We start from the raw sequence: 129,068 nt of genomic DNA, 5'->3' as shown, positions 1-129,068 counted from the left end.
CTGTCGACTTATTTTTATTCAGCAGTTTCTTTTCGTGCTATCCTTTTTTTTTTTTTTTAGCTTTACCGTTAAGACCACCGACTGCTACAGTAATGATGAATTAACTCGTCTGTTTGATCATTTGAAGACATTTTCTTTAAAGAGCAACATGGTGGGAAGCAGCAGTCTGACTGGACGGGAAACCCGAGCTCGCTCCCGGCTGTCGTCACTTTACAGGTTTTCTGGGTTTTGAAGTTGAAACAGTGTTTGTGTTCTATGAAGCTGCTTGACGATGCTTTAAAAAGAAAAAAAAAAAAACTTTTTCTCAAGCCGGCCGGATGTTTTTGGCCGATCGTTCCTGTCAGTGATGGAGCATCAGATTCAGGGTCATTGTGCTTCTGATAGACGACGAAGCCGGCATGTCAGCAGTCACATGATCAGACAGGTTGGAAATACATCCACTGTTGTAGAGGCCGTTAAATACACTATCCTCGCATTTCCTATAATTGGTTCATGACTGCTTGATGGCACAGTTTTTCAGCAATAGAACTGATTCAGAAACTTTTTTTTTAGCCATGCTAGCAGCGTGGCTAAAGGAGCGGCGACCTCGGAGGTCCAGACTGAAATGTCTGATCTGTCAGATGGAAATGTGGTTCAGACATTCATGTTCTCCTCAGGATGAACTGCACCAACTCAGGAGGTTCTCTGACTTTTCATCTGGCGCCACCATCAGGTCAACATTTAAATTTTCCAAAACTTTGGTTTCTGAGCAAATACCTGCAGAACTAATGACTGTGGTAAAACTGATGGGAATATGTTATATGCTAATTTAGTACTAATTTAGTGCTAATTAGCTAATCCTAGCATGCTAGCATGCTAAGCTAAGATGGTGAACATCAGAAAAGTTCTACCCGTTTTGCATAAACATGCTAGCATTGTCATTGTGAGCATGTTAGCTTGATGATGTTAGCATTTAGCTGTGTCAGAGCACAGCCTCACAGAGCTGCTAGCTTGGCTGTAGACGTTTATCTTATTATAACCAACAGGAATGATGATCAAAGCTACAATAAGCAAATCCTCTCTGTAAAACAACATTAGCTTGTTTCTAAAATGACTTTTTTTTTGTTATTCTAATGTTCTAATGAAAATTCACATGAAATTAAGTTTAACCAACAGCTCGCTGGATTTCAGTTCGGGGTAGCAGTGGACTCAGGTTGCATGTTGTTCATATGACCTCTGACCTCTGAAGCGAGGCTCCACAGCGGCATTAGCCTGACTGTGATGAATAGGACGGCTGCTCTGTGACTCGTGTACATGTGGCTCTGCCCCAGGGGCTGATGGGAGGTTTTCCAGCCTCCGTGGCCCGGTATCAGTGTCAGCATGCGTTGTGCCTTTCAGGCAAACGACGAGACAGTAAAACCTGCGAGTCCTGCCGCCTTTAAATCTGAGGCAGCTGCGGCTCGGCTTAATTAACGCCATACCGACACTCTGCAGGGTTACGTCCTCCGAGGACACCGCACGGCTGCACGCGGAGCTCAGAAATTATGTCGAGAAGATTGGATCCCTGCTGGGGATGAAGACTCAGATTGGACGTTTGATTCTGACTCTGAAGGATGAAACAGAATCAAAGGGACACTTGAAGGATTCATGGGAAGGAAATCCAAAGACAGTTTGTTTCCTGAGTGGTCTTTCCTTTTTTCTCCGGACTCTTCGTCTTCCGTCTCGCCCGCTTTTCCTCTCTGGGATGAATTATTTAACCGCCCCCCCCATCACTCCATCTCTCTCTGTGTGTCTCTGCCGGGCCAGGCGTCCTGTGCTGCAGCCAAAGACAGATGCAGCGCTGTGGTGGAGGCCCGCTCTGCAGAGAACAGCCAATAAGAAACCGTTTATTACTGCGAACATCAAAGCTAAAGAGGACACGAACTTAGCTGATGGCTTTTATTTTTAAAAGTATTTCCTGTAACTCTTCATGTCGGAAAATGTTGTGCTCCAATCAAAGTGATGCGTTAATGAAAAGGCCTCCTCTGGTGGACATTTTGGGGGTCCGCAGGTCTTCAGCCCCACCAGTTCTAAATGCACGAGTTTGTCATTATAACCAAATGATTAGACAGATGTTATTTCCATGCTGGTGAGACATTGATTAACTCATTAATCTCAGGGTGTCATGGAAAAGGTTTTTAAAATCCAAAAATAATTTTGATAGCAGGCGACGAACTGAGCCGGTGGGCCCCCCTCGGGCAGAATCAAGACTTATTAATTTTGTCACTCTGATCATTTTTCTTTGTCTCAGTTCTGTTTGGTAGATAATCACGCCCTAAAGTTTGGATCTACCGTTCCCACAGTGCTTTGGGTGATAAATGTGACCATACAGTCAGTCAGCTGGGTTACAACTGGAGCCCCATTTTTTTCTCTTTTAGCTGAAAGTCATTTACATTTTGGCAACTTAATAATAATAATAATAATAATAATAATGCATTTTATTTATAAGCGCCTTTCAAAACACTCAAGGACACTATACAAAGATAAACAATAGTAAAAACAAGACACATTAACTTGGCTCTGTTACAGGTGAGCTGAATGAACTGTTGGTGGGTCCCGTTTGCAAACTGTCACTGCATCGCTTTGACGCTGAAGAAAAATTAAACACATGATGATTCTCAGGCAAGTTCTGCAGTCAGAGGGAAACTTCTTTTAAGGTTTAAGTGTTTTTATGGACTTCATTTGTGATGCACATCAAAGATAAAAATATCCTCAGATAACGTAAATCTCCCTGAATCTAAAAATAGATTTGATGGCGTTATGACTCAGAGAAGAAGTAATTATTCGTTTTGAATACCTTCATCTCCTCTATGAGCCGCTGCGGCAGCTCCGGCGGCTGACCGAGCTGCTGAGCAGCCAAACCTTCAGCCATACAGCTAACTTCCTTTTTTTAATGTGAGAACACCAGCACGCACCCACCTGTCCCCTTCAACACCTTTGCTTCACATCTTTCCCTTCACGCAGTACAGATTTATGTCTCAAATCAGCTGCTGCTGCTTGCTGGTGCTCTGCGTTGTGGGGGGGTGAACCGCTCCTCAGACTTGGCCTTGTGGTTCCTCAGTGGATGTGGTCTCCTGCTCTCGTCTCGTTTTCATGCAGGTTGAACTGAAACTGAACTGAAAGTGTACGAAACTATCTCAGAAATCAGCTTGACTTGAAGTCTGTGGGGGATGAGGTGGAATATTCCGGTTTCCAGTCCAAACAAGCAAAATGTTTTTCCAACAATAAAACTCACCTGTTCAGTTTTTAACAATTCCACATCTGGATTTTACCGCCGGTTCAGACCCTGCTGTTCTGGTCCCACATATGCTTCTGAAATCAGCAAAATTAGAAAAATGTGTCATAAGTGCATCGTATAAGAGCTGCTTGCTGAGCGGAGCGACCTTCTCGTGCGACCCCTCGTAGCTGAGTCCATTACATTCCATTACTCTGCTGTTCACACAATCGATAATCAATGCTGCAGCGGCCCCAGAAGTGCCTGCATTTGCACTAAACATCACCGTTATGATAACATTCATCTGCGGCTTCGAAGCATCGAAGATTTCTGAAAGCAGAGAGATTTCTGGCTTCTGATTTCGTCTGGCAGGCGCAGGAAGCGGCCTGGACGACCGCAGCAGCACTCGACTGTCATGTGGGTGCTGTATATTTCCTGGTTTAATCGTAGTGATGATGGCCTCGGGGCCCCTCTGGTCAAACACTCCACCAGACGTTGCGGTACGTCGGTCGCCTGCCTGGGCTCGGAGCGGCCGCCTGGTGATTTATACCGATCGGTGAGATTGATATGCTTATTTTAGCATTTCTGCTGAATCGTTGTATCTGGTGAACTGTGGGTGTCAGTTCAGCGGCAGCTCGATCCCCCGCCAGCCGACAGCCGGACTCATTTTTCATGCTGCCGGAGACGCGAGCAGCTTGATTCATGACGGCTTTAAGTCAGCGAGCGTCTCCGGAGGCCGAGTCACACACCAGCCTCACGTGTTCGTCCCATGAAGGTTAACCAGCACAATAACGCCTTCATCTTCACCACCGAGAGGCGATATGAACGAGCAGCACATACAGCAGGTGCTTATCCCCTTTAACTGTTGCTGTAGCTGAATTCTCCTGCAGGTAAGCCTCACCTGGACATTTTATCTCACCTCAGTCCTACATTCATGGCTGTGAGTATGTGGCTTCTAACACAGCGGTTAGCAACCCTCCTCTTCCTCTCATAGCTGGAACCCCAGTGTTAAGAGAGACAGGTGAGAACCAGCTTCATCAAACTGGCTATCCAGCAAAACAAGTAACCCAAAGAGAGACAACAGAGACAACAGCTCGCGCTGTGGAGGTTGACTGTTTGTTTTTCTCCCAGCAGACAAACTCTGAAAGAATCAACTTCAATACAAAACATGCAGCTCGCGCTCATACAGACGCGACTGAGGAGGTCCATTCCCAAAACTTCACGTATGACACGTAGCGACAGGCGTACTGCATGGTTCACCTTGGGAAACGGTTGCAGTTTGCTTTGGTTTAGGCACCAGAACTCAGTTTCAGCTTCACCTGACCTCCTCCTGCTCGCCTCCAGCAGTGACACGTGTCGGTCTGGGAGTCCTGGCAGTCGTCCTCGGTGGTTTAGGAGTGAGGAAGAGTTGAAAACAGCTGCCTGCTGGAAACACTGAGTCTAAACCCAAACAGAAAATGTGCCACAAAACCAAAACGAGGAGCTAAAAGAGGCTGAAATTTGCAGCTTTCTCAGCATGTTTCTGACCGGATGGAGCAATCGGCTGATCTCTGGCAGGTCTCATGTTCAGTATCATGTTTATTGGGATTCATCTCGGGGAAAGCGCTGAGCTCTGAAGGCTGAGGATCCATCATGTAACAGGAACCACGCGGGTCTGAAGACGCTCTCGCTCAATTGAAGCGCCGTCGTCAGGGTTTATTTTTTCTGCTCGTCTTGCCGTTTCGTTGAAACTGAATCTCTTTTCCTCAAAGTCTGAGTCCGACTGATGGTCCTGCTATCCTAAAATATACCTACAACCTCATGACATCCTTTGACAAACTTCACAAATTACCTGAGGATTGTATTCCAGTCCAGTCAGACAGCTGGTTGAACTGGGACGCTCCCAGCTGTGATTCTGAATAACTGTGTGCAGCGGCTCCTGGATGAATGAAGCGACGATCCACCGTCCGTGTTGCTCCTCTGCCGTCGGAGTCACGTCTCCGAGTCGTCTGGCGTTGTCTGTGAACGTCGGATGAAGCAGGTGAAGTAAACACGCTGAGCTCCTGACGTCGGCCACATCATGCAGAGAAAACACGACGCCTGTAACGCCTTCAATTATTCACGAGCTGGAACCCTGACAAACACCCTGCTGCCCCACAGGAACCACAACACTCAGTGGGTCACGCTGTCTGTCTGTCTGTCTGTCTGTCTGTCTGTCTCTCTGCCTGTCTGTCTGCCTGTCTCTCTGTCTGTCTGTCTGTCTGTCTGCCTGTCTCTCTGTCTGTCTGTCTCTCTGTCTGTCTGTCTGCCTGTCTGTCTGTCTGCCTGCCTGCCTCTCTGTCTGTCTGTCTGCCTGTCTCTCTGTCTGTCTGTCTGTCTGCCTGTCTCTCTGCCTGTCTGCCTGTCTGCCTCTCTGTCTGCCTGTCTGCCTGTCTGTCTGCCTGTCTCTCTGTCTCTCTGCCTGTCTCTCTGTCTGTCTGTCTGTCTGTCTGCCTGTCTCTCTGTCTGTCTGTCTGTCTGTCTCTCTGTCTGTCTGCCTGTCTCTCTGTCTGTCTGCCTGCCTGTCTGTCTGTCTGCCTGCCTGCCTCTCTGTCTGTCTGTCTGCCTGTCTGTCTGTCTGTCTGTCTGCCTGTCTCTCTGCCTGTCTGTCTCTCTGTCTGCCTGCCTGTCTGTCTGTCTGTCTGCCTGCCTGCCTCTCTGTCTGTCTGTCTGCCTGTCTCTCTGTCTGTCTGTCTGTCTGTCTGTCTGCCTGTCTGCCTCTCTGTCTGCCTGTCTGTCTGTCTGTCTGCCTGTCTCTCTGTCTCTCTGTCTGTCTCTCTGTCTGTCTGTCTGTCTGTCTCTCTGTCTGTCTGTCTGTCTCTCTGCCTATCTGTCTGTCAGTTTTATTTCAGCCTCAGAGGTCGTCAGAACTACGTAAACCGTTTCAAATGCAGCTGATTGTTGTTCAGAATACGACAGTTTGTTCTAGTTTCTCTCCTTCCTCTTCCCGTCCGTGTACTTTCGCTCGTTTTTTGGTCCGTCTGTGAATTGGTTCATTTAAAACTGTGAAGACAGAAGTAATAATAAAAATAAACTTTATATATTCAGCGCTTTTCAAAACAAAGCTACAACATTATTTTCACGGTTGAACCAGGATTCAAACATTTCATCACAATCAGGCAAATAAAGTCAGACAACTGAAATAATCCCAAAATAAAATGGAATAAAATGCCGAACGATAACATCAGATTAAAAATAATAATAATACAACAGGTAGGACATGTTGGGGATATAATGGTGCTCTAATGAATAAAAAGCTTTTGTGCAGTGATTTAAGATGTTGCTGATTCTGAAAGTAGTTTAATGACACATAAACTCTTCAGACAGAACAGTCGCCTGACGCACATTAATGACCCGCAAAATCAAATAATCTGATGACAGTAATTTCATAGTATGAAATAATGAAGAGGCCACATTTTCTATCCAAAAGGTCAAAGGTCATCTTCACTGTGACATCATAATGTTGTGCAGAAACACTTTTCTGTCTTATTCAGCTGCATCGCTCAGGAACAGAAGGCAGGTTGTGGTCATGTTTAACATTTGCTTAGAGGCTGAGTTGGTAAGATAAGATAAGACTTTATTAATCTCACAATGGAGAAATTCACTACTCCACCATGAACCTGAGCTGATTGTTTGGATCTTCTGAGCTGCAGGTTCAGCATGTCTGTGAAGCCTCCACTTTTTACAGTTTGTAGCTTCTCTGATCTTCAGGTGATTGTTGCTGCTCTCCATCAGTCCTCTGGACTCCTCTGGACAAACAGTCTCTAAGTGAAGACAGCATGTTTGTCTCTGGACATTATTCACTGGAGTCTTCACTGTAGATATTAAATGAGTCTGGACTCAGAGAACTGTGAGATGATCGTTCTTCTTCATCTTCAGTAAAAACATTCATACTCAAGGTTTAATGAAACGTTTAACGTTCCTAAACTCCACCCAGTGGTTCTGAAACTGGGTCGCTGGATTCAGCTGGGATCCGTTTATTAGTTGCTTCCCTCTCGTTGTTAATGAACTTTTCCAGCCTCTGAAACGTTAACCTCACTCACTGAGAGAAGCACGTTCCTGCACAGCTGTAGGTTTATAACTCGCGAAGCCACAAACAGAAACACTGGGCTTTATTTCTAACCTGAGTATGTCACCGCTGTGTAAATGCATCATTCTCTATCCTTTAACCTTGAGCTCTAAAACTGGGATCTGAGCTCGGCTAATTCCTGGCAGAAATAAAAGGATCCGCTGTGGAAGTAAATTACAGTTTACACAAATATGCCGTCTTATTTCTGAATAATCCAGCGTTTCTGTGTGATGAGGCAGCTCTGACCCGGCAGCTGACATGATTTACAGTCTGTGTGGAGGGCTGCTGGCGTAAATTACCCCAAACCCAAAGACGCCTCGATTGGAAGCCTCAGATTGGCTGAGCAGCCTCCTGTGAGCAGACGGTCGTTTATTTTCTTAACCAGAACTGACAAAACGTGAAGCTGTTGTATGTAGAACAGCAGAGTGTGCAGAGCAAACAGCTCGTCTTCATCAGGACAGGTGTAGTTCGTCTGTGCAAGCCGGTTGCTACGACCCATATTTCCGTTTATTGTTCGGCAGCGACCTCTAGTGGTCGCAGTAAATACAACGGGAGCAAAGGAGGAAGTCAGGCGATGTAGTATTGAGAACAAAAAAGTCCACATATGGAGGAAGGTGGAGTGGATGGATGGTTAAAGAAACACAGGACTTTCACTCAGGAGACTGTTCATGTCCCGAAAGTCAGCGTTGACTTATTTTAGCTTAAATAACGAACTTAAGTTACGTAACATACGTAACTACTCACTTTAACCTGAACTGTGATGTTTTCGTAAACCTGACTGTTTAGGTTTGTTGTCTAAACCAACCAAAGCGACTGCAGCCATTACACAGCGTCAACCATGTGATGATGAAGGAGTCTGCGTGCAGGACTGGGAGTCAGGAGGTTGCAGGTTTGAAACCCCGCACTGGTCTCTGGGGCTCAGCCACTGGCCGTCGACCTGTTCTGTTGTTTAGGTTCGAGGACGAGTTGGAACAAATGGAGAGAGTGTTTTTCTGCAACGCCGGTGAACTTCAGGATGTTGTGGTTAAAATAATTTGAGTAAGATGTAGAATCTGGTCAGTTGTTACCGTCTCGTCTAGTTGAGTAAAAACAGAGATGATGATGATGATGATGAAGATGATGATGCTGTGTTCTCTGCAGGTTGCATGGAGGAGGACTGGAATGTCACAGCACATTTTTGGCGGCTCTTCAGTCTCAGTAAAGAAACAGCTCGAGGTGAACTTACGGTAGTTTCTTGTTATAACGTCGCTTCCAACATATCGATAGGTCTTCATCAGGATGTGACGTTTGCTCAATTGTTACAGACGAAAAAGTGCTCAGAATAAAGACAACTGTTTCTATGACAACTGAGCAAACTTCAGCTGCTGATAGATGCTGTGTGATAGATTTAAAAGCTCCGTCAGGTCAAGGTCAGGAATGATTTGTGTACCGTTACCATCTGCAGTGTTCTGCCGACAGTCTACTTTGCATGTATATTATTTCTCTGCGTATATTATGGGCTGTCATCAGGGAGGATGTGGGAAGACGGGTGAGGATGCGACCAGCAGGAAAGCAGATGGGAGGAGTCTCCGTGTTTTGATGTTCTTGGGTTGTTAAAGAAGGAATGATGATTGTTGGGTATTGATGCTTCAGGAGAAACATCTCTTGTTCATGCAGCTGTTGGTAAAATGTTTTAAAAATCACCTTGTGAACATATGAAGTGCCTGCTGAAGCCCTTTGTGCATTTTTTGGGTACGTTATATTTGACACTTCTATGTGAGCAGGTGGAGGTTTGATGCTTTGCGTCAGGACCCTTCAGCAAGACGTTCCCACTGTGGGAGTTGAACCTGCGGCCGTGGTGTTACAGTCCTGCACGTGTCCTGCACTCCATCTGCAGGGCCACGGCGAGGTCCTCTCGGCCAGTCAAATCGAACGGATGATGAATTTGGTTCCATTCATGGACACGAGTATTGATCGCAGCCTCGTCCATCACCAATCACTTTACACCCACATATTGACACGCAGAGCGCTTTAAAGTGTTCTGCCGAGCTCTATCAATCTGCTGCTGCTTAAATATCTCACACTGTCGGAGTGCCGTGTGTGTCAGAGGCAGGACTGCGACTCGGGAGGTTGCAGGTTTGAAACCCTGGACTGGCAACTGCAGCTAGTGCAGTTAATCCCGTGAGGAGTGCACAGACTCGTACATCTGAAAACTGAACAACCTTTAAACAAATGGCTCAACACAGGAGGGCCAACTCCTCAGGTCAACACTCAGCAGTTCACCTGCACCTGAAACATAAAGGATTCTCATTGGAGGACAACAACATACACCCTTGGTTCAACCCTCCTTAGATAAAAAAATAATAGTTTAGCTAGCGCGCTAACAACCTGTCCACAAAATAACACAAACACGTGAATTACTCGCAGGACAATGAGGGAGAAGATTTTTAGCCATGCTAGCAGGATGGCTATTTGCTGGATAGCTGTGAAATTTTATGCAGACATTCATTTCCCCCAGAGGATGAATCCTAATGAACCGTCTCTTGTTTTAGCACAACAATGAGCCACACATTTGTAGCTTTCCACGAAAAGTCTCAACAACCACTGAATGGATTATCATATTTTTGGATTGTGATAACTTCATGATGTCCTCTGACTAGTGCCTCCAGTATCGTAGCATATTTGACCAACTAATAGCTAATGTGCTAGTGGTAATTAGCAACTGTTAGCATTGTAACAAGCTAAACTGAGATGCAAACACGGTAAACCTTATAACTGGTAAATGTAAGCATTTTCATTGTGAGCATGTCAGCTGATGTTAGCATTTAGCTTGAAGCACCTGTGCCACAGAGTTGCTAGCACGGCTGTAGCCCCTTCCATTATTCTCACTGTACTACAATGGCTGACTGAAAGCTTGTATGTACAGTAATAAGAGGAAGGTTTCCTTTAACCACGTCAGCACTGTTTCTGTAACTTTATGCAGCTTGTTTTTAGTTGCTTCAACTGAACCAAACTGGAACCAAATGGCAGATCAGAAACTCATCTGAAGACGACGAGGCAACATTTTCAGAAACGGAAACTCCTGCTTTGAGTGAGACGCTAAAAAGAAGCGGCATCAGCAGGAAGGATTTTATCAGACGATCTTAATGAGCAGCTCAGTCCTGCTCGTCCGTGTGAAGTGTCTCCGAGCCGCCGCGAAGCAGAGGACGGTCAGCAGACAGCTGTGGTCACATTATTGCTTTTTCAATTACAGACGTTTGTCGTCCAGATAATTAGTCAAATCCTCCGACCGCCAACGATTAAGTAGAAATTCTAAAGGCCACAGAGACGCACAATCAATCTATTTTAAGATGGCTCTGTTCTGTTCCTCCAATCCTGTTAGGCTGTGTGTGTGTGTGTGTGTGTGTGTGTGGCCATGTATAACTCATGATGTGGGGACCTAAATCAGTTTAAACAGTCACATTGTGGGGACTCGCCTCCTCATGGGGACACAATGCAGGTCCCCATCACGCAAATCATTAAATGTTAGGGTGAAGACTCTGGTTGAGGTTCAGGTAAGTCTCCAGGAAATTAATGTAAGTCTATATAATGTCCAAAAGTGTCAAAAACCTAAGATGTGTCTCTCTCTTTCTCTGTCTGTGTGTGTGTGTATGTGTGTGTGTGTGTGCGTGTGTGTTTGTTCTGTGGTCAGATAGTGGATTGGTTTTTCCTGGGAAGAACCGATTGAATCTGTTTGTTGTATTTTAATTAATTGTGCATCTAGTATTATATTTATTTGTGTCAGAGAAAGTACAAATATATATATATATATATATATATATTAGAATGTTCACAATGGAAATCTTTACATTTGATTTGGGCTGATGTAGGTTTTAGGTTCAAGTGAGTGTTTGGGTTAGTAAGCAGTGGTTATGGTTGTGGTTAGGCTTCGTCTGCAGGAAGTGAATAACAGGCGAGTGTGTGTGTGTGTGTGTGTGTGTGTGTGTTAAGCTCTTAAATGAACCTCCCTCCTGCAGCACTGACTCTTACTGAGCTGACAGAATAACCTGATTTTGAGCCTGAATGTGCTTTTTAGAGTTTCATGCAGTGTGATGACGCCAGCTGGAACGTGTGGCAGCGTAAACACTGATACAGATGGAAAACTGTCATCATGCAGAAATGCTCCTAAGAGCCTTCTTAAAGTGTATTCATTCAGTATTTATTTTAGCTTTGAGTAAAGTTCAGAAATTATAATACCCTTAAAATTAATCTGATTTAGAGGAAAATGTCGGATTTGCAAAGAAAAAATGTTTAGTTTCATCTTTGATCATCCATCCATCATTGAGTTTCAGCTCAGGCCGAACATGCATGTTTTGAACATGCATATCTTCCACTGGACGTCAGTGTCTGCAGCTCCTGACTCTCTGGGTTCATGTGAGGTGAGTCCACGCCGCCAGCGGTGGGATTTCGTCGATACTCACTGCCGCCTCAGAGAAGCTGCTGCGTCTCAGCAAACATTCTCGAACCAGTGTTTTGTTTTTGCATTTCAAATGTAAAAACCTCATCAGCTGAAAGTCGCGTCACAGCAGGCGGAGGTGCAGCGACTTTATATACTGTCGGACAGCTACAGCACGGCGTCATATTCTCTGAGTGGATCAGGTTTCATCTGTAAAATCTTAATCTGTGAAGTAACCAGTAACTGTAGCTGTCAAAGAAATATATTAGAGTAAAAGTACAAGATTACCTTGTGAAATGTCTGGAGTAGAAGTATAAAGTACCTCACAGTTGCATTGGAGTAATTGCATTGAGTTGCTTTCCACCACAGGTCGTTGGCAGTGTTTAATCAGTAGTTCCTGTTGAGACATCGATTGGAGACTTTTGTCTTGGTAATGTGGAGTTCTTTGTTGTAATTTCACACCTTCCACAGGTGGCGGCAGGGTGACGTAGGTTCCTCGGGCCTGTGTGGTGTCATCAGGACACCGTCCTGTCCGCTGCTGCCGGCTCAGGGAATCATGTTGTGGCTGCAGTCGGGGGTTTTTGCTGATGAGGAGACTCTGTAGACCAGGGCGGAGTTACGTGGTCTGGGGTTGGCCGTTAGGGTGGATGCTCAGCGGACGAGGTTGCTCTCGTGACCTGTTTGCACACTTCTTCACTTTTTACTCGGGCTGGTTGCTGTTTGAGCATCGGCTCATCACAGGTCTCCCCTCCGGTGCCTCGGAAAATCATTATGTTACATCATTATTTAGTGGTTTGTGCGTCATACAATCCTAAATATGAACGAAAATAAAACCGTCTTTCATCAGGACATAATGTCAGTTTTCAGTAAAGATTTCTCACAAAATTCTGCCAATTGGCTTCAGTTGAAGGTTGTGTTGCTATAGCAACAGCGCCACAGTAGATATTAACAGGACGGCTATGTTGGATCAGTGTCTGATGCTCTAATGTCACCATTTTAAACTTCCTTCTTTTGTGAACAGGTTAGTATTAATCAAGCTAACTATGCTAGCTGCCTGATGCTAATGTGTTGCTCAAACAGCATGCTAAGTCATTTATGACTCAACTGACTGCTGTAATGATGCATTTTACTCTTTTTCATTTCCTGTACACGTTTACTCATTTAATTACTGTATTTTACTTCAGATGGTGACTTAAAGTGTTTCCTGACGTGAAACACAAACAAGGTTAACTGAACGCTAAGTACATGAATCCAGTCTTCATGTTTCTGTGCAAATTCATTTTTACAATCTTTGGCCAGCAGTGGAAGAAGTATTCAGATCCTTTACTTCAGTAATAGTACTAATACCACAATGTGAAGATACTCCACTACAAGTAAAAGTTCTGCATTCAAAACCTTATTTAAGTAAAACTATGTAAGTATTATCAGCTGCGTGTACTTAAAATACTTAACTTACTCAAAGTTTTACGCAGTGGTCTGCTGGGGCTGTGGAAGCTCAGAGAGGGACAGGAAGAGACTCAATAAACTGGTCAGGAGAGCTGGATCTGTCCTGGACTGGCCTCTGGACACCACTGAGGATGGAGGTGAGAGGAGGATGTTAGCCAAGCTGACACAGTGGGGGCCCACTGAAGTGTAATGAACACTTCAGCCTCTAGAGGCCGCTAACTGCTATTGTTCTAATCATAATCACTAATCATAGATGTTCCTCTGTTAAAGTTCAGTGTGAACTTGTGTAATGATGATCTGCAGAGCTGCACTGTTCAGTCTCCCCTCATATATATCTTATTTTATCTTATAAACACATGTTTGACTTACTTGACTTGACTTGGCAGCTGGATAATAATTCAGTGTTTCAAATCATTTGTATTATTATGGAAACACTCGGAGGTGTGAGTGTGAAAGTATAAGTACATTTATTTAAGTACAGTTCTGAAGTACTTGCATGAGTATTATATGTTACACCTTCAAATACCAAACAAAACACAGACTCATCTTGTGAAACGTGATAAATTGTTACAGATCAAACTGCCCAGCAGGCTGTGCAGTATTAGAATTGGTTCAGTAATGTCACACAACACTGACGGAGCTCATTTCACTGCTGTCACTGTTCCTGTTTGCAGCTCTTCTACGCGTGTTCGTGTGGCCCACATGTGCACGCGTGTCTGCCAACAAGCGCGTACACATGTGCATGACTGTGCATATGAAGTTGTCGTGCGCGCGTCCGCCCACATCTGTCTGTGTTTACATGCATATTTTACATCAAGGTGTACGGTGTCTTTCTGCGCGTGTACACTCTCCTATGTGTGTGTGTGTGTGTGTGTGTGTGTGTGTGAGAGAGAGAGAGAGAGAGAGAGAGAGAGAGAGTGTGCGCGCGCACGTCGCGTCTGCGTTGCTGCTGATGAAAGCCCGGTCCTCTCCCTCTCTCTCCTGCTTCTCCTCCGTCTCAGTTTTAGTATCGACCTCCTTCACGCTGCATCTCTGCTCTCCATCCTCCGTCTCCACCCTCCACCCTCCACCCTCCTCCTCCTCCTCCTCTGCCGCCGCCTCAGCGCCGCTTCCTCAGCAGGTGGATGGAGGCTGGGAGCCCCGGAGACACGCGCCATGCACGGGATCCGCTGCCGGTAGGGCTCGGTGCGGCTGCTGGGAGCCGTTTTTGTCTTGAGCGGGTTTCTTGTCTGGTTTGTTTGTGTGTGAGGGGATGCAGCTTAATGCCAGCTCTTTGTCTCTCCAGTGTGTCTGTGTGTGTGTGTGTGTGTGTGTGTGTGTGTGTGTGTGTGTGTGTGTGTGTGTTCTGGGGGAGGAGAGGGGTGTTTGGCAAGTGGGCAATTGTTGCATGATGTCGGTTTGGATTGTAAATTGATTGATTGATTGACAGGCGTCGCCATCGCAGGAATCAGGTGTTTATCGGCTCCTGTCGCGTAAAATCTCTGGAATATTCCCGTGAGACGGGACCCAGAAGGCGCGCCACAGTCACTTTGTCCCACTTTGTGTTGATCTCACCTCCGTGTTGTGTGACAGTAATACTCCTCTGGTGGGTCTGCATGAAGGGCGTGGGGGGGTCTGTTTGTTTTCTCTGGCGCACGGGTCTTCGGGTTTCTGCTCCCTGAGCTCACATTGTAGTCTTCCAGATTCCGATGGTTTCCCCAAATAAAGGGTGTAGCGCTCTCTTCTTTCTCTTTCCTCCGCTCCTCCTCCCTCCATCACTCCTCCATCCCTCCTCCTTTTCTCTGTTTTCCAGACAGATTGCTGAGCACCTCCCTTCGCGCCGGGGACCACATCCTTAAATGACCCGCGGCTGAGGAAGGGGTGTCTCCGGATCCATCGCCCGGATCATGGCATGCTGCCCACACCGGGCATCCAGCACTGACCATGGGGCTCCGGTCCAGGACCGTCGCTAGCGGCTCGGAGGAGCAGAAGAAGACCTCCGGCGCTCCTCCCGGGGACTTACTGGACCAAGGCACCGGGGGAGCGGACAAGGATGGCGCCCTGCTGCTGGTGGGTGGCCGGGATGACTTCAAGCGGGGCTCTCAGGGCATCGGCATCGGGCTGCTGGCCAAGACCCCCCTGAACTACACCCGGCCGGCCAAGAGGAATAACATCCGCAAGAGGAGGATCCAGAACCTGATCTACGACGCGCTGGAGAGGCCGAGAGGATGGGCGCTGCTGTACCACGCGTTCGTGTGAGTACATGAAACAGCGGTTTTAGTGGCGGATGAAGGTTTATTCACATGAAATGAGCAGCTGGGAGTCAAAGGCTGAATATTCAGAGTCACTCACTTTGTTGCAGCAATTTTCAGTCTATTAATGAAGGCTCGTGCTGCGCTCATGTGGAATCCGGCGAGGCTGTAATCTAATATCAGTGTGGTGATGAAGAGCTGCCTCCGCTGCCTCACTGCAGCCGCTCGGGTCTGCAGCCTCGCCGGTTCCTTCGGGTTTCAGTCGTCTTTTAGTCTGAGTTGAGGTTTCAGATGTGGAGTTTCTCCTGGAAATGGACGCATAAACTGTCACGTGATTGATTTTGCTTCCCAAAGTGTCAAAACGCTTCAACCCACCAAAGTTACATAAGCAGAGCTGGAGGGGTGAAACGTGCTGCTGGGTCAGTGTGGTAGGTGGTGTCGAAGTAGGTTACCAGACCCTGAGCTCAGAGGACTGGGTCAGTGTGGCTGCTTCACGCACTTCAGAGCAGATCTGGGTGGAGTCCGACCCTCTGAGCTCTGGTTATCCTCCTCAGATGGCGTGTGGGGTGCAGTTGGTGTGGCGTCTCAGTTGGGTCACACTTCAGTCCAAAGAGAGCTGATTTTATGATGTTAGTGTATTTATTCAGCGAATTTCTCCACTGTGAGATCAATAAAGTCTGATCTAATCTCATCTGCAAGTTTAATAAATGGTCAAAAGTGAAAAAACTGTTGGAGAGATGATAAAAAAAAACATTTCTGGTCTGATCAACAGTTCAAACCCCAAAGATGTTCAGTTTATTGGGACAGAACAGGAAATATCTGTATTTTGGACTTAAACTTTAAGTTAACCACACATCAAACCTGGCAGCTCTCTGCTCTCAGTGGTTTCAGGAACTGAGGGAAGTCCCGTCACGTCTTTGCAGGTTTACACGTGGTTTCATGCGTTCAGTCCCGACATGAAAGCGAAGGCTGTTGATCATTTGCAGCTTTGGTTCGTCCGGTTTTCTCTGTTCTTTTTGGTAAAAAGGAGTTAAAGGGGGTCTCGTCACGGTTAGTTAGTCCTCCTCAGCCTCAGTCAGTACAGGTGTATAATGTCTTCAGTGACTCTGCAGGGGTTTTGTCAGGTCTGGGAAAACAACCCTGACGACGTCACGATGATGTCATCAGGGTTATCTCGGCTTGGACTTGGAGACGACAAATTTATTACGGGGTCCAAATGGGAGTGGTGGCTGTTTACCAGGCTGGGAGGCTCTGATGAAAGCCCATTGCATTATGGGAAATGTAGGAGCCAGTGTTTTTCGACTGATAGTCTCAGCGTCTCCTGCTTTGAGTTTCTGTCTCTCGTAACACGTTCAGCTTTATGGACACGCAAAGCTAAACGTTACATGTATAAAACCAAAAATCAGCCAAATTCAGCGTGGTTGTAACGTAACCTTCCTCCTGAAGGTCCTGTGTTTCCCTTCATGCATCTTTACACTATGTTTGCCCTTCGCTCCCGTCATTATCGCCCCCTGCTGGTACCGCACCTTCATACGTGCGTTTACTTTTCATGGCTTCCAGGTGAGGCAGACCGTGACGCCGACACACTGCCCTCTAGTGGATCGGCGGGTCTGTTACGCGTTTTGACGTGAGGCGGGGCTGAGCTGGTGTGCGCGTGTTTTCAGGGCTCTGATTGGACGGTCATCCTGTTTCTCTCTGATGATGCTGGCGTCGTGTCATGAAGCAGAAATGAATATTCTCAGCCTGCAGCTCGTGCTGATGGTTTTCATTTCACCGGCTGACTGCGCTGATTTCGGTGTTTGCTTTGTCTGTTGCCAAAACGACAGTGGATAGTTTGTTTGTTTCCCTCAGCTCACACGTCTCAGAGTTCACGTTGGTCCAAACAAACAGCAGTGGCTCTCAAACCTTTTCACGCCCCCCTTTCAGCCCCCAACCCACAATTTACATCACAGATTAACAGAGGAAGCAGCTAATAAACAGGATCAAAGTTGAGTTTTAGTGAAATAAATCATATTCATTCAGCTTGGTTTTTACTCCATATTTTTCCCCTGGTCGTCCACGCCCCCCCCAGGAGGCCCTGCCCCCAGTTTGAGAACCACTGATGTACAGTTTCAATGAATGAACATTCAGCTGCTGTTTCCTTTGTTTTCTTTCCAAACTTTTAATCAGCTTGTTTAGTTCATTTTCAGCTCAAATCTTTAAACTTGTGTCTTTTTAAGACTTTTTCAGGGATCAAAAAATATTTGTTTGTATCGTGTTTTTTATTGTAAAATGTGTATCAGCTGATCAGTATCAGTATTGGTCCCAAAAAATCCAGTTTTTACCAGGTTTCCCCCTTTCTGACTTTTTAGCAACTGAGAATAAACCAGCTGTCATCTATTTCTGAGACTAAATGAAGAGCTGACGAAGGATTTTCTTCCTCTTCAGTCCGAATATTTGTGGAAACTTCATTCATAAAATGACGTGGAGTTGCATGAACTCTTCCGTCACTTTTCAGTCCCTTCAGTTGCGATCTTGCAGGTCAGGAATGAATCCATAATCCAGTTCCTTGGGGCTTTTTTTATGCAATAAAAGATCAAACTGGAGGAACGTTTGCTAATTGTATTGATCTCAGCGATTTTCTGCATGAAAATAATCAACTTCAGAACCATTTTTATCAGCTAAAGTTTGCCTCGTAGGCTGAATTTAGGAAAAATGAAAAGTCAAGCACACATCAATAACACGTCATTGTGAAACTGGACAGACCTGGTTTTTGTTCTGCCGTCGAGTCTTCCTGGTTCTTCTTGGCCTGACAGGATGTCTTGTCTCCATGTGAGGGAGGTGCCGTCCTCTCCTCGTCACCTGCCGACCGACACAACAGTTTACGTTTCCTCTTCTCGGCTCGTCAACTCAGAGACGAGAGAGGAAAACACTTCTGATCAGGCTGACTCATCCGTCAGCTCATCGCGTGTCTCGTGGCGACTGGCGGCGAGCTCGCTTCTCCGCAACACAACATATGTGACTTTCAATATGGCCGCTCCATATGGGCTGAAATTCCATGTAAGAAATCAGCGTTTTATCGCCACACAAAAAAAACAGCTTCACTTCTGGTCTGGTGTGAAATCTTCTCGGCACGTGTCCGTCTCTAACGTGTGATGTCATCAAGTACAGAGGTGACATCAGCTGCATGGTAACACGAGGTCGGGGGGGGGGGGCTGAGGAAGTATGACTGCAGCTGTGTTTGGATCAGATGGTGTGACTATTTCCTGCACCGTGTTGATGGATTACATGAACGCATCGCTGAACGTCTGAACTTTTAATTAAAGGGCCAATTAACCACGAGGATCGTTTTGGTTCTATTTGCTGAGGCTGGGAGGTCTCCTTTCGTCGATTGAGTTAGCGTAGACTAATAGAGTAATTAAGTTCCCGTTTTATCCAATTCCAATGTGTGTACATAAAAATAAGAAGTTTTTTATTGATAATGCCAAATATTTGAAGAAGGCAGCACAGGATGTGTTTCGTTAACCGACAGACATGAAAGCTGTCTGCAGCTGGGAAACGGAGAAGTTCTACCTCCTGACTTCATCCACATCTCTCTGTATAATCTGTAGATTATATATCATACAGGGTCCAAGTAAAACGGGGGTTGCAGCACATTGTTGGCAAAGATTTGCAGTTTGTAGTGTTTTAGACGGATATGATTGCAGGAGATACAAGCTAGAAGTGGAACTAGCTCTCAAAATATGAACAGTTTTCTCTTCAGAAGAAATGCTTTCAGTGTAAGTAAAGGGGACTACATCCACGTTCCTCGCTCTGTGCAGCAAGTCACCAGACTCCATTCACAGAAACAGTGTTTTTATCATTAAAAAACACTTCATTAAATCTTCATAAAACTTACCAAAACCTCTCTTTCACTGCTCCCACAATCATCACCAAATAAAGAGGCGGCGGACATCAGAGAAGCAGCGAAATTGGCCTGCAGAGACGTGAAGACAGGAGAGATTTAAGTATGACGGACTGGAAATGGAAAACCTGATTCCAGCTGGCGTTGTGATGTTCTGTCAGATTCTTTCTTTCTCCTTTTTGTTTCCATGTCGAGCTGCAGTAGAGGAACACTAACAAAACCGGGGAATACCGAAGTCAAACAAAATCACTTTGGAAGCGAAGCCAAAGAAGCGAAGCCAAAGAATCAGAGATGTTTAGGTTTGATGGGGGGGCTGAGGTCGAGGCCGTCTGATGGTTTGGAAACAAGCCCCGACCAAAACGGCAGGACGTGTGGTCCAATCAAAATGAATAAAAATGTGATCGTGGGGGCGTCTGGTAGAGCGTGTGCTGACTGCAGTGGTTCAATCACAGGCCCGTTGCTGCATGTCCTCCCTCTCCTGCGTCTCCTGTCCGTCCTCAGCTGAGCAGATACCTCTGGAGGTGGACGGGGATGGACTGCATGCAGATTTCTTGTAATTTGGGTTAACCGAACCTTTAAAATTATAATCATTTACATTCTTAATGCAGGACTTATAAAATGTAAATAATAATTTCTGAATTAAACCCGTGACAGACGTTGACACGACTCTCCGGGTGTGAAGGGTCTTGCTCGAGGGCACTTCAGCGGTTCGTGTTGACAGCCGGGGAAGAGTTACTCACACTCTTCACCCACAGATTATGATGCAGCACTTCAGTGTGACACACGTATAGGAAGGAGAGGCAAGTGGGACGGGGATTAAAGAGCAGAAGCAGATGGGTGGACGGAGGTAAAGGAAGGAGAAAAACAGATATATGAAGAGGTGGAGAGCAGCAGCTGCCTGCTTTGTTCAGAGAGTTGGGTTACTAGTTTCAGTTTCTCTGCAGGGCTTAACTGGGAATTAACCAGCAAGACAAAAATAAAGCCGTATTTCAAGCTGGTAAAGTAAGAAATGTGTTGCTTGTTGCTGCTGCATGAACAGAGGAGTCCCCGAATAATTCAGGTTCCTCCACAGGTGCTGCGTAATCTGTCATCTCCTCAAGCTGAACCGACTCCGCAGGTCAAAATGTGGATTTAACTATTTCTCTGCCATCGGTAGGCAGTCCTGTTGACTGGATCGCTCTAATTCCCTCGTGGGTTCAGAGGAGGAGAGCAGGACAGAGTTTCCTCCAGACCTCCTGGAACAGCCCGTTACAGCAGAGAAAGCTGCTGATTGGCCGACGTTTAACGGCGAATCCTTCAGCGTCAGTCATAAGACTTCATGCTGTCCGGTCAGTAAATATACTGATATGAGACAAATGGAACTGGCTTCAGAAAGTCTTCTTCATCAAGTTGATCAATCGATTAGAAAATTAACAAGCAGCTATTTTAGTAATTGATGAATCCTTTGAGTCACATTTTCAGCACAAAACTGAATCAAACCTCTCTGGGTCCAACTTCAGACTGTTGGTCGGATAAAACAAAGAATTTAAACATTAAACTTTAAAAGGCGACACGATTGGTCAGACTAATCAATACCCTCCCTCGCAGAGGTAGCTTTCCTTGTAATATCTGTGGTGGAGATAAGAAATAAGAGGCAGCAGCTCTGATTTATGGCCAAACTGATCAGGCATCTTGGTTTCTTCAGGGTTTTTTTGGACATTAACTCGAGTCGCGTCTCAAACGTGGAAACAGGAAGTGAAGCTGTGAGTCTTGTGGCAGCTTCACGTCTTTTCGCAAACCTTTTTCAGTCACAGTCCAATCAGATCGCTTCGTTTCCACGCGCATGCTGACGCGACCGCCGACCCCCCCCGTCTGTGCTGCTCGTCTCTGTTCAGAAACTGTTAACCGTCCGTTAGCAAGCCGGCTAACCAGCAGGGCCAGTTGGAAAATGTAAATGTAACACGGGCCCATGTGGATTTCATTGTTCTGGTTCCCACAGAGCCCAGTTCAAAAACCCAGCTTTCCTTCCTCTCCTCCAGGTGTGCGCCCCCCGGAGGTGACACCGTGAGGGAATTTCAGGGTGCGGAGCTATCACATTCAAGCTCCCGTTACAGGGCTCAAGTACTATGGTACCAAAATTTTTGGTTACCATAACAACACTGTAGAGAGTGAAATCAGATCTGCAGCGGAGGCTGAGAGTCAGGTAGAGCGAGCATGTGTGAAAGCAGAGAGAGAGAGAAGATCAGCAGAGACAGATAGCGAGGGAGAGCGAGGGAAACACGAGACGTTCGGCATCAGCAGTTTTGGTGGCAGATCAGCGGTGAACCTTGGCCTCGTCCTGGCATCCAGACAGGCCTGACAGGAGGCTCCTTCCCAGAATGCACGGCTGTATAATTCCCATCTCTCTCTCTCTGTCTTTGATAGCCTCGTAGTGCTCTCTCGCCACCCCTCCCCTCTCTTCTGTGGATGTGATGTCGTTGTTTTTAGCATGAAACGGCGCCTGCAGTTAGCTGTCGTCATGCGTTCACGTTGCTGTGAATGATTACAGGCTCACCTGCGGGTTGAGGCTGTCCTCCCACCCCCTCGGCCTCATTGGATCAGACACGCGTCGTCGTCCAGCTAAAACAAGGCTGTTGCTCTTGTCCAGAGTTTTACCTGATGTTTAATTAGAAAAGATTCCTGCGTTCTTCACATTGAAGAAATCTATAAACATCTAACATGAACATCTCAGTGTGTTAAAATGAACCCAGTTAAAGAACACGAGGTCTGCAGATATATTAATGAATATTTAGATGGCGACGAAGACTCTGACTCCACTTCTTCTTTTGTTGTTTAACAGTTAAAGCCAAGAAATGTTTGATCATCAGGAAGGATGCTCGGTCTGAATGTCAAAAAGTAGTTCACTTTATTAGAAATATAAGCATAGAAAAGTCATTACAAGCACACTTTGACTGTTTGTGCTTAATGTGAAGTATGTTTGACAGAAACTTTTAAAAAGTGCACTAACTCGGCGTCATTAAGTTCTTCTAATGTATTAAAAATGAAAATACTCATTCTGCAGCACTAAAAGTGATATTTCAAAGTACTCTTTATTGTAAGTGTATTATAAGTTGTACTTAAGTAAAACGTGAACTAACTTACAAATACTTTTAATACTAATAAAGTGTGATTTTTAAGTCCTTTGTAAAAACTATTAGCATCTTAATTGAAGTGAACTTTAATTTCACTTGAGGTATATGTCAGTATATTTCCATCACATTGGTGATATGATACAGTTGTACTGAAACCTGTACTTGTACTAACCTGAAACCTGTTCGAGGGAACTTCAGGGTCTGACGTGGACTGTGCAGAGATTTCAGGACCATGGACAGAGACCACATCACCAAGACTGAGCAGACAACCAAACTTCATTTAGAATATTGCAAATTATTCGACAAAGTATTTCTGCTGGTAGAAGATTAGTTATTGACACAAAAAGTTCTCAACAAAACTTTGTCAGATTAATCTGAAACAAATATTCACTTTGTTCCATCTCAGTGCAAATAAAGGTTTGATGCTTTTTGTGTGTTTTAGCACCTCAGCTCAGTTTCCTTCTCTTCTTTGTCGGCAGAACCACATTTAAAATCACACAAAATCAAAAGACAGCTGATGAGCTTCCAGTTCACTCTCAATCTTCTGAGATTTTGCTGATATGACAAAAAGCTGTTTTCGCCTTGTAGAATACGGCCGTGCTCTTAATTACCTGAAAACCTCAGCGAATCTGCGTCTGAATCCAGGCTGAATGAGATTAATGTCACATCTGGCTCTCCAGATGCAGCCGCTGCCTTTTCTTCCTCAGAACGACACATTATGCCTTCAGCAGATCTCCACGGGCAGAGTGTTCGTGTTGTTGCCTTCCTATCAGTGAAAATGGCTCCAGAGGCTAAGAAACGGGTTTCCCCGCCTGCTGTGTCCTTGTTTCGTCCTTGGTTTGAATAGTTTTGTCACTGCACGAGGGAATTGGGTGGAAATGGACGTGATCAATCAACAAAGAAGCCTGAAATGAGCAGTCCTGTTGTCTGTCTGTCATTTCAGTTCCGTGTCCACCAAACTGTCTTTCCCCGCCGAGAACGTCGCTCCAGCAGGGGGCGCTCGAGAGAAGCTAGCTACGAGCTGAGGTGCTTTGGTTGCTATGAGACGGAATATCTGTGGAAGTAGCTGGCTGCTGATTGGCTGGTAGATCCACGGCGAGGGAAACGTTCAGCCAAACGTTATTTTTCATATTCGCTCAGAGACTCCTCCTCCATCGCTGCTGTTGCTCAGCGCTGCTAACTAGGATGTCATGATTGGTCTTTGTAGTATTGGTCCCGCCCCTCCTCCACTGTGATTGGATGGCTCGGTAAAGTGACAGTGATGCGTTCATGTTGTAGCCAAAGTTAAACATTTTTCAACTCTTTTCTGGCACTGGCATGAGGATGAAACGATGAGGTGAAACAGCATCTTAAGATTTGTGGTATTTTTGTTGACTTACTCAGATTACACTGATTTGGTGGTTTTCTTTGGTTTTTGTACGTCTATCATGGATAAGACGGCTTCAAGGTTGCGTGGTTTCTTTCCGTGTATTTTCCAGCTCTGATCTAACACTAATGAACAGTATAAAAAATGGGCTTTGACTTGGTGAGAATCTCAATGATCGTATGTCACTTTACGCAAACATCAGCTAACAGGAATGTTTTGTCAGTTGTCTGCCTCTGTCCACGGCTGCAGGATGTGTCGGACTGAAGGCGCTCAGTGACTGACTCTGACCGTGTTCACGGCTGTTTCAGGTTTGTTGCGCCGTTCGTGACATCCACTGTTTGACAACTGGAGAAAGACGATGTCGCCGTCTCCCAGGAGGCAGCTCGAGGACGTGACGTCTTTTTGTTCCTCTCCGCCTCCTCTGTTACTCTCCGCTGATATTGTTGATTTGTGGGATCAGTCTCAGTCAGTGTGTTTTAACGGCGGCAGACTTTACCTTCCCGAGTCGACGCCTGTTGGTCAAACGGAGCTGATCAGGATGAAACAGAGCTAGAGACTGGAGGCGATGTGTGGGGCTCATTAGGGGCTATAAGCTCTCATTAGCAATTAGCGACTCTAAATAGCTCTCTGCAGCAGATTTCACAGGGCCTGAGTCATTTGGTCGCGGTGCGAGGAGTTAATTGAGCTTACATGTAGATGAGTCTGCTGCCCTGGAAGAAGGTTCTGGTGATTATCTGTAATATGTGCATTGTCGAGTAGTTCTGTCCTTCCTGAAGCACAGATTGGTCCAGCGGCGGCGGACCTCTCACTCTGTGTTTTGGAGTTTTGAGGAAAAGCGTCCTCCTCCCTTGTGCTCAGACCGCCGCCGCTCTCGTTTCCTGCCCGGCTGAAGGGCCTCAGTGAATGAAACGTGGTGCGTTCAGGTGACCTCGGCTCGTGCGTTCAGTCGATCGCAGCTGCAGTTCAGTGTAAACGTTCCTGTCGCTGGAAGACATGCAGCCACTCTTCAGACGCGTTTAACTGATTCTCACGCAAACACGAGCGAACGCAATCTTTCAGTTTCAGGCCGGATTGAGCAGAACATTTGAGGCAGATGCTTCCTGAATAAACCAGCGGGGCTCGATGGCTCGCCGTCAGCAGGACACATGACTGTAGCTTCATGTGTAAGAACGTCAGCATTGACTAATTTTAACTTGTGTAACGTACAGAAAGTACTAACAAATCTTCTCTGCTCTATCAGACGTCCAGTCATTTTCTTCCATCACCAAACCCTTCAAACATGCTGGAGCTGTGTAGTTCATCACAGAGGACATCAGCTCTGCGTTCATGTTCATCAAACATTGTTTCTACGATGTAAAACATGCTGCTAATTGAGCTAAATGAAAGATCGGTGCATTAGCCTGCATTTAGAGAAGCCGGGTTAACCTTCGGTTTGGTCTTTAAGTCTTGTTGTAACATATCAGATTAAACCATGTAAAGGTGGGATTTACCTTCAAAAGAAGGAGCGAGTGATGACGTGGAAACAGATTTTCATGTGTTTTCTGAGGGTGGAGGACATGAACAGACCTCAGCACCATATTGTCTCGCCAGTAACACACACGTCAGATACACACTGATCGTCAGCTGACTGGACAACACACACCAGCTGCCCATGTTCGCCGCTTCGCCGCAGTGATCCTCCTCGACGTCTCTTCAGCTTCTCGTCTGTGACGCATCACTTCCTGCGCGGCAGGAAGCGGCGGTCAGCTGGGCGTCTCCATTCAGCAGCGAATGGGAAAGCTTTCCCGTCTCACTTTCAGCTTCAGCCGAGCAAAACGTTGATGGGTTAGGGTTAGGGACGTTCAGTGTGGAGCAGACATCTGGGTTTGTTAAAATGTGAATTTTTACATTTTAAAGTGACAAAATGCCAACAGGAAACTCAGCTTGTCTGTGTGGAAATGTGGGGTTTCTGTTTCACATGGGTCCAAACACAAGACGAGCGTTAATGAAAACAGCCTGGTCGTGTTAACCCGTCGTGGCTTCACTTCGGGGTTCCTAATGGACTGATGTGGTTGTGGTCATTCAGCGTAATGACATTTTTCTCCTACAAACGTTGCACCAGTGGGACATTCGGTCGTTCAGTGGTGGCTTATGAAGAGATGGAGTCTCAATTAGCTGGAGAAGTTCACTAACAACATGTTTAACATCAAACAGAGCAGCACAAAGTGGTTTTTGCAGAAATCTTCAGGGTTTCTTGGATGTTTGTTTTACTGCAGGAGGACCTGAGCTGATTATTCTGACTCTTGTCTGTTAGAAACAAAGATGGAGGAAGCAGCCGCTGTAACAGCCCCCAAAACCTCCACAACCCTCTCACAGGGTCGATGAAGACCAAACGTTTCCGACAGTGAATGTCTTCCAGCAAAAAGATGTTTGAAAACGTGCTCTGTTACCCTCGCTGTTACGTCTCCTCCATTTCCATGACGACCATCTTTTGCCTCCACCTTCCCTTTTGGCCTTTTGCCTTCCGAGACGACGCATCCCACAAGCTGGTTCCTTACGAGCGCACCCCGACCTTTAGGCGTTCATCAGGTTGGCAGAAACACGGCTTCAGATGAATGCTAATGTTGCTCCGCGTCTGCTGGATGCACGAACAGCAACAGGTTGCTAACACACTCACTGTGATGTGTCTCTTCTCTGCACGAAGAGACGAATGTTAACACGCCGTCAGCTCGCGGCCTCTGATAAACTGATGACTTGAACTCCTCCGGATGCTGCTGTGTGCTCGCTGTGGCCATAGCAACCACAGGAGGAGCACAGCATCCTTCAGCTCATCTGGAAATAACTGAGCGTGCAGTGGCTTGGACCGTCTCTGAAGTTACATGTTCATTTAGGAGTCACTCCCACCGAGCTGGCTCTGAGCCGAGGTGACGCCGCCGCTGATGCGAGGAGGTTACCGTCTGCTGCCAGATCCTGTATGTGAATCCACTTTCACGTAAACCTGCAGCCGTCTCTCTGCCTGCATCTGTCAGTTTCACTGTCTCCTTCTTGACCTTTCAGGCTGCCTACATGTGGAATTGTTGAGCGTATATTTAATGAGAAATCAAGTTTGATGAGGTTTATTTTATTGCTGAATCGATGACGGTGATTAGCCGGGATTTTATGAGTCAGTCTGATTAGTTAAACGTTCCTCCACTCTGCTGGGACTCGTCCTGTCCCGATGAGTGGACAGAATATTACAAAAAGCACTTATCTCTGCAGAAAAATGGCTTTCATGATGGTGGATCAGGTCTTCAAAGGTGGCATAATGCAGCTGTCAGCGGGGGCTGCAGGGTGTTAGTGCGGCAGGAAGACCTTGGAGAGCATGGGCCGACAACCGAACACTGGCTGTCCCTGTTTCTACCGCACAATCCTTCAAAGTCTGCAGAAATACACCATCGCTGCTATAAAATGAAAAGAGTTTTTTAATTAGAGATAATAATAATAATCACAAACACAGGACGCTGTTCCTGTTAGAAACTTTTGCCCCCTGGTCGGACAGTTTTGCTTCCTCTGATTGGATGATCAGCGGGAAATGCTGATTGGCTAGTCAGTGGACGACGTGCTGATTGGCTTGTCAACTCAGGCATAAAAAAACAGGTCAAAATTCCTGCTGAACTCACAGCTGGTATACTTAAGTGTCACACTGGCAAATAGGAAATTTGTGTGTTCGCCTCTCAGACTTTGTGAAACCTCACTGTTCGAAATATTCCTGCAGAAATTTTAAGTCCACATCCACAAAATATTTCTACGGCTACAAAACTCAAAACAAATTATACCCACGTGCACAAAAAAACTGCAGGCTGACACCACTTCACAAGCTCAACATATTATTTGCTTCCATGTTCCTAAACCTAGCTAAGTAGCTTTGTTGCCTAAACCAAACTGTTTGGGTTTAAGGACGTGTTGCAGTTTCATAATGAACTAACTAAACTGTGTTTTTACACTTCTCTTAACAACATGAATGATCTCTAACGAACAGTTGTGGTCTCAGAGGACTCTGTAGGGATGAGTGAACCGGCTGCTTCGGCCTTGTTGTCCTGATGACGAGTGCATGTGTTTTGTTGTGATGAAGCATCTGATGGAGCTTGTTCGTCGGTGCAGTAGAGCCACAGCAGTGCTGCAGAGAGCAGCTCTGAGTCGGCCTGGATGTGTTTCAGACCAGCGGGGGGATCAGATTTCAGCCCGATACCGACCGTTTGAAGCCGCCGTGTCGCTCCTGATCTTGTGTTTCATGTTCGCGTCGCGCTCGTCAGTCGCTCATTTCACCGATGACTCGGTGCACGACCCTTTCTGATCCACGTTCGTCCAGGTGATCCGGCCTTTCTGCGACGATCCTCCTGAGCACAATTATCCCCCTGCTGTGATCAGTGTTTGTACATCTCCTCCCCTCCCTGCTTTATTCCTTTCCCCGCCTCCATCCTCCAGACCCAGACGACCGTAATGTTCACGGCGCCCAGAGGCTCCAGCCTCCAACATCCCCCGAGGCCGCTCGCTCTAGTCTGCTTCAGAACGATGCCGTCAGGTCTCATGTGCGTCAGGTTGTGCAGCAGACTGTCGTGATCTTCAGGTGGGAGTCAGTGAGCTGGAAGAGGAAGACTTTCAGACTCATCCTCGTTGTAAATTTGCAGTTTTAAACCTGTTAAGAGCTTCTGTTTGTCTCATGCAGGAGGTTGAAGCTCAGGAGGAATTATTAAATGTTTCTGGATTTGCAAAATGACAAAGTGACGCATAGTGAAATCCTTTTATTTAAGCCAAACATTTTTGGCCTGTTATCTTTTTTTTCTGCTGAAGTTTAATGACACCAGCAGACAGTTGTCAAGTTTTAGTGTGATTTTCTGCATTTTATACCGTTTGGCTGTTTTACCATGAAGGGACTGTTTTATGGTGACTTGTCGCTGCGGCTCGTGTGGCCCGTCACCAAAACGCTTGAACGGTTTTTAAAACTGTATGTGCGGATACAACGGTGTGTTTTATTTATTCATTTATCTAATCAAACTTAGCACCATTAAATACTGAAAACAGCACCTTTTTCTAAACTGCCGTTTAGATCCCTGTGGGGTTTTAGGGATGCTGGAGGTTTGGGGATGTAGTGACACCTTGTGGCAATGACGTGAGAGCTAATTGTCACAGCAGAAAGTGACGGATCAGCACGGACGTGTTGGTTTTTTCACACGTGTTGCTCACGTTGGCGTGGCCGAGCCCGTTCAGCTGTGATCTTCACTGAAGCTTGTTGTTGTTGTCTCATCGTTCGTTTCCCTCTGGAGGGGTTCAGAACGACCGAGGAGTCCAGTTGGATCCAGCAGCGACAGTAATTGCAACCAGGAAAAGAGAAAAGTTTGTTTTAAGGCCTCAGTTGATCCCAACGCTGACCAGATGAGCAGAGATATTTCAGCTTTATAACCCGCCCGCTGCTGTTTAGCAGGTGGCTAACGATGATTTCTCGGCTCGTTTATCTCAGAGTCGAATGAGGTTTACGGCTCAGACGATCGATGCTGGGAAACAGAAGTGATTTCACCGAGTCTCATCGACGATGAAACATTACTCATAGTTTTATTGTTATGATCCTCACTGGGTTTGTCTTCTGCTGGGGGTTTTAAGGGGTTTGGTAATGGACACGTGGCAGAGGATGGACGATGTTAGATGTGGGCTCTGGCCCTCGTTGTCTGCCTGATTCCAGAACAAACAGTCAGCTCCACAAATCTCTTTAATGTCATCAGTGGACGTTACGAGTGAAGAAATGTTTGTGTTCAGGAGACAAACGGACGGCCGCATGCACAAATATGTTATATTTATCATAGTATCCATCAACTTCCTGCTGAAGCGTCGGCGGACCCGGTCCAGATCACCAGCCTCAGCATCACGTTGTTAGGCTGTGTGGTCCGGTCGCAGCCGTCAGCCTTCAGTCTGAGCTGCAGTAAAGATCCTGTTCACTCAGGAGCAGGAACATGTGGCCGACTGCACCTGAAGCTCTCAGAGGGACGAGCGCTCTCAATGGAAAATTATGAAATGCACGTGAATAAGATTTGGATAATCAGATACAGTGTTTTTGTACTATTGCACAGTATAAAATATATAACACAGTTGCTACACACATATTGCTCAAGCTAGTTTGCACAGATGTAATTGATCTTTGGCGGCCGTGGCCAGCTTTCCTCTCCGGGCGTTACGCATGTTGTCTTCAAGTATGCAATTTCACGAACATTGAGAACGTGTGGAAACGCAGTGAAACGTGTGTCTTTTCAAACATTTCCCTCCTACCAGGAAACTGCTCGCTCCACCTCGTTTCTAATGAAAATCTAATTTAGACTTGAGGCTTGAAACTTCGGAGAGATCCTGATCTTGACAAATCAATCGTCGCGGTTGTTTTTATCAACGTTTATTGAGGTTGTGGTGCAGCTGAAAGCCGGAGCTTCAGAGTGTTTGAAGATGCTCACTGAAGTCAAGACGTGCCAACATCAACTGAAGGTTTCAGTTCACGCGTGAGATGATGTGAACTCGTCAGCTGTCGGAGATTTCTCCACAGCGTCGTATCTGCCCCTTTAGTGTCTCTGGATGTGGTCGACCGCTGTTGTAAATCAACGAGCTGAGCTTTTATTTGTATATAAATGCACGAACATGTGGATAAAGATGCTGGGATGTAAAATTCTTCACAGTATTTAAAGTAGCAGCAGTTTTAAAATTGTTAGCAGTGATGATGAAACACATTTTCACTGCAACTGCTGGTTAATGTGATATCTAACGCACACACACACACACACACACACACACACACACACTCACAACCACACACAAACACACACACACACACACACACACACTGCGGATTACGTCTGATCGCTGCCATCACCGACTGGTTCATTTGATACCTGACACTCACACTCGTGCACACAGACTGGGATCGATGGGTGCAGGTGGAGCAGTCGGACCCTGAGGAGGATGATCTTACCGGGGGGAGAAAAGAGATCTGGCCTTTGTAAAGGGAAACCCCCCCTCTCCAATCCCACAATCCCTTTCTCCGCTGCTGGAGCTGAACCTGTGTGTGGCAGGGAGTTAGCGCCCTGCAGGGGGATCAGAGCTGGGGGGGGGGGGGGGGGGGGGGGTCGGGCTGTGGAAATCATTACTGTCTGTAATTTCAGCACCGTCTGAATGTGCCATGTCAGTGATTTTCACAGACCGCCTGAGTCCTCCGGCCTCCTCCACTTCCTGTAACGTGACGGTAAAAATAACGCATCACTCCGACGGTTCCTGAATGTTGTTGAATGTTTGGGAAATCAGTTTTCCTGTTGCACTTGAAAGCAGCGTTCGTTACACACAGAGGTTACACCCGAACTCTCTGATCCAGTTCCACCAGTGCAGCACATTAGGGCTACAGCTAACAGCTATTTCATTACTGATTGAAAACCTATAGACAAGACATTCAAAGAAACAGTGTGAAACAGAAAATGGTCATATTTTAGAGGCTGGAACCAGAGAACGTTTGATATTTGATATAATAATTGTTAATAATGTCTGCGATGGCTTAACTGCACCGACTGGAGAATCACGCAGTGTTCACTCCTGACGATGCTGCAGACGGTGGACGGTTGTTTTTCCTCTGCGTGGACAGAAACCGAGGCCGATGGTTGTGTGCTGTGAATGTGTTCAGCAGTGAAGTACACATGATCTGCAGTAATTCCATTTCCTCCCATGCAACCGTACAGTAGCATTTATAATTCTGCAGCTAAACACGGGTGACACCGTTGAAGTTTTGTGGTAAAATCTCAATAATGTGCTTTAGTGTCCCATTTAGTGTTCATTCTGATCTCACTGACCACCGGACACTGAGAGGACGTGCTCCAGTAATCCTGCTGCACATAAACTCTCACAGTAAATCAGTTACTGTCGTGCTTTTTTAATGGGCGGCAGTAAATTTGGCAAAGCGCTACCTGCTGCAATGGACATAAAGTTAAATTGTACAAGCCGGAGACAATTACAAATCCTCTCCTCCACCTCCCGCTCCCCATAACGCTGAGGGATGAGTCAGAGCCTCCGTGGATTTGAACCAGCGAGTCATGGAGAGCTGCAGATCTGCAGCTCTGTGTGTGGTTGGTGGACAGATTTAGCCCGCGGAGTCGAGTCACCTCACAGAGCTGTGTGCAACACTGACAAACCGTCGTCATGTTAAGTCAGAAATACTGATACAGTAAACAAAAGAAACCACCGCTGAGAAGAGCCCCGAAGCTGTGTTTCACACTCTGATGTGGTCATCCGGCTCAGAGTTCATGCGCCAGATCGCTTTACGGCACAGAACAGACAGGGGGCGCTGACGGCTGCCGTCCTCGTCGGACGGATGCTTCACGCCCTCATGTTGAGATTAGATTTATCATTGTTGAGGTTTAGTTTCTTATCTCCATATTAACTGATGCTGATCACATTTTTCATGATGATGCTTTCACGTTTTAATGTGATGAAGATTTGTCATGTCGCCATATTTAAGGTTTGGTGACATGTTGATGTATTCACCTTCACTGTGGAGGAGCCGGTTTGAAATACGACGTCCTGACAAAGTTAATAAAGTTTTAACAGAATTTCCCACTAAAAAAGACTGAGTCAGGAAGATCCACTGTGACAGCTGGAGCCTCAAATTATCTTCAGGTAAACGCTTCCACGCAGGATGAGAGTGGTGGACTTTATCCTCCATCACTTGCAGTATTTGGAAGGGAACTTTCAACAGCCAGCAGTCAACATGAGGCTTTCCTCTAAGGTGTGACAGCAGCGCCGGTGTGTATTTGGACTTGTTGTGTAATTGTTGCACCTCTATCTTTTTCCAAATAATGGCATTTTGAATGGATTCCTCTGGGTTTATCTCTATCAGGAAAATCCTGTGGGGACTAATGAGAATCTTCATCTCAAATTAAAGGATAACTTTAGTTTTTTACAACCTGGACTTTATTTGTAGCATTAAATACGACCATTTAGACACCCAGACAACTTTGGTGGCAGAGAGAGGAACAGCTGGCCAAACAACAACAAACGGCTGCGCGTCCACGAGTAGACGGTAACTGGTGGTGTTCTTGTGGACAATGTTCATCGATGACAACAGAGGAGGAATGCCTCTGTTGCTCAGAGTAGGACTTGCGGCCAGGAGATACGCGTCTGGATGTGTCAATAAATGTCTGTGTCACAACACTGGAGGATTTCCGCGCAATGATAAACTTCTGTCAAACAAAACCAAGGCAAATAAACAACCTATACATGTGTGTAAGCTACTTACTCAATCGAAAGTTGCCCACTTGGTCCTGCAGGCTTTGTTTGGCTCTTCCAGTTCACTTTAGGGACACGAAAAAACGTCTCCACCACAGCCCGGTTTATCATTGCGCGGAAATCCTCCAGTGTTGTGATACAGACGTTTATTGACACATCCTCCTCTGTTGTCATCGATGAACATTGTCCACAAGAACACCACCAGTTACCGTCTACTCGTGGACGCGCAGCCGTTTGTTGTTGTTTGGCCAGCTGTTCCTCTCTCTGCCTCCACGTCCTCTTTTCAACGAGCTCCTCGTCCGTGTACTCTGGCTCAAAATGGTGAGGACGTCCATCGTAAACAAAGTCATCATCCACCACCTCAGAGTCGGAAAAATATTCATCCGTTTTGTGAAAAATAACAGTCGCAAACTACAGCTAAACTAGCCGACCGCCGCAGAGTTAGCCGTGTTGTGCCTGGCTGCTCGCAGCGCGCGGCGCTCGAAAATGACGTCATCCACGTCAGAAGTAGTTGTCTGGAGACGCCGGATGTTGATAACATGCCACCACGGGCTCAGAGGGGAATAGCACCAGCATATCAGAACAAAATATTGGAATATGAACGAGTTTCGCTGCAGATTATGCGTTTATAGAGGCTGCGCATGGATGCCCCGAGTACTCGCATTATGATATACACGCCGCTCCTCTGGGGCTAATTTCTTCAAAACGACTCCAAATGCCACCAAAGTTGTCTGGGGGAGTAAATGGTCGTACTTAACGCTACAAATAAAGTCGGGTTGAAATTAACTTTCAAGCACTGCACTGAACGTGTGAAATAAAACGAGTTCACACCGTGAACACAAACGTATAAAACGGCTTCTGAATCTCCTGAATATCCTGAATAAATAAGCACTGAGATAAATAAATAAATAAATACCTTGGGCTATATTTAATAGATGAGTGTATGAGAGGAGGAAGATGGAGGCGCTGCCACAGACCTGCCGCCTCTCTCTAATGGAGTGTTTATGGAGAAAGTGGGTCAGGGCGGCCTCGGGGTGCTGCCGGCCTCAGGACACACGATGCAAACGCTCAAAGGCTCGGAGTCGCCCCTCCCCCCCGCCGCGAGAGTTTAATCAGAAGTGATGTTTGCACTGTATGAAAAGAGAACGATGTGAAGGCGAATGGCAGACTGAAAGTGTTTTTAACAGCTGCTGATGCAACGCTGGAACGCCTCTGACTTGTTCCGCGTTCGTGTGCAGGAAGTGTCAGAAATCCAGAAACGGCAGCTGAGTTGTTAAGTATGTCACCTCCAACCTGTTTTTATGTGCATTTGAAATGTTTGCATAGAAAAACTGTGTGGGAACGTCTGACATGTGAACGACAGCTGAACCCGCTGAGTGTGTGTTTAACGTTTTCATGGCGATTTTTAGTCGAGTCAGAGCGCCTGGTCAAAGGTGTGGTTTGACATTTTGGGACATTCTGTAGGATCGTTTGCTTTGCTGTCAGGGGTGAGAAAGAGGAAGTCAATACCACTCTCAGAGCTGGTAAATATGAAGCTACAGCCAGGAGATGGTTAGCCTAGCTTAGCATAAGACTGGAAAACAGGCATTTTTTTTTCCCCCTTCCGTTTTTGTACGCCTCGTTCATATGATGTAAACAAGATATAAAGTGGTAATTGGTGACCGTACGAGGTGCTGGCAGGCTGCTAGCTGTTTCTCAGGCTTTATGCCAAGCTAAGCTAACACCACGTAGCTTCATTATTAAAGAACAGATGTGAGTGCGGTGTTGATCTTCTCGTAAGATAATAAGCGAAGCTGGTTGCATGTTGCTTCATCCAAATGAACTTTACTGTACTGCACTTTGAGGCTGGACGCAGTGTGTTGTTGACTGAAGAATGTGTTGTCTGGTGTGGTAGATTTGTATATCTTGGTCGTTTTGTGCTGCGTGGCAGTAAAAATCTGACTTCCTCCCTCATTAAACTCACTGTACGGGAGCTCTGGATGAGATCATCAGCGGCTCGTTTGTTTCTGAATCATGACCGGTTCACGTCTGGCTCACGGTGAGCGCTCTGCAGGTTCAGTCGAGCTTCCTCTTCATTAGCCGATGATGTACGACTGGCTGCTCCAATCAGAGAGCTTGTATCAATTAGAGTGAGGTCTGAGCTATTTAGAGCTATTTAGAGACATTAGTGAGCTGCTGATTCGCCTGAGCTACTCCATGCTAACCGCGTTAGCATCTTCCTGCCTGGCCAACCGGCCGGGGAAAAAGATCGACTGCAGCCACGTGGGAGCTCAGTTTGTGTGTGTGTGTGTGTGTGAGTGTGTGTGTGTGTGTGTGTGTGTGAGTGTGTGTGTGTGTGTGTGTGTGTGAGGAAGGTTTGACACAGTTTGTGTTAACAATGAATTTGCAGTTAATTAGAGGGTGCAGCTGTTTTTTTTCTTGCAATGCAATTTGTGTGTGTTCATGCACATCACAGGGCTAATTTCCTGGTGATGGGAGAGGATGTGTGTGAGGCTGTTGTGTTGTGTCGTGGATCGTCGCTGGTACAGCGTGAGGTAGAGTGAGTTTCATCCCAACACATGCCATCAGTTTACTTATCATGCACATGATCATCTAACAGGAAGCAAGCTGAAATGTCCAAATGGACACTAACTTTAAGATCTGAATGAATCCTTCCGAAGTGGCAGTGACTCACCGCTTCCTGCAGTCAGCTGTTTCACAATAAAACACAGCATCAGTTCTCTTGCTTTAACTGTGAGGCAGCTGCAGTACATGTTGGGTTGGTGGTGGTTGACAGCTTTTTTTCACCAGCTTTTTAAAAGCATCAGGCTGGTGTGAGCAAATGATGTGTTTAACCAAGCAAACGGCATCAGCTAATGCAGGGATTCATTCATTCATTCATTTCTGTGGCCCTGACTGAAACCTCTTAACAGCTTTGGTTAGGTTGCCATGAAATGTGATTCGCACGTTCATGTTCCCACGAGGATGAGCTGCATTACCTTCAGTGATCCTCGGACTCTTCATCTAATCCACCATCACTATTTGAATTTATCCAAAACTTCACCAGATCTGCAAAACTAGAGCAACCCATCAGCCTCAGCTGCTTTGTGATAATTAAGTGCCAGTTAGCGAATGTTAGCATGCTAGCACACAGAACTAGATAATGAATGTATATGATAAATGAATATTAGCTTCACATCAGCATTGTCATCGTGAGCATGTTGCCATGACAGCATTAGCATTTAGCTCAGAGCACTGCTGTGCTGCATACGGCCTCACAGAGCTGCTAGCATGGCCTTAGCGTAGCCTTATTTAAATGAGATTTGCAGCCATATTTTTAGTCTTACTGATTTACGTCATGTTTCTTTCTTTGTGTCCTGTGTCTTTGTGACAGCAGCACCAACACAGAGCGAGGTTGAAAAGTTGTCTGCTTCCACGTTAAAAAATTACTTAAATGATTAACGGATAATTGTTAATTAATAATTGATTGTTTCCATTCATTTTCCGTTGATTGACTGAATAATTGACTAATCGCGGCTCTAGTGTGGATCCTATTTTGTATTAATCCATCCATTGAAATCAAATATCGGCTATAAGTTTTAGTTGTGGGTCACTGTAACGACATCAGGGAGCGAGTCATGTTTCCATCACTTCACATAGACTTTCATTCATTTCCTGGAGACTAACCATAACCATAAACGCTGCTCGTTTAGCTTTAGCCCGCTTCCTCACCCTAAAGTTTAATGATTTACGTTATTGGGGTGTGTGTTTTGTCCCGATAAGGAAGTTGGAATGCGACCATGTAAACAGATTTATGTCCCCACAACATGAGTAATACACGTCTACACACACACACACACACACACACACCCCTCCAGCCTCCTCTCCATCCTTTCTCTCTTACACACACTTTTCCCATCTCAACACACACACACTTGAACACACACAGCCTGTTCAGTAGCGGCAGCAGCTTCCTGTGTGTGTGTGTGTGTGTGTGTGTGTGTGTGTGTGTGTGTGTGCGTGTGCGCGCTCTGCCTTCTCCTCCCTGGGATCCATTTTGGAAAGTGACAGCCTGCGGTTTGAACCAGACGGTATTTAACCAGGCTGTGGCTCCCAGACTCGCTCTAAAAGCTTTCTCTGTGGACCTCCAGGCGCAAAATTACCACCTCTTTTCCTCCGGTGTTTGTGCTAGATGAGGCTGATTGGAGGCTGAATTTTTTAGCTTTAGAGACACTTTTATGTGAAAATCCACCGTCTCCTCAGTCTGAATCACAAAGAGGGTCCCAGTATGGCTGCAGTGGAGCAGAGGGTGCAGACGCCGGCTAACAGGCTAACAGCAGGTTTACTGATGGACCACGTCAACAACAGTCCCTTCATCAGTGTTTCCGCTCAGTTACATCCAAGCGGTGACGGCAGACAACCTGAGTTAAACTACGACAGTTTAGGTTGAGCTAACATAAAGCTGTCGGATCCTACATTACCCATAATTCAACTTGATAGTGTTGTAGTGTGACAGGCATCTGTCGTCGCCTCCAGTTTGCGTACAGACTTTCTGTTATGCATACGAGGTCCCCGAGCACCAGCCAAGATAACCCTGATGACATCACTGTGACATCATCAGGGTCCACCAGAGCGACAGAAGACTGGGAGTAACCGCAACGAGTCAACTGGTCCTCATGTGGAAAATCAGACTAAATGTGGAATTAGAAAGGATTCATATTTTTAGATTTAGATTTGATGAACTCGTTAAGCCCCGGTTCTTGCGTTAAATGCGACTTATTTTTAATCCAGCATCCTGACGAAGGAAACCAGGCTACAGTCCAGTCACTGCCTGAATGGTGCAGCAGCTGTCCTCCATGTAAACACGCCGTCTGCCATCCAGCTACACCGGCACAAAGACCGGGCATCTCCTCCGAAAACCGTCAACAGAGGATGCACTTCCTGTCTGACCGGCCTGTGAGGCGGGGGCAGGTGTGTGTGTGTGTGTGTGTGTGTGTGTGTGTGTGGTTTTGGTTGATTCTTAGTGTTTTTTTTAAATCTTATTTTATAACTGAATCTGTGTGAGACCACTGAGCTGCAGACCTCCTCCCCAGCTCACTCCCCCCTCGCTGACAGAGCACTTAGCTCCAGTGTGAACTCCACTCTCATCATTTATTTATGCTTTATTTTGCACCAGGAACCATTTGTTCTACCCTTTCTACCCCCATCCACCTCCCCCTGCCCCCTCCGCTCTCCCAGGGCCGTAATGGAGCATCGTTTCTGATTCCTCCGAGGCTTCTCCTTAGACATGACTCCCTCCCCATGAAGCTTCCTGCTTCCTGAACGCTGCCGATGCAGCCTCGGGTGATCAGTGGGTTCGTTTCTCGCTCGGTTTTGTGGAGTCGGTGTGTTTTGGCAGAGAGCAGAGAGGGGCGAGCTCTCTGTGTTTGCAGAGCGATGGGGATGTTTTTCTGTGAGGCTCTGCAAAGAGCTGAGAGTCAACAGAGGGGGCATCAGGAAAACAGGGGCTGGTGCAGATTTGGAAAGAGTGTTGCCAAGCGACTGAATTTAATAACGTTGCTCATCCTCTGAGGTGTCTTCTAGCGCCATCACCAGGTCAACATTTAAATTTACTCAATACTCTGGTTTATGACCAAAAACCTGCAAAACCAGTACCAGTACAGTCCCACCAGCCTCAGCTGTGCTTTGTGTTTCGAGCTAATTGGAAAATGTTAGCATGCTAACACACCCAGCTCACGGTGCGTTACAGTCACTTCAATAATCTGTAAATACTCATCTCTGTCGGAGTGACAGTTTACATCCTAAATCACATTTATTCACAAGTTCCAGACATATAAATAAAATAAGATTTGTAAGTGCATGAGGTGTTTCCGTTGCCGGGGTAACACACAGAGCCGTTGGTGATGTTGCAGGTTTGTTCCCAGTGGATGTTAGCATTTAGCTGTGGCTAAGGATCTGGAGTGAAGATTATTTTGTCAGACTAAACGACGAGACGAAAACGACAAGATCGCTGTCGCTGTATCGAAGACAACATACAGGTCAACAGGTTTGCTGCAGGCTGGTTTTCAGGTGACGTCAGTCTGCGTTAAGCTTCTTCAGAGTGAATTTCTGCCGGCGCTTTGACTCTTAATCCCTCATTTCTGTTTCCGTGATGTGTGTCTTGGTGGTAATTTTAGAAACGATCTTTTCATTAAGAAGATATTAAAGCTTTAAGGGAGCTGAGAGTGCTGACATGACCTCGTTTCAGTCGCTGACAAACGCTGTTAATTATCACTCATAGTGCGATTCCTCAGTTTGCAGTTTAGTTAGCTGATAGTTGATATCGTTGTTTTAACAACATTTGGTTTCAGTTAAATGAAGACATGAAGGGACTCCTCTGCTTCATCACATTAATTTAAGTGACGCTCTCTCATCCCTCTGTTTGCCTTTCGAGGTTAAGGCTTGTCAGCCCTGTGTGTGAAGGGAAGGTGAGCTGTTGGACCAGGTGGGGGGGGGGGGGTCATGTTAGCATGGAAATGGGATATATCTGAATGAGCAGGGACATTGAGGGTATATCCAGTAATGTTTAACACATATTGAAGCCAAATCACTGGCGAAGATGCCAGCCCACGTGTGGTGTGTGAAGGGCGGGAGAGGACACAGCGGGGGGCGACGGCAGAGGGATCCTGGGGACTGCTGAGTCGGATTTTCCAATTCCAAACGTTTGTAAAGGGCAACGGCAGCTCCCGTTCAAGCGGACATGGACTTGTCACTGCGTCTGATTAGCTGGATTCAGTCTCTGGAATCAGATCCAAGAGGTTCCTTCAACCTTCAGTCGTCTGTTTGAGCCTCGCTGATAGAAAACGATGCCGTTCAGCCTCTGTTTGTAAAAGGTTTCTTTTCTTCCCTTTGACTTCGCACATCTGGGTAATCTTTGAGAACAAGCCAGGCTATCAGCTGGGAACCACACGCTCGGTGGAAGTCATTCTGCAAGGCCAGAAAAGCTCTGAATGACATTTGATCACAGTTTCCTCTTTTCTTTGTTTGCTGATAAACACCGTGCTGCTGTCTGAAAATGGCATCGTGGTTTCTCTCACCATTCAGCTGGTGCATGGAAACACTCAGAAATAACATGGAAACGACAATAAACATTCATTAAAATGCAAATCACACAACCTCAAACCACAACAGGAAGCTACGAATCTTCACAACACTTCAAATATTTGACCAGGACAGTTTTCCTCGTCGTGAGAAAAGTTGTCTGCAGAGCTTTTCACCTCAAACGCTGGGAAATCAACCTTTTATTCAGGTTATTTACTCAAGACAAGGCAGAGAGCGAATGCATTGACTCAAGCACTGAACATTTAGCGTAGTTCTCAGCACTTTTGAGTATTTCCATTTTTCATGCATCGCGTCCGTTTCTACTTGTCAGTGCTGGTCGTGGTCACTCGTTAAATTTCTGAATACGAATTCATGACATGTTGCAGCTGAAACATGTAAAACACAGCAGTTCAACCACCCACACCATGAAAACAGTCGAATGATCATGCAGAACGTGTTTCTGTTCTCCTCAGGAAGTAAGTTGATGCCGTTTCTCTTCTGGATTCAATCATCAATCATTTGAAGGACAAATGAAGAAATTAGTGAAGAAAAATCCTGTTTCAACCTCTTAAAGCCTGCATTTATGTCTTTAAATAGCTACTACAAAGTACAGTAGGACAACATGAAGCAGCGCAACACGACTAAGGAAGTTGGGAATTTTTGCTTTGAAAACCACTTAAACGTGCAATTCGTAATTTTCATTGTAAATGTTCCAAAATAAACTAAAATTAACTAAAATTATCAGGAGAGCATGAAGAAGAAGCAGTTTATAGATATATATAGACAGATATCCACTGAAGTTATCATGCTAACAGCTAGCTGCAGCCCGTCCTGTCTTGTAGTACCACTTTGTGCCTGAAGGGGTGACAGTCTGATAGTTTCAGCAGGTGTGATGAGAGTTTGCTGCGCTTCACAAGCTCTCTAGTTTAATAAACAAAATAAACTTGCTAAATGTGGAGAAAGGAAGTATTCTTCAACCTGTTTTCATTATTACACAGAAAAATACAACCGTTCAACTTTCTCTGTTTTACTGAACCAAGACGGGTTTAGTAGCCAGATTAAATAATTCAAACCAGCTTTCTTTTGGCAGGTTTTGGTCAGGGAACCAAAGACAACCATTATATCAGAGTGGGCGACTCACTGATGGAGATGCAGTAATATCTTTTCTATAGCAACCACATTTATTGGCCAAACTGCCTCAGCAGCATTAAACAGGAGCTCTGGAAAACAGCTGATGCTGCATGTTTTTGTTTTTCTTTGACAAAAAAGTGACACATTTCTGAATCTCTCTGCGTCATGAACATCCTGACGTTTTAAAATGAACAAACACAACACCACCCAACCTTTAGAAAAACACAGAGTCGTCAGAAAACCCCTCAGCTCTGCTCCTCCTTCCTCCTCGTGGTGTTTGCTGCCTTCTCTCAGATGATGGATGAGGAGTCCTCGCCTCCTGCCCCGTAGCCTTTAAGGGATAATTTAAGGGATAATTAGATCTGGAAAACATTTGGGCTCTGGGACGTGCAGACGTCTTTTTCTTACTCACATAATGGAATCTGCAGAACAGCTGGCAGTCAGACAGAGGAAGACCACACCCCTGAGCTGAAGACCTCCAGTAAAATAAGACATTTTAACATATCCAGCTGTTCGTCCACTGCTAATCCATTAAGATCGGATGTATTTTATATAAGACGCTTTGCTGATCAAACAACTGAAGGATTACTGACGAACATCCCATTAGTCCCACGAACAAAAGACAAATATGTGACAGAAATCTGAAATGTTTAGCATCGACTTGTTGCCTTTGTGTAGCAGGCAGCAGCGGACTTAGGTCTGGATTGCAGAATGGACAATGCCGTGAATGTGACACTGTGAAGCTGATGCAGTCCAGCAGATGGCAGTAATGCAACGCTCAGGGACGCCATAAAACTCACCAGCAGAAGAAGACAGCAGTCGCTAACTGTCGAATGAAGCAACCAACAGTGATAGAACAACAACATTCGGCATCAAGAGGCTACAAAGAAACATCAAACAGACCCCGAGCACAAGAGCTTTTCTCTGAAAAGTGGCTCCAGGATGCGTCGTAGCTTAAAGCTAACGATGAGCGCAACAAGCTGTGGTACGAGACGTTATGTCGTTCACGTCCACGTCCTGCAGACAAACGAGTGTGTTTAACACAGCCTGGAAGAATTTCGATCATCCATTATTAGATAAACACGTAAAGAGCACAGAGCACAAGCTAATGCTAACAAACAAGCGAGTCAAGTCCAGTCGCCCGCTCGTTAAACAAGTCCAATGAAGAACAGCAACAAGCCGTGTGTGATGTTTTTCTCCGACAGTTCATAAGGCCGAACACACTCTCTCCTCTGCTTCTTTATTGGAGGGCTGAATGTGAAGGAGGAACACGGCTAATGCAGACATCAGTGTGGAGTCCAGAGCAAATCTGAGGCTCAACCAGGCACTGAGAGGAGCATCTTCATCATCTCGCATGCAGGGAGCCGAAGAGGAGGACAATGAGGAAGACATCGACGAGGCGACCAACAAACACCATCACCATCTCTCTGAAAACATGCACCCCCGCCTGTATTTGTTAACATTTGGTCAAACTGCGAGCATTAAAGGTTTGCTGGATTAGCTGTTAGCATCTCCTGTTTGCAGCGTACTCCTGTTCACTCGAATACTGTGATGCTGAAGAAATCTGAACAACATGAACATTCTCAGGCGAGTTCTGAAGCATCTTTCTCTTGATGGAAGATTTGTGGGCATTTATTCTTGATGCACATTCGCATATTTCGTGTGTCTGTGTGCTCAGATTTGACATCTTTGTCTCCCCTCCGAGGCTCCACTGGGGAGCTTCTGGCTTCGTCCTGCTGAATGAACCGCTCTCTTACAGACTCTGTCCGGTAACTTCCTGCTGGCTAAAACGCTTTCTGGAACGATGGGTTACATTACAGAGAAGCACATTTAATATTTCATTCATCTCCACCGCCTTCCTGTCCAAATCTGTTTTTTTTATATGCAGTCTTCTGTACGTCTCCTTTTTGTGTCTTTTAACATTTTGTCGACGTGTCTCTGCACAGATGACCTCAGAGACTCACAGGAGCACCTTTAACATATCTGTGAGTGATTCCTGCTGAACTCAGAGGGAAGATGCTCCAACATGCAGCCTGACACACCTGCAGACTGTGTGTGTGTGTGTGTGTGTGTGTGTGTGTGTGGCGCTGTGGTCTGAGCATGTGCAGAGCCTGCTGACATTTTCCAGCCTGCCCAGGCTTGTGAATAATTGATCACAGCCTTCACCTCTTTGAGTCTGCGTTGCCCTCGAAACGCTCTCTCGCTTGTCCATCCAGCTCCTCCTTTGGTCCGTCAGTCACTCTCGTTCTCTCTGGATCTATGAAAGCATTTCACCGCCTTCTTCTCTGTGCATTCCTTTATTCACTCATGTTAATTTCCTGCTCATATCTCTGTGCTCTTTCTCTTCTTTTGGATTTCTCAGAACTTTTCAAAGGTTGTGCTGAACCTTAAGTCCTCAAATACAAGCTGGTATTAAAAGACTGGCCCAGTTTTAAACAATCTCAGATAAAACAGTCATCTGGAAACAAAAGAAAATGACCAGATAAAATCACTTCTATTATCTGTACTATTATTGTCATGCATGAAATTTTGTTCACTATATGCTCTAATTTGATCAGGAGAGCAGAGGACTGTCAGTTCAGCTCTTTCTTTTAACAGAAATACTGTTTTCACTGATTTCCTTCACATCTGTTTAATGTTCTTTTGTTCGCTGCAGCTCCCCTCGGCTTTACTGAGCTTTTTAGAGAGTTTCAGCTCATCGTTTAGCTGTCTGGGATCCAGCATTTAGCGGCTAAAGAGCCAATCGTTTCCCTCTGGAGCTGGTGGAGACCAAAAGCAGAGCTAAAAGAGACTGACATTCACCAGGCGGACACTTACACAAAACTAAAGTGGCGATATATCAATGTTGTGGTCCTAACTTGTTTCTTATGCCCCCAAGTGGACAAACAAATCAGTGCTAGCAGGTTTAAGCCCATGAAATTTGAAGTAAGGTCATGTGCAACAAACAGCAACGACACTAAAACTTTTGTTTTCCTGTAAATGGCACCAAATTTCATGTGTCTCATGGTCTCATCCTGCCATTAAGTTACCTGATGGTAAATGTACTGTACTTTATTGATCCATACTCGCCATTTGCAATTTTTAAAAACAATTCCATTGGCAATATATTTTTTAATTGCTGTTTTGTATAAAATACATATACTGTATATAGTCAAGTCAGATTTATTTTATCTCATCTGATAGTGACAATGACAGTGACGTCTTTGACTGTCGCCATGTTTAATGTTTTTTTACATTCTTTGGGGTCATCCCTGCCCTGATCTGCCCCGAGTGGATTTACTGTTTAACATGTACACACACATGAGCGAGGACGCCAGCACTGCAGCTGCTTGTCTATGCTGAGTGGAAACATGCATTATCCTGAATGTGTCAGTATGGAGGAAGTGTCGAGTGTGAATCAACAGCAAAGTCAAGCAGGAGCAGATCAGGAATCAGGGAGGCTTTTACGATGCAATGAAAAATGTTGAGAAAACAGGGGGGGTTTGGACATAAAGTCCTGTGCTGAGCGCTGCATCAGGGCTGGTAAAGATTCTCAGCGTCCTCGTCGGCTCTCTGCTCTTTTATCAGCTTCAGTCAGCGCTCGCTCACTTCCTGCCACCAGCTGTCAGTTGTCTCTCTGTCCAGCCTTTCATTTGTGCCTCTCACCCCCCCCCCTCTGTTTGTCTTCATATTTCTCTGGCGGCTTTTCCCTCTTCTCCCCAAACCCCCACTCCTCTCCATCCACGTCTGTCTTCTCTTTGTCTCCTCATCACTTTCTGCCGGGAGCCTTCAGAGATCTCTATCCGCCTGCTTGCTGCTTGCTGTTCTCTTCCCTGCAGCGTTCGTCTCTTTCTGCGACTGTAAAGACGATAAGGTAGCTTCCTGTGACCACACCCCGCAGCTCCCAGTTTCCTCTTTAAGTGCTTATATCTTTGATCTGGACTCACTAATGACATTCCCATCAGCCTCTGCTGTACTCTGTGTGGCCCTTATCATGATTTATCAGTAGTATTATTTGTTTCTGTGACTTTGAAGTGTAAATTTGGAGAGGAGGTGCTAACAAAAATACAAAAAAATCACCTGTTGCACATGCAGGACATCTTTCATGACCTTCCTTCTGGTGTGTCACCTCCTCTTTTAATGGATGATCTGCATGCACAAAGTCTGGAAGGTCAGACTATAAAGAAATGTGTATCTTAGATCAGTGAAACAAGCCTACGTAGCCTATATTAGCTATAATGAGTGTGTTTTAGCTGACTCAGCATAGCCACACCATCCAAATAAACAGCTCCAACAGTAACACGCATTCAGTCACATCTGCCATTCGGTGCAGGCTGTTATCCAAACCACCTCCCGGTGCTACAGCTCCATGCACAGCACAGGAGGTTTCGCCCTCCCTTGTTAAAACCCAGAGAGGAGCACTTACTCCCAGACCCAGAGAGCTTTGACAGCTTTACAGGGCTGAAAATCAGCCTGGAGAATCTGAGAAAACAAGAGGCAGCAGGATGCTTATCAAAGAGATATACTGGGTGCAGCAGAAAAGCGTAAATTTCCAAATTTAATGGATAAGAAGAATGTAGAGGAGAAATTGAGCAGAGACAGAACATCAGTCACACTGAGGCACGAGCTGCAGGGTCGTTAATGTTGAGGAGAGACAAAACGAACGCACATGTGGCTGAATCAGAGCAGGTGTGCAGCAGATTAATGCCAGTGACTTCAGATTAGTAATCTGTTACCTGAACCCACTAACACTGTAACTTATGGTGGTTGAATGATGATTAAAGAAAAGTATTCGATTACATTCAGCTACTAAAGTTGGTGATTTTCTCCGTACTGATGCGATGCCGCTCATTTCTGACACCCTCATTCGAAGCTTCTTCCACTGGTTGGTCGGTTGATGATGCTGTAAAGGACACGAGAATGATACGAAGCAGCAGGAAATGAAGCAGAGAGTTCAAACCTCAGCAGAAATTATGAAGGTGGGATGGAAGTCTTGACTTACTACTAGTTTCAAACACATTTATTCTCTCATTCTCATAACAAGATGATAAAAGCATTTTGTTATTGTACCGTGTGATTATTAGAAAATGACAATTGTGTGTCTTTTTTTTTTAGAAAAAAACTTAAATCTCTTCTGATATTATTTGGAGAAAATGATGACTTGGTTTTAACCATCAGCAGTTATTAGGAGCTAGTTTCTTGCGTTTTTCCTTCCAGCTGCAGTATTTTCTGATTAGCTTGGTGCTAATTTGTTTAATTTTCCACTCTTCTTCCCACACGATGAGTCTTCCTGTTGTCCCTCTCTGAGCTGAAGCTTCTACCTGTGAGCAGCAGCCAGAAAACATCCTCATTCAACTCCTTTAGCCTCCATCAGCTGCTCGTCAACAGCTTGCCCCCCCCCCTTTCAGCTCCCCACTGGCATCTGGACCAGTTGCACCGGTTACCAAGGGTAACCATGTGACTTGTTGCCAGGGTAACCCCACTGGATGGGCAGGCGGGGGGTCTGTGGTCTTGGGTTCAGGATGCTCAGTGTTTGTGCTTGAAGTTTTGCAGTTCTGATCTGCCGCCGTCAACGATGCACTCGGCAGCCGCGCAGCAGAGCGGGTGAAGCTGTCAGAGGATGTTTACGCTGCGTTGTTGCTGCAAACAGTCGAACTGCGAGGTGTTCATACATAAAACACGGAGCTGTAACCCTCCGCTTCCCCAGAGACAACACGAGTATGCTGACTCCATCAATGGCCGTCTATATTTAGCATGTTGGTGGATGTGCTTGTTCAGATTAGCAAGTGTGTGTGTGTGTGTGTGTGTGCGCATTTGCTACAGCACGATGACACAGCCATGTACAACAAAGAGTCTCAGTTGCTAGGCAACCCCATCTAAAAACGCTCACTAACCAAAATATAGCATGTATGCAGCAGCAGCAGCAGCAGCAGCAGGTTCTCAGCTGAGAAGCTGAAGTGTGACGAAGGATCTGTTTGGTTCCTGAGAGCAGCTTCTGGGATCGTCCATCATGGCTGCACCTGCATGCTCACGGGAAAAATGTTGCTATGGTGCTTTTCACGTTAACAGGTTGTGAGGCTCGTTTTGTAACATCTGCGTAACCCCCCAACACACACACACACGCAGGATTACTGATCATAGATGGAGGAATGACGATGAAGCTTTTTATTCTCTTGTGGTTATCGGGTGGAGCAGTGCTGCAGTGGTGCTGCACACGTCTGGCCTTAGCTCAGATTTTTGTCATTTTTAAACATTTAGTCTTCAGCCAAGTGACATCACTTGACGTTTAGCAGACTTCGCAGCCGTGTCCCGGAGACACTTTGATGTGGACAGCCAACCTTTAAACATGTGCCGAAGTATTTCTGAGATTTCTTTTTTCTTTCTCTAAAATCTCGTCATCTCTTGTCCTTTTTGATTTTGTTGAACTCTTGAACTTCAGGCGTCACGCTGAATTTTCCGGAGATAAAACCGTCGCTCGATGACCTCCAGAGGCCGGTGGCAGAAGTTCAAGTCACTCTCTGCTCTTCCAGCTCCTCTCTGCTCTGCGCTTTGAGCCAAGTCGAGTAATTAGTCGGTGGAGAACGACCTTGGTTAATTACATCCCTGAGAGTGCAGCAGCACACAAAGTGTCTGTCCAGAGCTTCCTAACGCTGATCAAAAGAAGCTTTCTTAGTTTGAAAGTGTCTTCAGGCTGATGTGTGATGAGCGTTTGACGCCAGCAGAGAGGTCAGACATCATCATCTGAACACTGAGTCAGGCATTTATTAAAACTGATGCAAACAGAGGAGTTCCTCGTTCTTTATATTGATGCAGTGGCAGCATTTCTGAGTCCTGTCCGTGGATATTGTGATGATATTTGTAGAGTGACTGACACAGAGGAAGATTCAGGACAAACTGAATCAATGTTTGAAGATGGCAGATGAACAGCAGTGTAAAAATGCAATAAAGTGGCTGAATGGAGGCCTGGGAAACAGAGTCCAGGTCAGCACATTTGGACTCTGGAGGAAAAGGGCCAAGGTTTCCTGGAGGACGGGACTGCTGGCGAGGAGGTGCAGAGTCCGAGCCAGCAGGAGAGGAGCTGAGTTTTAGAATAAAGGCCAGAGGGGATGGAAGAGGTGACTGACGCTGGATACAAAACCAGACGATGAGGTCGACATGACAGAGAATAAAATGAGGAGAGGACGTTCAGATGGAGAAGAGTGTTTAAAAAGAATAAATAAAACAGAAACCTTCACAGAAAAAGATCAAAGATTAGAGAAACTGATAAGAGATTTGTGTATCAGAGCTTTGTTTTTTCTTCTTTCCTCTCAGTCCAGTAATAATCAGCCTAAAACACCTGTTCAAGGAAATAGATGCTCACAGGTGACTATCTGGACCTCATTAGCAGCAAGAAACAATGGGTCCAAAGTACTTACTTACTCTGGTCCAAATTCAATAAAAACTGATAACAATACCACAGAAACTGAATATATCTATGATATATATGTAGGCGTTCTCCAAAATCTACATAAATATCTACATAAATATTATATATAATAATATTTACGTTTCTATGCATCAAAGCTAAATTTTGGCCATCTATATTCATATTTAAGATTTCTATGCTGATATTTTGACTATGCATCTTTATTTTGACACCATTTAGCACATTTATCACTTCAAACCATGTGTAATATCACTACTTCCACTGAATCCTTGATTTGAGGTGATTAAAGGTGAAAATAACCACTGAAGTGACGAGTCGGCAGGCTCAGAATTTCATTGGTTATTCAAAGCGTCAGTCATCTGCACAATCACTTGCAATTGGCTGGATCTTCACACAGAAGAAAAGAAGGAGACCCTTCTGCTTAACTCAGACTGTTATTGGCCTCTCTGGTTGCTAGGCTTCATATGGCAGATTGTGATTGGTCCAGTGAGGAGCCAGTTCAAACCTGAGGTGCCCACTGAGGAACTGGAAACAGGGACAACAGAAGACAAGCGGAAGGCGAGACATCACCTGCTAAACACCTGTCTGCGGATTGTTAGCGTGTTTGGACTAAATATCTTTACTGCAGTGGATCTTCTGGACCTTTGTGGATGTTTCTTTGATCTGTGGGTCACTGACAGACGTCATCGGTGAGTTGCCTCCATGTTTGTCTGCTGTTGTGGTTGTCCTTGAAGTGGTTTCCATCAGTGGATTCAGGAGAACCTGAGCTTTCTAACAGAGTTTAATATGAGTAGATGCTTGTGATGAAAGGCGGGAAGAACAGTAAACAACAAGAGATCTTCCTACGGGGTCGCGGGCGGGCTTTAATCAGCTGACGACCCCTCAGGTTTACCTGGTGACCCTTTGGAGGGGCCCGACCGCCAGGTTGCTCCACCTGCAGCAGCTCCAGCAGTAACATGCTGCTGTAACATTGATGCTTCAGTATTAACAATCCGTTCATATGAGATCAGTCACAGGAGATATTCGACTAGCTGTGCTGATCCCGGATCTGTCCTGAACGCTTTAAACGTCACACTTTCAGCCTCTTGTGCCGGCTGAAACAAACAGCTGCTATTTCTGTCCGGCTCAGACTGCGGCTTCAGAGCGTCTCCTGAGGTCTAAAGCGTCTCAAACCCACGCAGGTGTCCACCTGTCTGAGACGCCGTGACTCACCTGTACGATCTGATCTGCTTCTGTAACGACAAACTGTACGTCAGCGCATATTTAACCTGCGAAACGGTTCAGTCTCCTCCGTGACGACTTCCTGCATGACTCAGTGTCTCTCTGTTTCCCATATCTGTATATATATATATAAGTTCAGCTAGAAATGATTGAACGGATATTCATTCTGTCCTCCAGTGGACCTCTGAGCAACTCTTTGTTTTTAATCATGTAGCTGCTCTAATAAAGGCTTTAATGAAGCCGTGAGCCCTGACTTTTCATTCATTCATTCATCAGGAGCAGCTGTTTGTGCCACATTAACGTCAGATCCGCGTAGTGAGGCCTTGTTTGTGTTTTAAAATAAGATTAAATAATCCCTCATTAATCCCTCGAAGGGCAGATTTACAGAGAGATATGATAAATAAGTCAACAGTATAATAAGTAGACGCCGACAGACAGACCAAATTCACATTATTGCCTACAGGAAACATTGCTGACTGAGTGAAGCAGTCAGTTCTGGTGTGGTTCTCCATCCTCCCTCCCACCGCCCCCACTGGGTGGAGGGGCATCCCAGGACAGAGCTGTTCAGCCTCTTCCTGTCAGCAGCCGAGATGCTGCTGCCCCAGCAGACCCTCCAGAGAGGATGACTGATGCCACTGCGGTCAAAAAATGACCTCAGACGTGCCCCCCTGCACCCCAGCAGACCTCCAGCAGACCTGAGCCTCCTCAGCAGATCCAGTCTGCTCTGGCTTCATTGAGTTGTCAGTCCAGTCCAGTTTATTATTCAGGTGGAGACGCAGAAGTCCACCACCAGCACTTTGGTCTGGAGGTGGTGTTAGCTGAGTTAGCTGAGTTAGCTGTGAGTGAAGTGTGCAGCGTGGACGGTGAAGAAGAAGGGAGCCGGGACAGTTCCCGCAGGCCCTCGTGCTGCAGACACCCGTGCTGGGCTCTCAGAGTCCTCAGACGCTGTCGTCGGTTGGCGAGGTGGTCCGTGATCCATGCTGTGAGGGGGTGGTCCACCCCTGTGTGGGCTGTGTGGCGCTGGAGGAATCAAAGAACGCGATTCTCACGGTGCTGTCAGCCTTTTCGAGGTTGGGGTGGACGATGGTTTGGGAAGTATATGTAGTATTTATCAGGAGTCTCCAACCACGACTGTTCATTTTTTGCCTTATTTCAGAGCACGTTTTAAATATTGCAGGAAGAAGAAACAACAGGACGTTGGTGCTGTCGTAGACTCAGTGTTTCAGTGAATCTCAGCTTATATTTGGACACGAGAAGTGTTTTTTGCTCAGAAATAAAAGTTCTTTAGAGTGATATTATGTTTAAACATGTATTTTTGCAGTGATTCATTATTTGAACCTTGTCCTGGGTCTGCTCATTCCTCCAACATGTAACACTTGCACTGTCTGCAGGCCTGTGAGGCCTGTTTCTGCAGACTCTGGCTCAGTATGCTTCACTCTGTGGTATTTAAAACAGTCTGTATCTCTGTATCTCGCCTTCTTCTCCTTCCCTCACTCACTCAAACACTCTTTCTCAGTCTCAGCTAGCGTTTTAGGAGACGCCGGCCGATCGTCTCGATGGGAGAAAAAGAACAAGTGTTGAGCCGCTAACGGCGTCGTGCTGACTCTTCCCCGAGAGCTTCACACTGCAAAAAATGTCCCAGATAATGAATAATTTTATCTGATAGTGCCCTGAAATATTGTCTTTAAATAGGTCAGTTTTATTAATACAACCTGCATACAGCTAAACTGAGGGAGATCAGTCATGAGAAAAACAAATATATTGCACAAACAGTTTAATCAATGACGATGAAAGCTCATTTTCATCGTTAAATAAACTGTTTGTGTCTCTTTTCATTGACTCTGTTCACTCTGTCTCTCTCAGAAGCTGCAGATGTGTGGCAGCAGTGTGAACGCAGCTGCAGCTGCTAAAATAATGAGCAGGTTTTGTCGTTCTCAGCAGTATTATTGTTATTATTATTATTATTATTATTTTGGATGCTGTTCATTGGAGCACCTACATCATACTTCCCTGTAATTAGTTTAACGAGCAGCTGTGTTTAAACCTGCTGTGACTCTGTGGAAACGAACTCTCGCCTTCAGTCGCAAAGTTAAACAGACTTTTATTTCTGCTTCGTGGCAGCATTCAGGGGTTGTGACTGGACTTTAGGTGTGTGTGTGTGTGTGTGTGTGTGTGTGTGTGTGTGTGTGTGTGTGTGTGTGTGTGCGCGGATGTGCCAAACTGCTTTGAGCCTCTCTTCTTTTTTTTTAACGCAGAGTTCACAGAGATATCACATGATCACACATATTTTTGTTCAGTGGGTAATCACATGGTGTGGACCAGTAAAAAGGGTCACAGCATGGTTTGAATATTATGTTGTATTATCTCACAGATGGGTTTTCAGTGTAATGTTGCTGTGGATTCAGTGAGTTACGCCTGGATTCAACATGAGCTTAGCAGATCCTGTTTGTACCAATGGATCTACAGACAACTATCAGTGGATTACTTTCAAGAAAACTTTTAGTTATTAGCGTGTGTGTATGTGTACGCTACGGTTTTCTTTCTTCTGTGATTTCTAAGTTGATTTGTGGATGTTTATTTGTGGTGAGATATAATTTGTATTTATTATATATCATGTGTAGGCCTATATTTATATTTTGGTGATCCGTACTCTACATTTAGGCTATATATCTTCATGCTGAAGCGGCATATCTTCGTTTTCAGAGTTTCATTAGCAACATAACTCTACAGAAAAGAAGAGAACGAGGCACTTCCTTTCAACGTGGGCTGTCATTGGCTCTTGTCGCTGTGTAGATGGTGTTACGTGTAGCCTGTGTGTCCACACCTACTGGAGTTATCATAGAGAAAAGGTGGAGGGTCAGCATGTTTCAGTCTAATCTGAAATGATAAAACATCTTTCTGTGGCTCTTTTAAGTGCTTTTACTGGATCGGATCATCTGGACTGACCTGACGGTTGTTGTCGGGGCGTGATCGAGTCTGTGGATCACTGCGAGACTTTGTTTGTTTGTTGTCTGATTCATGAGACTCGACGTGTTGCACGAGTACAAGCTTTTGTGTCAGCGGACAAGCGGCCGGTGGGCTGCAGAGCAGGAAGGAGACGCTGATGTGAGGAACTACAGTCAGGGTGTCAACCTCTGACCTGATTTTGTGAGTTCATAGTTTCATCACCACCACAGGACAGTGATCCAACTGTCTAATAAATACATGTTGATGATGGTGATGGTGGTCCTCGTCAAACGTTTGTTCAAACCCTGAAAAAGAAAAAGTGTCATGCATCCATATTTAAAGCTAATGAGAGATTTTAGTATGAAGTAAGTGGGACTAAAAGGGCTAACTGTGACCTCGGAGTTCATTAAACTTTGTGAATCCAGAGTGTGTTTGAGCTTCTTTGTGAGGGTCGGAGTCTCTCTCAGGGGGCCCTGCGGTCATTTTAAAACTCTGATTGAACTGATCAAGTGATCAAAGTCGCCTCCTCTCACAGCTGCTTCCCTCTGCGTTAACCAGCTGACCGACCCGCCCTGCACTCCCTCCTCCTGCTCTTTCATTCAAGCTGCTGCAGAGTTCCAGTCGTACTTTTATCTTCCCGGACGATGCAGACATGTTGGGACATCCACCGCAACTTCCTGTGATCCCAGTTTCCCGATAAAACAGAGCGAGATGGCAGCGGTCGATAAGAAGGACTGCGGGGAGGTTTGTCTCGCGGCTCGTTCCTGTCCGGCGTCTGTCTCCCACCTTCGGTACCCGCCCACCAGCGAGTCCATAAATCCACATCATTAAAACACAGAGCGATCCGGACTCCCCAGTGAAAACACTGCCTTCTGTTTCTGCTCTAAACCAAACCCCAGACCAGGCCGGCTCTGTGATCTGCACCGACTCTGTATATATGTAGTCTATATGCAGTCTATATGCAGTCTATATGCAGCCTATATGCAGCCTATATGCAGCCTATATGCAGCCTATATGCAGTCTATATGCAGTCTATATGCAGCCTATATGCAGCCTATATGCAGCCTATATGCAGTCTATATGCAGTATATACATCGTACGCATGTGTATGTTTTTATGTTGTTTCCCAGAGTGATTGAGGAAAAGCGAGCCAGCGGCGTTTCATCATCTCGCTGCAGGACATTTTGTCGAACCTTTGATCCTCCACTTAAAGAACAACTTCTCCCACCGGCCGTCTTGTTCCAGCTCACTCACCTCTTGCGTCACTTTCAACTCATTTGCTCGGAGAATTAAAATGCAGCTCGTGTCTGGGTCTGCGCGTAAGTAGGACGAGCTCTCGCAGATCCTCTTCCTGCAGGTTTGATCCAGTCGTTGAACTTTGTTCCTTGCTGGTGGCTTGAAGAGCTTTAACAAAGGAAAGAGTAGAGCAGGTTGTTTGTTGTGCCTGGGTCTGCGTATGCCTTCCACATAAAAACTACACCTCATGTTTGTTTGTCTGCAGCGTCTCCTCCTCTGCTTGTGAGATATTTCCACCCTCGGTGGCTGCACGGTGCAACCTGTTTATTACCATCTCACACCTCCTTCAGCGGGTTTATGATCTACTCTGCAGCCATGATTGCTTCTACCTGTTAGCAACCATATTCTAACAACTCAACCTCACATCGCCATGATTAAAAACAAGAGGAAGGCGAGCGTCAAGAGCCGACCTGAGCAGCCGCACCTGATCATCAGGTGAAAAGGGGAAGTAACGGTGCACACCTTCCCTCCAGGAGGGCGGTCATGGTGCTGCACTCTTTGTACACACGGACAGAAAAAGTTGAAAAAAGAGAGAATTTTAAAGCCTGCTTCCTCTCTCACCTCCGCACAGCTGACCAATCACTGTGTGGAGACATGAAGGTGTGTGTGTGGAACTGAGCAGTCACCGTCAGGTATCATATTTACCTTCTTCATACCTGAACAGCTTCACAGGTAATTTGTCTTTCCACAGGAAGACGTGCCGGAGCGTCCTCTGATCTGCTGTCTTTGAATTTAAGCTGCTAAAGACACTTTTTGTTCAGGAGAGAACACCCCCACCCTGACCTCCACCCAAAGCGACAGCAGCAGGAAGACATGAACATAGATTGTCTCGCACATTTTAAACAAACGGGATCAGCCGAAGCTAATCAATCCAGCATATACACATAGATCCCGAATGATAAATCTATTAGCGAGGTCCAATCTGGTGAGCGGTGTTCGGGGTCAAGGCGATGCGACAGGAAGTCGATAGAACAAGCTCGTCCTGAGCTCAATCCGTTGCTGGGGAGTCATCCTGAAGAGCCTCAGTGTTCCCGAAACCTCTGAACCAAATGAAACTGATGAGAAAGCTGATTGATTTATTCCAGCTGCAACAAGTACACTCACACCACCAAACTCACCCTGCAGCTGAGCCATGGAACAACAACACTCTAAATAAGAGAGTGACTCAGGCTCTGACAGGTTTAAAAGCCTCCCGCTGTCACGACGAGTCCCAGACTCCCTCTGCAATGAGTCTGCAGTCTGACCCGGGAGCTGAGAGACGCCGCTGCTCAGAGCTTTATGCTCCTCCAGGTTTGTCTGGACTCGGCGAGCGACCTTGACAGCAGCGACGGCTCTTTTTTGGCCTCTCTGTGCGTCCAGTGAAGCGTCAGGGTTTAGCGTCATCCTGAGACAACCTGCTGCACAGAGGGCAGAAGAAGAGTTTCTCTCTCTTGCTTGGAGGTGGAAAAGGTGTGCGGGTCACGTAGTTTTCTGTCATTTCTTTTGAATGTTGCTGGAAGGAATGATGTCATTTGACACAATAGAAAATCTCGAGTTCAGCTTGTTTATTTCCAATGAATGAATAGTGAGAGAAGTAGCAGACAGATACCAATATACTGTTAACATGTTTTTCTACATCAGCAAAAACATCTGAAATGATAAAGTTGGTCTAAACACAAGAAGTCATGCAATAAAACAGTACAATGCTGTTTTAAAATGAGGAAGAGTTTGATTTGAATCAGAATCAGACAGTGAACACAGCTACACATCTGACCAGCCGTCAGTATTCTGGTGTTGTGGTGACACATGTCGAGGTTTGAGCCCTGATCAGGATTCTGCCGCAGTCTCCCTCCTCACATTGAACTGCATAGCTGTAATGTTATTGTTGTGGATGATGTGCGTAATTAGCTGTTGATGCATCTGCGCAGCACAGCGAGGAGCTCATCACGCTCTGTTTCTGCTTTATAGACACTTTGCACAAGATTTCCACTGAGAGGAAGAACGCTCTCGTCAGCGGAGACTCCAGCCTGCAGCGTTTGGGGGAAAAACTGGCAATGATGCTCTTTCATATTTAGGAATGGTGGTAAATGAATAAAACAAGGGTAAACTCAGTATCATGAACAGGAGCACAAATCAGCACTTTCAGAAAAATAATAATTCCGGCAAATGAAAATGCAGACTCAGATTTTGACGGCGCCGTTGTTCCCTTCAGAAAATCAAAATGTTGGCCTGTAGCAAGTCTGTTCCAGTCAAATACAAGCGCTAATTACTGTATTTACTCCCTGCCTAGTGAGCAGGTCGGTGCTCCACAGATGAGGGCAGCAGGCAGGCAGGCAGGTAGGCAGGTAGGCAGGCAGGCAGGCAGGCAGGCAGGCAGGCAGGCAGGCAGGCAGGCAGCAGGTAGGCAGGCAGGCAGGGATGATGGGCAAAATGTTTTTTTTTTTCAGCCTGCCATGTTTCAGTCACCATGGAAACTAAAACGCTATTTCCCAGAGAATGGCACACATCAGGGTAGAGAGGCAATAAAAATAACCTGATTTCATGTTTCATGCTGCAAACTGAATGTGTCAGCATTATGACTTTGCAGAATAACACACCTGTGACTTTATCAAGGTACATTTCTGTGTCTCTGTTGCAAGAGGCTTTATTCAGGCGTCAGTATTCTGCTGAGAAACATGTTGATTTACAGCAGCCTCCTGTACTGTGTACATCGGTTAGAAACGGTTAAATCAAGTGCAGTGTTAGGGTCGTGGTTGGGGTTGCGGTCTGCCAATAATAATGAAGGCAGTGAGATGTCTGCCTGAGAGGCTAAACCCAGGGCAAAAAAAAATCAATCACCTATCGGACAGTCCAGGAGGAAAGACGGCAAACCCTCCAAGACAGAAGGAGGAACAAGTGACGGGGGGGGGGGGGGGTCATATCAGCAAGAGACAACAGGAAGGTGTTTAAGAGGTCCTGCAATACATTCAAAGTATTTAAAACAGCTTCTTTCAAAATAAAAGCACAGCATTTTGCATAAAGAATCAACCATTGTCTGCAAAAATATAGATTTTATTTGTTTTTGCATCTAATCTAAATATATAATTCATAATCAGTCTCAGCTCAGAAGGAGCTTCTTACAGCTTCTCAGATACAGCCCAGCTTGTCGATTGATCATCTTCTACTGATTCCACGTCTTCATTTGCATGTTTTTTTTTCATCGCTGTTACCAGGATGAGTGTGTTTCCTCAGAAGCTGGAGGAGTGGAGGACAGAGCAGGGAGGACGGTGGCTGATGCTCGGCGGAGGATGAATTCTGATGATTCAGTGTTTTTGCATTGTTTTCTGTCATTCTGCTGTTGTTGTGCTGACGTGACGAAACTTCAGGTGAAGCCCAACTGCTGCTGAACTCATGTAAACACCAGAGGAAGCTTTTCAGACCTTCAGCTGAAAACACTTCAGCTCCTCCTGTTCATTTGCCGTGAGTTTTTTTTTTCTTCTAATCCCAGAATATGTCCTTATTTTTAGTTACACTCACAAGCTCGATGGATTTTTATCTATTGAGGTCAAACATTCTGGAGAAGCTCTGGATGTAAAACTCTCTGAGAATTCAGGTTTGAGACTTGAGGATAAGGTAATGATGACGCCAGCAGATGTCTGGTATACAGTGAACCACAACTGCAGATCATTACTAATGAACTACGAATGAATTAGCCTTTAGCCCTCCCTTCATTTACAGACTCATACAGGTTAGTCATGCCATGTGTTGTTTTCTTCTGGGTAACTTCAGCTTCTGAGATCTGGATTAACAGAGTGACTTGTTTTTGGTCTTGTTTTACGTGATCAACAGTCCAAACCCTAAAAATATTCTGTTCATTCACCACAGTTCCCATCATGCTTTTGGTGCTGTAAACGGGACGCACTGCAAGAAGGACGTAGTGTTGCCATGGAGACAGCCAGTCAGTATTTCTTTAGATGTTGTTCAGTCTGCTGCAAGTGTCTGCAACAGCCGGTTTGACCCGTAGCCATGGAAACAGGCAACTGTTGATCCTGAAAACAGTTATAAGGAGCTGTAAGGACACTCAGTGGGTTCCTCTGTGTCATGCTGATTGGTCCATGGCCTGACAGACCACACTGAGGGAAAACTGTGTGATGGATTATTCAGGCTGTTTTTTTTCCCCAGCATTATTACATAATCAAAACAGGTGTGACGTGTGCAGCACATCGTAATCACGTGCCAATTAAAGGATGTGAAATTAAATTAGCCACCTCGGGTGTGCAGATTTTCACTGACAGTTAATTGATTATGAAACATGTGATCGGAGCGTGTTGTAGATTCACGTTTACAGAGAAACAAAGCAAATCAGACAGAGATAAACACAGAAACACACTCATTCATGAGATGAGACGCAGCTAGAACTTCAGAGCAGAAGCCAATTAAGATTTAAGTGAAGACCAAATCTGAAGCGCAACGCTGAACACAGAGCCGCTGCAAGTTGTCATTAAATATTGATTAAATGACTCATGTAGATAAAGTGTATAAAATGCATTAAAATTACAGCAGAAAGCAGCACATTGTCAATGACATCCATTCAGCCACAAATACACACAGATCTGAAGCAAGTTCTTAACACAGCCATCATTATTCAACTTAACTTCACACCACAAACACAGCAAAATGACACAGTGCACAACTCCTGACCAAATACACAATCCAACATCACAAAGAACCCTAACCCAGTCCAAGAGTTCTGTGTCGCTGGACTGTTCCAAAGCACGTCCAAAGACTTCCAAGAGAGCGTCAAATGAAAAATAAATGTAAAGACATAGAGGTGACAGTGTTCAGTCCAAATGCAGTTACTGTACCCGTCTCACTTGTTTTTTGAGGCATCTTTTTACAGTGTGCAGGACCAGTGACTGCAAGGTGATTTGTGGGTTCGTGTCCGAGTGCTGGAGAGTCTAACAACGTTTCCTGTTGTCTCTATATGGCTGCACTGTGATGTGGATGAAAGCATCGTGAAGGAGCTGCTGCTGTTATCAGCTCCATATTCCACAGAAGATAAAGGGTTGTCTCAAAGACAGCTGTCTTAACACTTCTCGAAGTATTTTTGTCTTTCAGCCTGACATTAACAGTTTTCTGCCGTCGTGTCTTTTACTTTGTGAAATTTCACACACGAGGCATTCATCCGATAACTGTCATCTGGTCTTTAGTAGCAAGAAGAATTCATGACAACCTCTTCACATTTCCACTCATGCTTTAGAAGGTGGCTCAGTTTTATCAACACAGACTTTACGTTTCAGTGATTTCTGTTTGAACTGTGAGTGTCAGGTGCAGGCCGGGGCATCATAGTGGAAAGGCTGCATGCAGAGGAATTCCCTTCCAGAAAAGGAGCAGACAAGAAAAATGACTGGCGTTAATTAAAGCTAATTCATTCCAGATGTGTCAGTGTTCAGAGAGGCTATCGTTAAAGTCAAAGTGCGACCCTGGTCCTCAGAGACTTTGGGCCGACTCTCCTCTGGTCCTGATCTTCAGCTCGAGTGAAGAACGACCCTGCGTGGGTATGAAAGCGTGCAAACAGCATGCAGTGGATTCAGAGGATGAATGGCATTACACAAAAGGTCAGAACATCTTTAAGTTTGCATACAGAGCCTGTGTATTAATATACGATGCATACAGTGCATTTCCATAGCCGAGGCCAAGTGTGCATCATGGTTTCATGTTGTCAAGGTTAAAGGACTAAGCCAGTGGCTCTGCATGTTTCAGCTCACTTGCTGCAAATTACTGACATGCTGTGTTTTAGACATTCAGCTTTATTTTGTGTACCGGACGTCCACTGATGTCCACGCACAGCTGAGACTCTGTGCAGAGGAGATGTAATCCATCATAGTTCGTCATATTTTATGCTGTGATGTATGTTGGGCTGCAAGTAAAGATTATTTTCATTAATCATTAATCTGCACGTTTTTTTGATTAATCGACAGATTGAAAACATTCCTGTTGCAGTTATATAAAACAGAGAAAATCAGTAATTCCTCACACTGAAGAAGCTGCAACTAGAGAATTTCTGACATTTTTGCTTAAAAATGATGAATTTTCTGCCCATCAGTTAATTGATTATTCATCTGATCACTGCAGCTCTGGGTGTATGATGCATCTCCTGTAAGTGATTTTCATATTGTACATAAATGAATGACAGCCAGTTGCTGCCTGTCACTGTTTAAACTTGGACACAAACCCTTTTAAAAAGTTAAATGACACATTTTAGAATTAACATCGTCCGTGACTAGCGAGTCATTGCGCTTGTGGATGTCCACACAGATCAGAATTGAGTGTGATTTGTTGTGTTCTTGCTCCTCCTTTTCACCTTCATGGCTGACGGATTTATCTGGTGAAATCTCAAGGGATCAGAGCTTTGACCCGGCCTCACCTCAGTGTGAACCTGCAGTGTTTGAGAGATCAGTTATGAGCTCATACCTGCACGGCTGCACTTCTGCATCCAGACTTGACCAGTTTGGATGAGAAGCCTCAGCTTTTCCTCCACGTTCGTGCTGAGTTTTATGGCTCGACCATGACAAAGAGCAAACCACGCTCCCTCCATTCACCCTAAAACATCCAGATAGTGTTCCTCTCTTCACCCCGGACACACACACACACACACACACACACACACTCAACAACAAAATCTATCTTCTCCCTCGGAGGCGGCGGTGATGAATTGGCTAAACAACCCGACTCTGCAGCGCTGAGCCTGCAGGGACACTGCAGGGTCACACGGTGATTCCCACTAATTCATAAGCTGCACGGAGTCCCTGACACATGGAGACTAGTCCGTACAATACATAAAGATATTCTGCATAAAGATAAGATTACTGACCCTAATTCTGCTGCTGTGGTCGGAACTCATCAAATGAAATCATCGCACAAACTTTATAGTAGCAGTCTAATACACTACAATATTAATAGATACCTCTTTGTTATTTGGTTTTCAGTTAATGTGCATTTTCAGAGTTATTTAGTGTATTCACAATGAGGCCACGGTGCTAAGAGACAAGCTGTAATTATGAGATCTTGTCCCTGAGAGGCACAGACGTTAACAATAATAATGTAATTTCCATTTGTGGCACAACTTTTGCCTGAGAGAAGCATCTGAGGACTTTCCCCTTAAACAGAGAAACCGTTCAGCCTGTTGTCGACTCCTCCAACCTCACCGAGGAGGTGGGAGTAAAAATCAAAGGCAGTGATGAAACATCACACTAGTCAAACATGTTCCATCGCTGTGTTTGCTGTGACCTACTTGGGACAATATGTGCTTTTCTTTAATTGCCACCGTGAAAATCTCCGAGCCCCCGGGCCGACTGCACATGTGCCGAGAGGTGCCAGTCACAGCTCAGCAGCCCCAAGCGTCCCCACATGTGTCTGCTCTGACGTTAATGCAGATCTACGTTTTTCTTCATCTCTCATCTCTCTTTTTTCACAGCGAAGACGAGCACAGTTTAGTTTGGATGCTTGAGTTCATTTCAAAACCCTGATGTTCTTTTATGTGGGTAAAAGTTTCCACCCGGCACTCATTACTGAAACTTTTACCTGAGTTCGAGCCTCCGCCCCTGCTGGCACGTGGACCGGTCCCCCGTCATCACGACGCAGTTTCCTCCTCTGTCCTCATTGGTCGCCTCAGCGGTGCGTCTCTGTCTGGATGTTTCTGCTCCGTCACCACCGAAGCTCTCTGTGGACGACAGGACTTGTGCATTAAGAAGCGATGTTCACTCAGACATGTCTGATCTGAGGCAGCAGCTTAGGGAGCCGTGGAGTTAATGGACCACACATCTAATCTTTAAAGAAATGTTCTCTGCCCCACATTTTAGCGTACAGTCATTTAACAACACAGAATGAAATTGAAGAAAAAGTGACAGACATTGATATTACTGTGTTTCAGCCCCTGCTTCCAGTTTTAGTGATATTGTGTAAAGTTCCCTAAAAGGGAAAATCAGCCTCTCGAGAAAGTTTGTTAGCCTCAATACTGTCCTGTCGACTACTGTCAACACCCTGACACTCTTTTTGCGCCCACCGAACAATGCCATAGTATTCATCCAGTAACAACATCCTAGCAAAGCTTTAGCAACCACCTAGAAACCCATGACCAATAAGCTACTGACTTTTGTTAAGTCTGTGATTTCCTTCACAGCTGCTGAGACGTCACTACACCAAGCTAAGCTGCTTCTGCTAACATGAGTACCACCTGCCGGTGTCTTGACTCTGTTTTGTCCCTGTTTGTGGGTTTGGAGATGTCATGAAGCTCTGAAGCTGCTGCCCGACATCAAGGCTTTTGTTCCTGTCCTACAGTCCACGCTGCTACACTCAGCCGCCAACCTTTAGCGTCCATCTACTGATGCTTTCCAGCGTATTGTGCTATAACAGGGGTTGGGAACCTTTTTTGAATGAAATTCCAGGAGAGCCATACAATATGTTTAAAACTAAAAATACAAGTAGGATATTTCGATGCAAATGCAGCATGTATAATATAAAGCAGCGTGTGTCGACGTGCCGCTTTATATTTGACCGCTTCATAGATGCAATTTTATCATTGCATATTAGACACACAGCAGAACCAGTTTTCTCCACAAAGGCAAATTCCTCTGTCCATTCCTGCAGAAAAGTACGATACTCGTCGTCTTTTTTTCTTTTAGCCATCTTCTCAGAAACGTGTCAAAAATTAGTTAGCTGACAGCGGGATTAACGACAAGCCGTAGTGCGCCCCTTTATGCATGCGCACATCGACCACTATTTTCGACAGCAAAATACGGCAGCCTCACTTAAACAGTGCCTGTCACTACCCGATCTGCGTTGCCTTTGTGATTGATGGATAGATAGATAAATAGATAGACACAACGACATGTATGTTTGCCACTGAAAATGACTGCGAACTGGCTTTCTAGTCGCTGGCTCGCGCGTGCGCAAAGGATTTGTCTGCGAGCCAGATGCGGCCGTCAAAAGAGCCACATCTGGCTCGCGAGCCATTGGTTCCTGACCCCTGTGCTATAACATGCTAATATTTGATGAAAAAAGACTGGTTGCTCCAACCAATAAGTCTGTCTTTGATGTAAGTGTCCCTGGAGGAGCAGCTGCAGTGGAAACACAGTTTCTGTGGAGTTTTTTTAATATCCAGGCTGTCCGGTCCAGTTTAAACTTGATTAATAATAATTCACTTCTCGTGAGTTGAAGTGGTGACGATGCCTGCAACGTTCAGTTAGTTTCAACACTGTCATAGACGCTTTAATTCTATTCCATGTTTGAGCAGTGAGGTTATAGTTAGTGATTGTACTGAAGAGCATCGTATCATTAATAACGCCTTTTAATATAATGTAGTTCAGTGCAGCAGCACCGTTAACTGTAGTTCAGTCTGCGCGTTCCTGACAACCTCACCAAAAACTGAACGTTATGAGTGTCGTTCTGATGTCATGACAGAGATGTTGTGAGTGTTGAGTGTGTGTTCAACCTACTCTTTACATGAAGACGCCTCCTCCTCCTCACCTCGCCTGATATCGCTGCTGTATCTGCTGCAGTCGCTTACTGTTTCATCAGATACTGTCACTCCCTAATCTCTGCTGAGCTGAGTGTGGCGTATCCTTAACACCCCCAAATATCAACTCTGCATTTTCTGTATTCACATTATAATCTGTCTGTCATAGGTTATCAAATATTGAATACTACAGTTTTAAAGACTCACTACACAAAAAATCTTACAGAAATATGCAAAAATTTAAGTTGTGGTGCGATTTCCATCTTGTATAATTTGTTTAAAGCGCCTTATTGCTCTCGTCAGCATTGACACATCTGCTCATTGCTCACTTTCAGCAGCGGCCTGCTGAAGAGGACGTAGAGACGAGAGCAGGAGCTTGTCGCTCTGGTAGTTTTGGGAGGAGGAGGTGACGTGTTGCACTGCTGCCGTCATCACTGTTCAAAATTCTCTTTGAAGAATTTTTAGAGGACTTCAAACGCTGTAATCACACACAGTGCAATTAGGGTTTGTTTCTTTGCATGAAGATACCTGTAGCTTTCCGCTCACAGGACACTTCCTCTATCCTCCAGGCCACTCTGCTGCCTCGTATCGATTTTCCTCCACAGTTCTGAGCTTTTTCACGGATTCTGATGTTTGCAGATGTGGCATGATTTAAAACTGCATCTGAGTTCTTGAGATCTGTACAATATACAGATGACAGGGTGATCAGCAGTCACAACAGGGTCAAACAATGATGATTTCAATGAGTAGAAACAAGTCATTTCTTAAACTTGGACAGTAAAGGAACCAGCACTCGTACAACAGTCTCAGTCAAATGTAGTTACCTCTTTATTGTCCAAACAGCTTCCACTCACTGATCTGGATAATGTAGTAGATGCTTCCTCAAAAGGACGTGACCCTGCCCGTTTATGTATGTCACAGGAAGCAAAGTGGATTTAATTTGTTTTAAAGCTGTTTAAAGTTCATTTTCTCTCTAAAATCCCTCTAATCTGTCTGTTCAGCTGGCAAAATCCGGACCAGAGAATCGGAGAATTGATAAAAATGTTGATTCATTCATCGAGGTTCAATTATTACTGCATGCGTGCACGATGATATTAAGCCTCGTTAGCAGTGGTGAGTCGTTCATGGACTTATTTTGCCCCAGGTTTTGCTTTTCAGGCCACATATTAGCTGTCCTAGTCCTCTGATTGGTGGGCTTGTTGGGGCTGGGTGAAGCCTTGCAGCAGCCTTATGACTGAAAACACCGTCACACTCTGCTCGAGATGTTTTCAAATCAAATAAAATAGTGAAACATTTACTGTATAAGTGACAACGTATGCTTAACCACTCCAATAAAAAGATGGTACAGTTGAATAGCAATTGATGCGAAGGCAACAAAGCAATCTTTTAGATTGTGGTGCAGGGGCAAATACAGTGTTGTGTTATTCTGTTATATTTTTCTTCTACCTTTCTTTTACTGAACTAAGACGAGTTTAATTGCTAAATTAAATAATTGTAAATCACGTTTCATTCAAACTCAACAGAAACAAAACAAAACTCATCAAAACCATCTTGTCTTTGCCGTTACAACAATCAGCAGCTGTGCTTCGGTTCTCCTGGTCGGCACCGCTGTGTTCGGTCCGCTAGCTGTAAGGCTAACTGAGCTAACTAGCTAATGGCAGCTACCAGCTACAACAAAGCGTGCAGTGAGCAGCAGTTGGCGATGACTCTAGTGATGTGCTGCCCCCTGTTTGTTTGGAGGAACACTGGACAGGTGGCCAACCAACCTACAGGTGCTGTTTCCTGCTGCTCCATAATGGCCTCCAGCTTCCACACAAGGCCATTAATTCAATTCAGGAACCTTTTACAGGAGACTAAACACACCCTCAGGAAATACATGATGTTTGAATGACCTGTGAAAATAAACCCTGACACGAGTCACACAGTGGAGATGACGAACATGTTTCTGTCAAACGCTAGCAACAGTCGGAGGTTTAACCAGCAGCCATCACCTCCGTCAGCTTCATCCTGTGAGATGCTGCTCTGCTCGTTGTGTTTGTGATTAAACGCTTGTGGTTAGTCATCATAACTCATTCTCTTTGTGTCGCAGCAGCTTAATTAGAACAAGCTAAAAAAAAAAGGCTGTTAGCGTGTCTGCGGCGTGTCGCTGTCAGCTCCAGGACAGACGCCCTGCACGGGCTGCAGCGTTTAGCGGCCGTCCTGCATGAATAACTGTGGCTCTGATCCTGAAAACGCTCCACACCGGACCTTTAACGTGGAGCTCATCTTAGCTTTAGCTTGACCACACAGCCACTTTGAGGGTATTTCACCAGCAGTTGCTCAGATTTTCGTAAAACTGCAAAGTTACTCAAGGAAGATCTTTGGCTTCTTGACAAGCCTGAGGTGGAAGTCCACAACACAATACAACAACGCCTTCATCGCTGCTTGAATCACACGAACTGACGCGACTCTCGGCTCAGCGCTGAATTTAGAACGATTTTAAAGCGGAAACAATGAGCTGTGGTTTCCTCCGGGGAAGGAATTAGTGAAATGAGGAGCAGGATGTTCTTCGCGGGCAGAAGAAGAAAGGTCTTCTCAGGTAAAAATGAGATGACATTAAACGGGGACAAAGATGAAAGCGGATTCTTCTCTGATTGAAACGATCGCGCTTGTATGAATAATGTTTGAAGTCCACCGGCCTCCTTCATGCCACGGGCCAGTTTTCGTCCGGTCACGAATGGACGTGTTGAGTTACTGCTCTGAGATAAATGCATCTGCAGTTCTGTTCTGGATAAGAGGCTTTAATTCACACAGAAGACATATCTTTGTAGTAAAAGGTGGTTTTATCCTCTGCAGGTTCTTGGCTTAAACAGATTTACAACTTGCATTAAAATCACATTAAATATGACACTTTTTACTTTGTGGCCCTAATCGGTCCAGAAAACGCTGAGTTTCTTACGTCTTCACAGCTTGTTTTTGTATGTTTTTGTCCACCTTAAGCTACATTGTTTAACATCCTGACCTTCCTTACTCAAAAACACTCACACACACAAAAAGATACGACCTCCGACACACACTCTGACCCCAATCAGCTGCAGGCTGAGGACCTCAACCTTTATCCATCCTTCTGTGGGTTTGTTTCACGTTGAGCTTCACAGAGTTGAAAGCTAAGTTTTTCTGTCTTCTGATCTTTCACATTTAATGTCTCGGCCCATCGTCTCAAAGCAAACGTCTTTGGCAGCTTTATTTTTCTTGAACGGAGGATTTATTGACACATGGACTGTTCCACCTGTTGCCACGTGTCCCACAGGACGTGTTGGCATACCGACCGACTCACTGGACCGTTTACCTGTTGTCTCCATTTAAAAGCTTAAATTTGCACAGGTGTTCTGTTTGTCTGTTAAAGATCGACAGTTACGGATGTTTGAATCGGCTGTTTGCTAAGTGAACCAATCAGCGGCTCGTAGCTCAGCGCTGGGCTTCAGACTGGAGGACGGAGAAAGTTGTTCGAAGGGTGAAAGTAAACAGGAAGCTCAACTTTTACCAGACGGCGTTCAAATACAGAGAAAGGTCATTTTCTCTGGAAACGTGACAGCGGTGATGTATGGTCCACTGTTAGCATGTCCTCTTAACTCAGAAGTCATGTTGTCCTTGTATCACATGAGTTGTTTTCATTGTTTCTGTGCTGCAGTGGTTTAAAGGAAGATTTCTGCATATTTAGTGCACATGATGGGGAAACAAACCGTTTCATCATCAGCTCCATCAGCAGAGTTAATTTTATCTTTCAGCCAGCACGCGTTGGTACGAAGCCCCGGAGATGACATGGTAAAAAAAAAAAAAATTAAAACGTGCGCAGAGGGTACTAATCCGTTCCCACAAAATACTTATTTGTTCCCTCAAGATACTAATTTGTTCCCTCAAGATACTAATTTGTTCTCTCAAGATAGTAATCCGTTCTCACAAAATAATAATTTGTGGCCATGAAATAGGTATAATTTGCACACAGACAGCTCCAGCGCACCCTCTGTGGGGTCTAAGGAAGAGGCATTAGAGGGGCTAAAGCCAAAGAAAAGACACTCTCCTTAGGAACATCGTGTAGGCATGGGGCCCCGTACACAGATTATGGCAGGCTGTAGAGACTCTGCTATCTTGAGGGAACAAGTTACTATCTTGAGGGAACGAAATAGTTTTTTGTGGGAACAGATTACTATCTTGAGGGAACAAGTTACTATCTTGAGGGAACAAGTTACTACCTTGAGGGAACGAGTTACTATCTTGTGGGACGAGTTACTATCTTGTGGGACGAGTTACTACCTTGAGGGAACGAGTTACTACCTTGAGGGACGAGTTACTATCTTGTGGGGACGAGTTACTATCTTGAGGAAACGAAATAGTATTTTGTGGGAACAGATTACTATCTTGAGGGAACGAGTTACTATCTTGAGGGAATGAGTTACTATCTTGAGGGAACAAGTTACTACCTTGAGGGAACGAGTTACTATCTTGTGGGACGAGTTACTATCTTGAGGGAACGGATTAGTATCTTGTGCGCACGTTTTAATTTTTTTTTTTACCATGTAATCTCCGGGGCTCCGTTCGTTGGTCCTCAGTTAAGTTTGTTCAGAGTGTTTATTGCCTTCGCTGTTGTTGCTTTCTATGCCATCATCTTGCTCATCGAATCGTTTGTCTCGCTCATCTGTCTTTGACGGCAGGATTTTCATCGTTGTGTGTCATCATGTCATCTTTTCATTGTTTTGGTTGTAGTTTTGTTTCACGCACACTTTTCGCAGTCGTAGAAGGAATGACACAACAGGACAGTAGAGTAACGCATGAAGACTCACACTCTGCTGCTGTGCGTCATTACAAAGTCCCTGATCGCACTCGTGTTCGTTCCATTCTTCTTTCTGTCTGTCTGACCTCTGTACGTCAACGTGTTGTTGATTTGTATTAGCTGCTGTTCTCGGTGCTTATCCTCCATCGTCTTCATTCCTGCACTGAATAAATGATCCTGATTCTCTGTCAGTCCTGCACAAGCACAACACCGGCTGAGTGATCATTAACGCTCATTGATGACTGATGGATTACGGAGAACGGCAGAAACCCGGAGATCATTTTGAAAAATCGTTGTGGAGGCTATTAGGAAACACTGCTGCACTCTTGTGATAATGGTATTGATATCGATGCGTTCATTATTGCAATGGGACGACCATCGATCGGGCTGACGCTGTGGAAGAAGAACTCATGAGGTCAACTGGTTGTGCTTCCTGCTTTGAACCAGGGTTTCCCAGTCTGAGGTGCAGGGGCTTCCTGAGGGCCAGCAGGAAGAGGAAGTGTTAAAAGCTCTGAGAAGCTATTGATTGGGGATGCATTTATAGATTTTAAAAATATGATTTTAATTCATTGTTCAGTCTTTAAAATGTCAACAAAAGGCCACCGTACATTCACAAAGACTTTCATATTGCTCATTTTGTCCAAACAACAGTTCGAAATAACAAATCCAAAATTTCACACTGAGATTTAAAAACAGAAAACCTGCAAAGCTTCAAGTTTGTTTGATGTTGTTACTGATCATTTCACCATGTTTGATGTCTTATAACGCAGTTATAAGCATCCTAATACCAAACAGTGATTATCTACATTTAGATAGATAGATAGATATACTTTATTTGTCCCAAGCTGCGAAATTGCAGTGCAGCAGCAGCATTACACACAGTGAGATAAGTGAAAATAAGACTATAAAGAACAAACCATACATAATAAAATATAAAAATAGCGAGCAGTAAAAAGATTATATACATAACAATAATAATAAAATAGCCAAATAGTAAACAGTAGTAAAAGTATTGCACAAAAAAGAATATCAAATGCAAATGGCAGTGAAAATAAAGTGTACCGTGACTGTAAGAACAAACTATATATAATAAAATATCGAAATAGCAAGCAGTAAAAAATTATATACATAATAATAAAATATCCAAAGCAAGCAGTAGTGGTAAGAAGTATTGTATTATTATTATTATTATTATTTTCAGCTGTTATTGTACAGTGTAATGGCATGTGGCAGGAAAGATTTCCTATCTTCAACATTTACATTTTTGCTTTGAGTTCATTAAACTGATGTAGCGGCACACTCCAGACTCCATAGACAAGAACCGTATTTAAAATGTGATTTAAGGTAACAGCGAGGCTGGATCACCAGCTGGGCAAAGCAGCGAACGGTGCGGGGGCCCTGAAATCCCTCAGTTAACTGCACGTCAGCTGCTATTCATCTGACAGCCATTATATAAATGTAGTAGAGGGAAAAGTACGATAGCTCTCTCCCTGACTCACATACAGCAGTGGAGCGTTTGTACTGAAGTATTTCATCCTGTGCAGATCTCTCCTCGTCTCCTCCCGCCCGCACAGAAATATATTTCCTTCCCAAACATTCCTCCCGTCGCCAGGAGAGGAGACCCTCACACACTCTGCCGTCCGAACACACGCAGACACGAAGCCCCTCGCGGCTCGCCGTGATATATGCGCCTGGTTATCATGGGAAATAAACCGTTAAGAGCGGCAGAAATAGCTTTTTCACAGGCTGGATGTGGAGTCATAAATCTGAGCGAGACGGCGGCGAAGGCGTCTCCGGGTCGTCAGCTGAGGTCTCAGCACGGCGGGAACGGTCGGGTTTAAGTACGTGTGATTACACCCAGAATCCATCTGGCCAGAAGCAGCGTGACGGGCTCTCGCCGAGGATCTTCTATTGTCATTCTAAATGAACGAATGAATGTGATTGTAGGTAGATTAGTAGGCAGATTACTGCTCCCGCACCGGTTTCTTAGAAATACACGAAGTAACTGACTGCTAACTGACATTTCTGATAAATTGTTTCGTCAAATTAATATTTGTTTAGCAATTTGTGCTCTCAAATCTCCTCATTTGATGATCTTGAATGTTCTAGACCTAGAAAATAGTAGTTAAAAAAAGGGTTCAGTCTACAGAGTCAGATCCAACGATCTCAGCGGCGTAAACTCTTCCCGTGTCTTGTCTTGGTTTATTTCCACTGTTGAACACAGTGAAGAGCAGGATGAAAATACTTCCGCTGCACAAATTAATAATTTCAGGGCACAATTAATGAAAATCGTTGTCCGTCTCACTCGCTGAGCTCCATCGATATCAAACATTTCACACTTTCAGTCAGCCTGTCTCTGTGGCGTCTCATCTCCTCGCATCCTTTATATCAGCTGTCAGTCACACAGGCTGGGCGGGACTGTGGCCTGCTTCTGTTGCATGTTTCAGTGTCTGATTGGTCGGTGTCTCCTCAGCCATGACGCCATTGGTGACCAAAATGGTTCATCGCCATGAAAGTTGTTCATGGAGCACACCCCTCAGGTGTCCATGTTTTCAGGTCCATTTTTTGGACTTTGCACCTCAGATTAATAAAAATACACAAATTTTTTCAGTGTTTGTGATGCTCGGAACAATTTACCCCACAAATTCTATCTGAAAATGTCATGTTTCCGTTACATCTCCTGCACAGCTGCTCATAGACTTTAGTCTTTTTAATGCAACTCATCCTGTTATTGACACCCCCGTCCTCTGCCGGCGTCCCATGATGACCTGAGGGCTGCGTTTACCACCACACAGGCGTCACATGTTGCAAGACGACAGCCGCCTGCTGGCTGGATCATCGCACCTCCCGGATACAAACGATAATGTCCTCTGCCTCTCTCAGGCTGAACATAAAGGGACTTTGTGTTGTGATAAATTGGCATTCTGCATTTTTAAAATGAGAACAGAAATGTTTCTGGTAGCATCTCGCTCCTTCACAGCTGAGGGAGCCGGTCGTATCCCAGGATGACCCGGGGGGCCGTGACTTCCTCTCCATGCATGCGGGAAAACAGATCGCTGCTGGTCGCATCGTCTCTGCTTCAGGCTGAAAACTGTGGACCTCTGAGCCAACTGGTAGCTAATACAGCTGATAAATAAGGCAAAAAATAAGAAAAAAAGTATTTGAAGTTGTCGATGAAGGAAAGTGAAGCTGAAAGAAGTTGAGGTGGCAGTTTAATAACTGAAGCTGAAGCAGCGAGCAGCGTTGAAGTGGCTGTTCAAACACACTGACTGAAAGAGCCGAGGTCATAGTTGGAGCTGAGGCACTGTGAGGAGTCGAAGTGGCAGCTGAAAGCCACAGAAGCTGCGGTCAGATGGCTGAGAGGTCGACTCTGTATTATTGAATCATCCATCATGCTCGGGTTGTACAAAGTCCTCTTTACAAATAGCTGTTGAGTATTTCACATGATTGTACCTGATAAAAGAAATCAGCCCTAATGAAAGAAACCTCTGATTACAGCAAGCAGGAATTAACAAGTTGTTCCTAAAACTTGAAAATACAAACAGAAGGTTTATTTACAGAAGGATTGTATGAGGCAGTACCCGTTGTCTTCCTCTCATGTATCACTGTGTATTGATTGAACGGTTAAAGACAGACACAGCAGACTTTACTCTCGCCGTCTGCCGTGAGCCTCTCTGCTCCTAAAACGGACCAATCGCGTCACGCCACGCGCGCTACCTTGAACCCGCTCACCCCGCGGCGCGGCTGCTGTCGAGCGTCGCCATGGAAACGCACGTAGACGAGGTACGATCCCGGCGATCCCTGACAGGACTGACGGGAGGGAGGGAAGCGAGCGCAGGTGTCGCCATGGTGATTTGGAGACTGAGGGATACTCCAACGAGAGTGGAATGAGCAGCAGTTGCCATGGAGATGCACAATGCATGTCATCCCAGGCTTAGTGGTGGTGGTGGTGGTTGGGGGGGGGGGGGGTGCAATGATCCAGCACGCTGCATTTGACTACTCCGCAGAATAAAGATGTCGGACAGAAAACAGAATTTTTCAGCTTTATTAGACTAAATGCTTCTTTTGTAATGAGTTCGGTGCTACAGCTGCTTCCACTCTGGAGAAGATGTGGAGAAGGTGCTTTCAGCAGGCCGCCCCCCCCGTCGCTGCAGCTCGTCCTGCACACCGCAGCCTGCTGCCGACCGCCTTGTCATTACACGGCAGTTCTTGCTTAAAGGAGAGGAAACAGTCACCAGAATGAGTCAGTTTCTCTCGTGGTCAACCCAGATGTTGGTGTTGAGGTCTGAAGTGGACTGACCTGAAGGGAGGGGTGAATTTGTTAACCATTCGTCTTCACAGCTACTCGCTCCACCTCAACCTGATCTGTTTGTTCTCTGCTGGCGAGGAAGCTCCTCCTCCAGCTGACTGCGCGGTTGCAGTGGTCAAACAGCGAGCGAAATAACTGGAGCATCATTAACTCCAGCGGCGGCAAAGAGCTGCACCAGTCACACGAGCAGCAGCCGCCTTCTGTCCTCCGCTGCTGCCCTGCTGTTGGGTTTATATTAAGAACAATGGCGGCAGCGCTCGCTGTCTGAAAGCACCTGTACCGAGGTCAGCCACTGATGTTGGCCGATGACGCCTGGCTCGCTGCCGGCGTTCCAGTCCATCTCAAAGGTGTTGATGAGGTCGAGGTGAGGAGAACAGAAAACCTTTGCTTTGTGCACGGAGTTGCCGCCATGTTGAAACCACATTGACCGGCGCGGTCGGCCCTGACCATCAGCCTCAGCTGTGCAGCTGTGACCGTGAACACGGTGGCTTTTTGCACGGATAGTAAATAGTTCAGTAGTTCACAAACTTGAAGCGCACAGTTTATGGCCTCAGTGTTTATGTGCAGAGTGACCTCTGCAGCAGAACGCCGGACAGCGGTAAATATGTGCGAGCTGTAACGTCACAGTCTGTCGTGTTAAACAACAGAAGGCGTCAGGCCTTATTTATCACAGCTACATTTGCTGACTCGGCCGTTTTCGTGGTTTTCTCTGCAGTGAAAGTGCAAATATGAGAATGAATCGTTGACAAAGGTTAAGATGTTTTCAGCTGCACAAACAGATTTCATCAGCTCTGACCTTTATGATTAGATCTTAGTCCAACACACCTTCAGCCTCATCTTCTTCCCGTTAAAAGCCTGGTCGTTCCCGTCGAGTCCTGCTGCTTCCTGTCCGTCTGCGTCATCTGTCTCTACTGTACTCTACTGGGACAGAACTGCATGTCCACTGCGTTCCAGGATTAATGAGTGCGCCTCCAGGCATCACCACCCCGACCGGCCAAGGTCAGAGCACAGTGATTTCCAGAGCTGTCAGGTGAACTCGAGGCTCCTTTCCTCTGCAACCAGCCTCTGCTTTTCCAGAGAACAGAGAGAGAGTGTGAGTGACAGCGGCCACCGAGGTGTCCATTAATGAACCAGCAGGATGACCCTCACACCCCTCAGAGGAACACTGCTCACTGCACTTCTTCTGACTCCTCCCCACACATATTTACACTTTTGCTAAAGCTGCTTTACATTTCATTCATTTAGCCGATGCTTTCATCCAGAGCATCTTACAACAGGGTGATGATGATGAGGCAGTGAAGCACGTGACTTATTTCCATTGTGGTTCCTGATGTAACGAGAGTAAAGACGCATGAGTGGAGGACTATAACAAAGTCAAATCTTCAAGCGTCACACAGTACCTTACTTACCTGTCTTACATTTCAATGTATTTCCAGTTCCAGTTTTTGACTGACTCTGACGAAGACAAAACAGAAGAAGGCTTTCCCACTTTTCTGTGATTTAAACGAACCCCCGAGTGTTTAAATGTGAGACGAGAGGAAAAAGCTGTCACATCTACTGTATCTCTAACAGGAGGCGTTACTCCTGCTCACATTTTGTGCTCCATTTTTTTAAATTCTTTATCACCTGTGAAGTTCATTTGGAAATCTAATTTGGACCAACAGTGAATGTGCAGATCAACTCTGGTTTGGTTTAAATAAACCTTTAATTAGCAGAGTTAGATGAAGGCTGATAACAACATATCCGTCCATCTGCCCAACACTAGCAGAGGGATCTGTCCACACAGCAATGGGACATAAAGTCTGAGGCACGGAGGACACATCCCCATTTTTAAATGGAACTAAAGTCGCCATCCTTCCCAAAGAGGTTAACGTATTTATTAACCTAAATCTAACCACATGTGAGACAGGATGGGAAGCAGCTTTGATATTAACTTTAATATTAATGAAATATTTTAATTTGGTGGTTTAGACACGTCTTCATCGCTCAATAGCCGAGACGACTTCAGGCTCTAATTTCTATGTGAAGTTAGCTTTCTGTTTTGGGGATTCATACTCGTCACACTGGTGGTATAATGTAACCCAGGTGTGCCCCCCCTGTGCACTAAGATGGTGTTTTTTGATGGTGGGAGGATCAGGAGCAAAGTCCATCCTGCTGATCTGCCAAAAACTGCATCTGACAGACAGACAGACGGACGGACGGACAGACAGATGGACATACAGACAGACAGACAGATGGACAGATAGACAGGGTAAGACACAGACAGACAGTCAGACAGACAGTCAGATGGACAGACAGACAGTCGGACAGACAGACAGTCAGATGGGCAGACAGACAGACAGACAGACAGACAGACAAACAGACAGTCAGATGGACAGACAGACAGACAGACAGATAGACAGACGGACGGACGGACAGGGTAAGACACAGACAGACAGACAGACAGACAGACAGGGTAAGACACAGACAGACAGACAGACAGACAGACAGACAGACACAGACAGTCGGACAAACAGACAGACTGACAGACGGACCGACAGACAGTTGGACAGACAGACAGACAGACAGACAGACAGGGTAAGACAGATATCAGGGTTAGCGGGCTGAGAGCTGAGGTGTGTTTGTGGAAATGAGCGGCGCTGCCGTCCGGCTGTCACTGATTGCTCACACCTCCTCCTGCCAAGCCAGTAATGGCTTCCCCGGCCTCGAGGGCACTCAGGTGACAAATTACAGCCTTTGGCAGGCGAAGCCCTCGGAGACCCGGTCAGTCAGTGAAAAGGTTCTGGCTCGTCGGAGGCCCCGCTGAATCACGCAGCTGTGGACTGTTGGATGTATGCACCGCATGCAGTGTGTCATCCCGATCCCATATCCAACATCCGACAAAAAACAGATGCCAAAATGCAGAATTATGTGGGCTGATGGATCCTGAACAGGATCTGATTTGACCCTGCTCCCGTGGATGTTATGGGAAAACACAAGAGTCAAAGACTCCTCCTGAGAGCCAAAGTCCCAACCCTCTGCTGGCCTCTGGTGCTGCTGTGAACTGTTTCTAATTGATGCTTTATTTCACCGTCTTCCTGAAAAAATAAAACATGCTGAGGCTCTGAGGCTATGAATACAGTGGATCTGTATCTGGTGGATCTGTATCTGATGGATCCTTTTGTGGTGGATCTGTATCTGATGGATCTGTATCTGGTGGATCTGTGTCTGGTGGATCTGGATCTGGTGGATCTGGATCTGGTGGATCTGTGTCTGGTGGATCTGGTGGATCTGGATCTGTATCTGGTGGATCTGTATCTGGTGGATCTGTATCTGGTGGATCTGTGTCTGGTGGATCTGTATCTGGTGGATCTGGATCTGTGTCTGGTGGATCTGTGTCTGGTGGATCTGGATCTGGTGGATCTGGATCTGGTGGATCTTTATCTATATCTGGTGGATCTGGATCTGGTGGATCTGTGTCTGGTGGATCTGTGTCTGGTGGATCCTGTGGACAGTAAAAACTGGAACATCCTCTCACTTGAAGATAATTATTTTGACGGCACTGAAGAACTGCAGCTCCCATCAGGCTTTCACAGGATGCCAGAAGCGAGAACTCGTGGGATTTGTTGCTGAGCACGTGGACGGGCAGTGATGTGAGATGGAGTCTGTTCATCATAATCTGTTTTTGTTGTTTTTACGTCTCGACTGTTTGAACGGGGATCCAAACCTTTTTCCATGAGTGGTGTCGGCTTGGTCCGGATCCACCTGTGATCCCTGTTCTGTGTCTGTGAAAACACATCGGGTTCTCAACATTTTACAAACACAACAAAATATTTCAAATACATTAAAGAAATCCCAACATGGTTTTAATGCGTGACACCTGTAATAAGTTATTTGGTAGCTTAAACTGGCAGTGGAGAAGTTTTCTGCTTGAACGTATGATTACGAAGTAAAAGCTGATCGCGCAACATAATGGCGAGAGAATGACGAGGCGTTCAGACTGGTTCCCCGTGGCCTCGCTGTCACTGTGAAACGCTTCGTGCCACCAGGTCCGACCTGGTCCAGTCCAGCCGCCACCGTTTCTACCTGCTTGAATCAATGAACGAACTCACGCTGTGAAGCTGTGATCGCTCCATATGAAATGATGGCGGGCTGACTTCACCTGCTCTCTTATTTCCTGTTGATGGAAAAGTGGAAACACATGCAGCGTATGTCTACTGGTTGAATGTGCTGGACTCACGCTGATGCTTGTTTTGCTCATGTATGTCGTCGCTGAAGCCGTGTGTTGACTCTCAGTATTAATCTGTGGAGGGCTGATCATGGCCGTCACATGTCTGCTCGCACTCGTACCCGATGGTTCCTGATTTAAATCCAAGTTTAAAATATTTTAAAATCTTTTCTTTAAGACAAACAGCTGCTTGTGTTTTCACATTTCCAGACTAAAAACGATGCCGTTGTCCTCGCAGTGGATCTGCTGCTGCAGATCGACGCCCTACAAGAGCAGCACTAAAGACAGAGGAAGTAAAATAAAGGGATGTCAGATGTAAAGTGCTCTAACAGGACCCCCCCTCCCTGTCCTCTCACCCGCGGCGAGCACCGATCATAAAAGGCCTCCCGTCATCGGTTACGTATCAGGACGGAAGCTGACGGACATTTATTTTCATTTCCCTCGCATCCACTCAGAGACAGCTGGCGGCGGCGACGCCCCCTCCCAGTGGACGATGACGATAACTCGCGGCTTTGGAATTGGGTCAATAAGTCTGGTTTCATAACTCCGGTAAACAAACACAAACGGCTGCTCGTTAAAAAGCTTCCCTCCGGACGCTTAATAGCGTGATTTGTCACCATCGCTCTGTTTTGCCGTTAATAACTTCAGAACGGGCCGCGAGTGTGACGGCGAGGCGCGGCTGATTGATGGATGTTACGGCGTCAGATGAATGGTATTGATTGATGAGCGAGCGATGCCCTTTAGGGACGATGGATCATAAACGCGAGGCCAGAGGTGGAAGTCGCTGCTGTGGTCCGGTCCGTCTCTCCGACACTCAGCTCTGCACCACGAGGTGGTGAAAGGTGGAGTTTCCTATCAGGGCCGTCTGTTCCTATCAGGGCCGCGAGAGGAGTCGAGGTGTTGCCTGAAGGTTTATACTCCTTCCCTATACTCTTTGTTCTTTTCCTTCAGCACATCTGTCCTCCTTCGTCTCCCTCTTCCCCTGCCCTTCATCCTTGCTTTGTTTCCTTCTGTGTTTCTGTCCATTTTTTTCTTGCCTTGCTTTTGTCCTTCTTTCCTTCCCCCTGTCCTCACTTTGTCGTCTCTGCAGCAATTCTGTCCTCGTCCCTTTCCTTTATCCTTCCTTTTTCCCTTCCTCACTTCCTTCCCTCAGCACTTCAGACTCCCTCTCTGTCCTTTCTTCCGTCTCGTTTCTGTCACCCCTCCTTCCCTTCTTCACTTTCAATCTGTCCTTCCTTCCTTTCCTTTCTCACCATGTCGTAACACAAAGACAGAGGAGCTAAACTCCACCTGCCTTCAGCATGTTTACACCCGTTTGAAGTAAAATCCTGGAACTTTTAAGGCGGACTTTATTTCAGAGTAAAGGTTCAGGATCGCTCCACATCTGTAATCTGGTCCAAACATTCTGCAGATTCTTTGTCCTCGTTCTGCTTCACTTCAGAAACATTCAGATCTCACTGAATGTGATTGTGGCAGCCATATTTGTCTTCCACTCATCTTAATGTCCATTACTGAAGCGGCAGAGAGGCGTTACTGAACCTCATTTCCTTTGTAATGACCCTAATTACACGGTCAGGAAATCTAAGATAATTAACGGTCGGATTTGAGATTTGGTCCTAACTCCCCAAAGATGAGGTCAACCGAGTGCGTCAGTTTCCCCTGCAGAGGAAACTGGGGGAAAAGTCACAACTGTTTAAAACAGAGGACAGAAACAGCTGATAGACCTGAATCACTTTACCTGCAGCAGGTAGCATTAGCTCGTCGTGTTGTCTGGAAGCTCGGCTCAAAGACGGTAAATTATTCTGATCTGTGAGATTCACGAGCAGAAGCCCTTTAACGTCTCTCACACACACACACTCTCCAGCTGTCTTCTGCTGATGTGTGCCTGATGTGAGCTCTGCATTGAGAGAGCACCCCCGTCGCTCCCAGGAGGTTCGGTTTTCTGGATTCTGATCACGGTCCTGCACTTTGTGCGCCCTCCATCCACCCCGACCACCTCCCTGAGACTCCAGCGCAGTGCAGGAGCGTACAGTTCGTTCATTCACTCAAGCAAACATCAACTCTGAACATAATCCAGGCAGCGATTGCATTAGGATGTAACTCTGAATGCAGATGAGTGTTAAAAACTGTGGTTTCCAGGCGACGGGGTTGCTCCTGCAGTTCACTGACTCTTCCTGATGCCATTCATTTCTTGCCCATCTGGCTCCTGTTTATTTTAGTGTTGTGAGACTCCATCACACAAAGAAAGTCTGTCCTCAAATATTCCACATTTTTTAGTAAATTCACATAATTTGAATAACAAACAAGCTGCCAGAGCTTTAAAGCCGCTGTGTCTCATTAGCATCTAACATCCACGCAGGAACTTTCTCTCCTGCTGTTTATGGTTTCGGCCTGATCTTATTATATTTGTTCCTTTTGTTGCTCATTTCAATGAGTCTCGGTAAATTAAAATCGCCTTGTTGACGATGCAGTGACCCCGTGTGACCTCACAGACCGGCTCAGTTCATCTCATGAAAACCAACCACGAGAACAGCATGGAAACTTTAATCTGCAGCTAAAAACAAACCGCCGAGTGACGTCCTGTTTACATCACAGAGGAGTGCGCTGGAGTCTTTATTGAGCACGCACAGAAGGAGGAGAGATTAAAAGAGAGCTTCGCTGATCTGAGTTTGGTCCCGTGAGGCCCCGGGGGCCACAGATGACTTCATTTTGATTGGCTCGTTCCAAGGACACTGCTCGACCCACCAGGTAGAAGCTTCAGAGAGGAATCAGCCTCATCGAAGCTCTTTTTACTCTTTGGCTTCTGGAGGAAATGTGAATTTGCTGTTGTGGCTTTTCTTTTTTGATGCCTAAATTAACAAATGTTCTGTAATTGGCTCTAATGAATCCGATTAGTGCGACTAATTACCTCGTTTGTACTGTTCAAACATCAGTCAGGGAGCGAGTAAACACACAAAGCAAATGAATCAGGAAAGTCAAACTGAGCCGGTTTACTGCTTGACAGAAAGCTTCATATGTAGCTGTCATGTTCGTCACAGGTATGAGTGTTTACAGATTAGGCTGAGACGCAGAATTAGGATCACCAGTTCAGATTAACAGCTGTCAGTGAGTTTTAAATCAAAGAAGAAGAAGACGTCAGCCTGAAAGTATATCGCACTTCTGTACAAGTCAAAATGATGTTTTTAATGTGATTTCTGCTCACTCTCTGCTCGGCCGTTTGGCCCAAAGTGAAATATCTCGGCTGTGTTTGGATGGATTGTCATCGAGTTCTGGTCAAACATCCTCAGAGGAGAAACCCGTACGGAGTCAGTGATCACATGACTTTTCATCTAGAGCCACCAACCGGTGAAAATCTCCCCGTCCACCACGACTCTGAGCTGCACTTTGAGATTAACGCTAACAGAGCATGCTAGTATACTAGCTGTGATGCTAATGCTAGCATTACAGCTCAGGATGATCAGAGTTGATCCTGTCCAAGACTTCCATGAAGAGAACAATAAACCCAATAAACCCTGAGAACGGGACCTCTCCTCATGCACAAGGGCCTGATTACCCCACCAGGGGGTCAGGGGAAAAACTGAAACTGACCCTCCCCAGCAGCCGCTTCAACGCGCATATCATTGAAGTGTCTTCGTACTTCAGTGAAGCGTATTCCCAAAGATGTGAAATTAATCAAATGACCACAAACTATTTTTCAACAAGCATGGCATCCAGGAGAAGAGGAGTGATGCTGAATAATACGTCACACCTGCACAGGCGCTGTTCACACCTGGCTGTGATCTGACCACCGTGGGAGTCAGCCCACATCCAAATGTGATCTGGACCATCTGATCAGACTCAGATTTATCTGCACATGATAGTAATTTAATGATATAATAGCCCTAATACCTCTCATCCTGATAACACAACACATGCAACCTCAGAAAAGGTACATTAAGGAACGTTACGCTGATCAAAAATGCTAATCACAATTTATTTATTATAACAGCGTCTGAAGATCATATGTGAATATGAATAAACTGTACATGATCAAATAAAAATGATATCATGAAATAACTGAACTCTTCCTGTGAACTGAATGTTTGTATGAAGCTGTCAGCTGTCATGCTGCTGATGCTGGATGTGGGAATGGGAAAACCCCCACCACACACACACACACACACACACACACACACACACACATATCCAGGGGTCAGGATATTCAGGTTCTGCATGATCAGCAAATCCCAAATCACAAGCAGAATATCCACCTCTCCTCTCCCACCCCTGAGCAGCAGGGGGGAGGTGCTGGAGGAGAAATCCATCACTCTCAACACGGCTTCCTGTCGGGATCACTGCAAACGCTGGCAAATCTGACCCCCTGTTGAGGTTGAGAGGTGGCGTTAGGGTCGCGTATCCCGTGAGGCAGAGCTGAGGGAAAATTACAGAATCCTGACAGGGTCCAGGCTTCACTCTGTCCAGCATCAATAAATATATAACCAATCCAACTGTCAAGTCGTCAATAAAGGCCAGTGTGAGGGCGTGAAGAAGAAGAAGAAGAAGACAGGAAGTGACCTTTCTTCCTCTGTTTTCTCCTCTGTTCTCGGGGAATCGTCAAAAGTTCAAAGTGTTTTTGCGCCGAGGTTCTTTATCCGGGATACTTTGTGTGTGTGTGGACTTTGTATCATCAGGTGTCCCAGAATGCATTTTGTGTCAACAACCAGTGACAGCGGAGACACTCAGCGCAGCTCATATCTGTTGGTTTCATCTTACGACTGTTATGGAGACGTTAAGACATTTTTTCAGTCGAGGAGGTAACCAAACACGAGCTCACGGCATCAAAATAACGCCGGTTTGATAATTCGTTCCGACTTTTACACAGACGTGAGAACCGGCCGGGATGGACAGTCTGGGTCTGATGTCTCTGTGGTGTTTTCATAGAAATTATTATTCCTCTTGGAAAATAAAAGATGAGTCTGGATCTGACAGATGAAACAGGACATTTGACAGTAAAGTTAAGGTTCATGTTCTTGACAGTTTTCATCTCCTGTGGCTGCGCTTTGTTTTTCATTTTCACATCAGTCAGATTTTTCCTTGAGATGATAAAACCGTGTGTGAATCAGAGGACTGCGGCTGTCAGAGTGTGGTGATCCTCCAGGCCTGATCGGCTTTATTTCAGCATGTCAGCAGGACGCTTCCGGCGCCGGCCGGCCTCGTCGTGGCGTGAAGCCGCTTCCAAACTTCTTCTCGGGGATCCTCGGCCGAATAAAGATCGCCGCCTCTCATCTCGTCCTTGCGACTGCAGTCGTTAACGGCGTGCTGCCGCTGTCCTTTCCCACCACTGTTTGCATATCGCCGAGCAAATTAACCGTCAGAATTGCATCGTCTGCACTCTCTTTATTGAATCTCGCCGGCAAATTGGTTGTTAGGAATCCTCAGGGGTGGTATCAGCACCGGGGAGCCCAGCGGGGCCGAGCCTCCGCTGGGCCCATGGATAGAAAGTGGATTAATGGAGAGCGAGAGGCGGGGGGGTTGTTCAGGTGGGCTGCTCCCATCATTACTGCAACATGACCTTTAAGACCAATGAAAACATCCAGCGCTGCACACACGCTCACACAAACAAATGCTTCTGTTCTTAACTGAAGCGTCACATTTGAGTTTGTCACATTCAGTTTTGGCCTTTTTAAACTTTTTATAATTATCTAAATGTTGGAAATATGATTTGTGAGTTTGACCAGAAGTATGAAGTAAAGCAGATGTTTCCTGAAGGAACGAGAGCAGATTGACTTCGCTGCAAATGCAGTTAAAGGATAACTTTCGTTTTTTACAACCTGGACCTTATTTGTAGCATTAAATACGACCATTTACTCACCCAGACAACTTTGGTGGCATTTGGAGTCGTTTTGAAGAAATTAGCCCCAGAGGAGCGGCGCGTATATCCGTATAATGCGAGTACTCGGGGCATCCATGCGCAGCCTCTATATAACGCATAATCTGCAGAAACTCGTTCATATTCCAATATTTTGTTATGATATGCTGGTGCTATTCCCCTCTGAGCCCGTGGTGGCATGTTATCAACATCCGGCGTCTCTAGACAACTACCTCTGACGTGGATGATGTCATTACCGAACGCCGGGCGCTGCGAGCAGCCGGCCACAACACGGCTGACTCTGCGGCGGTCGGCTACGAATACGCAATAACGAACCATAGCTGTGACAAACTACAGCTAAACTAGCCGACCGCCGGCTCAGAGGGGAATAGCACCAGCACATCATAACTAAATATTGGAATATGAACGAGTTTCTGCAGATTATGCGTTATATAGAGGCTGCGCATGGATGCCCCGAGTACTCGCATTATACGGATATACGCGCCGCTCCTCTGGGGCTAATTTCTTCAAAACGACTCCAAATGCCACCAAAGTTGTCTGGGTGAGTAAATGGTCGTATTTAATGCTACAAATAAGGTCCAGGTTGTAAAAAACCAAAGTTATCCTTTAACCCCTTGACGCCTGAATTTATTTAGAATTATATTAAAAAAATTAATTCTTTATGTTTTTGTTTTCAAATTGATCCTAAACTAAGAGGAGTTTGTTAATTTTTCTGTAGCACATACTATAGATAAAAACATCTTTTTTGTGTTTTCAAATTTCATTTATTTCATCAAAACAGCCACAAAATTGGCTTACAACCAACAATTAGAACAGGGGTTCTTTCACTTTGACCGGTCCGACGAGAAACCAGTGCCTGCAAAAGGTTCCTAGGTGTGTGTTGAATATGCACAAACCGGCTTTAGAGGAATGCAGCGCGGTTCAGCTGCAATGTGGATTAAAGTGGTGTGATGCGAATTCATGACAGTCGGTGTTAAGGGGTTAATACATTCCACTGACTTTTGTGTCTCGTCTGCTGGTGACTGTCTGCAGACACTCAGCAGACATTTCTTTCAGCTACAGTATGACCTTAACTGGTTTCCAGTAACCAGTAACCGTAAGTGTCAGATCTGGAGGCCAATCACAAACGCTGAATGTCATTTGATTTCGAGCATGTTGAGGTGAGGTGTGTGTAGCTGCACTACCTTCACCAGTTCCACCTGAGACAGCAGGTTCAGACTGACCCTCTGTGTCTGCATTCGGTCACTCTATCCTGGTCTCCGCAGGTCTCGCCGGCTCTCTCAGAATCCCTTGATTGCCAATCACATCATGGATTGGATTTCACGCTTCATTTATTCGGCCAGCAGCAGGTAATGGAGTGTTGCAGCAGACGCATGCAGGAACATTACAGCGTCTGACTCACACTGTTGTGGTGATGGTGATGATGATGCTGCCCTGAGGTGACCTCTGTACCTCAGAGCATGTTCACTTCCTGCTCTGCAGCTCATAACCCTGCTTTGTATTGGTGATTTTTTTTTTATTTTGTCCATGATGTTGTATAACTCTAGTGTTTTAGAGCGGCTGGAAAACTTGAAGAATCTGTGTGAAGTAAGAAACTTCTCTGCTTCAGCTGCTGCTCAGATGGTGAAAAGATGAGTAATAATCTACAGCGCTGCCAAAAATACTCACTCGAGCACCTAAACGTGTCCCAAAAAATGCATTATTTCTTCCAGTCTGACCAGCGTTGATGAAAACTGCAGTGAGCAGCTGTTTTAGCAAATGATTTACCTCTTCAGTCGGAACCAAAGGGCTTGCAGCTGACAGACAGGAAGTCAGTTGTGGGACGGACTAACACATTGCTGGTTTGAGTTTTTGTGCCATTTGTTGACAACAAAAAATATCGAATAGCTCCAAGACGTGAAGTCGTGCCACTTGAGACTTGCAGTGGGACTCTAAAACTTGAGACTTGATTGGACTTGAACGTGTTCAGAAAGACCTGGAAGCAGCTGTGGTTGTGCTATATGCGCTCTGTCTCGTCTTCAGGGAAAAATGCTGAAGATGTTGACCAGACAGGCTCTGGTTTTTGTCACACCAGATTTTATTGATTTATAAATTTCTGTGTGCTCACAGCCACGACTGAACCTCGACATGAACTTCCTGTTAAACAAAAAATGAAGGTGAGAGGAAAGGCTCTGAATCAAATCCCTGTGAATGCCACCTTTCCTCATTGATGAGTCTCGTGTTTTCTGCTTTTTGTGCTGATACTCTCCCACCCTTCGGTTTCCGCCCCCCTCCTCTTGATGTGTCTGGTCTAATGGGCATCGACATCGCTCTGTGTGCTTTATTGAACAAGCTATCTGAAGCCGGCCGCGTTGCAGATCAGTATCTGTTGGATCATATCGAGTTAACATCGACCTCCCCCGCTCGCTCCAGAATGATCTCTGTCCTCTGGATAACTTTGAGGAAAAACGCTCTGGTTTAATTCAGGGGGCAGGAAGTGTGGTGTAAAACGCACAGCGTGGCGACTTTCAAGAGTCAATAAAACACACAACCAACACAGATTACTCAGATGTCAATCAAGCGGCGTCTGCTCTCCACTATCATTTCCTCCTGGTGAATTATGTAAAACTCTCCAGGCTGTTTGGCCCTAAAATATTCATGTTGTTATGGTTGTTCAGCACTTCAGAAACTTCTCAGAGATGTCAACAGCGCCTAATGGCAACACAACCGGCCATGAAAGATTCAGGATGCAGAAACAGGTTTAGAGGAGGAGGCTAAACGGCGAAGCAATCAATGCTCCACTGTTTTATTGTATTCTGGTAGGTTTGAACACACCCCCACAGCAGCCCAGTAAGAACAAGCCTTAAACGCCTCTCCAATACACACCCAAAGTAAACGGGAAGCTGTCCTTGAACCATTAAGAGTACATGCATGGTTCTGGTCTCTGTTGAAAGGTAGCGCTCGGATCTTTTATCTGCAGCAGTCAGAATCACTGTGCTGGCATTGAGTAATAGAAGTTTGATCACACTGATATCAGGTTTGTTTTTTTTTTGTCCACCTGAATTTTTTTTTTTTTTTGGAAAAGATGCTTGCAGATGACTATATCTGGACCTTATTACCTGGAAACACAATGGGACCACAGCATGAAGCCTTACACTAGTCTATGTTTAATAAAAACCGAAAAAATATGATTAATTATGTATTATATTTATCTACATAAATCTAAAATTTGGCCATCTATATTCATATTAAAAGTATTTAAACCTATATTTTGGTTATATGTCTTTATATTGAGTCTATCTGCTACATTTATTACCTAAAACCATGTGTAGTATTCCTATTATCGCTGAAATGTTTGATTTGAGGTGTCTGGAGATGTAAATAGTCACTGAAGTGGCTCATCGGGGTGTGCAGAATTTCATTGGCTATTCAAAGCGTCAGTCATCAGCAAAATGGGTAGCGATTGGTTGGATTCTCATATGGGACGAACCGAACAGTTATTGGCTTCTCTGGTTGCCAAGCTTCAGGTGACAGATTGTGATTGGTCAAAATGGCGCCATTTGTGTCGTTTCCGGAAGTTGCAACAGGGGAACAGAAGGCGAGCGGAAGTCTAGCACGTTGGCCGCGAATTTTAAAGGAGAAAGCATCTTTCTGTGGATCATTATCAAGTTTTGGACTAAATATTTGTACTGCAGTGGATCCTCTGGAACTTTCTGAGTGCTTCCAGACCGTTTTTGTCAGAGTGTTACACTGAGAGACTTAATGGTGAGTTGCCTCAATGTTGCCTCAGTTTTTAAAATGTTGCTGTCTGCTGTTGGTTTTGTTGTGCCTTAAAGTGGTTTCCATCAATCCACTCACGAGACTCTTTCTAGCCGTGTATAATCTGAGTACAGACATGAACGCTGTGTTTGTGTTAATAGAGGGGAAGAGCAGTGAACAATGAGTCCAGTTATAGCACTGGTCCAGGTTCAGGTGTGGAGCAGCACTAGCATCTGTCTGCTGACCTTCTGTCAAGCTAAATTAGGCTCATATGCAACAAATTTGCAACGCCAAATACATTCTGAAGGAAAAGTAATATGATCAGAATATTGTTTTCAGTTAACATAATGAGGAAATGTTTATTAACTCAATTTATTTCATTTATTTGTCACCAAAATATCTGATGTTTAAATACAATACCTGCGGGCAGTGAACGCAGCATCATGCAAAGACCCTAGTCTGGTTTAGTGCAGAACGAGTCAGGGGTGACGCAACATGTTTACCCACATTAAAAGAGCGTGCTTACTTTACGGCTTGTGTTTGACATCGTTTTTGCTCCGTCCATCCATCCGTCCATCCCAAAATAAAATGGAAAAACCATCAGTTTTGTCTGTTTCCCAGAAAAGAGGAAGTGTTTTAGTGCCGCAGAGTTAATTGGATGTCTGTTGTCAGCAGCGCAATTAACATTAATTTAAATAAAAATGTCATTGATTGTTATGGCAGCAGGATTCAGTCCTAAACTGAACATGGACGGTTCCTTTCAGCATTTCTTGCACTGAAGGTAAATACATAAAATAATAAATGTATTGTTAATTGTTCCTGGCTGAACCTCTAACGTTGTAAAACCTGCCTCCCAGCATGCCCCGGTCTGTTCACCCGAATGGATCGCACCTCTGACGGCTCGATCTGCATCAGGCCCGACCTATAAGAGCGCGGTGCCGTCGAATGAGCTGAAAAAGAACAAAATAAGCATTTCCACAGAGGTGATGGTGGAGAATATTGGTCACGCAGCGCTGGCTGTATGTTAACCGCTGACGTGATTGAGTTTACTCACCGTGTTTCCAGTCATATATCATAACCGGGTGGTTAACTCCAGACTACCTGAAATAGAGCCAGGCTGTGCTCTGGTGTGCACGGGAATTTAAAGAGCCATTTTGTGTGTGTGTATCCAATTAATTTCAGCTCTGAAAGGGATAAATATAGACGTCAGGGTATAAAAGGGGACGTCGGTGGATCATTCAGCTTTTTTAAATTGAGGGTTAAGCTGTGAAACTGAGGATGTCAGTTGGTGGAGCATCGAAGAAGAAAATGAATGTTCTGAATGTACCAATTATAACTCGTGTGTGTGTGTGTGTGTGTGTGTGTGTGTGTGTGTGTGTGTACACATCCACTCATAAAGTAAGTGTGCAAGTGTGTGTTCATATCACCAGGTGAACACATGTGACATCAACATGTCTGAATGAGGCTGTGGTCTCTGGTGCTACGCTGCTCGTTAGCCAGCTCACAGTTTGTTCAGGTTAAAGGGAAATTCTGTCATTTCCGTCCCGTGTCCTCGCTGGATTTTGGTTCGAGCCTGTTCTGCCCGTAGCGGTTCAGACGGTGCTTGAGTTCAGCGAGTTCCCGAAAACTGAGACACAGTTTCTGGAGGCTTTGTCATGCAGCAGCAGCCCTGCAGAAGAATGACTAACACTGAACCTTCATCGTATTCCTCACACTGCCGTTAATAGCAGAGCGAACAGTCTCGCTCACTCGAAACAGAGAAAACAACTGCACACAGTTCACAGTATGGATGTTAAAGCTTGTTAAAGCTTTTCAGCTTTATTAAAAGAACACAATTGAAACCCAAATCTGGAGTATTATACAGATAAACTCCTTCTACATCCCCAAATCTGTGAACATACTTGACCGTATATATGAAACCATCACAGCTCCTGTGGCTGGAGAGGTGTGACATCTGATAAATGGGTTAATGGATTTTTAATTTGTTCCTCTGATCCAAACATCAAACATTGTGAAAAAAGCATTTGATACAGAGTAACACTGATAAATGATGGAGTCCCTCGGCTGTGTGAAGCTCTGATTTTAAACTCATCTTTTACAAAACAGCTGAGTGGCACTTCATAAATGTGTGATTTATTCAGCTGTGTCAAAGAAAGGGCTTTTACTCTGAAAGAGATGATGCTATAATTAGTTAAAAAAAATAAGTTTCCCCATGAAAGATGGAGGTTTTTGCAGGACTTGAGACTGTTGTGATGATGTGCTGCAGCTGAGGGACTGTGGAGATGTAGCGCCCTCTGGTGGTAGCATTGAGACACTGACTGATTGGGACAAGACGACTGAAGTGGCGGCGTTTTCTTCTTCCTCTGTCTCCAGCTCCTGTATCTCCTGTATGTGAACAGCTGTTGGTCACACTGCGCTGAGCTGTTTCCTGTTTTGTGTCTCTGCAGGTTTTTGATTGTTCTGGGTTGTTTGATTCTGGCCATACTGACGACATTCAGGGAACACGAGAAGGTGTCTGCACACTGGCTGGTTATTCTGGTAAGATGACTGTTTTTGTTGTCTTGTACAAGACCAGTTTTCCCTTTTATTTCCCTTGAAGTAGTTTAAAAATCACGTTATTCCGCTCAGTCTGACGTTCTTTCATTACAGATATGTGATGTTTACCCTTTAAATATTCTGAATATTCACACCAAAGACTGCTGCTGTCGTTGTTGCTGCACCATCCATCAAATGGAAACCTTAAAGATGTCTGCTGCATCTTTGAGACACAGTCCTCAGACTGTGTCACAGACACCAGCATTCTAAATAAAGTTCTGTGGACTTGAACAGCCACATGTTTGTGGTGTAACTGCTGAGTGTTGTTGGGGTTGGGAGATGATTTAAGATGATATTTTATATTGTTATCTTTGTATACAACTGCATGGAAAATAATTCTCTTGGAGAAACTGTGGTTCAGAGGTAACGTGTCTGAATGAAAGCTGATTAATATGACAAACATCCATCACAGTTTGAGATTCATTTTTTATTTTTTTGCATCATTCCACCAATGGGAATTATTTTAGATGTCTCTCTGCACATATTTCTGTAAAACTGATTTAAGCTCAGTTTGGACAAAGTTTGACTGTGCAGCATCACTTTGTATGACTGACCCAAAGAGGAGGAAGAGTTAAAACCTGTTTTGTTGTTCTGTTGAACTTTAACTGCTGAGTTTAGCTCAAGGTTACAGGAGAGTTTTGGAGCAGAACACTAAAGTTTTCTCAGCTAAAATGCAGCTTTAGGTGCTTTGCATTAAACTGTATGAAACACTGAGTAGCTGACACAAACATCACAAAAGGTAGAATAACAAGAACAAAAATCAGATCAGTCAGATTCAGTAAAAACTTTCGACACTTTGGTCTTCATGTAACTGAACTCCGACTTTTTCCTTCTCATCTCGCTGCTTTTTGATTTCCCCCAACAGGAAACCTTCGCCATCTTCATCTTCGGAGCAGAGTTTGCACTGCGGGTCTGGGCGGCAGGATGCTGCTGTCGCTACAAAGGATGGAGGGGGAGGCTGAAGTTCGCTCGCAAACCTCTGTGCATTTTAGGTACAAATCTAAAAGGAAGCAAAGTTAGATTTCCACTTCAGTCCCACCTCATGCACGACTCACTGAACTGCTCTTCATGTGCTGCAACAAAATCTTATTAACGGCTTTTCAGCAGCATCTCGTGCGCTCAGTCAGCTCTTGTTGGGAACTAATTCCGCAGCTCTTCTTCACTTCACAAAGAAGACTTGAGAAGTGTGTCGGGTCAGACTCATTAATCATAGAGAAACTTTCCTGCTCTGTCTGTGCTGTGTCTCCTCCGTGTCAGACATCTTCGTGCTGATTGCCTCGGTGCCGGTGGTGGCGGTGCGTAACCAGGGTAATGTGTTGGCCACGTCCCTGCGCAGCCTGCGCTTCCTGCAGATCCTGCGGATGCTGCGCATGGACCGGAGAGGAGGCACCTGGAAGCTGCTGGGGTCCGCCATATACGCACACAGCAAGGTGAGAATGGAGCGACTCGGTGTGATGGGACTGTTTCTGCCCGGCTGCCGCGAGGAAAAGCTGCGAGTGATGCATCAGAATAAACAATAGAAACTGAAGGAAGAGGAGGAGTCTAACAGTGCTTTGAAATAAGAAAAGCAAGAAGCAGGAAGCTGAAGTGTGAGCAGTGAATGAGTTCCTGTGTGCTGAGCAGTATGACATACATTTTCCTTTGCACTCTTTGTATTTGTGTACAGAAACTCATGACTCGTACATACACTGCATTGCATTAGAGTGCATTGAGTGGTCGTAAGACTAGAATTTAAGTAAATGCAGTACTTTTACCATATAAATGTATATACCTGTTTAGCTGCTACCTGTGTTCATGTTGGAACAGAGCTTTTGAAAAGTGGGAGAAAACAGTGAAAGAGGATTGAAGAGTGTCGGTAAAACACGTAGAAGCTTCTTAAGAGAGTCTCGCAGCCTTTAGCTGGATGCTCTTCTGACAGAGGATGAATTGATTGGTTGATCTATCAGCGGTATTGATCTGCGTGTTAATCCGTGCAGGATGTGTGTGTGTTTAGTGTGCCCCCGCACTGGACGTCCCGATGAAAGATTGGAAACATGTTAGCACACCTTGGACCGAACACAATGATGTGTCAGGAATAAACGTCTTTCAGGGCTGGGATTGGATGAATGTGTTGTACGTCTAACAGAGAGCTTACCTCTAAAGATCCTTCAAAGGCTTCCATTGATTGAAGAGAAAAACGTCCCATGGAAACGCTGTTAATGTTACGGCGTGTTGACTTCTGAGCCGCGGCTGAATGAACGTGTGACTGTTTGTGCAGGAGCTGATCACAGCCTGGTACATCGGCTTCCTGTCTCTGATCCTGGCGTCTTTCCTGGTCTACCTGGTGGAGAAGGACGACGTCTCCATGGACGTGTCCAACCACGAAAACCCCACCGCTCAGCCCAAACCGCAGGACTTCGACACCTACGCCGACGCGCTGTGGTGGGGGCTGGTACGCACGTTACGTTCTGTTTCTGTGTGGAGTCCTTTAAAACTGTAATGATGTTACGTTCGTATCGTACGATTGGTCAGTCTGACCTGCTTCTTCTTCTGTGACGCTGCTTGAACAAAATAATGTGTCTGATTCTGACTTTAAATTAAATCCATGTGGTGTTTCTGCAAAAAAACACAACGAAAAAAAAATCCATCTTAACCAGAGATTGAACCTGTTGTTCAGTCCTAAAAACGTAAAGGATCACTTTCGTTTTTTACAACCTGGACCTTATTTGTAGCATTAAATACGACCATTTACTCACCCAGACAACTTTGGTGGCATTTGGAGTCGTTTTGAAGAAATTAGCCCCAGAGGAGCGGCGCGTATATCCGTATAATGCGAGTACTCGGGGCATCCATGCGCAGCCTCTATATAACGCATAATCTGCAGAAACTCGTTCATATTCCAATATTTAGTTATGATATGCTGGTGCTATTCCCCTCTGACCCGGCGGTCGGCTAGTTTAGCTGTAGTTTGGCACAGCTATGGTTCGTTATTGCGTATTCGTAGCCGACCGCCGCAGAGTCAGCCGTGTTGTGGCTGGCTGCTCGCAGCGCCCGGCGTTCGGTAATGACATCATCCACGTCAGGGGAAGTTGTCTAGAGACGCCGGATGTTGATAACATGCCACCACGGGCTCAGAGGGGAATAGCACCAGCGTATCAGAACTAAATATTGGAATATGAACGAGTTTCGCTGCAGATTATGTGTTATATAGAGGCTGCGAATGGATGCCCCGAGTACTCGCATTATACGGATATACGCGCCGCTCCTCTGGGGCTAATTTCTTCAAAACGACTCCAAATGCCACCAAAGTTGTCTGGGTGAGTAAATGGTCGTATTTAATGCTACAAATAAGGTCCAGGTTGTAAAAAACGAAAGTTATCCTTTAATCCTGTTTCTATAAATGCAAGCGACGAATCTTCCAGCGGGGTGAGATTATTTCACCAACACATTTCTAACAGAGTCTCTTCTTCTTATAACAGTCGTGGATTTAGATTCTTTGATCGTGATTTGTTTCAACAAATTCCTAAAACAACAAGTGGAACAATGTCAGAGCTGTTCTGTTTGATCAAAAATAATTCTTAAACATAGAATTAAGACTTAACATCTTGTTAAATGGCTGTTCTTTGCTGTAAGTAGTTCAGATATCTTATCATGTGGGTTGGCGGGCAGATGACACTCGGCCAAGTGATCAACTGATAACATTTTGGCCGTGATTTAAATCTGGGACTTCTGCCAGAGAACAATTAGCAGTTTTCATCCTGCGTTCACGTGTCGCCGGCTCCAACATTCACAGCCTGAGAGTCAGATGCTGAACGACACATTTGGAGCCGGCGGCCTGTCGTAGAAGCGCCCGGTCTGATCTCGGCTGAGCTTCGTGCTCTCATGAATGCCTTCTAGTCGGTTTTTCCAGCAGCGCGGCCTCGTTACAGAGACGGCCCTTCAACCGGGAGACCAGAGTTCAGCTTGTGTGACAGCGAGCATCTGCTGGAGGTGTCCTTGAGCAAGACAGTCAATTGTAATCAGCTGCAAACTGCAGGCGCTGTTGTGACCCTTTAAAGCACTGAAGCGCCCTTCAGTGGATCGATGCAGAGGTCACAGAGCGCAGCGCGGCCGGGTATGTCTGCGGAGAGAAGGACGCCGAGGCTTTAACGCCGCCATTACTCCACGTCACAAACAGCTCCTGTCTCACTGAATGCCTCTTACCGCTCAATGAATCCCTCAGACGTCCTCATCAAATCAGACAGCTGACAGCGAGTTTGAGAGAAAAGTGTAACCTTTATCCGTCTCTGTTGCAGATCACACTGACCACCATCGGTTACGGGGATAAAACCCCGAAGACCTGGGCTGGAAGACTGTTAGCCGGCACTTTTGCTCTGATCGGAGTGTCCTTCTTCGCTTTGCCTGCAGTGGGTACTTGTGTGTTGTACATGGGTTTTTTTTTAATTTATTTAGGACCGTGCACATTGATGAACATAGCTGTAAATGTGCCAGTTTATAGCTGATTAGCTAATTTTCAACTGTAGTCCTTGGGCAGAATGTTAGTTGCCTAATAAAACAACATGGAAGTACACATTAAAAACATGGAAGTACACATTACATAAAAATACAATTACAAAATACACTTTACAAAATTACATTCACAAGCACGCAATGTAATACAGTCCAACTTCACCAGATCCAGTGGTCTCAGTCTACTTAATGGACACACTTCTGGACATCCTTTAACCAGTCTTTAAGCTTTGCTTTAAAAGATGAATATGTAAGACCTTCCCTTACTGTAACACCCCCCCCCCCCAAGACAGACGCCACATTTCTACCAAATGTGGTGCGACTGGAAGGGATCTCTACGTCTCCTCTGTCGCAGGCCCTGGTGTTCATACCCCTGACAGTCCTGTTTTTTATACATTCATTCAGACTTTTGTATACAGCGCAGGCAAATTTAAAGACCTTGAAACTATGAAAACTTAGAAAACTACTTTTTAAGGATATTACAGATGTGATACAAGTAAGGTTTTTTGTCCAGTGTCTTTAAAGTTTTTTTTATAAAGGGATTCTGTTGGTTGGGGGGCTGATGAACATGCCAGCGCCCAGCTAGTGAAACAATAGTCAATGTGTGAGAGGATCATGCAATGTAAAAACATCAGAGCAGCAGTATTGGTTAATGAGCTCCTTATTTGTCTGAAGTTTGCCAGGTTGTGTTTAACCGAATCAGAAACCTTTTTAATGTGTTTCCTGAATGAGAGTGTCGAGTCCAGGATGACTCCAGGATATTTGAACTCGTGTACCAACGAGAGCTCCTCTCCTCCCAGAAACACACCAGAATGAACAATTTTTGGTGGCAGTTTTGCAAAAACAGGTCATTGCAGCAGAACTTGATCCTGAATAAATGTACACATTTATCTGTGAACTGAACCTTGCTTTCTTAATACAGATGAAGATTTACCCTAAAGTTCCTAAAATGGTCAAATTTGTGCTGGACAACCTTCCTTAGTGGTGTTTGTGCACGTTTTCCAGCCAGCTCCAGGGGCAGCACTGTTGTTGACTGTGTTTTGTGGCCTCAGGGGATCCTGGGTTCAGGCTTGGCTCTGAAGGTCCAGGAGCAGCACAGACAGAAGCACTTTGAGAAGCGCAGACATCCAGCCGCCGGGCTCATCCAGGTGAGACGCCACCTGACATCAGCAGCGACCCTCTCACGTGACGGAGGGGTTTTTATGTCCATCTAACTGAATCATACAGTTAATGTCATTTTCTGCTGTTCTGTCACCGTTTATTTCAAGTCTGCCTGGCGATATTATTCCACAAATCCAATCAGGGAAGACCTTATTGCCACGTGGAGGTTTTATGAAACCGTCATCTCTCTTCCCTGTTTCAGGTAACTTGTTTATATATATATTTACATATTAAGGAAATTAAAATTGCATTCAGGTGTAGAGACGTTTTTTTTAAATTTAAGACCTTATGAAACAAGAATCTGAGATTTCTTAGAAATATTTGATGTCAAACTTAAAGATTCTACCTGTAAAAATTTGCTCTTCACTGACACACAGCGATTCCTGAAGTTATCATGTCTCACACGTTGGGCACCTGCTGAATGCAGGTGGGAAAAAATCAAAGGAAGCAGTGGGCGTTTGTTTCCGGATAACAGGCTGAAGGACAAATGGGACTTTTGGGACTATTTTCCCTTCGAGGTGTCCAGTTAACAGTACAGATGTCTCTGTTATAATAGAGGGCTGGGGAGAAAATGCTGAGTGGGTCATGATGGATTTGTAGTGTCAGTACCACGTTCGGCCACTGGGGCACAGCCGACTAAAAACAAGTCAAGGTGCACAGTGGATAGTTTAAGGCGCCTGGGAGTTTAGAGCGTTCCCAGGACAAAGAGCCAGGCCAAGTCTTCCTGTTCCTGATGTGTCGCTTTCCGTCCACAACGCAGCCGGCGAAGCTGATCGCTGCCGTTCTGTACAAAGCTTACATTTCCTCCAGCTGTGCCGAGCCACGTAGCGGCTCTCTGCTCTGCCCCGTGGAGAAGACTGGCCTAGTCTGTGTTTGACGAACGCCTCGTCAATCTGCACAGAGCAGATACAGCCGGGCAGGAAGTCACACTCAGGACCAGCTTAGAGAGTCCAGTAAACTTTCAAAATAAAACACCTGGTGAGGCCTCCCGATGGTATATCAACAATGAACACAATTAAAACGGACAAAAAAAGAAACCATGTGACGATACAGCCTACTTCCAAACGGAAGAAGCACAAATATCTGCAGCCAAATCTGAGCAAGTCAACAAAATCAGGTAAGCAAAACGCTACCAGTGGGGTTTGAAGCTGCGAGGAGGGCGGAACAAAACCGGGTCCCAGCTCGCATCGCCGGGTTAGATCTGACGACCAGCTGTCTGTCACCGAGCGCTGGTCGGTCAGCGTCCCTCGTGTCCCCTGGCCGTCCACATCACGTACTGCCTCATGCAGTCGCTGCTCCTCTGCTGCTTGTTTTAAGAGCTCCAGCAGAATTTGACCCTAATCTAAAATATTAATGTTTAAAATGAATTTTATACAAACTCCAACATGGAACAGCGTTTTGAAATAGACCTCGTAGAGATAACGGTAGTCATGTGACGTGTGTCTAAATGGTTGGGCTTTACTGGCTGACTTTGTGGGCTTGTTAAAGAGTGTTTAAGCTTTAAGCTCGAGCCTGCCGAAGTGTTAACTTTGTACTTTTCCTCTCTCTCCATCCAAAGGAAGGATCACTTGGAGGCCATGGCGAGGTAGGTCACTGTTTGATCTCCAGCAGAGAAACTGTTAATCACACAGAGCTGTGAGTCTTCCCGATGCTGCTTTAATTAGCCCCACATGCTGGAAAGACTAATGAAGGTTTCCTAGAATATCCCCCCCCCCCATCCGCCTTTGAATAGCTCCCCGTATTAATTCACAAGTCGAATAAATCTGTGGGCTGTGGTAAATATGTGATAGAAAACTCCCACGCGTCCCACTCTTTAACACCCCCGCCTTCCATCTCAGCTGCGTAGATGACGTTCATGCTCAGAGATCTTTTTAGAGCCCCATTAGTGAGTCCGTTCATTATGGTTCAATTATGAATGACAGCATGGATGGAGCGATCAGCGCCCGAGACCAGATGATTTCCTCCTCTCTCCGTCGCGTGGAGGGATATTAATACAGATCAAAGCGTCAGAAAAGGCTCACTTTGGATGTTTGATTTGTAAAAGAATAAAGTGCCGAAATTATATCATAAATGTGCAGCATTGATCAATACACTGACGTCTGGTGAGCGCTGACCTCGCTGCTTCTTTCCCGGAGAAACTCGAAACCCGGCCTGAAGCAGTGATGGTGGAGTCAGAGGGATCAAACCTGTGGAGTTAAAGTCTCTTTAAAACCAAACTTTACTCTCACTCACTGCTCCCTCCTGCTGCAAGAAAAAAACTCCTAAAAAACTGGACAGGATCTTGTCTTCAAGTATTTATTTGTTAAACAAAAAAGAAATTAAAACAAAGTGTAACAAAAATCAAAGTAAAGGACAGTGGGTCCTTTAAGACGTCGATACCTGCCGTGACCTGAAGTAAAAAGGGAACAAATGTCCCAGTCCAGTCCAGAAGTGGCTGATCAGCTTAAAAGCCACGTCTCCCCCTCCCTCCCTCCCTCCCCCTCCCTGTCGGGCCGCTGGACTCTCCTGCTCGTAACACAGCCTCATTACATCGGAGCGTTCTGCCTCGACGCCTCCTGGCCTCCGCCGAGCCGCCGTGTTCAACACGCAGGATTAAATTACTGCTGCTAAAAGCAACAACAGGAGGCCTGATACACAAAGAGAGGAGGGGGGGGGGTTCAGCTCACTGTGACGCTTAGCTTAGGCAATGCTGTTTGTTTTTAGGCTGAACTTAAAGGGTCACTTCACCCAAATTACCAAAACATACCAGGTGGTCTCAATCCCTGCACGTAGTTCAGGTTTTATTTGTCTGAGTTTTCAGATATCTGAGGTATCTCACCCCCCCTCGTCACATATGGCTGCTTGGTCAGGACCCCATGTGTCACAATTTAAGACCCCTTTTAGTGTCGTCTTTTGACATGCAGGGTAGCTGGATAGTCTTCTGTCGGCAGCACGTCGGCTGATGTCGAATAAAGAGCGAGTTTGGGATGGTTGGATGGGTCAGGACCAGGACTTTCACCCAGGAGACTGGGGTTTGTGTCCCGTGTGAAACCAAAAGTGATCTTATCTCTCTCGGCAAGCTTTATTCTGAAAGTGTAACTGTTCATGATCGCTAACTTGACTTGTGGACATTGAAAAATGACACTAAAGGGGGACCAGTGCCAACGTCCTGGACAAGTGTCAGCATGTGATGAGATGGGAGTGAGAGTGTTTCGTACAAACACCATAAAAGACCAAAGTGGTCTTTTAGGTGTCTGGTTACTTGTGCTATTAAACATGGACAGAACGGAGAGAAATGAGGAAAAATGGGAGAAAGAAGGAGAAAGACAGTGAAGGGTGGAGAGGAGGAGAAACAGAGGTTTGAAGTCCCTCGCAGGATCAGCGGCTGGGAAATTAGCAGCGTGACATTATCTTGTTGCTGTGAGTGAAGAGATGGACGACGGCCAGAAGCTACAACAGTGCTGCCATGTCCAACAGGAGGGCGATAAGCCACTTACTGTGTGTGTGTGTGTGTGCGCGTGCGTGTGTGTCGCTCTCCTTCCTCGTTAAGGGTTAGTTCAGGGTTTTTTTCAGTCTGTTATCTGCTGGAATACAATCATGGCGACCTCTCTTAAGCGTGTAACGCTCTGTTCGTGTTTGTCGATGGTTCCCCTTCGTGGTCATTTCATAGTTTGTAGTTCAAGCAGCGTTGATTTGAAATTATTGCGATAAAACAATGTTGGTTAACGAGTTGAAAAGTTCTACAAGGCCCAAAGCTGGAATCAGTCGTTACGGATGAGGCTGACCACTAACGACCAAAACCAAGAGTGTGTTGGTCCATCTGTCAGTACTGTCTGACATCCTGTCTGTGGCTCTCAGCTCCAAGCTCATTGGCTCCTGCTGAAGACGTAAATCTTTCAAAGCACCTCACAAACAGTCAGACAGACTGGAAACACACCAACAGGTTGGTGAAAGCTTACTAAGCTTATTACAGTCCACCCTCCTGCTTCAGCGTTGGCCTTCTGTGCTTACTGTAGTTGTGTGCACACAGTTTTCCTGAGCAAAAACCTCCAAACAAAGTGGTTTAGATAATCTGGAGAAGCTGATAGATCTTATCATTTAACTTGGTGAATACAGTTTTATCATGACGTCTTGAAACAATGGAAAAAAACAGGATCATAAGTTGTATCAAACCGGAATAATCCTGTTATATCATCGCTGCAGGTTTGTGCAGGCGTAACCAATATGTGTGTGTGTGTTTCTTGGGAGGGAAGAGCTGTGGGAGATAAGGAGCATAATTTTTTCCTGTTGTGTTGCCTCATTTACAGAAAGCCACGAGATAATCACAGGTAATTTTCTGCTTTTTATTCAGTGGGAAAGCAGTCAGAAAGAGATTCTCTCTTCCTTTAAAGCTTCCTATTCTGCAGCCTCTCAGCGCCGTAATCTGCCGTCCCCATTCTGCCCCGAGGCCACATAGAGCCTCATATTGTGTGTCCGCTGTGGGAGCAAAGTCGCTGAGAATGCTCCACGTTTCAGAGGGCCGTTGTCGGCTCCGGTTACCCCGCCTCTCTGCCCCTTCCAAGGCACACAGGAGTCTTATTTTACCCACGGAGCTCGAGTCTTTGTGCTGCCAAATATTGTCAGCCGTTGGACAATAAAGGAGACCGATCTCCTCACAGCTCTTAGAGGCTTCCTTCTGCCAGGAGAGCAGTATTGTTCTGTTGAGGCAGCAGACCGTGAAGACTTTAACTCCTCCGTGAGAGGAAAGTCAGGCTCAAGGAGAATTCAAGAAAGATCTTCAGCTGTAGAAAAACGTGGAAGCAGCAACTTCACCTCTGCAGAGATGCTTTGAAGCCTGAACTTTAGTTTATCATTCGCAACCATCTTTATCAAAATCTACATTTCACTTCACCAAACTACTACTACTACAAGTCTACCAGGTGCATAGCATAAAACAACTCTTCCCTGAGAAGAGTCCTGAATCCCTCAAACAGCTGGTGACTAATGATGACAGGAAAAGGAATTTCAGTCTGTAGATCTTCATCAAGCACAAGTCGATACACTTTGAGTGACTGTCAGTGTGAAGAGTCTCTGGTTCCTTCCAAATCTAAATTTGGGTGGCTAGGAGTTTCATAATACAGTTACAAGAAGTGATATTAACTACTTGGGCCATAAGAAGCTGAAATTTGCATTTGAAAAGAGAAGTTGGCCATTAGAAGAACTGTGCCGTAAGACTCCCTTTTCTTCCATTTCAGCCAAAAACTGAGTATACTCGAGCGTGTTCGCCTTCCCAATGCACGGCCGTCGGTCGGGACGGGCAAGAAGCTCACAGGAAACGCCGACTCCATAGAGGAAAGTCCCTCCAAGGAGCCCAAACCTGCCGGCTTCAGTAACCGGGAACGCTTCCGCACCGCCTTCCGCATGAAGGCCTACACACTCCGCCAGAGCTCCGAAGGTATGAGAACCAAGGCCCAGCCATCAGAATCAAAGGTCGGTTTATCAGTGATTGCTGTGATAGTGACTTCTAACGTGTTTCTTTGTCAGATGCTGGAGCCCTGGCAGACCCAGCCTTAGAGGAGCGGGGCTTCCCCCCAGACATCCTCATGGAGGAGATGATCCCCACGCTGAAACTGGTCATCAGGGCGGTCAGGTGAGGAACATCAGACCATGGAGAATAAAGACCCAGAAGCCTCTTAGCAGCACCATGACGTCACTGTTGGGTGTGGTTTCAGACACTTCATCACATGCCTGACCACACCCAGCCATCACCTGTCAGTGATGCTGGGGGGGTCTGAGGTGAAACCAGTTGGAAAGTGGAAACCAGAGAGGGCAGAGAAAACACTGCTTTTAGCTTTAAAGTCAAAGGTACCCCGTGGCGTTTTTCAGCGTAGTGTCTTTCTGAGCGGTTCCCTGTTTTTGCTGTAATCTTGTACTCTGTGTACACATGGAGCCCATTATTACTCGTATGTACACAGGCGATGTGACTCACAGTCCTGCCAATCATTTCACAGTTCACGCTCACAACATGCTAAGTAATGTAGCAATATGCTAACAAAGCCAGGAAAGAGGAGAGCGAGCAAGCAAACATGGATGTAAACGATCTAAGTGTCTGGCCTCCAGCAAAGAAAGAAAACTATGTTTAAAAAGAAATCCTTCTAAATTACTCTTGAAAAAAAGAAAAAAACTTTTAGTTTGGATCTGGGTTTGCATCAGAATACAAGACTGAATTTTATCTTCAATATAAGTCGAAATAAGTTAGTCAAGACGACATATTTCACAATGTCAAGAAACCTTTTGAGAAATTCCCAAACTGCACTAGAACAAGTCAGTTCTGTTTTGTTTGTGGCTTCACTTTCACTGTAATTTTTAATACATCCTGCAAAAACAAAGAACAAACGATACGGGACAGAAACAGAACTTCCTCGTCGCCAGTCATTAAAAAAAAAAAAAGGTTATTCAGATCAGAATATACAGCATCAGATAAATAATCTGACCAAGCATTTGATGCCAAATTAAAGAAATAAAAAAACTATGGAGGTTGGATGCAGCCATGACAGCTGTATGAGTGTGTGGGCAAGACTCAGTATAGTGTGCTGGTAAATCTATAGGCCACACAACTGACATAATGCAGGAATTCAATCTAGCGTGAGGGCCTGTGAGATGAGTGATTAACCCTGTGAAAGTGCTGCTTCCACTCCACGCCATTATTTCGGGGCTGAATGGATCTCTGAATGGGATGCTCAGACCTGGAGGGTTTTAGTTTCAGGACCCAAGACTTTGTGCCAAACACTGAAGCTCGTGCGGCAGCCACTGACTCTGGGTCGGGGTTCAAGTCGGCTCAAAGCGGGAGATGACCTTCAAAGAACTGAAAGGTGTTGGGTTTTGATCCCAGGTACAATCAGCAGGAGTGAATGGTGAATGCGCACCAAAGGCTAGCTGCTGGTCAGTGCAGGTGCAGGTAAAGTGTGAACTCCTCCTTGCACTTGGATAATCACTGACTCTGGTCAGAAATGTCAGCTAGAGGGACAATGTTGGAGCCGGGTGCTGGTTCAACAGAGAGATTTTGGTGGGATGGTTTGCAGCTCAGCATGAAGTGGTTGGGATGAGGTCAGCTTCTCCACATCTGAGGTCATGTTATCCAGGGTCAGGAGTGAGTTTCTGCCCCAAGTGAAAGAATTCACGTGTCTTTGGGCCTTGTTTATGAGTAACTCGAAGATGTAGCATGAGGTGAGACATGCCGATTTGTAGGTCTTTGTTTTCCAGTCGACTGACATTACAACCGTCAGCTGTGCTCATGAGCTTCGGGTGATGACTGAAAGGATGAGATCACAGATACAAGCAGCCAAAGTGAGTGTCCTTTGTAGGCTGGTTGACTCACCCATATAGATCCAGTGACGAGCTTAGATCCGGAAGGACCTCGGAGTGTCAAAATCAAAGTAAGTAACCTTTAGAGGTTTTCTGGGTATGTCCAACTGATCCAGAACATGCTGGAGGGACTACATAACTGGGAGGGCAATGTTTTTGGATTCCTCAGAAGGAGATGATGAAGAGAAGGGATGGGGGGAGGATATTTGGGCTTCCTGACTTGGCCTTCTGCCTCTGCATTTGGACTAGAATAAGCGGTGATGGATGGATAGATGTTTCAACTTCAAACAAATAACTCAAACAAATGAATAATGTTTAGGTCTAAGCAAGTTAACTTGTCAGATCTTGGGTCGTGCCAAAAGGCAGCAAGGCAGAACAAGAGTCCTAACACAATCAGACAGGTTGTAAATAAACCCACAGTTATGTAATATTATACACATGTATTATCTGTTGATAAGACCAAGGGATAGCATGATAGATGGCTGTCATCCCAGCAGGTCAAAGTTGAACCAGCAGCTTCTGCAACAAGGACAGAAAGCCATTGTTTTCCAGGTTTAATAAATTATCATTTAATGTCCAAACTGTTGAGTTTGAACTCTTTGTCTCACAGGATCATGCAGTTCCTCTTGAATAAGAAGCGGTTTAAGGAAACTCTGAGGCCTTACGATGTCAAAGACGTGATTGAGCAGTACTCTGCCGGACACCTGGACATGCTCTGTCGAATCAAATACCTCCAGACAAGGTCAGCAACTGCACAACAGATGAGGCGGTCTGTTTGAGCGAAGTAAATATTTCCTCCTCCTCGAACTCACCATGCTTCTCTTCCTTTAAGGATCGACATGATTCTTGCCCCTGGACCACCCCTCACCCCCAAACAGAAGAAAACGCAGAAAACGCCCTTTGCCTACCCGCCTAATCAGTCACCCAGGTACTGTCACACTGTTTATAGAGAAAACATAACCAATAGATAAGACAGTGTTATAAGATTATTTTACACTATTAGACTGTCTGACAAAGAAAACAGCTATGCTAAGATAATGCTAACTTAGCATTAAGGCGAGTATTGGCAGTTACATGTGGCATCTAGGCCTGTAGTAGCATTGTAGCAGCTAACAATAGCTAAAGCAGTGGTAGTATGATAGTATCTTAGCAGTTAGCATTGGCATCTAGCAGTTAACATTAACAGTATAGGTGAATCTAGCTTTATTGTCTTCTTCTGTTCCTCTTAGCAGGTAGCGGTTAGCATTTAGCATTAGCATTAGCTAAATGGTAGCATCAGGACTGTTTTGTCTTCATCTGTTCTTCTTAGCGGTTAGCATTAGCTAAATGGTAGCATTGGAACTGTATTGTCTTCTTCTGTTCTTCTTAGCGGTTAGCATTAGCATTAGCTAAATGGTAGCATCGGTACTGGCCACTACCTGGAGCATCTCCTAAACAGGCCTGGGTCAGTTGAACGTGGCAGTGCTGTTTGGATTGTGTAGGAGCAGTGTAACACCGTTGAAGGGAGGTATCCACCTGATGACCCCCAGAGACATGTTAGGAATCACTGCTCTTTGACATGTATAGAGGCAGATTAGGGCTCCAAGGTTCTTCACTGAGAATGAATCCTCTTTTTGAGCACAAGTATCTTGTGTTTAAATTAACTGAAAAAACAGTTCAAATGTTAGAAAACAGTCTTTATTCCTAAAGCAGTGACTCTGAGCACGTGACTCTTTTGTTCATGTTCCCCGTAACAAATGGCTGTGCCGTCCACGTCTACTGTGTCCCTGTGTTCCAGGCACGAGTCTTACCTAGCCAAAGCCGCCTCCATGCCAGATGCCGAAGACCAAAGCATGATGGGTAGATTCGTCAGGGTGGAGAGACAGGTGAGTATTAGAACTGCAGCGCCCCTGTTGTTGGAGTTTCCAACGTTTCAGATGTTCTAAGAAATATGAAATGTTTGTAGCTGAATCAAAAAGGACTTTGATGTTCTTATCTGATTATGAGGTATGCATGTGACCTTAGTCAGAGTCATTGAACAGATCGGGTACCACAAGTTGTGGGTTCAGTTCCTATGCTGATGTACAAATTGTGCTTTCAGAGACTCACTGTCTGAATCACTTCTGATGGCTTCAACGCTGATGGGGCAGAGTTTCTAGTTCACTTCTTTAGGATGAAATAAATCAACCAAAGTCCACCGGTGGCTTCGTTCCCACCTCGCACAGTTTTTGTACTTGTACTAAACTGTAGTGTTCTCACTCAGAGTGTAGCAACTCTGTTTCAACACCAAGTTAAACCAAGTCAAATGAAAACATGAGTCGTGGTGGAGTTGACAATTCACTCAGCAGTCTTCAATGACATTCGGTGAAAACTGTAAATACAACAAATATTGCACTTTAAACAACATAAAACATGAGTTAACATAGTTACAGGCACAATGAATTACTGTAATGCTCATCAGCTGAACGTTTTTAAATATGTCAATAAAATAGACAAAAATATCCTTTTTTACTAACAAATGAAACATATATTTTAACAGCTATCGCTATTTATTGTTTTTAACATCTTACACATGAAATGTGTGCACTTACGGCGTTGCCTGTACGATATTTCTCAGCGGACGGCTAGGATAGCTTCAGAGCATGTCTGCCTCACTCTCAGTCCAAGGAGAAAAGGAACTAAACAGGAAGTCGACCAACACACGTGACCCATCAGGAAGGGATGTCAGCGGTGACCCGACCGCCAAAATAAAATCTTCCCAATAAACTTTTTAACCCTTTTTACTCTTATTTTCTACTACACACATATGAATTATTTATTTTAAAGCAAACATTGCAATGAACAACAGAAATTCCTTTGAGGCAACACATAAACTACATCAGCAAAGTGTCTTATAAATAAATCTATGCTTTTCAATGGCATTGCTGCAACCAGTGGATTTGACCACAGAGGCAAAAGCCGGGCCGGACAGTCCAAAAATGGTGAAAGCTTCACAACCTGCAAGGGGTCGCTACATCATCAAGCAACACCCTTCCAGTAAAATTAATTTTTCACGTCTTCATATAAATACCTTTTGCAGCGTTGCTTCCTGGTGTGACCAGACTCTCACCCTGAGCTCACCACCGTCAGCTGACATGTCACAAGACTGCTGTGGGATCAGAAGCTTACTAGCAGTTCTTACTTAGCCTAAACCTGTGATCATCAGTGTGTGCTGCTGGTGTAATGTTTCTGTCACAGGTGGAGGACATGGAGAAGAAGCTGGACTTCCTGGTGGACATGCACATCCAGCACACTGAGCACCTGCAGGTGGACTCTGCCGGCGGCGCCCACATGACCCTGGAGACCTGCGATCCGACGGGGAACGGTGAGATCCGTCGGGTTTTCTTCAACTACGCTGAGGCGTTCCCGCACATGTCGTACCAGATGCCTGTCAGCAAGGTCAATCCGTACTATGGCGGAGGGAGAGAAGGTGGAGAGGGGACGGGGTTGGCTGGCGGAAGCCGCGCACCTTCGGACCATCAACCACCACCATCTCGCCTCCACCAACGCCACCCTCCGGCGGCCATCCCCACCTACACCGAACGTCCAACAGTGTTGCCCATCAGCTCCCTGCAGGACTTGTCAGCGGGGCTGGGCAGGACCACAGGGGGGCGGGGGGGCGACTCGCCGCTCTCCATGCTTTCAGTGAACCACGAGGAGCTGGAGCGCTCGCCCAGCGGCTTCAGCATCTCTGGGGAGCGGGAGGAAGGGGCGGACTTGCCGATGGGCGCCGGGCTGGCGACCGGGGACGGCAGCTGGACGAGACCCAGGCCGAGCTACCTGGCAGAGGGCGAGACAGACACGGACACGGACCCTTTTACGCCCAGCGGGGGACCCCTGCCCCTCTCCTCAACGGGGGAGGGATTTGGTGACGCTGTGTGGAACACGCCGCCCTGAGAGGCGTTCGTGTGACCACACAGAAATCCACAACTCTGAGTTAAGATCTAAAATCCAACCCATGCCTCTAAACCCAAACCAGTTTGGGTCAAAGCCACACCTCTGGACCAGAACATTTGAGGGAAAGGTGGGTCTGATCCACCTTGATGCTGTGAGGTCGCGAGCACGGTCATCGACCTTCAGAGGCCACCGCCGATCTCATCAACCGACCGCCGTCCAGACAGAGAGCCGTGGCACCGAGACTGGCCGAAAAAAAAGAGGAACCGGACAGTTTGTAAAGTAAAACCCTGTACAGCGCGCTCTTCGCAAAAATTTAGCTAAGATGAAAAAAAAAAAAGAACGTTACGAAAAACATACTATATACACCCAAAAGCTTTATCGCTGCAAAGCCAACCGCACTGCATGTGACGCATGCGATTCTTAGTGTAGACACTGCAAAGTTCAGGATATCAGGAAACAGAAAAAGCGATTGAATGGATACATATACTTGCTATGCCATTTTGTAACACTTATTTTTTATATGAATACATTTTCATTGTTTCTTTGCATGGTTTGCATGATAATGCACCATTCTAGGGGTGACGGTTGAAGGGTGATACTGGAACCAAAAGTCTCCTGTCTCTTCGTGTGTGTGCGTGTGCGCGTGTGTGTGTGTGTGTGTGTGTGCGCGTGTGTGTGAGAGAAAGAAGGACTCGGGTAACAAAACACTGGTTGGTTGCTGGCAGTCGTGTTTCACCGTCTCTGCTCGTCTCGCATTGTGCTGTAGATCCTTTGAGGATCAGAGTTTCTGATCCGGTCACTTTGTTTTCACACCGCTGTGCTCTTCAGCTGTATGTCATCACTTTATGCATACGAACTTTCCAGTCGAAAAAAATTCAACAGAATTTCGAAACACTAAATCTCTGCTGCTTTGTTGGCACATGAATTCAGGGATATAAACCAGCTGCATGTCTTTAATTCACAAAGATTGCTGAACATCTTAACCGCTAAGTTCAGTTCATCACTCTTTAAAAGGAATATTACCTGACGATCTGAGAAAAATACAAACTCTTACCAGATAAATACACAAAAGAAAACCTTTAAAAAATGATTCTTTTACTTCCACACATGTCACAATGTGCCAAACTCCACCACCTGGCGTCTGAATAGACTCATGCAACCACGAACAAAATCTGCATTTGGAAAATATCGTTCAGACTTGGCCCACGCAGGCTGGAGTTGCTGTGATGGACCAGTGTTGCTGCAGATATGGTGCTGAAGTCATTGCACGACAAACACAAAGCCACGATCTCATCTAAAGTTAGCTCACAAATGTTAAGAGGTTCTTAAATACAAGGACAAATGATAAAAAATGATCTTTTTAGGGGTTTTCTACTGCGAAGATGCAATAAATTCAGCATAGTAGTTCATGCTCTGCAGCTCAGAGTCTCCAAGTGATGCTTTTTTTACAGATCTGATGTTTTCTAACAATAAATTCTGCACTGAGCTGTTCTCTCTCCTTAAATCTCCATCACATGGACATGTGCTTTGTACAAAGTCACATTTTGAGACATGCCACCGCCTCGTGAACCCTCGTTTAACACCTAAATTTGACTTTTTTAAAAACGTTTGCATTGAACGATTATTAGTTATTAGTTCCTCCAGAGATTTTTAATGATCGCGGAGGTCATCTGTGTTTTTAAACCCCCACGCCATGTCTGAAATCTGTGAGCTCTAGAATCTCAAACAGATTTCTGTATTTTCAGTCTTCTGCGTCAGAATTCAGACGACTGCAGTGAAATCACTCGTGTCACTAAATGTGTTTGGATGAAGCAGCTCAACGTTGCTCAATATCAGCATCAAGCATCCAAATTTCCGCTCTAAACATTTAACTAGAAACAAACTCTGCATGTGAACTGGCAGAAAAACCTGCAGGCAGAGGTTTGCAGAGATTCATTCACTTCCCAGCTGTCCAAAAACATCTTTATAGTACCGCAACCTAAAAAGATTGAACTTCATAACGTGCTTTATTTGTCTAAAATTCTCCTCGTGTCCAGTAATGAACACAAACTCACACGCTGTAAGCAACAACACCACATGTCGGAAAGACTGGAGGCACACGTAGAAATACTCGTACGTGATCGGCCGCGGTTCGGCGGAGGTTTCTGATGTCGGTTCAAAGGTTCAGACGCTGAAACCGAACTTTTTAAAAGAAAAAACAGGAGCCCGAACAACAAAAAGAGCTTTACAGGAAATCACATAAAGGCCTAAACAGCATTTACTACTTTAGATTTAGGACGACACAGATACTGAATGTAATATCTGACAACCAACTATATCTAACACATGGATTATTACTCAGTTATAGCATGTTCAAGCACCTTCAGAGTCAGCTGGATTTCAGAGAGGGGCTTCCACACTGGGCTTCAACAGGAAGTTCAGATGCTTTTATGGTTTATTGTAACCTGCTCAGAGTACAATCACACCTGTTTGTTCAGTGTCCTCAGCAGAAGAGTCTTTGTGTAATTGGTTTATTTAAGTTAAAGTGTTTGTGAGATGAACACGTACTCCTATAAGACCTTCAAACCGACAGATTACAGCAGCCGCGTGGGTCAAAACAGATTTAGAGGGATCGTACTGTTACCAGCAGGGGGCGCTGCTCGCCATCTCCTGCCTCAAACCAATCAGCATGTTTGGCAAGCCATCCTGTTGTCACGGTTACAGTTTTAAAGAACTTTAGGACAAATCTAAAACAGGGGTTCAAATGCTGCGGTTTTGCACCGGGTGAACTTCCTGTATAACAAAACATCTCAGTTTAAATGAAGAAACATACCTGACTTTATCTGAACTGTCCATATGTGGCAAGCTCCACCCACCCTGTGCGCCACGCATGTTAAAACAAGCGCTCCACCGGTGTGTGCAGCTCAGATTGAAGCCTGGTGTGGAGGCAGCAGCAGTCTGTGAAGTGAACAAGGTGAACCAAACACTTATTATCTATTTATCTTATCGTATTACAGTTACTATTACTCACCTTCTGCTTCTGAAACCCACTCAATTATATATTCTACCAGTAAATTATCTTGAAATGCAGACACAAACTGTCGCCACATATAGATATAAAGATCATAACACCATGATATATCCCTGTAGACATCCATTCATCGTGCCTCTGAAGCGAGAAACATCTTGCAGAATGACTCCACGGCGTCATTCTGCGTTTAGTGTTTTGGGGCCAGCTCATTTCACCACACACCAAACGCTACAGCAGATTTCTGAATGTGAACTCTGTCTGCGTCTTCTTTTAAGCTAGCACACGGTACAGTCCTGCTTTTGTAAAATGCTGTTTTGTAGCTTTGTGATGCTTTGAATTCAGACTCCACGTGATTTCAGCTGCACAGAAATGTAAAGGTGGTGATGTTTCACTTCTCGGTCCAGATTCATTGAACAGTGTTTTTGTTGCCTTGCACGTTACGGCTACATGGCTTCCATTTGATATTTAAAGTCGTTGCTTCCTTTCTAAATTTACAGACGTGTCACTTTAAGAATCTCACTGGAAATAACTGCACGACAGCATCGCTTCATTTCTATTTACGTGGCAAGTTACTGTTAAAATGAACAATTTCATATCTTGTAATTTGTTAAAACGGAAAAAAACTTGTCGTCTTCCAAGACACTGAGGTACGCTGGGAAAAGGTGATGCTAGCAACGTCATGAAATGGAAAGATTTTACAGATTGATATGCTCCTCATGAATGCAAAGAACTGAACAGTGAACTTGATGTTCACTCATTGACTCCAATTTGACAAATCATTTTGTCTGAGACCACAAAAATTCAATTTACTTAATTAAAATTAAAATTAAAACATTCATCACTTTAAAACTGTAATTTTTAGATATATTAGTGCAGAAGTCTGCTTCACTGACGCTTTTAATTTCGTATCACCTTGTATCTGATTTCTTCTGAGTTTGAGACAGAATTGTCTTGTTATAACGGGTGTGGGGTGAAGCCATTCCCTCTATTTCTAATGGAGTGCTAGCATTACTTTTTACAGTGTAGCACTGATTCCAGTTTCTGTCCACATGGATTCTGTGAATTTAATGACAGTTGGTGTGCCGGGACGTGATACTATATTATTTTCTCCAGAAACCAGATGTGACTCCAGATTCTGTCTGTAAAGTTCCTTTAGTCACGTCGTTTATATTAAAACACGTCCTCTTCAAGCAGAAGGTGAACAGGCAAACTGAAAAAAGGTCAAACCACGTGACAGAAACTTGTTTGTTTTAAGCACAGCTGTGCAGCTTTCACTTGTGTCTGATGCAAACACGTTGGTTCGTCCTGTCGTTCCATCACTTTGCCTGGTGAGGCAATGATCTGTCGACGTTCCAACCTGCACCGATGGAAAACAGAAATCTGTCCAAACCCGACCGACAGAGATGCATTCATGTTTGACCCTTCAAAATCCCCTCAAAAGGCAGAATTTAGCGGGTTTTTTTTTTAGGAAGAACCAGTTAACTGTTCATTTGAGCCTGTTAATGCTCACGTCAGACAGAATCTGCTCGATCGAGTCACTGGTGAAGTCAGAAATTTGGTTTCCCATTTAAATATCTCAATGTGCCACTTTAGCATTTTAATACTATTTAGTTTAAGGTTATATTTTATTCAATTATAAGTGGATAATTTCTATTGGATAATTTCTGGAAAACAACCCAGTGGTGTTTCCTTTGTGTAACACTCCCCCATGATTCCATCCACTTTAACACTTCTTGTCGGCTCCCTGATTTAACCAATTTTACCCAAAAGAGCCTCTAACCTCCGTTTTTTATAACCTACATTGATTTTTTTTAATGAAACATTAGTGTTCTGGCACACTTAATTATCTTTAACCTCTGGTACATGCTGACTTCAGTTCATTTGAGCTGTTGCCCATCAGCTGGAAACACTGGTGCACAGTTGTAGCAGCCGTTCACGCTTTTTATCCGTCGGCAGTCTTGAAGAAAATTCTCTTCTGAATGTAGAAACGTGACTCGAGAAGCAGCAGTCGTTTAGTAAACCCGCAGACTCCAAAGAAGTTCTGACGCCTGAATCAGACAGAGTGTGATCACCTGCTGATCCTTCCTGACATCTGCTCAAAAAAACAGCACGAACACAATTTATTTAAAGTTTTTCCTCATCAGCTTCATTGATTTTTATTCTGAATCTGATGCAGCAACACGTTGGGACAGGAGCAACTAAAGACTGGGAAAGATGTGGACCGCTCCAAAAACACCTGTTTGGATCATTCCACAGGTGAACAGGTGGATTGGTCACAGGTGACGGTATGATTGGGTATGAAAGGATCATTCTGGAAAGGCTCAGTCGTCACAACTCTTTTGGAATCGGGGTTTGTAGGCATAAACATTTCTTTCTCTTCTACATACAGTATCACATACTCTGTTTTTTAAAATGAAGTAAATCTTTAATCAAAAACCTTTCAAAGCCATAATGTGGTACTCCAATGAAGCATGTACTGTGTGTACTTCAACACATTTCTGCCCTCTTCCATGTGTGCACACTCACCGTGGGCGAACTCGTCTATGTGCGTCGATTCTGGATGAAAAGGAGCACTTTATGGCATCTGTGTAGTCGAGGGCAATACTGCTTGCTGTGATTATTCTGTTACGTATGGTTGTACTCACTGTAACTGCATACCAAGCAATGCACTGATCCACACATTCTGCATAACCTGTAATTTTATGGACGTTTTAATTGCTACAAATTATTTGTGCCTTGGCCTTTGACAGTACGGTTGTTTTCGATGTTATTTTTTTTATTTTTTGTTCACGCTTTTCTCGCTGTGGCTGTCAACACGCAGCGCGAAGCTGTTGGTAATATCTACGAATGTGGAAGGCTGCATTTACACCGACGGTTTAGACAGAAGAAACACATTTTCAAACAGCTTCGCACCTGTCGGCTGGTGTGTTTTCTCTCTTTTCATGCAAGCTGGCAGTTGCCCCTAGCTTCCAGTGTTTGTGCTAAGCTAGGCTAATCATGTCCTCGATCTGTCTCTACTGCACACACGGAGATGAAACTGATTTCTGTCTTTGGATGAGACCTTTTGACGCTGTAGATAGGCTTCGGTTGTAACGCAGCTGGTGTCATATGGAGAGCTATGGGAGAACTAGCCTGTCGGCAGTGAATGTGTCTGTTGAAGATGTCAGATATCTGGAGGAGCCTGTCGTGGTGAGTCTGTAGATCTGTTCACCGTCAAATCCAATTCACCTGAACACGACGTTAGCTAGCTACTGCAACCAGTCTGCAGTCACAATCGGTAGTCGATCGCTAAAGAGAAAATCAGCAAGTGTCTAAATCAGATTAACGTGTTTCCACACATGTACAATCTCTTATACAGAGTTTAAAAACTGTTTCTGCGACATGATTTCACTCTCTTTGGTTTTACAGCGAGCTAAAGTCCTGATGTCACCTCCAGCTAGCTGCTCCACAGCGTTACGTTAGCTAACAAAACTCGTAGCTAACATTTCTGTTTCTTTCATTGACTTTCTTAAAAAGTGCTCCTGTTCTTCAGGTTGTTTCCATGTACGATAAACAGGCTTCTAGTTTAGCACTTGCTATGAATTTCAACCCTGATTTGAACGAAGTTAAGCAAAAATTAATTTGTTGTTAACCAAAAAACTGCAGCTATCATGATGCTAGCACAGTGATGTGTGAGTGCTAACAGTTTCTTCCTTTAACCAACCCAGGAAAAAAAAAATCACACAGTTTATTTTTTAACATCTTTCTGTTTTTTAGTCATTCGCTTTATCACAAAATTGAACAGGATTTTGGAACAAAACCCGAAAGTTTCAGTTGGCAGAAAATGTGCCAAAAAACAGTTAACAGAAGACGGCATGTAACCGTGATTTAAACCGCCCAGAAACGATAGATTAACGATGATGGATAGCTAAAAAAAACCCTGCACAGCATGTAAAATAGCACAGAATTTGCTGCAGTTATGTTGACGGTACAGTTGAACCTGCAGACCACTTCCACGGCCTCCAGAGGGCGCCATTGTTCTCACAGCAAGAAAATCTGAAGAGGCATTCGGAATCAGATCCGCTTTTCTCGTGTAAATGCAGCGCTGACGCTTGTTCACCGTTGTTGAAACGTGTTCCTGCTTGCAGAGATATTACACACAGCTTCGCACGAGCTAACCGACAGCAGCTTTTTTGGGGGGTCAGAAACAGTTTTCGATGTTTTTAGGTTTCATTTAAGGGAAGTTTGGACAACTTTACACTAGTGGCCTTCAGAGCTGTGCATCATTTTTCTCATTCCAGTTTGAAAAAGAAAAAAACAACTCGCCATTTCTATTCTGTATTAGACCACTTGGAATATTTTGTTTTGATGATATAATATGCAAATGTATTCTTACTTGATTTTTTTTATTTTTTTGTCTTTTCAATTGCACCAGTTATTAATAAAGTATTGAATTGAAATCGTTTTAGTGGGTGTTGTGTAAAGGTGATGGGAACTGTGCTGTTTACTGTTGAGCCTTAAATTTTAATCAAAGGGAATGACGGAAAGTTTTCCTACAGGTGAGGCTCTAAGAATCGTTTTGAAAATGTTTGGCTCCATGAAACACTTCAGTTTGTTTTGCCGTAATGAAGACCGCAGCCTCAGAACGACTCTTCATCGTTTGAGTCTTTTCAGCTTTCAGTCATGCTCGATTAAACCAGAAAGGAACACAGTTTAGAACAAAGATTTGCTGAGGTTGATCTGCTTTAACGTCGGAGCTGCAGGTTTTCACGGAGCTCAGCAGGCGTTGCATCGTATCGGCGTCTGCCCGGACACGTAGCCTTTTTCATCGATGTGCAGTTGACCAGCTCGTGTTCACATGCTTTTCTGTTTTTAAAGCATATTCTGTTACTCAAATCTTTTCTGTGCTTTTTGATTTCAGAACAGCAGCAGAAAGCTAATCCAGTTTTCCACATTCAGCTCATGAGAATAAGAGCCTGATTTCTTCACTCTTTAGAACATTTCACGTCTTTCTTGTTGGATTTACTCTGTGCATGTTTTCCCAGGCTGTCCCCCGTTTCCTCCTCTGTGTGCCTGAATGTGTCTGAGTGTGAGCGCCAAGGCGACCAAAGTGCCCACCGATGCCCCGTCATTAAAGACTCACATTCACTCCTCTCATTCGCTGATCTTCCCCGCGGCTCGGATGTCACTCCAGCGGCTTGTTGCAGCCGTTTACCTCCACTGCAAGAAATGTCCGTCTCAGCAGGTGACGCCGTCTCCAGACTAAAATAGATGCAGCGCTTTGCCACAGCAGCGACGTGTCAACGGGAATCAAAGCACATCAGTTCAGAATGTTAATTGCTAACTTCTACACAAATTGATACAAGTTATTGATCTTACGTTTGCCGAGTGATTGAAGAGTTCCAGAGCAGATTTATGGGATGTGGGTTCTTCCATCGAGGAACCATAAAAGCTTTGAATGTAAAATATCATGAAACGCGTCGACCGACCGTGTTTCAACAGCGGTTCAGAGAGAAGAGACATAAAAGACAGAAAACAGGAGCTAAAGACACTTTAAAGTTAAGAAAAGGACAAAGTGATCTGTCCAGGTGTCACTCACAGGCCTGATTGGACAGAAGCATTTGATTGGACAGCAGCTTCCTGATGGGAGGTCACAGCAGACTCTGTAAGTCCTCTGAAGAGAAGATGAGCCGCTGTGGACATGAAGACTGAGTCCTCCAGCAGGTATGACGAAACATGTGACCATGAAATGTTCAGCTAACAGGCTGCCGTTAGCGTCAGGCAGCTGTTAGCTTCAATCTGGTTTTAGCTTCAGGCAGCTGTTAGCTTGAAGCTGGTTTTAGCTTTAGGCAGCTTTTAGCCTCAGGCTGGTTTTAGCTTCAGGCTACTGTTAGCTTCAGGCTGGTTTTAGCTTCAGGCAGCTGTTAGCTTCAGGCTGGTTTTAGCTTCAAGCTGCTGCTAGCTTCAGGCTGGTTTTAGCTTCACGCAGCTGTTAGCTTCAGGCTGGTTTTAGCTTCAGGCTGCTGCTAGCTTCAGGCTGGTTTTAGCTTCAGGCAGCTGTTAGCTTCAGGCTGGTTTTAGCTTCAGGCTGCTGTTAGCTTCAGGCTGGTCTCACGTTTCACCACAAGCGACACCGACCATCTTCTACATGGAAATACAGTCACTGTTTGTCAGACTGTGTTCAGAGAAACTAACTGAATCCAGATAATAACAGAATGAAATATTTCACAGGACATTTGCACAGATGTGGTGGACCGCGGGTTTGTGATCTGAAACATCAACACAGCGATGCTAACAGTTAAATGTTAAACGATGCTGACTGTATGTAAAGGACTCAGTGTGACCAGGTCCTGACTACACGCTGAAATCCAGCTCAACACAGACTATTACTGGGAAGTGAACTGACTCTTAATCACTGAGGAAGAACGCTCCACAGCACCGCCCATCCTGTTTGATTGACAGCTGATGTAAACAGTAAAGGCTGCTCATTAAAGATGGAGACAGGACAGAAACATCACAGATCACCACTTTGAATCCACTAATTGTTCTAGTTTGCTCCAAATGAAACTTGAGTGCATGTGAATTTCAGCTGAACTGGGGTCAGTGAATGGCTTCACGTTGGACATTTCTTGCAGCGGAGCTGGAGGCGTAGGGATCAGCGCCCAGCCTGCAGCCAGACACCGTGTTTTGTCAGGTTTTTTTTGCTGTTCAGAGGGGAAACAGGCATCGTTTAATCCTTATCTGAGCGCAGGTGTGTGACACACGGGGCGAGGTTTGATGCTGCAGTGCTGCACCGCTACAGGAGGATTCAGGGAACAGGTGAGGTGTGTTTGTTGTTTACTGTCAGTACATTAGAGGCTTTACAATGAAAACATTTTATAAATCACTAATAGCTTGTTGCTGATTTCAGCAGCAACTTTCAGCTCAGTTTAGCTCTGTATTTCAGATCGAGCCTGACTCCTTCAGTGGACTCATTTCTGCATATAAACCTGTTTCAGTCCACCAGTTTAATCATTGGTCCCCTTGAATTCATGCATTTTCTCAGATTAATATGAAAACATCACCATCTGCTCGGTGCTCTCAGAGTGGATTGATTGCATCTAATATTAATTGAAATCTATATTTGAGCAGAGTGGATGCACTTCCTCGTTTGTCACTGTGTGTTTTCCTGCAGTTTGAATGGATGTGATGACATTTTACTGCCCCAATAAGACAGAAGACAGGAACAAATAGAAACTGAGGGAGTTTCAGAATTTAAAGGCATATTTTTCTTTGGAGGGAAGGAATTCAGCCCAGGTTTCCCCTCCTGGCGCCTCATGGACTGTCTATGATATCTTTATTTTTACATGCAAGTCAAATTGTAAATATGAAAGGATTTTTGTTGAGTGTTTGCAGCAGTGCTGTGAGTGTGGAGCTTCACGCTCTGCAGCCCCGCAGGCAGCACTGCTTTGAGAGGTGTGGACACAGCCTGACGGGCCACAGGGACAAGCTGCCGAGTCCAAACGAGCAAAAACCAGCACCGCAGAGTGAGGACAGGTTGATCCGGTTTGAGTGTCTTTGTGTTTTCAGCTTCAGCGGGGTCATGGCGGGCGGACAGCGAGCCCCACAGCGTCCACGCCTCTGTTTTCTAACCTGTGTTTCTACCATCCTACTCCTCATCTTCTTCAGCCAAGGTATGTCAGTCTGACACGCCCTCGCTCTCCTTCGCCACCTCATCAGCTGCCGTTTGTTGTCTCGTATCGGTGCAACGAGCAGAACAGTTCAAATCCAGTTCAGTTAAAGAGAAAACGAATAACAGCAGAAATGATCGAAGGTGTGAAGACAAACAGCTGATGCAGAAACATCTCGTGAACCCAGTTTCTGTTTGATTTCCTGACAGCGTTCAGAGACAGACGGCAGGACGAGAGACACGGACGAGACATCCCGCACTCCACAGGTAGCCTCACCTGTGTGTTTGTTCCACGCTGTTTGCATCACTGAATGCACCTGTTTCTACTGACACGTGTGAGAAAGACACACACACACACACACACACAGCCCAGTAATTTACACTTGATTAATTATTCTCAGCTCTGTCTCGGCATGATGATGTGAAGCTGCAGCAGTCGGCGCTTCCCAACCTTTCTACTGGGAATAACTCTGTTCATCAGAGGCTTCGCCGTGAAGCTGCTCCCAGCGTTCATCACGATAGAAGCGATGCTAAATGATGAAATACATGAAATAAAATAACAGACAGGAGAGTAGAAAGCAAACACCTCCGCTGAGGCCGCTCCAGCCTCAATTCTTGTCATCCTAGTTTGGGTTTACATCAATAAATACACACAGTGACAGATAATTATGGAGTAACTACATGTTTTAACCATCAGATTTCATTAGAAACAAGCGACCTCACATGTAGAGGACGGTGCGTTTGTGTTCTGGTGTCGCCTCGGCTGAATGACGGCTAAATTACATTGGATAAGAAGTCAGTTTCAGCTCAGTATACGAGAGTCGACCCTCCGCTGCCCTCGTCTTCTTCAGAGGGGCTAATTCCTCTGGGTAACTGTTGATTTTTTGTCATTTTAGTGCCGTCGAACAGCCGCGTTTTGCTGATGCTGCTAATTCCATAATAGAGATTAAAACCAGAAAAAGCTCCCACTGACTTCACTGTCTGCTTTATTTCCCAGAATTCCCAGCAGAGCACATCGATCCAGCTGCCATCGACCTCACCCCCCTGGTCAATACTTTAATAAATACCAGCCAGTCGGGTACGTTGTCATAATATCATTCATGTGGAGATCAATTCTGAGCTGTAAATCCTTCGTGTACGTCGTAATTAAAGCGCAGCTGTTCCTCGCTCGTCCCGCAGAGGTCAAACTGCAGGCAGGACCGCCTCGTCTCTCGAGACGTCAGCCTTAAAGGAGCTCAGACGTGCGGCTCAGGTGCTTCAGGTTTAACCTGCCTTTGACACGTCAGGTTTTGTTTGTGCTGCTCAGAGCGACGAGACGTGACCTTTCTGATCTGCAGAACAAGGTTTTCAGACTGTTTCTTTGGGAGAAAAATGTCGTTTCAACTAAAACTTGTGGTTAAGTCACGTTGTTTCTGCAAAGTCGAGCTAAAAATGTCTGCTGGCCTTCATCGTTTCAGCAGCGAAACCAAACCTGTCTGCGCTGCAGGAGGTGAAGGTGAAAACGCTGGATGTTTACCTGCCGACCAGTTTTTACAGTGTACATTTTTTTTTTTACATTTTGTCACTTTGAGTGCGTCCTCAGAGGGTTCGTATGTGGTATATGTACACAGGAGTACTCATAAATCCTGTCCTGTAAAGCAGAAATGTAAAAACAAATTCACTGTTCAGGAAATCTATCTTGAAGATGAGGCTGGAAATGTGACACACATGTTTTTCATTACCGTGTGTCATGTACTTGAACTAGAGAGAACAGAAAACCTGCAGAGTCACATTTAGATTAAAATACTCTAGGTTATGACAAAGCTCGTGATTGGTCACGTCCTCCTCGTCACTGCCTCTTGAACTAAATCTTGTGTCCCGGTCATGTTCTGAGCTTCAGATTATTAACAGACAGTAGAAACTTCACATTTCTGACTGTTGACATGTTGCTGATAAGGTTATTTTTCTTCTTCGCATCAGTCATGGGCTCCTCTTGCTCTTGTGCGATGAACCTGGAGCAGATCTCCTCCACTCATTTGTATTGGACGATGTTCAGCTGTAAATCTGACCGCAGCTCAGCGAGCGCTCACTGTGAAAGTGTGATTGAACCACGATAACCACCACGTTAAAAACGTGCTGTTCAGCAGATGATAGCTGATGCTCCTCCTGTGCCTCCTCTCGTCCTCCAGGCTCCCGGCAGCTCTTCTCCCTCCTCAGTGTGACGTCCTACAGCTCTCTGGCTCTACATAAACTCACCCTGTTGGTCTACAACAGTAAATATTAACTTCTTCCTCCTCTGCAGAGATGAAACTGTGATCTGAATGTGTTATTAGTGGCAGCATCACTGGAGCCACCTCTATGATGGGTTTAACTGTCAGTGGTGTCACCTAGTGGTGGGGGCTTGTAACTGCATGTGATGAACATTCACTGTCACGCTGATCCTCTGCACATGTTTAGACTTAATTAGTGTTAGTGAAATCAGAAAAAGAACATTTTGAAGAAAAGGGAATAAAACTTCTTTCTTTGAATTTATTTTTTACATAAAAATAAATGAACAGTGCAGTTTATTGTGTTGCTGAATTCAAAATGGTAAACAGCAACAGATCAAACACAGCATCACGCCGCTGTATTTGTTAAATTCAGTTTCAGAAAAGCTGTTTTGAGGTCTGTCAGTGTTCAGAAATACTCATTTAAAGTGAGAATTAACTTGACATGAAGCGCAGGAGCTGTTTCTGGAACCTGTGGTCCACCTGATGCTGACTCGGACTCTCTGGACTGATGTGATCTGCTGTAACGCTGCTGTGTGTGTGTGTTGTAGTTTCCAGCATTAGAAGTATAGAAAGCAACAAGTTGAGGAGAAGATTCTGCTACTGCGTCACGAACGAGACCAACGATCTGACAGGTCAGCAGATTCAAACGTTTGGTCTGACTTTAAGTGTTCGCTCCTGCTTCAGACCTCTTTCACTTGGCCTTTCAGACTTCACCGCCATCCTGTTGGACGTGATGGGAAACTCAACAAGTTACCTGCATGAGCTCTTCAAATCTGCCTCCATCCTGTCAGGTGGGTGGACGTCTGTCAGGCACCTGTATGATACGACGCCTGCTGTCTGCACTGTGTGATAATCGACCATAGTGTTGTGTGTTTGTGTGTCTCAGTGAGCCAGAGGAACAACTCGGACTGTATTTACATCTGTGTGATGGCAGGAAAGATGGGTAAGTGGAGCTCGGTGCATCTGTCTGAAACCACGTGCAGCTTCACACTGATGCTCCGTCGTCATGTGGACGTACCTGTAAAACAGATTTAACATAAACAGATTTCACCTAAACTTTTACCTAAACATTTAGATATAAATTTAGATATATTTCATTATCAGTGAAGCAAATGGTTTGAAAACATTTTACTGAATCTGTATTTACATAAGATAAGACATACTTTAATAAATAAATACCACGGGAAAGAACCAATTTAGAAAGTACAGCAGTGACATACTTCACAGAAGTATATATATATATATATATATATGTATGTATATATATGTATGTATATATGTATATGTATGTATATATGTATATATATGTATATATGTATATATATGTATATATGTATGTATATATGTATATATATGTATATATGTATATATATGTGTATATATATGTATATGTATATATGTGTATATATGTATATATATGTGTATATATATATGTATATATGTATATGTATATGTATATATATACATATATATGTGTATATATGTGTGTGTATATATGTATATGTATGTGTGTGTATATGTATATGTATATATATACATGTATATATATACACATATATGTGTATATATGTATATGTATATATGTATATATATATGTGTATATGTATATGTATATATGTGTATATATGTATATGTATATATGTGTATATATGTATATGTATGTATATGTATGTATATGTATATATATATGTATATGTGTATATATGTATATGTGTATATATGTATATATATACATATATATGCATATATATGTATATATATGTGTGTGTATATATATATATATGTATATATATATAGATACATATACACACCTATATACAAGAGAGATATAAACAGATTATATTGCTCCATGTATCTTATTGCACTAAGAGGTACTGTTGGTTGTTTAGCAGGCTGATGGATGTCGGCAGGAATGAGTTCCTGTAGCGGTTCAGTCTGGTTCTGGGGACCCTGAGTCTCCTGCCGGAAGGTAGGAGCTGGACCTCGTGGTGTAAAATGTGAGTCGGGTCAGACACGATTTTCTGTGCCAGTCTGGTGACGGACCACTCATAAAGCAGCTGGAGGGGAGGATGATTCCTGACCCCTGCAATCTTCACGGCGGTCCGCACCAGACCCGCAATCCGTGACCTCGACTGCACGGTCAGGCTGCCGTACCGGGCCGCGATGCCGTATCTGATGATACTTTCCACTGCAGCCCGGTAGAAGAGCAGCATGATCCTCTGCTCCACTACACAGACCCCCAGTCTGCGTAGAAAGAGACGCTGTTGGAGTTTGGAGCAGAGGCATGTGTTGTAGGATATTAACCAATCCGTTAAACTCCCCTCAGATATCATGTATGATCCAGTTAAATCCAAACCTGGTCTTAAAGGGGTTTGATGCTCCTCAGAGAGTCATTGTGGGAATGTGATGTGTGTTTTTTGTCCAGGCAGAGAGCTGCCGGAGCTGTGGGAGGTCGACTCCATCACGCCACTCTTCAACCAGACCATCATGGAAGGGCCGCACAGAGGTTTGTTCACTGATAATATGCAGCAACACCACCAGAGGGCAGCATCGCCTCAGCATAGAGCCAGAACTTAACCCTCATAAGATCAGATCCTGGATCCAGGATGCCACATTTAACTCGCCAACACTACACAGGAAAACAACTGTGTTGTTGAGATAAATAACTGCTAAGTCGTTCGAGGGCGGGATGAGAAGGGGACACGCTCGAAAGCTGTTGAGGGATTTTTGCGGTGAGGCCGATGGTGGAAGAAGCTTAAATTCTCTGAGCTAACATCAAGCAAAGACGCGACCTTTCGGGACCTCTAAGGTTGTCGTGAAGAAAAAGACGACTTTAGAGATTTGATTATCTCAGCGGGGCAGAGAGAGCTGGAAGGGTTCAAGCCTGAGGAGGATGATGGATTTTAGAGGCCAGCAAGACAAATAAAGACCGAAAAGGTCAGAAAAAACAACAACAACAACAAAAAAAACACTTTGCAGAAGGTTTTTCTTGCTGCTCAAAGTCCTCGAAAAGGTGAAAATCAGGACGATTTAGTGAATTAAAAGGCAGAAAGAAAGTGTAAAAACAAAAGAAAAGCAGTTTCAGGTCTCACTGAAGACTCTTCCCCTCAGCATCAGATGAAGTGACGTCATTTCTTAATGTGCATTTTGGTATTTTAAGGTAGTTTGGGCTGGTTTGTGGCTGCTTTTGAAGCTGGGGTGTCCCAAAGGAAAGAGGCGTGTCAATGCCATGACATTTGAACAGTGGGAGGATTTCGCCTTCAGAAATCTTACCTGTTCGACGCGTCGACGCGTTTAAACTTCTTTTAACTTCTAGCAATAAGACAACGTAAGATTTAACATTTATGTGTCACTAAATTAAAACAGGTTGCACCACAAGCTAGTCCTGTCGTACAGGTTAAATGTTAATTAATGCGTACACCAGGTGCAAACGTTAGCTAGCCGCTTGCTCCAGCTAAGGTTTAGGGTGAAAAGTCTTTTTATTGGCTAAATTTCTCTGGATGTGGATATAAACTGGAAACTTTTTGAATTACATTTCACAAAAACAATAAAAATATCCCTCAAATCAGTTTAGAAATTTTATGCCACATTAGACTAAACAAACCTGTTGTTAGGTTAAGCTAATTGCAGAAGCTACTGTTCTTTCACCGTGGATGCAGATTAATGAATACCTACGGTACATTTACAAAGATCTTTCACTTTAATAAGCTGCATAGTTTCGTCTCCTGAAACTGTCATTAAAGTCACAGGTAACGTTAGCTTGCGATGCTACGGAGACTTCCTGTTTAGCTTGTTAGCCTTGATAGCTTTGATGTTTTTGCATCACATTACTGCAGTCTTTACTATTTAAGACATTTTTTTTACATTTTAGTGGTGTTTACAGATGATCTGTGCAGCCCAGTCATGTTTTGGAGAGTTTATTTGCAGATATAAACTTTCTGTTCTCCATCTTTTCTGGCCTTTCATCGAACCGTTCTCCTTCTTTTTGAAGTCGGTAACGTCTCCTCCATCAGACTGCCTGTCGGTGAGTAGCTCATCGGAGCATCTGTTGTCTCCTTCTGGACACTCGAGAGCCGTCTAATTCTTCTTTCCAATGATCTATTTTAAACCTCAGAATGGCACCAACTTCCCACGAATCTGAGTCACGTCTCTCCATCTGGGATGAGCTCAGTGTTAACCGGCAGAGTCCACTCCACGGCACACGGTGAGTCCCTGCAGGAGGCCGCCGCTCGTGTTTGGTTCGCTTTATTCAGGCTTTGACTCCTGCAGACGCGGACCTGGAGTCTAATATTCAACAGAAATAAGCTCCTGGTTTATTAGGACTACAGGCTATTTAATGGTACACACACATCATGTCCAGTTACAGTCAACAACTGTCACCTCCATCTCTGATAAGATCTTACTGTGATCGCAAAAGTACCGAAAAACATGATCTATTTTGTAAAAGACAGACTGAAGAACATTTTTTAGACTAAACTTACACACTGACCCACTGAGAACGTTTCACTGATGCTTTATTTTACATATCTGTAAATGATTATTAGTTTCCCAATAAAATCAGGGAGTTTCCTGGGAAATCAATAATGTCATTTTGTTGTAATTAAAATGGGAAAACTTCAGATTTCCTTGTAAGAACTGTTCATTTAAACCAATTTTATATATGAATATTATTGTTTTCATTATTATCGTCACTATTATGATGTTTTTCTTTCAGTAGAAAAATTTCAGATTTTTGCTTTTGTGCTTTTTTGCTTCCCTAAAATCTTTCCAGGGAAATTCATAACCAATTATTGTGACATTATTAGGGAATTAGGGAATTATGGACCTGTGTGAGGGGGAAAAACCACCAAAATAAAGAAATAAAAACAAGAAAAGCGTGTGTGAAACAGCCCATACTTGTTTGAATATGTCATGGCTGCAAGTCTTAATATATATAATCAAGTTTTCAATGAAATGTTTAAGTTCAAAGTACTCGTCACAGTTTGAAATGTGTCTTCAGATGTTTTGTTTTGTCCGACCGACAGTCCGAAACCCAAAGATCGACTTGAAAAGTTGAAAAGGTTGAGTGTCGGGCTGTCCTCCACCTCATCGCAGTAAGAAAACTGATCTGTTGTCCTCGTCTGTGTTTGATTAGTTTCACCAACAGCTGTGGAGGAAACAGCTGCAACGACAGCGAAGATCAGCACCGCCCAGCCGCTGGCAACAACTCCACAACCTGCGACCGTCACGCCACGGAGTCAGACTTCAGCCGACGGGCCGCCGACGGCACAGGAAGCAACAACGCAGGCAGCGACGACAGCACGACCAACAACTTTACAACCAACCGCGCCAACGCAGCCAACCGCCACCTTGCAAGTCACCACCGCGTCTGTTACAGCAGCTGCAGCTCCAACCGCCGTAACCCAGCTGACCACAACCAAACCCACAACCTTCTCGCCAGCTATTAGTCCGACCCGCCTAACCGCAGCTACACACCAGCCAAGTACAACAACCCAGCACACGACTTCCACAGTTCATCCGACGAGACTTTCACCCGTCCGTCCCACAACTGGACTGACGGTGCCTCGAAGGACTACGGGGCCTCTTAGCGGGAGAACTACAACACCCAGCAAGCCTGTGGAAAAACCAGGTAAAGATTTCTCAGGACAGTGTGGGTGTCTGCTTTTAGTGAAGCTCTGGTCAGGTGCACAAATTAAAGACTAGGTTCAACTGTTGAAGACATGACAACCCCCCAAAGTTCATGCAAAAACCTCTTGACTGCCCCCTGGTGGCGCAAAATCAAAAATCAAAGAAAATCAAATAAGTTTGTTCTGTAGATGGTTTCTATTATTAGTTCCTGTCATGCTGCTGTGTGTCCAAGTGTTCATTTTTCTGCTAACTTTGCTTTTTAATTAGTTATTTGATGCTATAAAAAGGGGTGTGGCATCATGATTGACAGCTTGAGTCAGGCAGGTGTGTGGGCGGGCCCTCGATGCCCCGGCTCCATCCCCTGATCAGCACTGCACTCTCGGTCCAAGTGACGTCGTCAGTGCAAGATGGCAGCACCCCCGTCTGGGACCTGTTGCCTTCATCTTTGTGCAGTGGGGGGGTAGTGGAGGCACATCATCCATCTTTATGTGCAGTCTGCAGGTTCACCCAAAATATTAACTGACTCTCTAATGTTGGCCCCACACTACAGGATAATCTGCTCCTCCTGACAATTTCTTGGTGAGATTATCTGCCCCAACCTGTACTGTGAGGGGTTTACGGACATAATCATAATGGATCAGAGTCTCCCAGAGTTCAGATCTGCTCCAGCCAATGACAGCAGCTGACTGGGAAGCGTCACCAGCCGAGTGTTGCCTACTGGTGTGGAACAGAAACATGGCTGCCAACGATGAAATGATGGCAGAGCCCTGTCCAGTCTGCAGCTCCGCAAAGCTCGGCCAGTATAGCGTTTCTCGGTTGCTCACGTAGCGCAGCGGGTGTAGCAGCCTGTCGCTGACGGAGCTGCCTGGTGCTGTCAGAGGGTCCTGGGATGGGACATGTTCTCCATCAGGCCTGTGTGTGGTCCAGACTGTCTGGTGTGAGCGTGCTTGTGATTTCAAGTATTGATAATCGGTGAAATCTGTCATTATGGCAGTGGAAATCCTGTAGCGTGCACCGGGCAGGGAGGGTTTTGGGGTCACTAGTCAGGAAAGCATAAATTGAGGCCCTGTAAAGCCCGTTCTGTTGTTCCTCATGAACACACGCTCACTGTGATGTGTTTTATCCTCCAGTAAATATAAAACAAAATTAGGACAAACGGCCGTGGATTTAAAGAGAGGCAGGTTTAAGTATCCATGACAGATAATTGGAGCTGTTTTTGTCAACAGGCTGTTGGCTGCAGCTGTAAATGTGCTCTGCAGGAACACTTTGACTCTGACTGCTGACCTGCTCTCAGAAAACAACCGTAATCACATCACATCACATCCATTCCCCGTCATTTCTGTGTGTGTGTGTGTGTGAGTGAGCACAGGAAGCAGAGAGAGAGAGCCATGCTGGAGGCTAAGATAGTAACTATGGTAACGCAGGCGCAGCCCCCTTCATGTGAAAGCTTTGATGGTTTTAAGCTGCAAAGGTTAAAAGCAAATTAAGGCCAAATATTCAGCTTTTATCTGTCTGCTGCATGATCAATGAGCCCGTCAGCTGGGCAGAGCGACCCCTGCAGGTGAAGAAAGGAACTGAAGCACAAACAAAAAACACAGCAACAGCATCATCTGTGCGGCTCACGATCGAAGAGGGAAGATGAAGTCTTAAATTATGTATCATAAAGTTAAGAGCTGCCTTCATATTTGGAAAGCTAATGTGCTAAAGCTAATGCTGAACAGCTATGTAAAATGAGAAAGTCATGGTTTCCAAGTCCAGCTGAGTTAATAGATGAGATTTTGTTAATATTCGTATTAATAACACAAACGGGCAGTTTTATGTTGTGCAGTTATTTACCAAAAAACAACATGAATTCATCACATGTGTATAAACACACGCGATACACGATACATCTGTAATGAATGTGGTTATTTTCCATGTGCAAAGAAATCACATCTTTGTGGTAGATGAGGCTTTTGGAGTATTTCACACGTGCTTGGGCGCCAAACTAATTTAGTTTGTCCTTTGGGGATTAATTAAGGAAATTAAAAATAGATATATTACCTTAAAAAACTAAATGCAACAAGCAAACTATTAAACTACTGTAATAATCATCACCTCTCCTAATAATCATTGCACTGTAGAGAGCCCTATTTTTTAATTATAGATTTAATTAACAAAGTAAATCAGTAAATTATCATCTTCTCATCCAAATGATGCTTAAATCCATGTAAGAGAAAGTGAATATTCACATTCAACAGTCACCAGCAAACAGTGAAGATACACCACGTTTAATATTTTGTTATTTCCCAGCAAAACCACTAGATGGCAGTAACATCTCACAGCAGCAGCTGCCCCCCCGCTGAGTTCTGCCTGGCAACAAACAGAAGGCCGGAGCATCCTGTGCAATTTGTCACCGAGTCATTAGTGTGCAGTAAACTGAGTGTTTGTCGCCCAGCTGCATTTCCCTGCTGTCTGCGCCGCTCTGCGGACGCTGAGAAGCTTCAGTCCATCGCGCCATGAACGGCTGATCTGTGCACGCGGATCAGTGCGCGTCAAGGTTTCGCTGCTTTCATGCAGGTTTTCTGCAGGTTTTCAGCGTGATGTGGAGGCTGATGGTGAAGCTTCTCAACTATCAACCATCTAACTCCGGCAAAACACGTCATTTAACAAGATCAGTGCAAACTGAATTCATCATATATGAATAAATGATAACGATAATGACAGACACAAAAGTATGCAGGCTTTCTGAAGTTAAAATGTGACGCATACTGTAGGTCTGAGTGCTCATTGTCAATGAATGTCATGTGAAATGTAGAAATATTTTTAAAAATCATATTTTTCATAAAGATTTGCATTGTGAAACTCAGCTATCAGACAAACTGCCATTCAGTTCTCAACATTCCTGCTCTTTGATTTAACGCCAGAAGAACTGCAGCCTCGGCTGTACCTAACAAAATAAGATGGTGCACGTTGTGATTTCTGAAACATCATAAAGTTAACATTGTCGAGGGGATGTTAGCATGCTCATGTTAGCATTTAGCTCAAACAGACTCTATCAAATTTGGGTTTAATTACCTTCACCAAGTGGCAACGTTCATATCGTAGCTTTCGAAAAAATTTACCAGTCAGAAACTGGTAATTACAACCCAGTTTCCAAAATAGTTGGGACGCTTTGTAAAACGCGAATAGAAACAGAATGTGATGATTTGGAAACACTGAAACGTCATGTTCTTCAAATGTTGAAACGGAGGAATTTCACTGTTCGTCAAGGCTGAAAACCGACAGGATCATCACTGCATGAGCTCAGGAACACTTCCAAAAACCATCGTCTGTGCAGCCACAAAGAGCTGAGCCTCTACCGTGCAAAGAGGAAACCGTATAGAAACCAGATCCAGTCCTGAGCTCATTGTAGACCGCCTGAAGGCCTGTGGTCTGAAGAGGAGAGGGGCCGTCCAGCTCGTCATTGTTGTTGAAGGCTCCATTAATGCTGGACCATACATTCAGGTTTTGGAGCAACATGCTGCCGAGTAGACGACGTCTTTTTCAGGGAAGGTCTCGCTTATTTCAGCAAGACGCTGCTAAACTACATCCTGCTCGTGTTCCGGCAGCACGGCTCCGTGGTGAAGAGTCCGGCCTGCAGTCCGACTCGCCTCCACACAGTGTCCCAGCTCTTTTGGAAACGGGGTTGCGTTAGTGTAAGACGTCTCACCAGCTTCGAGCTGGGCTGTGGACTGAAGGGCGACTTCTGATGCACCTGAAAGCATTGTGCCTGTTGTCTTCTGGGTAATCCTGCACACCAGCGGCACCTTGATGCGTGCCGTCGAGGGTCGACACGTGCCGCCGAGGATGCCCGTTCTACCCACACCGCAGCGTCGATGCACGTCCCGCCGACCACCACTGTTTCAGCCTGCTGCTGTCAGCTGGGGGAGCGCCAAGACGAACTTATGTTTCCCAAACAAGCGTCAGCACCACTGATTCCTGTCATAGAAGTTTAAGTACTGAAACGACATCATGCAAAATGAACACAATGAGCGAGTTTGAAGGGGGGTGTGAGGATGATTTATTCTGTGCGTTAACTCTTCCAATCAGCTGTGAGCTTTGAGACGTCTTTGTTTCAGTATTTTACCTGTGTGCTCATCTTTTATCTCTAATTAACACCTTAATGAGGCTTTTGTTTGGTGGTTGAGCAGGATGTGAACTGGGATCAGTTCGGAGGTTTAAACAGAGCTCGGCGGTGACTGACGCGCCCTCTCCCCCTGTCTGTCGAGAGGTTGTCCTTGGAGACGTCCGGGGCCGAGCGACGCCTCGGCGTCCGGCGGCGTGACGACCGTCGGCGCTCACAAGCTGCAGCCCTGCGTCCTCGAGCTCTGCAAGTTCTTCTCTCAGTGCCTCTGCAGACCCTTCAGCCACAAGACGCGCATGAAAAGGTTTCCACACCTGCAAATTACATTTCACCGTCCAGACGACACTGCCGCAGGTTTAATGATACTGATGCTGCAGAGAGGAGCCGAGCGAGAAAGAAGAAGAAGCAAAACGCTGATTAACAGATTTACCTCCATCGACTTTCACTGAT

General features: G+C 45.1%; 2 protein-coding genes across 3 annotated transcripts in view; both read left to right on the top strand.

The window, feature by feature from the left end:
* Window positions 1-15,102: 15,102 nt before the first annotated feature.
* On the top strand, window positions 15,103-105,978 carry kcnq3 (potassium voltage-gated channel, KQT-like subfamily, member 3). 2 transcript variants are annotated; one of them, XM_041948827.1, is made up of 16 exons: window positions 15,103-15,413; window positions 88,944-89,034; window positions 89,957-90,083; window positions 90,349-90,521; window positions 91,349-91,522; window positions 93,366-93,476; window positions 94,632-94,727; window positions 94,848-94,942; window positions 96,299-96,325; window positions 99,954-100,153; window positions 100,243-100,348; window positions 102,674-102,805; window positions 102,896-102,991; window positions 103,841-103,928; window positions 105,280-105,415; window positions 105,512-105,978. In XM_041948827.1, exons 1-16 carry the CDS (start codon window positions 15,103-15,105, stop codon window positions 105,976-105,978), a joined length of 2,430 nt encoding a protein of 809 aa, XP_041804761.1. The 2 variants fall into 2 exon arrangements, with proteins under 2 accessions (XP_041804761.1, XP_041804760.1); XM_041948826.1 differs by having other exon boundaries at window positions 105,280-105,978.
* A 10,571-nt stretch (window positions 105,979-116,549) lies between these two features.
* Window positions 116,550-129,068, top strand: part of LOC121615588 (HERV-H LTR-associating protein 1) — a 16,056-nt gene continuing 3,537 nt past the window's right edge. The window contains exons 1-12 of the mRNA XM_041949975.1: window positions 116,550-116,640; window positions 116,847-116,903; window positions 117,634-117,714; window positions 118,805-118,888; window positions 119,434-119,517; window positions 119,593-119,676; window positions 119,772-119,828; window positions 121,311-121,391; window positions 122,877-122,909; window positions 123,000-123,089; window positions 124,020-124,514; window positions 128,766-128,922. Coding sequence (XP_041805909.1) covers window positions 116,550-116,640; window positions 116,847-116,903; window positions 117,634-117,714; window positions 118,805-118,888; window positions 119,434-119,517; window positions 119,593-119,676; window positions 119,772-119,828; window positions 121,311-121,391; window positions 122,877-122,909; window positions 123,000-123,089; window positions 124,020-124,514; window positions 128,766-128,922 — 1,394 coding nt within the window. The remainder of the gene's footprint in view (window positions 116,641-116,846; window positions 116,904-117,633; window positions 117,715-118,804; window positions 118,889-119,433; window positions 119,518-119,592; window positions 119,677-119,771; window positions 119,829-121,310; window positions 121,392-122,876; window positions 122,910-122,999; window positions 123,090-124,019; window positions 124,515-128,765; window positions 128,923-129,068) is intronic.

Source organism: Chelmon rostratus, chromosome 12 (assembly GCF_017976325.1).
Source record: "Chelmon rostratus isolate fCheRos1 chromosome 12, fCheRos1.pri, whole genome shotgun sequence".
Taxonomy (NCBI): Eukaryota; Metazoa; Chordata; class Actinopteri; order Chaetodontiformes; family Chaetodontidae; genus Chelmon; species Chelmon rostratus.
The sequence above is the reverse complement of the archived record's forward strand: the minus strand, read 5'-3'. Positions and strand labels throughout refer to the sequence as shown.

Bases quoted from the DNA above. Each gene is read 5' to 3' on its own strand.
- kcnq3 (XM_041948826.1), top strand. From the start codon at position 15,103: ATGGGGCTCCGGTCCAGGACCGTCGCTAGCGGCTCGGAGGAGCAGAAG. The intron at 100,154-100,242 runs GTATGAGAACCA...TTTCTTTGTCAG, and splicing joins ACTCCGCCAGAGCTCCGAAG to ATGCTGGAGCCCTGGCAGAC. The intron at 100,349-102,673 runs GTGAGGAACATC...TTTGTCTCACAG, and splicing joins CTGGTCATCAGGGCGGTCAG to GATCATGCAGTTCCTCTTGA.